The sequence below is a fragment of the Cyprinodon tularosa genome, unplaced genomic scaffold, assembly GCF_016077235.1.
Source record: "Cyprinodon tularosa strain WSP-4 unplaced genomic scaffold, ASM1607723v1 ctg101, whole genome shotgun sequence".
In the NCBI taxonomy this organism is placed as follows: domain Eukaryota; kingdom Metazoa; phylum Chordata; class Actinopteri; order Cyprinodontiformes; family Cyprinodontidae; genus Cyprinodon; species Cyprinodon tularosa.
Window position 1 is genome coordinate 753,205 of NW_024037794.1, and position 143,612 is coordinate 896,816.

Consider the following 143,612-nt stretch of genomic DNA (forward strand, 5'->3'; position numbering starts at 1 on the left):
TAAGCCGTCTTTTCACGACCAGCAGCTGGTTTCCCCGTCAAGGAAAGTTGGAAAAAATTCAGACTGAATGCGCGCAAAAGCCCTTTGCGCGCAGACAGCAACCCAAGGTGACCCATTTGGCACAGTTAAAATAACCAAGCCGAGGTAAAAGCGGGGGAACTGTCAAAAACATTTAAGCTGAAATATCTTGAAATTGCAAATCCCTTTATGTGGAGGGACGCTGCCGATGTGGGTTAGTGGTACAAAGGAGGTGGTTAAGTTGGAGAGGCTTTGGAAACGGACACGTGGCTTCTCAAAGAGGGCTCTTTTTTGGACCCGCGTGGCTTGCTCTGGCACTACACATTCAAACTGGTTTAAACTTATTTTGCACCAGAAAAAGAAGTTAAACTTAGCAAACAAATAGAGAAACTTTAAACCAATGTTTATTCAACTTAGAAAAGTTATTTTGTTTTTTAAAAAAAACCCACAACAACGTTTGTTTACAAGTTTCAGGAGCAAGCATCCAACTTTACATGGAATCCAAACAACTACACAAAACTATATTGTTTTTAAAGTGGGGACACATTTTATTCCAGGAATTTTTGAACAGATGATTATTTGATTAAGTGCAGCTTTATTTCGTTTTTGTTTGTTTATGTTTTTGCAGCTGGTTGTTGTTTTTACTTTTGCGTAAAGCTGTAAGCTGCCATCAAATCTGTCAGATGGAATGATTTTAGACTATAAACCGTAGATGAAGCAGGATTCGTGTGGCTTAAAAATGACTGTTTTAATTTGGCACTGACATCAATAATGCAGCCAGATAATTTGAACAGGCAGCCTCGAGTTTCATCTACATGTAACCAACTCGACCTTCATAAGTGGATTAAAAAAATTTGTATTATGGAATGTTTTTGTTGGACAAACGAAGCTGGATCCTGTCTTTCTAAGGGGCTGCTGATGCCGACAAAGTATTGAAATGGTGGCAGGGACAGGAAACAGTTCGCCGCTGCCTTGAACTGCGGCTGTTTTTCTGCTGCAACATTTGAACCCACTCAGCTGTACATAATCTGTTTAACAGCTAATCAGTACTTTAAGATGAAGGACCGGCACGCAGCTCAGCTTTCCATCGGTCCCCCCGGCTCTAATTGAATATTCAAGGCGCGCACCGTGCACCCTGCTTGCCTTTTTCAGTGTGTTGAGAAAACGCCCTTTTTAATTCTCGGCCCATACACAAGCGGTGTCAAAGGTCCAGAAATAATGAACTGCGCAGACATGGAAGAGACATTTGGAAGACTTGCCTCTATGTGATGTGAAGGAAGGTCCTGTGGGATATATGCAGATATCTGATTATCCAGTTGGTTTTATTTATTGAAGTAGAGTCATTGTTTAGTAGGCTATAGGATTATTCTGAGCATTGCATACACTTCCCCAGAAAATGTCAATCAAAATGCAATTTTACGCGTAATCTTGCAAATATTGCAAACTGGGTTGTTTGCTTACTATTTGATAAACAAGTTAAGAAAATCAGAAGCAAAATATAATTTTAGCGTTTAATTTTCTTAATTAAGTCTATGATATCCTAATTATTATTATTTATGTATTTATTTTTGCTTTGAGTAACTGAACATGGAAAAAATAATCTGTCCAAAGTCTAAACTCTCCTATGATTGCTAATATTTATTGTGGATTTAGGTTATAGTAAAGGCTTGCAAAGTTTGAGGATAAAATTAAATAAAAATAGAGGGCAATGCTTGTGTGGCTTCATCCAAGAGCGCACAACCCCCAGTACGCGCACGCACACACGTACCACAAACCAACACAGGCCTGTCACACAAGAGGCGGAGTCCCTGTCAGCACAAATACTCAGGACACCTGCTATTTCACTACCGTGGTGTTTGTGTTCCAGTTTTCAGACCCACGAAGTGCATGAGAACAAGATTCCCCGCTGTTAGCAGCAGATTTATCTTTTTTTTTTCTCCAGCAGTAGCGAGTAGGCCTACAATGTGGCGCAGGAGCGGCACCTGCTGGCAAATACTGGGTCCTTTTTGAGCAGTCTGGAAAACAGGCATAATGTTTTGAGTTGAAGATGCAGATTACGAGGGAGTTTGTTGAACAAAAGATCAGTTATCCTGACAAATAACATTTTTCATTTGGGGCCACTTTGAGCAACTTTTGCCTTTTGACATGATGCTCCTCATGTTTATCATCAAAACCTTTGTTTTTGAAAGATGTTTTCTCACATGTCAGTTGTACATAAGGCCACTTTCTCTGGCTTAAGATAACCCAACGCGTGAATGTTCCTAGGATGCTTCTTTTCTCTGTATCACATGTATGAGGGCAGAAGTCACCTTGTTGTTACATGCAGTCCCTTTTCCAGATGTTCTGAAAACCAATTAACTGTTTTCTGCAGACAAATCCTGGTTCTTCTTCCAGAAAGGCAGTCTGTACTCGTTGTTCTTGAAAAGAAATGGTTTTCCCATCTTGGCACTGAGCCAGTCTGCAGGAGCGTCTGCCTCACAGGAAGAGCGGAAATACTCTTACCTGGCTGTTGCCATTCCTGAACAAGTTTTGCATGGGCGGCAGTCTGATCTCTTGACCAGTTCTTCTTTATTCTTCCTTAGAAAGCACTGTTGATGCAGTGGTAAAATGGCTTAAAAATTGTAAAAGATCAAAAACATATTTGCTGCTTAAAGCAAAATTTCGGCGTTTCTGCCTCATCAAAATAACCAAATCATATCAGACTTCTATCCTTGTTAATACTCTCCTTTTAGCTAACCGAAAATGCCAGAAGGTAATTAAGAAGCAGCACAGAAACACAGAGTGAGGGATATTTTTCTGATTAATTTACTGTCTAAATTATTCTGATTCCTCTTAATGATGACTTTGAATCCATGCATGACTTTTGACCATGAGTATTAGAAGAGTAACATTTTGTTTTTACTGTTCGGTTGCTGGACAGCAAAGGATGGCTCCTGAGAACATACAGGTACACCATATGGAGCAACGTCTGGAATCACAGAATTAGGGTCCCATCAATCCTGAGGGCTCCTACTGTAATTAGTCCTTAATCGGTAGCACCAAAGACTTACAACTTTTCCAGTAGAGGTCTTTGACCATGAAAGACGGATAGGGTATATGAGTTTAAAGTTGTAAACAAATGTTTTACACAGAGAAAGAGCAAGAAGTTAGCAGCCTAGAAAATCAATAATGGTAGTTATTACCAAACAGCAATTACGGATTCTTACATCTTCAATGGATTCAGGTAAAATACTTATTTTTCAGAGGGTGAAAATAGGCCTATAGAGCTTTAAACTAGTATTTTCCAATAGCAACAGTATAATCACATTTTCCATAGTAACATTCACACACCTCAAATAATTTTTTCCTTAGATACTTGTTTAGCTGATCTACAATAAAGTATTAAACCAAAAACTGACGATGGAATAGAGTGGCATTCTTATTTAAATTTGGAATAACCTGAAATAAACTCATATGAATAAACAAGTAGCAGCAGAAAAAAAGTCAGACTTTTTAACTGCTCAGTGACGCAGTGGGTAGCACTGCTGTCTTGTGGCAAGAAGGTTTTGGGTTAAATCCCCAGCCTGGGGTCTTTCTGCATTGAGTTTGCATGTTCTCCCTGTGCCTGTGTAGGTTCCCTCTGGGTACCCCAGCTTCCTGAACAGTCCAAAACCGTGACTGATACGTTAATTTGCTTCTCTAAATTGTCCTTAGGTGTGAATGTGTGCATGAATGGTTGTTTGTCCTGTTGTCTGTGTTTCCCTGTGATAGAAAAGAAGTGGATGGATGTTTAACTCTGCTGCCACTATGAAAAAGTTTTATCAGATATTCAACCAACACTATTGATAATTTATTTCTATGATTTTTTTTGGTGGTGTGAAATGTGACACTGATTGTAATCCAAAGTTAGGTACTAATTACTTATGTACCCAATAAAAAATGAAGTATAATTTTGCTGTAGAAATGAGTAAGAGGGATCCCTTGATAATTATATATCACCAAAATAAAAAATAAACATACAATTTACAACATTTTCCTTAAATACAGAGAGAATGAAACGTCTACACATATTCATACTGAATATATTATTTCAAAATTTTTATGCAGCATTTCCCCAGCAGTGGACCTAAGAGGTTTCTTTTTCCACTAATACATCCTCGTTATAGTGCATGGTAGAAAGACAAACTTAGCTCCTAATCCAGCCTTTTTATCAATATTTGAGAAGTTATCTATTTTATTCAATGCTCTGAATGCAACTGGGCAAGTTGGGGAGAGAAGCTATTTTCCTGTTGCCATTTCCTGATATATAAAGATCAACATGTCCAACACTGGAGTGACGTGTTTCCTGTTTTTCCAATTTTGTAAAGTGTTAAGGACAAAAATACACAGACTGGAGGAGCTTTTATCAAGAGGTTGTCACAGAGTGCTAAAGAAAAAACAAACCATAAAATATACTGTCTAAATGCAGTTGTTTTCCATTTATATTCTATTTTACTCCATCCATTGTGCTTGAGATAAATAAAAAGTCAAGGTTTAGAGATGAGACAAAAGTTCCCAAACTGTCTGATATATGACATACATAAATGTTTTTGTATCTAGTACAAAATGGCATCTACATCTCTAGTAGTGGCGCTGCTGATTATAAATATAACAAAAAAGTCATAAAAGCTGAAAGAAATGAAATAATTAAGAATAAAATCAAATGGAAATCTAAATATACTTATTTAATAACAATGCTTTGATTTTTTTTTTCTGACAATCTGCAACGAAATCCGAAATAATATTTACATTACTGTGTTGGGCATCATCAGTCATTAGCCTTAGAAATTGTAAAACACAAAACATTTTCATATGAATTCATAAAGGGAATTCAGTCCTCCTCAGTCCCATCAAGCATACAGAGATTATAAAAGCTGAAACACAAAACATTGAATGCGAAGATCAGAGTTACACTCATCATCCGGCTCATCAAAAGTGTGGTATAAAAAAATAAAAAATAAAAAAAAACTCTCAAACTGGAAGCTTCCAAGGTATGTTAAATATCAAACATCTATGCTGTGCATTTAGAGGTGATCTGCTAAAACAGATCATGAAAAAGAGGCGGAAAAAAACAATCTGGAGACGCCAAAATCTGACTTTAGCTCAAGGCATCTTCAAGCTGCTTGAAAATAAATGATATTTAGTTAAGCATTAATTAAAAAAATGTTTTAATACCAGTTTACCCGGGCTACAATCTTAATATGTGTTTATATAAAAACGTTAATTCCTTCACAATGAATCGAGAGAAAAAAAAAGAAAAGTTCAGATTTAAATTCAGGGGTTTGGAGCAATTCACTGTTTGGTGCATTTCTAGGTAAGTAAAACTGACTTTTGCTTGTCTTCCTCAGAAAAAAGTTCTTTAGCTGTGAAATTTTCTCTCCTTTTTTCATGTGTGTTGGCACTTTGTTTGTTTTGTAGATTATAAAACAGCACATCTGTTGTTTTTTTTCTTCTCTGATCCCTTTTATGATCATTAAATACTACTGCTGAATTATATAGCAGCTACAGAATAAAAGTAATGCAGATTATTGTATCAGTGTCAGAAATGTGTCAGCCACAGGAGGAGTTTTATGTTATGCAGAGTAACTCATCTTTTCTTTTCATCTTTTTTTACCGTTGTAATTCATTTTGCTTAAAAAAAACTTTCTATGGGCCTGCAAACTCTGTGTAAAAGAAAAACTGCTAACCTGAATGAGAAATTAGTATCTTATTAGTTGATAGTGTCAGTATTTAGTAGGTGCAAAACATGAGGCTTGAAACTGCTTCAGTTGGCTCCATCTAGTGTTACTGCTGGGGTTTGCAAAACTCATCATGGTCCAAGCAAAGCAAAGCCCACCCCAAGTACTGTAAAGGTCAGCTATTGCTCTTTGATTTTGCAAATTATTGTTGGAAAGAAAGTTTCTGAGCTTAATCACTTTATGCAAATGAGCTAAAAAAAAAAAAGAAAAGTAAAAAAAGAGCAATGTTGTCAGTCAGTCAAATAAGTCGCTTTTTGATTCTGGATTAATTGACTTTATTATGTGCAAAACTTAGGACACGACCTGAGTTGTACTCTACAGTTTTTGATACTGAAGGACTGAAAACTGATCTCTTTTGCCACTAAGTTGTATCAGCCGTAATAATAACAGATTTCTTTGTTGTTAACTAGATGAGTTGCGTCTATACCCTATGCATGTTTAAGCCTAACAGAGTAGGCATAACTTTATGAACCACATGGGAACCTTGACTAGTCTGCAGCTACATCTCTCTATTCAACCTACTCTGATGAACCAGCATGAACATCTTCAGCAGTTTAATTTACAGCAGCCTGTAAGTTATCCTGGGACACCCTTTGCTCCCTACATGCATCTGTGCCATGGACCCTTTTGCCAGTTCGCCTCTGTGGCCTCCCTGGCCCCTTTCCTTTATTATGACAGATTCTGACCAAGATTCAGAACACCTCACTAGAGCTGCAGTTTTCCGGTTGCGCTAAGCCTGCCTTTCTAACCACAGCAAATCTTTTTTTTTTTGCCCATATTTCCTGCTGCTATCACACTAGAAAATATAATTATTTAATAAAAAATTATTACACCAAAAAAAATAACAAGGACTAACAGAGAATGAATAAAAATATTGATCCTATGGCTTCCGCTATGATTTTTTTCAATGACTTAGCCTCTTGTTGCAAGGAATCCATTACTAACGGAACAGTTGATCCCAAAGATTATCCTCGCAAACCTTTTCTCTTCTATCAAGAGAGTTTTTATGTGCCTTATCCATCTGCATGCAGTCACTCAATCTGTCTGTGACTCCTGCTGTCAAATATCATGGACCTTCTCTGAGGCTGGTAGAAGCAGCTGGTTGATGTTTCCAGTCTCTGTCCGCTTTTTGGAATGGTCATTTTATTCTGTCCCTCTTGCGTCCTGAAGCTCTCTGTCATCTCTTTAGTAAAGACATTTAACGTGGACGTGTCGTTCAGATTCTTGATGGATGATAGCAGCTTGCCATCATCCCCTGATGTCGGATAGTCCATGAATGGGAAAGGTGGGCTGAGAAGGATGAGGCTCTGAGGTCTCTGACGGTTTCTAAAGGACGGTCTTTGTAACAGCGCCCCTCGGTTGGGTCTGGGGCCATCTACAAACACTTCCAGACTAGGGGCATGTCGCCTGGTTATGACTGGCAGTTCTGTAGTTGGGGTCTTTGCAGCCTCAGCTGATTTTTGAACATTTAGATGTTTTTGGTGTTTTGGAGTTGGCTCTTTGTTCTCCAGCTCCTCCTTTAGGTCTGACATCACCAGAGGCATCATAGCAGTGCAAGTGTCTCCACATGTTTTTGAAAATCCGTTTTCTTGCTCCTTCACAGTAGTAGAATCGCTCTCTAGCCTTGTTGGAGGTATCTGGCTGTACTGAAGTTGTGGAGGGACGACAGGTACGGCTTTGACCTGGCATGTTTTTATCATATAGGGTGTGCGCACTGATGACACGCTGACTGGGGCAGAGTTTCGACGTAATGGTGCCTGTCGATCATTTAGAAACAGGTCCAACTCTGAGTGTCCTTTAGTCACAGTTCCAGATGAGGCCAGTAAGCTCTTCGAAATAGAAGAAAAATCAGACGAGTTCCGATTTTGCTGGTTTGAAATGTCTCTTATGCAGCGATGACCAAGGTCTAAGTTTAGGGAGTAGGGTCTGTGCCTGAAAGAGCCATGGTCTTCTCTTTTCTCAGACACTGTAGTTTCAAACGATATTTGCCTGCCAAACCTATGAGATGATGCTGTATTCTTTGGTTTTGTTGTGCTGCTCTTTGCAGTTTGAGGTTGGGTGGAGTTGCTGTTGTTCAAGCTTGTTCGTTTAGGCACTGATGGCAGATTGGTCCATTTCATTTCTGGGTTACTGCTGAAATTCTCAGGAAGTTTTCCCGAGGTTAAAGCCTCTGAACTCAGAGTTTCTCCCTTTGAAGTGAAGGGGGAAAGTTGGTTAAAAAGCTCCTCCACGTCGGGCGAGTGGAGAGGACTGGTAACCCATTGATTGGTGGAGCTAAGATCCTCCCAGGACTCCACCAAGTCCAGCTCCTCCAGGTTTCTCCCACATCCGTCTTCATCGTCAAGGTTGGCCAGCTCTGGTGTGTTTCGTCTCTCTTCTAAACACACCGAGAGTCTCTGACAGGCCTCCATCTCAGAAATGATAGATTTCTTTACTTCATCCTGTGATATTTTGGTGTCCTCTTCGTTCTCAGGTTTTCTGTTAGTACTGTCTGAGAAGCTGGTAACCTGTGGGGCATCCTCTAGTGTTAAAGGATTTCTTACACAATCTGATCTGGATTCCCTCCTAGGAACTTGGCATTCCTTGCTGTAAGCTGTATGTTTCTGTAAAGGCTGCAGCTTCTTGCTTGCATCCAATGCACCGGAAAGTTGGATGTCAAAGTTTTTGTGAACACAAAACAAGAGGTCCGATTCTGAAGGCTGCTTCCTTTTGGAGTCAGATCTGTTTGCACCCAAAGATGCATTCGATGGCTCCTTACACAGCAAAGATAAAGATGGAGAGCTGCGGCTTCGCTTTGATTTAACATCCATTGTTAACTTGGTGTTTGTTGAAGAAAAAACAGGTTTAAAAGTCTTGCGCAGCAGGTGGATTTCAGGCCCATCAATTGTCAGCTTTTGATGGAGGTCAAGTTTCCCAGGAGATGGTCCATCATCCTGAGAGATAAAAGCAGACATGAATTAACAACAACAAAAAAGATAGAAAATTCATCATTTGACTTTATTTAATGCAAGGACATGAATTTCAGCATAATTAATATAAAAAGAAATAACTTTACTCCAATGAAATAAAAAACACGTGATTAAACTGAACACTATTCATACAACTGTCAGATTTGAAGGAAACCTAAATGCAAACACCACTTCTGATTAAAAATCATATAGATTTGTGTCAAACTATTTTATTTTACTATACCACAAAGATCTGAACAAAAACAATTTCCATGTTTGTCTTGTGCATTACTTGTTTAATGTTTCACACTGTAAACACTATATGGGAAATGGTAGTAAGTACTAGCAAGGTTGATGGTCAAAGATGAAAACCAGAAACCAAGGATCATCAATGAGCGTCCTGGAAACTGTAGCAGCCAGTGGTACCATATTAAAGCATATAGTCCAAATTTATTACTGGATTTCATGGATGCAGACAAAAGAGGAGGCCACTTCTCTCAGCGTGGAGCACAAAAGCCCCCATAGTCTTTATTAAATCTCATCGTAGAATAAAGAATTGCTCATTTGTTTTATGGTTAAATTACACAAAAGTTTAATTGTTTTGCCTCAAGGATATTGCCTTTATTTGGCATGAAATCAGAAGCATTGAAATCAAAGAATCCCATCTCCTCAATAAAGCAAGGTGCTAGAAGCCCAATGACTTGGTGGCTTCGTGGACAATAGAACAGAGAGATTGATCGAACAAATGGCATCAAAAAATCCCCAAACTGCATCAAGACTCTCAACATCACAGGGCCCTCTTCAGAAACACTGAGTCTTTGGCAACACTTGATAATTAAATGGGTGCCATTTCATAGCAAAGCTGGTGCAGAAATAGTTAACAAACAAACAAAAAAAAAAAAAGGCCTAGACAAATTCTACCCATTTGATTCATTGAAACAGGGATAGAATCTTTAGAGAGAGAAGAGGATTCGGGTAATCGCAAGGAGGCCTTCCAACCAACATCAAAAACATTTGTCAGCAATTAAAAAAAGTAATTTGTTCCCTTGGAAGTTAATAAATATTTTTCTGATGATTACTGATGTGTATGAATCATTAAAAAAAAGCAATATCCATTTAATGTAGAAAAATAAAATGAAACAAAAAAATTTTTTTAAGAGAAAAGTTTTCATGTCCAGTAAGGAAATAACCAACTTGTTTAATGAGACATTCTTTAAATTATAATCTATCAGGGGTGGGAATGTTTGTGGTTAAATTCTCTATGATAATAGCAGTAAATGATATGACTGTAAAGCATTTACCAGTTGTGTATGTTTAATGAGATTGTGCAAGTCTTCCCCAGAAGATGGCAACGTATGCTTGTCTTCACTTTTTTGTGCATTGGGAGCTGCTTCCAGTTTAGAAGTGATCCTTTCTGCTTCAGTTTTTTGCAATCCTTCCTTAAATGACTCTGAAACAAAAATATGTTTCCCTCCATATCAAATAATGCACACACAGCTAAAGAAAGGCTATTTTAAAAAAAAGGCACAGAGAAGAAGATGTCCTCACCTTCTGGTGACATTTTGGAGGTCAGGGCATCTGTGGACTTCTTCTCTCTTCCTTCCTGCTTTTTCGCTTCCAGCAGAGGGAAAGTGTTGCTCTTTTTGAAGTGGCTGCTCTGCACTGAAGGCTCTCTGCTAGGTTTCAAAGTGGCTGCTTTCTCTTTGTTGAGTCCCCTGCACGGCGTGCTGTTAGAGCTGATCACGGCAGAAACTCGTAAGGGCACAGATACAGCAAAAGGCTCAGATATGTTGACGGCTCTGCGCTGGTGCCTCGGAGAAGACTCAAGTGGAAAGAAGCTGCCTGGAAACGACGGTCGGGAGGAGCCTGAATAAAGCATCCTTCTGTTTTTTGGAGAACTCGGCTTGTAGCTGTGCTCATCCCCTTTGAACACCTTGAGTTGTTCTGGCATTGTTTTCTGAGAAGATGAGGATGCGCCTGGCGAGTCTCTTTGGTTAAGGCCAGAGCTCCAGCTGGCCATGGCACCACCTTTCTTTGCTTTAATATCCCATTTTTGTTCTGGTTCAGTCAGTTCATTGAGCGAGTCAGATCCTAGTGTTCTGGATTTCACATCAGGAATAAAAATACTATTGCTTCCATCAGTTGAGGTATTGCTTCTTGCTCCATCATCATCTGTGCAATAAAAAAACAACATCATAAATATAGATGGAATCCCCACTGCAAAAAAAAAAAAAATACACTATATTGCCAAAAGTATTTGCTCACCCATCCAAATTATTGGAATCAGGTGTTCCAATCACTTCCATGGCCACAGGTGTATAAATTCAAGCACCTAGGCATGCAGACTGTTTTTACAAACATTTGTGAAAGAATGGGTCGCTCTCAGGAGCTCAGTGAATTCCAGCGTGGAACTGTGATAGGATGCCACCTGTGCAACAAATCCAGTCGTGAAATTTCCTCGCTCCTAAATATTCCACAGTCAACTGTCAGCTGTATTATAAGAAAATGGAAGTGTTTGGGAACGACAGCAACTCAGCCACGAAGTGGTAGGCCACGTAAACTGACGGAGCGGGGTCAGCGGATGCTGAAGCGCATAGTGCGAAGAGGTCGCCAACTTTCTGCAGAGTAAATCACTACAGACCTCCAAACTTCATGTGGCCTTCAGATTAGCTCAAGAACAGTGCGCAGAGAGCTTCATGGAATGGGTTTCCATGGTCGAGCAGCTGCATCCAAGCCATACATCACCAAGTGCAATGCAAAGCGTCGGATGCGGTGGTGTAAAGCACGCCGCCACTGGACTCTAGAGCAGTGGAGACGCGTTCTCTGGAGTGACGAATCGCGCTTCTCCATCTGGCAATCTGATGGACGGGTCTGGGTTTGGCGGTTGCCAGGAGAACGGTACTTGTCTGACTGCATTGTGCCAAGTGTAAAGTTTGGTGAAGGGGGGATTATGGTGTGGGGTTGTTTTTCAGGAGCTGGGCTTGGCCCCTTAGTTCCAAGGAAAGGAACTCTGAATGCTTCAGCATACCAAGACATTTTGGACAATTCCATGCTCCCAACTTTGTGGGAACAGTTTGGAGCTGGCCCCTTCCTCTTCCAACATGACTGTGCACCAGTGCACAAAGCAAGGTCCATAAAGACATGGATGACAGAGTCTGGTGTGGATGAACTTGACTGGCCTGCACAGAGTCCTGACCTCAACCCGATAGAACACCTTTGGGATGAATTAGAGCGGAGACTGAGAGCCAGGCCTTCTCGTCCAACATCAGTGTGCGACCTCACAAATGCGCTTCTGGAAGAATGGTCAAAAATTCCCATAAACACACTCCTAAACCTTGTGGACAGCCTTCCCAGAAGAGTTGAAGCTGTTCTAGCTGCAAAGGGTGGACCGACGTCATATTGAACCCTATGGATTAGGAACGGGATGTCACTTAAGCTCATATGTGAGTCAAGGCAGGTGAGCAAATACTTTTGGCAATATAGTGTAATTGCAAATTTATTTTTAAAGAGGCTGTGATAAAATCTTGATGTTTACATTTAGTGCTCATTCAAGCCTTTTTACTTTTTTAATTTGCACTTTTTTCGTGTTGCAACAACAAACCTCAATGTTTTTCTTTATGGAGACTATATCAGGGACCAACACAAAGTAACCCCATCGTAAAGATGAATGTAAACAAGATTCTATAACAAATAAGACCTAAAAAATTAGAAACCACATTTTATTGTTATTATTTTGGTTCACAGCTTTACAAAACTAACAGCTCTAAGTTGTTCTGATCAATAAGATTGACTTTCATCTTGTGTTATACATATTTATTCCAGTTAAAGTCTAGGATTTGCCTGTGCCAGTCAAACAGATTCCTCTTCTCTCAATGTCCCTGCAGCATCTGATGTGTTTTCTTCCAAGATTGTCCCATATTTAAGTCAATTATTTATTCCATTAATTTTGGTTTCCTGCCCTGAATGAAGAAAACACGCCCAGAGTATGATGCTGCCACCACCATTCACTTTGGGTGATTTTATGTTCTTCATGTATTTTCAAACATAGTGTTTTGCACATAGACTTTTGTTTAACAAGATTTATCCAGAGCCTTGTTAGGAGCCCTCCTATCAGCAGACTCTCACATCAGAGTTGTCAATCTTTCCAGTTTCTCTAGAGCAGGCATCCCCAAAGTCGGTCCTCGAGGGCCGCTGTCCTGCAGGTTTTAGAGGTTTCCTTGCTTTAGCACAGCTGATCATGATGATTGAAGTCAGGCAAAAGCCTGTTAATCAGCTTTCAAATAAAATCAGCTATGTTGGAGAGGGGAAATATATATATATATATATATATATATATATATATATATATATATATATATATATATATATATATATATATATATATATATATATATATATATATATATATATATATATATATATATATAAGCGCAAGACCACAAGATGAGAGGGATATTCAAAATCAATGTCATGACTTCCATTTTCTGATGTTATTTTTATTTACATTTTTTAAAGTATTATTTTTTATTACTTATTACTGGTAGCTGATTTCTATCTTTTTTTAGTGGGAGGGCATGTAAACTTTCAAGCACAACTGTTTATTAAAGTTTAAATTTGTAGCATGACAAACTCTTAAAAAAAAAGATTTAAGGAACGTTTTTGCAAAATACTGTTGTGATATAGAGATACACGACTTAAGTTCACCTGCTGATGAGGAGCACAAGGACTCCATGCTTCTGGAAGGACGCAGAGCTGCCTTGTCTGTAAAAAAAAAAAAAGGTCAGTAGTTTTATTAATAAATCCTTAAGACAACACTCAACATTTATATTTTAATGTTTCTGGCCATGAATTCTTATTAACCTCTTAGTTCTCTGGAACAACATAAGAAATGTAGTTTAGTCTCATCTTTATATATAAAGTAAAGTAAAGGTTTATGAGTTTTAATATATTTTTTTTTATTCTGGTTTCCAGCTCAAAGGGAAGTTCACTCATGCAGGAAGCTTTGCTGCCATCATTCTCATTCAAAACAATCAGACATTTTTCGGCCCGTTGTTCTCCCAAAGCGCCAATACTGGTACTTTGACTGCCTTTACTAATATGCCATTTTATTAACCGCTGGAATTTAAAGTTGGAAAAAGGGAGTGACATAAAACCAAACCGTGTTCTAATTCCATATTCAGAAACAAGTTTGTTCATCTATAAACGCTGGAACGAGGTTCTCCTATATGCAATAGCTAAAAGCAATGTATTTCAAAGATGCTTGTATTTTCAAACCCTACAGCAAAATGTTTACAAAATAAAGTATTAATAATGTGCATGTAGAAATTCAATGAAATACAGTTAATCGAGTTAGAAATAAAATATTCGGGCTATTTTATCATGGAAATTACTTAATTTGTATGCAAGGTGGACATTTAGGACTTTGAGGTCTGGTTTAACCAGAAACTTTTAACCTCACAGATGTCAAACTATAGAGAAAGTATTTGTTAACATTGTATCTCAGACTTGAAACGTTAATCTTTTAAAATATATTTTATTTGTTAATAATTACATATTATTGAACTCATCTCAGGAAAAATCAGGAAAAATGGATAAGAATATCTTGGAGAGAGAGCAGAGGTTCTCAAAGTGGGGGACATGAGACACCAGGTGGAGGGTCGCAAGATGGTTTGGTTCCCTTGAGGGCCAAAAGATATAATGAAATGTATACATGTGAATGTCGCATGAAAAACGGAGATTCTATAATGCACTTGTCGGATACATAATTTTAATATTAAATATAAATTTAAATTATACACCTCTTTTAGAGATTAAGGCATGTTGTGATATAATTTTAACCTGCATATCAACATCATGAAACTCCTTTTTTTATATAATGAGGAAGTCTTTGTCTTATAATACATGAGAACCTCTGTGCGAAATGGTTTATATCCTTTTGCAACATTTATCACAGTCTGATGCCTGGGAAACATTGTTTTCCATTTTGTCTAATTTGTTTTTTTGTCACTGCTATGTTATTTTCTGAGTATGCATTATCATTTAAAGTCTGTTAGGGAATTTAATATTAAAACAGTTTTTTTTTTTTCATGTTGGCAGTAGCTTTCGTTGGAATAGAGCAAAGCCTGACCTGACGTCCCTTGGGCTCTGATGAACACGCTGCCATTGCGACTGAGTTTTCCCTTTGAGTCTACAGATCTTCCAAGGTTAAAGATGGACTTCCATTTCCTTGATTTTCTCCTCCTAATGGGAAAAATGGGAAATTAAAAGTTAAATTTCTTTCTATTTTTTTTACAGTTTTCTCTCATCCTGTAAGATATCTATCTTTGACCTAAAATCCTGAACCGAGAACTCACTTGCTATCTGATATTTCTATCACAGTGTGATAAAGCGATGCAGTGCTGGTATCAGGTAGGCTGTTCTCTCGCTGACGTTCTTTGTGCACCGGATGGTTTGGACTTAGGGAGCGGGCCTGGGCTTCTTCCAAGCTCATCAGTTTCATGGGCCCACTCCCACCACTGATTGGGAGTGTAGCATATTTCTCCGCACACATCAACCCTGGTCCTACAAAGGCATATTCTGTTAGTATGTCATATAAAAGTAAAAGTCCCAAACTAGTTTAGTCTCAATACACCTGTGTATTAATACTTGTGGATTTTATACCTTCTTTGGGTTTTACTTCTTCAGAATCCCCGCTGAAGATTTGCTCTGTGTGGTTTAAAATAAACTCTATCACTGATTGCTGTATCCGCACCTCCTGGAAGGCCATGTCTCCATTACCAGATGAAGTCTCAATGTCCTTAGATCTAAGAACAAAGGTGTTCAAGTTTGAGAACATGCCGTTGGTTATAAATTCTTCTCAATGGAATTCAGAAGTACTTCAGTTTGAAATTTGGAGAAGTGAAGGAAAACAACTACAGTGCTGCAAAAAAGTATTTCCCAAATAATAGATTTCCTCTGCATGAACCTGTTAACACATTAAGATGTCTAACAGATAAAGGCAGCTTGAATAGATATCAAATGCAGCTTTAACCCTTTGAAGCCTGATCCAAGAATAAAACAAAACAGAAAATTACTTTTTTTTGGTTTGAATTCCTTATTTGGCCTTTTAACAAAATATGTAAAAAGAAAAAACAGAAATACATTTTTGATATTAATAATTTGTTACTATGCGATAAGTCAAGATTATTTTTTGTGTAGTCTTCTGCCCTCTGTTATCAGGTATATCTGATTGTGTACAATAGGATTTTGAGCAAAGTTTTTACCATTAAATTATGCAAAAGGTGTCAGACGCAAAACATTTCAGAAACCGCATGTATCAAATATGATACACATTTGGCATTACAGGGTTAAAATAGTGATTTTATTCTTTATGGTAAAGCATTATTAAACAACCCTAACTGTTCTTTGTGAAATTATTTTAATTAAGCTATTTTCACTTAAGATTTCTGGTAAAGAACCATTAATTATTGCATTAATTAAGTCAAGTCATCAAGGTTTGATGCAGCGAAGCAGACCAAACCCATCAAAGTCCCACCACCATTTTTGACTGTTGGTACATTGTTCATCAGAAGAAATTAGACCTTCCAAAAAGCACCCATCTTGTCCAAACAGTCCATAAACACTTTTGTCAAGTCCTGGGAATTATGAAGAAATTTGTGGCTAATGTCAAACAAAACTTTTTGGTTTTTACTGTTGATTAAGGGTTTTTAACTCTGTACTGATGTAATGTATTGGATGTGCAGAGTCCCTTTCTTAATGCTGAATCACCAACACTGACCCTAACTGGGGGGAATGAGGCCTACAGAGCTTTAGATGTTGTTTTGAACTTTTCTGTGTTCCATGTTTTATCCAGCTGCCTCAGAATAACCTTTGGTCCCCCGTAAATCTCAAGTCCAGATGTTGTTATCGCACCCAGCTGTGATTCTTTAAAAATAAAGTCGGTAGTGCAAGACAACAGATGTCAGTTGGCATTATGTAAAAGCTCTGTTTTAGGTCTCTCCATGCCTCTCTTTTGTAAGAATAATGCCAGAAACACCCAATATTACAATGATTCTGATACTGTAACATATACATCAAATCTGGTTTATATTTCCCTCTTTATTGCCTTTCTTCACATTGAGATGAAAAAAACATTACATTAATCTGGTCTCAAAGTCTTTTGTAAAAGGGACCTTAGGTTCTTATGTTTGATTTTCTTTGATTCTGTGCATGATATGTTGCTTTTATAGATTTCTGACCTACCAAATGTTTGCTAACAGGTCCTGTTTATATCATTTTTATTATTATTTTACAGGTCTGGCGGTAATCAGGTCCAGGTGTTGCTGTTATTGCTGGGTATTACTTTTGGCATAGGACCAGGTGGGTTTGGATACCTTTGTCTCTTGATAAATGAAATCATTTAAAAAGTGCATTTTAAGATTTTCTCTGGTCTTTTTTGTTTTATTTATACATTTCTTTACTGATAAGACACATTTAAGAGTGTTGGGAGCTGGAGTAGTACCATCTTTCTCCAGCAGAGTCCGCCGTGGATCCTCCTGAGCAGAGCCTCCTGCACAGCTGCTGCTCATTACCATCATCAGAGGATCCACTATATAAGCTGTCTTCAGACCTTGCCTCAATGTCGCAGTGTTGTTCCAGTTGGTCAGCGCTAAAGCCTTGCTCCTTGTGAATCTCCATGACTTTGAATCCAGATTGGATTCTAACTTCTCTCTCTGTGTTCCCAGGAAACCCGAGTCTTCTCCGTGAAAGCTCTAGGAGAGCTAACCTGCCGAGCCGACCCTCTGAGCCAAACCCTGAAGACTTTCTGAGAACCCCCAAGCAGCTCAGGACTAGAGCTGGAAAAACCAAACCAAGGTCTGTACGAGCTAGACGTGAGACGCTGAAGCCGCTACGGACTCTGCTGATAAACTCTTCTCCAGAACCAACAGAAACTCCCCCAAGGAGAATAACTCAAGAACCCTCAAGGTACTATCTGAGCTCACTTGAAAACCAAACCCTGCCAGCAGTACATAACAGCTCTGTCTCTCACGCAGACTCCAGTGAAACCAGTTTCCCCGGCCTGAACCCGAACCTGTCATAATCTCAGTGCTTGTCAAATAAACTCTGTTTAAACCTTTACTCCTGTTTCCGCCTCAGTGGTGTTCTGCATAATTGGGTCCCCCTTGAGAGCCCATCATGACAAAGAGTAAGAAAACCAACAAAAATAACCAAACATAAAAAAAACTTGGAAGGGTTAAATATTTTGTACAGCACTGTGTGACTGAAATCTTTTCAGTGCGTGAGCTGGGTTAAAACTCACCTTAACAGATTTGGAGCCCATACCAAAGCCAGATTACGTGTGTGCATATTTGTCTGGGCACTGAACGCAGCAAGGCGGGCCAAGTGCTTGGAAAGGTACTCCAGAGTCCTGAGGATGGTTGATAAAAAGCCTTTTATCAAAAGTTAAACAGCAATAAAGTCAGTTAAAGTAAACTAGACCGTTGTTTCTAGAGCTAAAAGCAAAGGACATCTGGTTTACCTGAAGTGAGCAGTGGGAAGTTCTTGGATAACTGTCTGAATGTGTAAAATTCTGTCTTGATCTCTGTGCAATGAGACAGCCTCCTACATGGAAAACAAAGATTTGCACAATGACGGCATTATTTAACTCCTTATTTAGGTCCTATTTGTTTTATCTTTGCAAAGATGAGAACAGGACAGTCGCAACACACAGCTCAATGTTGCCCTGTTCTGATCTAGACAAAGTTTCTCTCTATAATTTAAAGCCTGCAAGAAGCCATGAAGGTCTCAACATACAGTTAATCCAAATAAGTTACAAACAGTTGAAGAAATAGTAAAATGTTGAGTGAACACCTTCAATGAAATAGTAAAATGTTGAATAAACCTTGGGAAAGAGTCTGGCCTGTTATGGAAACTATTATGTTCTGTTCCAATATAGTGCCAATAAAAAACAGATATCATCTCAATAAAAATAATAAAAATTGTATTAATTATGAAATTAAATTCTTTGTTGTGTAACCTTTATAGTTTTTTATTTTTATTTTAACGAGTTGATGTAGATGTTAATAACTGGGAGAAGGATGGGTCTCCTGTAGCTGTTGGTCTTACTGTTGGACTGAGGACACTGCTGTTGTTGACTGCTGTCTGAAAAGATTTTTGAGGTGCTCTTCATTTTATCTAGAATATATGTATGCAGCTAAACCATTAAGACTGATTTTTTTGTAGGCTTGACTGAAGTAGGAAAGGCAAGTTTATTTATAGCATATAAAACATTTTAGCAGAAAGACAATTAAAATTGTTATAGATGACAAAAAATAAGAAAACAGAGAAAAATTAACATTGCAATAGCATAAAGTTAATTAAAACAAAAATAATTAAAGCGATTAAATAATTTATAAACATTTATAATAGCTTGATTAACAATACAAAGAAAAGGTTGTTCCACAAACTTAAGCTAGCTGTGTTTAGATAGCACCGTCAAAGGCCAGTCCAAACCATTACATCTTACATCTTTATTTGAAGCACCTTAGAGTCTCTGCACTTCTACACTTTTCTGGGAGTTTGTTCCAGATTAGTTAATCCTAAGAACTATTAGCTGCTTTTCTGTGTTTCGTTCTGGGTATGCAGTCTTGACTTGTTTCACAAGCCCTGACATGTTTGGAAGAGTGAAACACTGCCAATAAATCAGTTGTAATATTTTGATGCTAAGCCATTCGGTGATTTATAGACTAAGAGAATTATCTGATAGGGGCTGCCAGAGGAAGGACTTCAGAATTGGACTGATGTGTTCCACTTTCTTAGTTTTAGTGAGGATGCAGGTGGCAGCATTCCGGATCAGCTGCAGCTGTCTGATCCATTTTTAAGGCAAATGTAGAGAAAACATTACTGTAATCAATTATAGTAACGATTTACGCATTAACTAGTTTTTCAAGGCCCTTCTGAGACATTATTCCCTAACCCTAGGTGATAGAAGGACCACTTTGTCCCTGTCTAGTGGAGGTATAGTGAAGGATTTGCGTGAATTTATAAAATTGACCTGCCCTATGAGCCTTTAAAAAACAATGGACATGTACAACCCTTTACCCGTGCGAGAGCATGCATAAGCCCATTTCTCCTCGTTAACGCTCTGTTTAAAAGTTGCTGTTTGCATCGCTCATGCAAGCTTACTTTCCAAAAGAAGATTTGGAATTTTTACACTATGTCAGACTCATCACCGGTAAGTGAAAACGGCCTTAAGTAAACATATCACCAAAATGATTGACAATTAGGAGGATCACTTATTTTGATGCTCAACCCGGAAATAAAACATCCTCCACTATACCTTTAAGGAGCCTGGTAAGTTCAGGTCTGAGTCCATCACTACACCTAGATTTTTAGCCTTATTGCTGGTTTTTATCTGTATTAACTGAGCTGAACTAAGGTCTAATAATATCAGCACTGTGGTACTTCCAGAGTTTGCATTTACAGTATAGGGATGTGATTGAACACCTTCAAAAGCACAGCCTCTGTACTGAGTTGAACACCAAGACCTGACAGCAAAACAGTTGTTCAAATGGTTTGTCATTGCTTTTTCAATAATTTTGCTCATGAAGGGGAGGTTGGAGATAATACTTATTATGGAATAATACATTGAATATAAATTTCCTAAAAAAAAAAATCTCCAAGCATAATTTTATTGAGAAGACGGATGGCTGAAGATGTTCACAGAAAATTACCCGTTAATTTCTTCAGATGGTTAAGAAATTGTCAGGTCTCATCAAATGAATGAAACAAGTGTGACTTAGAGTGCCCTTTTTCGGATTAAATTTGGACAGAATTACAAGCTCAATAAGTTTAAGATATTTTGTTATCAGCCAGTTTTTTGTTAGTATATCTGGAGGGTACAAAATATTTTCAAGGTGCACGAGAATGCTGGAGTTAAAAGCACAGGCAGACAGAGACGTATGAAAGCCAAGGTATGCAAATAACCCCATCAAAGCACTCAGACTGCTCCACAGAAAGAAACTCGTACACGTTGGTATTTTTACCCCATTTTCCTTCTAAAAAGCCAAAAAACTTTCTTTACAGCCAACTATAGAAATGATAAAACCCTTTCTAAACAGGGATATCAGTTAAACCTTTGGTATATTTTTGAATTTGGCAGTATTTTAATATTTTGGTGTGCAGCCAAAGCAAATGAAATCAATAGAATTTGCTTCTGATTCAGACTCAGATCTAGTATGTTATCTCTAGAGGTAATACATTTCTAAAAAACCAACACAAATGAAATTAAAATAAATAGAAAAGCATGCTATGGAGTTTTATTGAACCTGCCTGAATTTATACTTTGCAAAACTAACATTTGTTGAACTTTTTTGTATCAGGTCCGATTTGTACATCTAGAGAAGGAAATGTATGCCAATGCTCTTTTGCAAAATTGCTTGGGTTCACCCCAATTGATTGAAAATAGTCAGTAAATAACTATTTCTAAGTATTACTTTGCACCTATTTTTACCTTTTCTGCTTTCACGATGAAAAGATTTGTGTAGTGCAGGACTAGAATTTTCTGTTTACAGTGTTTTTGATTTGAGTTGTGGGTCTCTGCACCTCCTGCAGAGTTAGCACCCACCTCTTGTATACTTTCCTAATTGCAGCACTCCTTGCCTTTCTTGTTGCCGCTTAATGAAATGTGAAAAAACACAAAGGGTATTCAATTCAAAGAAATCTAAGAAGATAGAAGAGGTTAATGCAGACTAAATATAGCCTACAAATTGTTTAATATGAATAATTTGAATTAAACTTTAATTTAGGCTAATTTAAACATAAAAAACTAGGGATCATGTATTTTCACATGTCTGTTTTTTTCCATCCTTTCAGGAAGAAATCTATACTAATCCCAAGCTATAGCCTCTCATTCAGACAAGATTTGTACATTCTACAGATGAAACTAAACATACTCACAGTGAATTTGCTGTAGAGCTCGTATGTCAGCAGGGGATTGGGCAGCTCCCTGAAGTAGAGCTTACATAAGGAACCCACACAGTGGATGTCCTGGAGGTATACTTCCTTGGTAAGGTCAGGGCACGCCTCGGAGCAGAATTCCTGCCTACACACAAACATCCACACACAGACACACACTCAGTAAGCTGAATGACTGGACTGTCTACCAGCCCAGCTCACTCCTGCTCATCTCTGAGGCTCCTCAGACTGAGGTGCAGCTGTTGGGTCAATACAGTTGAAAATGGGGCAAGAAATATATAAAAGAAAAGATACACTATTTTTTTTAGATGATGCATATTTTTTTTCTTATTAACAAAATGCAGCCAGAGCCTGTGGTTTCAGCTGTTTAACAAAAGATAGTACGTTTTCTATGACTAACAGGGATGAGAAGAAAAGAGGTCATGCATAAATGCTGTTGATCATCAAACAAAATATCATCCAGCCAAAAGGAAACAGACAAACCAAAAGTAAGAAAATTGCATTTTTTTTTTTTTTTTTTACAATTAAAAGCTCCACTGAGTCCACTATCATTTGGGATTATCCTCTATCGCTCGAAATGTTTGATTTCTTCAGATAAAGTATTTTGCCTGACGCATCAAAAAAGATCCACACTATACCACTACTGGTTATCCACTTTTTTACTTAAACACAGGGTAATTTTCTCACCAGATGTAAAAATCTTTAGGAAAAGGATGTTACTGTAAGAGGAGGAAATCCATCTTATTGGTTTTGATCAATTATGGCTTTGGCCTGGGAGCTCCATGTATTCCCAGTCTCTATCTTACTGATTTATGACCTTAAATGTGGTACCCAATATGAGTCTCCTTTGAGATCTTTTGGTCTAAGGGCATCCCCAAAACCTTAGAAATTATATAAATATATTTTTTTACCTTTTTTAATTTTAAAACACCTGTGATTTTGTTTCTCATCTTTCCTGGAATTTGTCTAGATAGAGAATTTTACCTTCTTCATGTTGTCAAACAGGTTCTTGATAAAGGATTTCTTATATGGTAAAAATTTTTTAAAAAAAAGCTGGTTAATTCCTGTTAAATCATTTTTTTAACTATGGGAGTGAATGTTTTTTTGTTTTATAAAGGACTGGGCTTGTTTTTTAATTTCTTTTTTACACACAAAAAATTATTACTATTTGAAAACTGCATTTTGTTGTTATATAAGTAAATTTTCTTTCAGATTAAATATAGAAATATATCAAAACAGCAGAAAAAATTAAAGTAGGTAAAAAACTGTTTATTATAGTCAGCTTAAAGAAAATAATCCTTGTGGTACCTGAGACGCTGGATGTTTGAGGTGACCCCTGAAAGCCTGTAGATCCCATCCACAATCCCATGCTTCTCAATAAACTCTGCACACTTCTGGAGGACCTGTGGAACTTCAGGAAGGAAATCACACGGTATTAAGGATCTGATTGCATCTAGTATTCCTCAATTATGAAAACTATTTACGCTACACATATGCCGTAAAAATAAACAGCTTTAAAAGTCACACATTAACTGTAACAATGCAGAGGGCTGAGTCCAAGGTATTGTGGTTTGTTTCACCACATGCCTGTTCTCTGCTCCTCAGGGTCGGTGGCTGTAGGTGGATTCAGGCAGGAAGTTAAAAATGGTTTGTTTGTTTCAGAGGAAAGTTGACACACCCAGTCCTTGTGGCTGGTATTACTTACGACATTTCCTCTAATAGAAATAAGCCTTTGTAATGTCACCACTGACCTACACACTGCTTTCCTAACAACAGCCCATCTTCTCGGTAAACAACTTTGCAGAAGCCTGTAACAGCTTTAGCTGTGCTTTTTTAAAGTGTCTAATAAATCACATGTCTGATTCAATCTGACCAAAACTTTACTTTTACTAATAGTGGTACTAATAAGCGACTTGAGCTCATTCTGTTAATTTGGACCACGTTTTTTTTTTTTTTTTGTGTAGAAAAGCAGCATTAAGCTTGAAGATAATGTAAATGTAAAACATTTACTTAATGTAAAACAAGAAAGTTCTTATACGATACTGAAAGTGCAAACAAGAAGCTGAAAGCTTGGATTTAAATCCTTGTTATTTGGTAATTAAGTGCAGCATTTAATCAGAAGTCCCGCGATAGTGCTTTTTAAAAGAGTTCTTACTTTTTAATACAAATGTTATGACCAAAAATAAAATGTAAAATTCATCTAAATTAGAAAATAGAAAGCATATTTTGTTTAATGCAACCTTTAGGTTCTTGGAAACATAATTCCATTGGTCCGTTTGTCATATTTGTAATTTCTGTTTCTTTTTCATTTTTTCTGGTATTACATTTGCTCATATCGAAAAAAGAATTTCCAGCGCCCTTCCTCCACAAAAATGAACGGCCAAATATTTCTAGCTACAGTAAATTTCTCACAGCTTACCGCAGCAGGCAACAGATATTTAAATTCTCATCTCCCTGGCCTAAGTAATTGGATTCCTAATTGCCTGTCTGTGGTCATATTCTGAAAGACGAGCAACCTCCGGGTTGTCATTTAGCTCGTCTCCGTTTATACACTGAGAGGACATTTCTCATACACAGGCAACAAATATAGCTGGAGTTTAGATGGATTTCTGAACATACAGCAGTACATGTGATCATTTGTGGAAAGCTTTTAAACCTGAAAACGATTCTGCCTTTGAAATCAGTAAAAAAAATGATTGTTAACAGAATTTGTGGCTGTTTCTTTACAAAAAACATATATCTTAATACACCATATCTTTCTGTCACACTAAGGGACATTTCAGGTAGCCTACCAGAAAATTCATATTGTGATGTCATTTTTTGGAAAGACGTTGTGTGAATATTCCTTGTTTTATTTTTAAAATACATATGGATTAAAAAAAAAACACACACACACAATTACCTGATAACTGTAATTAAATAGAGTTCAATAACCAAATTTTGATTACAGTCCTGTCAACCTTGTTAAAAAATATGTCATCGAATTCATTTTTCCTACATATGTAGAAATCATATCTTGTTTCCAAACTTTTGACCTGTTGTGTTCTTTGCAACATAGAAAGAAAGAAAGAAAGAAAGAAAGAAAGAAAGAAAGAAAGAAAGAAAGAAAGAAAGAAAGAAAGAAAGAAAGCAATTAAACAAGTAAGTACGTAAGTAAGTAAGTAAATAAGTTAGTAAGTTAGTAAGTAAGTTAGTAAGTTAGTAAGTAAGTAAGCAGGTAAAAAAGTAAGAAAGAAAGAAAGAAAGAAAATGTCCCTTTTTCTGTTAGCTGGCTCCTTTGCTCATTTCCACAGCCCACCAACAGCTTAAAAGGGCAATATGTCTACTGCTTCCATGACACAGGGCTATAACCCGCACCTCTTCCCTCACTTCCTGCTCTCAAAATCCCGCCTCACAATAAGCCCATCAAACAGGTCTGTCTTAAACATATCTCAACAGCCTCAGATTATGTGATCCTAAAATATTATGGCAATACAAAATGACATAAAGGCTGTGGAAACATGAAGTCAGAAACTGAAGAAAAAAAAAACAGAAAACGAGAATGCTTTTCTATTAATTTTAACACATTTCTGTGTTACTACCTATTTAATTTTCATTATATCCTCAGTCATGTAGAAGCAGGAGTGTTATTCAATCTTTTATGATAAAATTAAAATCCTAAAAAGAGTTGTACTCAACAGGAAATTTACACAAAAAACTCTAAGAGCCCCACCCAAGGTTCATTAAATGCAGCCAATGGGTGAATGAATGTTCATGATGAATAGAAAACACATGTATTCTGCTAAAGGTCTTTTAACTTCAAATGTTTTCTTACACACGAAAATATAAAAGTTCTGTCTTATTTTAAACAGCATATGCATACAATAGTTTTTAATATGTAAAGTGGTTTAAATAGACTAATAATACCCTCTATGTTAAATCCCCCCTCTGTGTCTGAGTAAAGCAGCCAGCAGAGGACATTTTGTCTCATTTAGTAGGTGCCAACTGTAAAAGATGACTGAATTTTAAATGAAGGGTTACCATCTTGTCCTGAACCCTGGAGATGTTCTGTCAGGTCACAGCCGAAGACATTCTCACTTCCTTTCTTTTTGGTCTTCTGCTTGTTTCCTTTATTCTTCATGTGGGCTCCAGTTAGTAGTCCAGACGATTAAAATAAAAAGTTCCCTGAAAGCACCAAGTTTGATCCATATGACCTTTAGAAAAGCAGCTGAGATGGCAAGTCAAAAGGCAGCCGCTCAAAAATCCCAGCACAAAGCTCCCAAATGCCTGCATCCGCTCGCACCCTGACAGACCACACGGTTGGTGGCTGAGAGCAGCCCTGACGTCACTTTTCAAACTTCAGCTCCTTTTTTACATTTCAAGATCCTCAGGAGATGAGCTGATAAAATATATGATGGTTTTGTTCCTCTGCTGGGGAAAAAAAAATTCTTAGCTGAATTAAGTGGACTGATTTTCAGAAACAGCATTAGAATGGGCCGGTTTCCTGTTGTTTTTGCACCCCCGGTCTCTCTCTCTCTCTCTCTCTCTCTCTGTTCTTTTTATCTCCTCCTCTTTTCCTTCATTCCACAGTCTCCTCTTCTCACTGGCTTGTTCTGTAGCTGAGGCACACATGCATTAGAGACAGAAACTCCCATCCCTATAGTTAGTTATGTTTTGCAAAGGTTTTTTTTTATTCTCTGGATTCAGGGATAGCCTGGTGGCAGTGATGTGGCAGGGGTTTTTCAAGCCTTCAGACTATGTAAGAGGGAGGGAGGAGAAGTTATGGGAGGAAGAGGAGAACAGCTGACATCTGTTTCACTCCCAGTTTAGGAATTACTGACTCTATGATACTGTTTTTTTCCCCCCACCAACTATTCTCCCAAAGTTGAAGCGAACGGGGAAACGTCTCCCTGCCTTTCCTGAATGCTACTAATGTATACACAGTTTCCTGTGCAAAGAGCCCGGGCTCAAAAACAAAAACAGACGGACTCTGGAGGAAGAGGAAAGTGGGAGGTGACTTAAGTTAGGGCCTGAAGGGCACAGATGGGAAATGGAGGGGGGGCACTTAGATGAACAACACGTGGTTCTCATTACTAACTGCCTTGTGTTTTATTGTTTTCTTTTTTAATTAGAATGCAGCTTTAATAGACAAAGCGGAATCTAACTGGTAAATGTGTTGAAGTTAAAAGCAGGGTTTCCTTCACAGCTGCCCTCCTTGTCTGCAGTGAATCTATTTCAGTTACGTCCTTGCATTGGAATGCCAAGCCTGATAAATATGGTGTAGTACTCCAGTATACTCCATACATACATTACCTTCTGACTCCTACAACAGGAGAAGATTAAAACCCAAAGTGAAATCCTTAAATTTGATAACTTTGCAGCCAAGAATAACTGAACTGTCTGTGACTACCCACCCTACCCAACTGGAACAGAACAAAATGTGGCGATAAAATATTCAACTGATGGAATGTCAAAAACGTGTTAAGAGTTTGTTAGAATGGATACATTTTTGATAAGAGGTTGAACATCTTCATTTAATCTAAAAATGTTGAATCTTCTTCTTTGAAGAACAGCAGTTTCCCATTCTGTTTGTCAATCTTCCTCATCATCTAAGCTCCTTGTTTTAGCCACCAATTCATGGATTCTTTAGCTGTAGGCCATCCTAGTAATGTACAACTTTTTCTGAAATCAAAATTTATCAACTGATTTGGTACATAAATGGTTAATGATGATCCCAGTCATTCGGGATATGGTGATTCCAAGTGACTAAATAAAAGGCACTTGAACTGCTGCCTCTTTTTTTTTTATTATTCATGTTTCTTTCACAATCTAATCTATTTAGAATGATTCTGGTCTAATTTTCTGATAGAAACATTCTTCTTTGCTGAATGAAATAGTTTCCAATCTAAATCCTAAATGTAGAAATAATCGGTGGCCTATCTAAAATATCTGACTCAAAAGGATATTCACGCTTGAAAGTGTATGATGTCCAGTGCAGCAAAGAGTTCATATGTAGGTATTGAATAAAAACATCACACGTGCAAAACAACAAGTTTCTCAAACCAAGACTCAGTGGTTGATCAAGAATGGGAAACTCTTTAGGATTTTAATTGTTTTTAGAAAGGTGTCTTTTTTTTTTTTTTTTGAAAGGATGATGAAAAAGCCGTCTATGTTACACATAAAAAAAAGGTTGAGATTATGATGATTTTAGGTTTAATAGTTTCAAAATCTTAAAGACTTAGAAGGCTATAAATCCCAACTCATGATGATAATAGAAGAAGGCTTGGTATGGGCGGTTCTAGACAGGGGCCAGCAGGGGCCAGAGCCCCTTTAGAACTGGTCCTGAGCCCTGTTACGGCCTTTGTCCTGAAGACATAGTATTCAATAAATTTCATATGATTATATGCGCTGACACAGCATCCATATTTGGTTGGTCCCTTGGATCTCGTACTCATCATCTTTCGGCTTCAGGACCAGGTCTCGGGGGGGCAGCAGTCTAAGCAGAGATTCCCACACTTCCCCCTGCACAGAGATCTCCTCCATCTTTTCTGGGGAACGCCCAAGGTGCACCCAGGCAATCTGAGAGACAAAGTCCATCCAGTCTTGTGTACCAAATAGAAGAAAACGTGTCTCTCAGATACATATATGCTAAAAGCAAGCTTGTTTTTGTTAAGTGGAATTACTCCCAATGGATGGAGTAACCACAAAATGTACTCAAGTAGGAGTCGTAATACTCTATCATATTTTTGCTCAAGGAAAAAGTAAAAAGTACAATGCTGTAAAACTACTTCTAAAAGTATTTTTTCTTTTAAAAAGGTTACTCAAATAAATGTAACTGAGTAAATGTAATGGCTTATCTAAATTGTCATTAGGTCTGAGTGTGTGTGTGAATAGTTGTTTGTCCTGTTTGTCTCTGTGTTGAGCTGCGATGGACTGGCGACCTGTCCAGGGTGTACCCCGCCTCTCGCCCGTAGACTGCTGGAGATAGGCACCAGCACCCCTCGCTACCCCACTTGGCACCACATTTTCTGACACTTAAGCGTGTCAGAAAATGGATAGATGGATGGAGTAAATGTAGCAGGTTACTACCCACCTCTAACCAGGGGGAATACGAAACAGATGTCCAAGACTTCTCAGCTGACTGCCATTGATAGATCTATATTTTTTGTTTACCTACAAAAATAACTCAAAAATGAAGATGTTTTAATTTTAGATTCAGTTGTATTTAGAGGATCACATTTTTAGGGGTCTACTTATTTCAGTTATGTGGCAGATAACAGATCATTAGAAAGCTTGCCATGCCGATTATGATTTCTACTGATTTAGTTAAGAACTGTTGTTAAAAAAAAATTCTAAAATCTTTAATCTTCCAATTTTATTTTATTGAAACAAAACAATACTAGTAAAACAAACACATTTCTTTAAACTTCAATACATAGCACTATATACATGAAAAGTTAAGAGCAGTATCTGATCTTAAGATCTCTGCAAAGGTAGATAAGATCAGTGGTTAAGATCGGGTTCACGTTTAAGTATCAGCCAATCACCAATTGTACCCCTACGTTTTATCTGCTAACTATATCTGGGGTCTCCAGAGTTGCAAGTGACTCTTTAGTTCTGCGTCTCTACTAATATATTACATGATGAACTATTGCCCTGTTTTGCCCCAATGAGAAAACAGTAATCCCACCCTGGGCCGCCTTGTTAAATTAGGTCTAGAACCACCACTGAGGCTTTGGGATGAGATGTGAAACATCTGAAACAAGAGAACCCATTATCTTTCTTTTTTTAGCACTTGGGAAATTTGATAAAGATGAAGCAACATGCACACATCCTTAAAAAAAGGATTTCAGAGACATATTGTGTTCAAATGTCATATCTGGTTTACTTTTACTTGTTGGTAGCTCCTTTTTTAAAATATAATATTTTATCTTAATAATGAGTTCTGGTAAGTAGTAGTAAACTACCACTGTTATTACTGTATTGCTGTTTAATAATAACTAAATTCATCTGTTTTACTGCTCAATATCCAAGTCAGAAATACAAGAAGGCAGTGCCTGAGAGAAAACTTAGTTTCATGGAACTAAGGCTGAAACTGCAGAGAGATTGATTAGTTACTAGAGGAGCTAAAAATAATACAATAAAGTTATCTAACCCTTGTTTACTTTGACTCTAATTTTCCCAAATAAACACAATGCTGAACCCACTGCAAGCAGGATAGACATTCTTGTAAAGTGTAGTAATGGAAAGGGCTGGTTTGTGAAAAAAAAAAAAAAAAACGATAGTGCAGAGCCTTGCAGAGGTTTTGGTGCTAAAAGTGTTTTGTGAATGTCACATGGTCGAGCAGTGACCAGGCCTACCCTCTGCAAAACAAAGGTTTCTTTCTGCACCATAGGAAGAGGACATGACATCATCCTGCTCATACAAAGACTCAATATCCCACTCTTTCTTTTGGCTATGAATTAAAAAAAGAAGATACAGCATTGCAGCTGAATAATAGACTTTACTGGGTGCCTTTGTTTTTAATTTAAGTGCATGTTTGACATGTTCTATATGTGATGCTTTTAAGTTTTTGTTTGTAGATCATCTGGTGTTCAAAATCAGCTATACAGAGACCCAGAGTGGATGCTGTGGGGATCGAACCGGGTATTTGCAACCTTCTCAGAGCACAAGCACACTGCTCTAACCACTAGGCCAACATCCCCCCCGCCATTTGTTGGGAAATGATGCAATTCGCGGAGAAAGGAAGATTACCCGTTAATGCCAAAAACTGAGACAGTGATAGATTACCATTACAAAACAAAAATCTTTCTGTAGAGGAATATAGCAGTAATTTTACATTTATATTTGTCAGATTAAAGGTACTTTTAAATAACGGAAAAGGACTTATACTATAAGCAGGAAAATGGTAATACAGAGAAAAAAAGGCTTGAAAACAGCTGTCTATGGGTAAATAAGTTAGTGTATGGTATTTCTGGAATGAAATAACTTTTGATATTATTATAGTTTACTACTACGCGACTGTAAATGCTGGACTGTGTTCAACAGTGTCGTAAGAATTATTGAAATCACAACTTTTTAAATCATTTTTTGTGGATTAGTGTTATATGTTTTCTCTCCGGGTTTTGCTTACTGATGATTAGTTTTTGTCCTGGGAAATAATGTTTTTTCATAACCAAATAGTTGGGACCGGGAAAATAGAGTTGTTTATAACTTTAAAGTTTAACAGCATTTCCTTGGGAGAAAATTATGATGGCTGCTCTACTCTTTCACCTCACATGTAACTCCTTATAAGGCTTGAGAAGAACAAATGTTTGTATATATCTTAATAGTTTAATCTTTTTGACGATTGATTCCTGCCTAACAGTTGGTCTGCATCTTCTTGATTTTGTCTGAAGTTGAAGTTCATTTTTTACCTTTTTGGTGTTTATGATGGTTAGTAAAACCCATTTTCTTTGCATTAAGTCACACAGCCTCCTGACTCTAGAACTTTGTTTTCCCTTTATAATTCTAGTGCTCAGAATTTATTTTTAAAGGCACTTGATGTCTTTAAAAAAATTAAGACACTTGATGTCTTTCTTTGGCCAACTCTATATTCAGTGTATTTCAGATGCCTCCTAGAAGCCTTCTTTTGGAAGTGCTCCAGGCATGTTCCACCAGCAGGAAGCCCATGGGGACAACCTAGGAGACAGTAAAGAGAGAGTATCTCTCTCAGATGGAGCGTCTGTCTGGGAAGAGGGTGAAGTGGAAGGCAACGAATGGAAGTAAGAAAACAGGTTGAGCAAAAAAATGCTCATTAAAACTGCTCTAACTTTTCTTTAGTAAGATTCTGTTTATAATGGTATTCATCTCTATACCTATTCAGTAGAAACCCATGTCCTGTATTTATGGAACCATTATTTATCCTGCACTTGCTGCTATTGCACTTCTGGTTAGACCTAAACTGCATTTCGTTGCCTTGTACCTGTACCTGTGTAATGACAATAAAGTTGCTTATAATCATCTAATCTAATTAAAGCTCTGACTTTGAAATAATAGCACATTTCGTCCATCAAGGGAAAAAAAACGTACAAAAAAAGAAAATAAAAATCCCACATATGATTGATCTTAATCGGTTTTCCATCCATCTTCCTCCACTTATCCGGGGTTGTGTCACGAGGATAGCAGCTTCAGTAGGGAGGCCCAGACGTCCCTCTGCCCAGCCCCTTGGGCCAGCACCTCTGGGGGAATCCCAAGGCGCTCCCAGGCCAGCTGAGAAACATAGTCCCTCCATAGTGTCCTGGGTCTCCCCTTGGGCCTCCTCCTGGTAGGATTCGTCCGGAACACCTCTCCAGGGAGGCGTCCAGGGGGCATCCTAACCAGATGCCTGAGCCACCTCAACAGGCTGTTCTCTAAGTGGAGAAGCAGCAATGGATCCTCACTGGATGACTGAGCTCCTCAGCCTATCTCTAAGGGAGAGCCCAGAAACACTACAGAGAAAACTAATTTCAGCCGCTTGTATCCTGGATCTCATTCTTTCGGTCATGACCCAAAGCTCATGACCATAGATGAGGGTAGGACCGTAGATCAACCGGAAAATGGTGATCGGCTTTATTTATTTAAATTCAAGCTCTATTTTCCAGAGAGTGTAATTTGATATTTAATTCCCTTTGGGTGTTTTGTCAGAGTTTGATCCAGATATTTAAATAAAGGTACCAAGACTAACATTTTATATTTTCTTTTAGATTGGACAAAAAAGAAGAGGTTTGAATCATTGAGGGGCAGAAGGACAACTGAATAAACTCCCTATTATGGACAAACCGTCTCATTCATTAAGCTCTGCAGACACAGGGGAGCTGGTTATGTTGAACCTGTACATTATAAACCATCTACTACACATCATCATTTAGCCATTTGGAGTTTATTTATTTAATGGGTTATTTATTTAATGGAACACCGGATAAACTTTTTTTTCTTTTTTTTTTAACAGTAGCATTTTTTGCGGTTTTACTTTTGCTTTCTTTTTTGTAATGCAAAAACACATTAATTTCATTGATTTTTCCTCTATGTGGTCTGAAAAAATATGAAAACGGTGACAGACATGATGAAATTAAACATTTAGGTATATCTAACAAAGGCCAATTTCAATGGTCAAATAAAATATTTTATGACTAACCTCCACAAGTAATTTTACCCAGGGTTGGTAAAAATTTGCATGGCAGTAATATCCGCAGGTGCCAAAACACACCTACAAAATCTAGTTTAGACCCGTACTGTCAACTTCATGGATAGTTGCTAATTTTCTCTTCAAAATGACATTTATTTTTTTATTGGGACAAAGTACAGCACGACCACTTTTTAAATCTGAGGGGAAAAATGGAAAAATAATCTTATTGTAGCTGTCGAGGTTAATTCAAAGCCAGTGATGTTTTAAGGATACTGCGTGACAGGGGTAGGCTGTTTTTGTGCTTGAGGATTTAAACTGAGAGCTTGGATTCATGCACTACAACTCCTGCAACGTTTAGGTGTGCCTTTGATTCAACACACCTGTATCAAGTAGTTAGATAATTCTGGTACATCTGACTGCACACTGAAGAGGTAACTCATCTATTTGATTCAGGTGTATAGGACCAAGGATGGATCTAAAAGTTGCAGGATACCCTGGAACTGGAATGGCCACCCCTACTGTAGCTGATGGTGCACAACAGAGAAACTAGCAACTGTTAAGAGGAAACATGATTAATAACTTCATCTTGTTTTAAATATTGCAGCAGAGAAATCTCTTGAATAGAACTGAGCAAAAATGCTGTGCCTCACAGAATAGAGAATTCAAAAGAGAGTAGCTTTGCAGCTCAGCCAAGGTGGTTATGTTTTTAGGGGAGCTTGTGCGTATGCCTGTCTGTGTACAGGATATCTTTAAAAATTATAGACAGATTCTTTTTTTCGGAGGTGTCCCTCGTGCCAAGGAGCAAATTTAGGTGATGATCCAGATCATAATTTGGATGCAGGAATTTTTTTTAGAGATTCTCTAAATACCTGTCAGATAGGGGTATTTGGCAGAAAAAGCAGATCCTCGGTAAACCAGAGGGTAGCAGAAGTGACTTCAGCCTCAGCATCAAACTCAAAAAGCCTGGAGGTATTTTACTGAAGATAAAAACATAAGAAAAGGGAACGTTGTTTGTTTGTTAGCTGGATCAAGGGAAAACTTATCAACAGATTTTATCCACAAAAAAAAATAAAAAATTGTACCAGAGGTGTGCCTCATGTCAAGGAACAATTTGTTTAAATATGTTAATGATCCAGATCATGTGCAAGTTTTAGCTATAGGTGTAAGTCACAATATGGGGCATAATGTTCTGATTGCCTGAGGTCTGTGCTCCTAATGCTTTTCTAGTTTACATCATACAAAAATGTTAAGATGTCTAACCTTCTATTTTTATTGTTTCGTTAATATATTTAATTTTATTTAGGTGTATAAACTTACACATATAGCGAAGGGTGTCTTTTTTTATTCCATTTAGTTTTTTTCTTTATGCTGGCATGAGGCCATTAGTTAAATGTGAGAAAATGAAATGTAAATTATTTCTCAATGCGCAATGAAATTCTTTTGAAGAGATTCCCGGCTGACTAAATTTTTGTACATAGATTAAGGTTAGTCTTCATTAGTGACAAATATTATGCATTTTATCTGTTATTGTTTTAACTTTTGTTTTCTTAACTCATGTTATCTTTAGATAATATGAAGATCTAAGGATTTAGATATATGAAAATGCTCAGTGCTAAAATTGATCTCTCCTGTTACAGCAAACAAGACCCTATTTTAAATATTTTTCTAGAAGACAGGGAGTCCTCCCTGGAACTCAGTAACACTGCCCCCTAGTGGTGGGGCTGCATATTTTTACACAAGTTTCAACAACAGCTCTAATGAGCTAGTAAATCACTTTAATTCATCAGGTTATTTTTGTAATGAGCGAAACTTTAACTTATAAAAAGCTAATGACTCATTAGGATCATCATGTGAATGAAGGTTAAAATTCAATCCTTGTCAGTGCTGGAGTCACTTTGGACGACATGTAGGCCCCTTCATTTGGTCCCCATTGCCACAAATACCCCTCCTTCTGCATCTAGCCTAACCCTAATGGTTAGAGGTCGGTTTTTATTTTATTGGGATGAACCGCATCATCCTGCCTATTAAAAAGGTCAACAAGAAGAGGCTCATCAGAGTAGATTTAAAAGTGCAGAGGGAGGTGTTCGATCATTCTGCAAAGATGCTTATCCCCAGAACATACCTAAAACACAAATTAGCCAAAATACATTTGGATGCTCCTCAATACTTTGAGGGAAATATTTTGTGGAGTGACCAGATAAAATAAATTCTTGTGTGCTTCTCATTTGGACTGGAGTCAAACTAAAACTTTACTGAAGTATATCGAATGCGGCTGGATGTTCTGGAATTCCTTTGCTGCTGCAGGACCTTGATGACCTGCTAATTTATGAATCAAGCTTCGTTCAATACACCCCGAAGCAGAATGCCCTGCTTTAAGCCAGAGTTTACTCGGGTTGTGCAGCAGGACGATCACTGAGTGCACACAGCAAGTCTGAGTGGCTGAAAAACAGTTTTAAGGGTGGCCTTCAGCACAAATTTTAATCCATTTGGGATGGTGCAGTGGGACTATGACATGAAATCTATGCAGCATAGCTGGATTTAAAATAATTCTGCAAATAAGTTTGGACAATAGTTCCTCAAGCATAAAATACATATGTTGAGGGGGAGTAATTTTACACATGGGGCATGATTAATATGTGTTAAATGTTCAGGTCATGCATGCTTTTCTTGGTCTGAAACATTTAATAAAGGGGAAATTTGAGAGAGAAAATACTTGATAATGGCACAAACTAAAGCTGGAACTCCATTTATTATCACCAAAAAACAAAACAAAAAAAGCAGAGGAGTTAATTAGAGAAAGTACAATTTTTATTATCAGCTTGTAAAAACCTAAAGATTAAAAAAAGATCAACGAAACCATAGTCTTGTTTTGTTTTGTTTTTGGACATCCACCCAAATCAACATACTTTAAAAAGTTTCTAGTCACAATCTTAAATAGTCTGTATAGCAAAGTTTTGCAATTCAGAATTATGCCTGTTTTCTGTACCAATCTCCACATTAATCCTCTACAAAAAAAAAAAAAAACATTCAGTAAGGAGAAGTAGGAAAAAGTTTCTCTATTTCACAAAAGTATTTTCGGTCTGGGATTATTTAAGCATTTCCGATTCGGATTCCTCTTTGAGGTGTTGAGAATGAAACAGTGTCCAGCTTGAAATAGCTCCTGTGTGTCGCTGAATGTTTGCATTGATGACTGAAAGACATCTTCCGCCTCCATTTATCTATTTACTACATAGTGTTGAATTCATGTTAATTCAAAAACATTTCAATTAGTGGAAAAAATTGCAGGGGGGGAATATAAAAAAAAAAAAAAGTCTAATCACCCAAAAATTTAGCGAACCCCATGCAGTACTTCTGTGGACCCCCTAGGGGTCACGGGCCCCCTGTTGAAGACCTCTGATTTAGAGTTTAAAATATATTTTAAACTTCCAGTTCTAGAGCATACTGCTGATTATTAGGAGTGCAAAACTATTTCTCACAAACAAACAATGCTTTCACGAAAAAAACCTTTGGTCATTCTGACACCTTAGACACAATCATACAAGGACCTAGTGACTGCCACAGCCCGAGCACTCTTTAAAAAAGAAAATCATTCAATTAATGTCAGTCAGTCAACTATACAAGCAAAGATTATATTTTCCCTTCAGTTAGTTATTGATTTTCTCTAAAATTAAAAAAGTGGTATATATCCCATCACCAATTAGTTCCCACAAACTAAAGAGAGCATGGGGCTCTAAAAAAGTTTTCAAAAATGATATACATTTCTTCACGCTGAAACTCATTTCTAAGAAAAACTTTCATTTGATTGTAAGCATAACTTAAGTTATCTGAGCAGATTTTTTTTCAACTATCCTAAAAATAAAGGTATAGCTTTGGACTACTCTGCATATGGAAGACTATGAAGATATAACGGAATTTGCAGAAAACATCTGAAAACTTCAAAGTTAAAATGGTCAGCGTCATTAAAAAAAACACACCCTAAAATGGAACAAATCCACCACTAAAACCATTATACCATATCTAACAGCATGACTGGATTTAGACTAGTAATATCATATTACTTAATTTAGTAGAAACTTTTTATTTTAGGACACAGACGTTCCATCAACTTTTTCAAATCTAAATCCCCATAACCTGTCAGTAAATAATTAAATCACTGGGATGGGCTCTCAACAACTTTATAGGTTTGCTCAGATAAGACCTGTACTTCAGCATAATTCTGAGCAGTATGGCAAACATTATCCAGTCATAAATGTATAATATAAAATGACACAGCTGGAGATGTGTAGCAAATTTTTAAAAAGTACTTTTGTCTTTCAAATATAGTTATGCTATAATCTAACTATAATGAACTCACATCTGGATCAAACACTGGGTTATAAGAGAGGTTCCTGTGGAACATAATTCTGCTGTGTCAGAGCAGGAACCAAACAAATACAAACATGCATATCATTATCCTGTAGGGGCTGGATTTAGACTGGACACGTCTGCTGCAAAAGAGGGAACTACGGTCAAAGGCCAACACTGAGCTTTTTATGTAATATGCAAAATATTAGATGTTTCAGAAAACCAACCCCCTGTATTGCAGTAAGGAAAAAGAATGTGACCAGAATGGAGGAGCTAGATGAGGTTAAAGGTGGGAAATTGTGGAATAACTGTCCCAGCAGAACCCAATAAACCTACAACCAGAACCACAAAGAATAAAATATAATTAGTCGTTAAATCGGACTACACCTAAATCAAACTGAGAAACTGTTACAAGACCTAAATATTGATGTTTACAGCCACTTTCCATCCAGTATGACTGAATTTCAGCTATTTATCTGGAGGAATTAAACCAAATTTACACATGTAAATGCATGGTCCAGAAACTCTCGAAGCTATAACCTCAGGAAAAAAACAAAACAATCAAATATATAACTAAGAGAATATGGATAACATATTTAGGCAATCCTACTGCTTAAGAATCCTGTTGATTGTTTGCTTATATCCAGACTAGACAAAGCTTCTCAGATGACAAAACAAGTACCTAGTCAGTATAAAGTGGTGGTGGGGGAAAAATAAGGCATATCTGTGTGACAATTAATGTCTGATGGGTAACAACGGTTCAAAAACATTTAAAAGCTACTGTAAAAAAAGGTGGATCCAACTCCTGCAACCTCTAGGAATTGAGAAGAGTGATATGCAAAACTGTTTTGAATATCTAGAATGTCATCTTAGCGCACTTAAACAGGCATTTAGTCTCTTAGTTATCTTAAAACTTTTCTCCTCACAGTGGTCTTGACTTTATAGAATAGTACTACAGCTTATTGTGAGATCTCAGCTGTTTGGCTGACCAATGTCCACAGTAACGTTCACATAGAGAGGAGGCCTCTCAACTGATAAAGTCTTATAAGAGCAGCTGTTGAGTCCATCACTCCTCCACATCTTCAAGGTTTGTCCTAACAGCCGCATCCTAGAAAGAAAGTAAGAAATATGGAACATGAATAACAAGGTCACCTTATGTCAACTGATTGAACAGGCTGGAAGTAAAAGAAAACAAAAATCCTCAAACCCAGCATTTATTTGCTTTAATTGTTTCAACTGAACTTTCTCACCACAATGTGAATCCCAGCCGTGTTTGGAAGCGACCAAGACCACCTCATAAAAAGGTATTGGTCCGGCTGCTAGATGCTGATCAGGGTTCACTTAAGGTTATTCACACTAGAGCTGAAACAATTAATCGGCTTAATCGTGATTAAACGATTATTTAAATAATAGTCAAGTAATTTAGGAATCGATTAATCGTTCACGTGAGTACAGAGCCTAATACATGCCCTAAGCTGAAAGAGCAACCCACTTAGGGCAGTAATTGCACCAGAATTGTAAAAAAAAAATTATATATAGTTTAAATTCAAGATAAAAAAAACACTTTGTCTGTCAATATGCTCTATGCAGAACTTGTCAAGTGGTGTGTATATATATATATATATATATATATATATATATATATATATATATATATATATATATATATATATATATATATATATATATATATATATATATATATATATAGTCTCAACTTCAAAAGACAACCTTAACACATCGGACGTGGCAGCAGAATTGTGTCAATAAGCTTCCTCAGGTTTCCATTGTACACAACTGCCTTCCACTTAGTTCCTAATTTAGGTTACTTTTAAAGGTGGAACAATAAAACAGAACAGAAAACAATAACACAAACTGAGACAGGACCTAAACTATCAGCTTGACATTTATCCTGAGATGAAATTTATTTTATTTCAATATTTATCTCTAATTTGAGACTAGCTATAAAAAGTCCTGTCCCTTATTATATTTATGAGCAAACAAAACTCAATGAAGCAAATAACCACAGAAACACACTGACCTGTCTTTGTTAATCTGATTTCCAGTGTCTCGTTTGTGAAACACCATGGTGTAGCGCGCTACATCAGCCGGGGGGCGCACAATCGTCATTTTTTGCTGTTCAACCCTGTAAATCAGACCAGGAGGAATGGAAGATGAAGTCTTATTTGTCTGTTTCATATGTAACAGCAAACGTATTATATTTCTCACCTGACCCTAAGGTCATCATCTTCTCCACCCCATCCCCAGTAGTTGTTTGAGAATCCATTTACTTTAAAAAACTGGTCTTTGGTCATGGCAGTGACTCCACCAAAGTAGCCTTTGTAGCGCAGCCTGTGGAGAAAAACAAAGAGTAGAAACAGAATTAAATTAAATTATTCACCAAAAAAGAATGTAAGCAGTCACACAAAATTTATTAACTTTCTTTTTCCATTTTGAGAATATTCACAAGCTCCTGAGCCTTACCTCCGGTATGTAATATTTGACAAATGCACCTTAACAGTGCTTTTCAGATATGACTGACAGAGGTACAAAAGACAAAGGGATTCCCAAACTCAGCTGAAGTTAGTTTCAGGTTAGATATTCCAAACTTGACAAAGACCATTTGATTATCAGCGCTGCTTTCTGGCCTCTCTGGCACACTTCGTATTGTCCAATTTTAAAATATTTGACATTTTACATGATTTCTTTAGATAAATATTCATGACCTAATTCAGCAGCTTGGAGGTCATTTGACTGACAAAACTAATGTCAAATCAATATATGAGAATCGAAAGTGCCACACTTGCTTCTATCCAGTTTAAATGCATTTTCAATTCTTAATGATCTTTTATAATGAACCGTCATGATTTTGTTGAATTTCCACAATAAATATATAATCATAAATAAATAAAAAAGCTATAAAATTGGACAAAAAGGACTTCACCTTGTGTTTACAATCTAATATAATGATATGATACTAACTTTCAGTCACTGGATCATAATACATGAAAGATAATAATATTAGTTATTAACTTTCCTAAATATCAGAAAAAACAACAACAAAAAAACAACAACAAAAAAAACCTGAATGTTGAAAAACTAAATCACATCAGACTCTGCATCAAACTAACCATATCAATGCTTTTTTTTTTCACCGTGTTTTTTTCTTCTCCGAATCGAAATGGAATTGTCATGAGAGCTGTACAAAACTAAATTTCTTTTTGTATACAGTCTGTGTATACAAAATGACAATAAAGTTTGTCTAAGTCTAGTTTCTCCAGAGTGTTTGTCTCAGAAATTGACAGTCCTCAGTGAATCCCCTTGTGGAGAAGGAGTGTATAGGCTGGGAGCTGCTGACATCAGTTTTTCTGGATGATATTGCAATAAAAATAATGAAAATTTAAAAAATCCTCAGGGGGTGAAAGTCTATCAAATGTGTATGCATTCGTCCTGTTGATCTTGTGAACAGCTCTTTTTAGTCTGTCCACATCAATCAAAGAAAAAGATATCTTACACTACACTTACACTATGTTTATTCACATGACACTATAATTCATTCTTAATCTACCAAAGCTCACTGGATACATATACACTTTAATGTGGAGCAAGAAAAAACTAGCAAGGACCAGACTTAAACAACGGCATGAAATGAGCATGTCACAAAGACTGGCATGTGGGTCAACCAATAGATCATCCCCCAAGAACTCGGATCGTCCACCATAACTTTAAGACTGTAATTCATATACATACTTGTATCCTGTAGCATTACGGCCAACTACCAGGTGTTTGGGCTGCTGGTCACAGATGTATAAATTGTGATCATTCTCAGGGACCAGATCAACATCATGGAAGATGAAGCATCCCCAGCTAAAGTCCTTAATTGCCTCCAAATATCCAACATTAAGTAACTTTGCTCGGTTGAAGGTCGCATCACCAGCCTTCAATAAAGCACAAAGGAAAAAGGGAAAGAATTAAAACACTAGATTTTCTATTTAGTTTAAAGAAGATTTAACATCAAATTTCTGTCCAATCTTTATCTTTTATTACAGTCATATATGGATATACAAAAAAAAAAGTGGGAATCTTTTCTTTAAATAACCATGATTCAAACCTACAGTGGGTACTTTCATATACACATGTGGACATAATTGTTACCACCCCTCATTTAATAAAAGAAAAACCCACAATTTTTAGAGGAAAAAAAAGAATCTGACAAAAATAATACATTTAAAAAAGTCTATAAAAATGAACAATTCAAGCATTGCTTTTGAACTATGAATATTTAGAAACAAATTTACAAATTAAGAAACAGACCAGGACAAAAATGATGGTCCCTAGAAAAGACTTAAAGTAATATGACTAAGGGATCACAGGTGTTCTATAGAGCTACAGTCATAAAGCCTCTTTCCCACTGAAATTAGCAGGTTAATGTGTGTTTTTCAAACATGGGTTGACCTGCTTTTTCTTACCTTCCCATTGGGAAGTCCTAACCCCTCGCTGGCTTTATGTTTGGTGACAACATCACAATGGGTTAGCGTTGATGATGTCACCAGTGCGACAGAAATCAGGTGAGTAAACAATGGAGAGCGACATGTAAGGAAGCCAGGGTGTAGTCAGTGTACTTTGTTTTGCTCTTTTATCTGTCCGAATCTCTCTCATCAGTGCTGCGCTGGATTTAAATTTTAGATAGATCCATATTTCAGGTATGGCTAAAGTGGGCGCCATCATCCTCCAACTACTTAGTCTTCTTCTTTATTTTTTTAACAAGGAACTAAGGTCCAGTTACAGATTATATGACTTGTGTGATGCGAAAGAAGTGTTGTGCAATTTGATGGTTAATAGAAATGCACCTAATGTGTTGTTTTATAATATGGTGTATAACACACTTGGCAAAGACCAGAAGAAGTGAAGGAATTTTTATATCTAAAGTAGGGATGCACAATATTGGGATTTTGGCCGATATCCGATATGCCGATATTTTAAAACTCATGTAGCCGATAACCGATATCGATACTGATGTTAAAGCTGGACAAAAATAAGTAGTCATTGAAAATAGCAGTTTTGTTATCCATTTCTGACACTTTGAAAAATAATATACTCAAATATATTTTCATATGCTGATATCAAAGTGATTTTTAAAAATGCGGTATCGATCTATTTTACTTTCAAAATCTCGTGAAATGTCATCGTTCTGTTACAAACTCTCGTGATATTTTGCAAATTCTTGTGAGATTTTGTTAGTAAAATAGATCAATAGATCAAAAAAAAGCAAAATTTTGTGAATTTTCGGGGGATTTCGTAGCATAACGATGACATATAGCAATATTTCATTAGTAAAAGAGATTGATATGGTGTTTATAAATGGCAATATATCAGCAAATGAAGATATTGTGATATTTTAATGTATCAATATTTTTTCCCTCGTCTTTAGAAGTTTTTAAGTCTGTAAAAAATAAGTTTTTGAGGAAGAAGAAGAAGTAGTATTTCTTTTATTTTTTTTAGACTTTAGAAACTCAGAAGCTGATCAAATATCGGGTTAAATATCGGTGGGGTGGCCGATGTCCGATATTCAGTTTTAAGGCCGATACAGGCCGATACCGATAGGGGGCTGATTATATCGTGCATCCCTAATCTAAAGGATTTTTTATATCTAAACATGTTAATGGTAAAGACTATACAATCTCCACGCAGCTTGATGTTTCTGTGACAACAGCTGCACATATTATTCAGAATGTTTAGACCTATGGGACTGTAGCAAACGCCCTGCAGGACGAAAATTGATGACAAAACAAAGAGGTGGATAATATGAATGGAAACAATAGAGCCCAGACATATGCTGGTGAAGATTCGCAGTCATCCAGGTTATAGTCATTCCATAAAAGTAAAAAAAAAAAAAAAAAAAAAAAAAAAAAAACTAATGGACTTTGTTTACAAGCTTGATGACGTTTCGCTTCCCATCCACGAAGCATTTTTAATTCAAAATGTCAGAAATGGCGTTGAGTTTGAGGCTTTATAGACTGGACCAAAAACAAAGCCTTGTTTTGGCTTTGTCTAACCCAAAACAAGGCTTTGTTTTTGGTCCACTCTATACACTTGGAAACAACAATGTTTTAATTTTTTGGAGAGCCCAGACAAACTTCTTAAGAGATTAAAGGTGAACTTCAAGCTCAAGGAAGATCACTGTCAGATCGCACCATTCAATGCTGATTGAGCCAAAGGGGACTTAATGGGAAATAACCAAGGAGGACAAAATTGTTGGAAGCAAGTTCTAGAAAAGCCCCTGGAAGAATGTCCTGTGGACAGATGAGACAAAAATCGAACTTTATGCCAAGCCACAGTAGCTCTATGTTCACAGATAGAAAAAAAGAAGCTATTATTCTGTTAAAGCACGGTAAAAAAAAGCTATTTCTGACTTTTTTTATTTGTTTCTTTTCACAGAACTTTATTCATTATTACTTTCCAGATTACTCCAATTCAGGTAATTTCTGTGACCACTGTGGATTTTTCTTTCATTAAAGAATAGGTAGCAACAATTTTGTCCACATATGTAAATCAAACATAGCAGAAATAAATATAAATTTAAGATGATCTAGATTCTTTTTGGGCTAGATTTAAAATTTAGCATCCAGATTTATAAACTGAAAAGAAAATATTTCCCTTCCATTTCTTTTTAAGACTTATTTCCATAAAACCACAAATTTATATATTTTTTTCAGGTTTTTTTGTTTCCTGTCTCTCAACAGAGATCAAATTCATCCATGAGTTTAAGGAACAATACTCACTTTTAAACTGTTTGCTTATGGCGTGTCGACTGTACATATGGGCTTAAAGATAATTTGCCTTTGGGCAGGTGATGTTGACCTAGTTTTCTTCAACGTTTCCAAACTAAATATAAGCACTGAGTAAGAAGCATGCTTAGAAAGTGATCTGGTGGATTCCTACACATTTCTCCATTTTGAAAAAGTCATACTTTGGCAGTCTCAAAGATAGAAATGAGGAAAGGCAGTCAAGACACAAGGAGGGAGGAAAAAAACTTGAGGATGGGAGAATGAACATAGAAGAAAGAGGAATGCAAAGGAGTGAGATTGAAAGGATGAGGACAAGAAAGTACAGGAACATAGAAGAAAAGTAGAAAAAGTATGGTAGAAGGGAGGAGGAATTAACATTTTGGTAGTCTGAGGAAAGTTTTCCCGCAACCATTTCTATTCAAAATGGTTTTTATTCTCAATAGTGACTAGCGCCTAGAAAATAGTGAACTCTAATTTATATATTATAAGATTTTATAAGACAATTCCAGTGTGGGGAAATTTAAAAAAGTAGGTCAAATGAGGATTCAAGGGAAATCATAATGTTATGAATAAAAATTATGCCTATAAATTTGGTTAAATCTGTGGTCATGAAATGGTACTCCATCGTCATGAAAGGGGTCATAGAATGCAAAACCAGGTTTACATTGTCAGAGTTGAATAACGAAAGTTACTACCGTAACTACGGTTCTATGAATCCCGGATGACCGCCAGAGGCGGTGCTTCAAGCACTGAATGATCATTCTTGCGCATGCGCAGGTCGAGTATTAATGACAACAAAGTCAGCTGTGACCTGCCGGGGACCCACGTGACTCTATATAGTCACGTGGCACCCGGCAATCAATCCCTCAATCTTCTCGCGAAAGCAGAGATTCCGAGGGACCAAGCACTCTGGCGGTCATCCGGGATTCATAGAACCGTAGTTACGGTAGTAACTTTCGTTCTATTTCATCCCTACTGACCGCCAGAGGCGGTGCTTCAAGCACTGGATGACTCATATCAACAAGGTCACGAGGAATCAGCAACATTCAAGGAACAACGACTACACCACCCACCTAATGTGATGTAGAGGCATGCTGCTCGAGGATTCCCTGAAGCGGATGGGGCGCAGCCACATTCACCCTGTAGAACCGAGTAAAGGTACTAGGTGACTTCCAGGAGGCCGCACGACATATAACATCCAATGGCACCCCAGTCATAGCAGCAAACGATGTCGACATGCCCCTTGTAGAGTGGCATTTCACTCCCGCCGGCAGTGGCCGGTCCTGCAAGGCATAAGCCTTGGAGATCAAATCCACAACCCAGTGTGCAAGTCGCTGCTTAGAAAGTGCCTGACCTTTCCGTGAGCCAGCGTAGCAAACAAAAAGGCTATTTGTCTTTCGGAAGGATGCCGTGGCATTGATGTATGTCTCAAGGGCACGGACAGGACACAGTGGTTCAGAGGGACTTCCGGAGTCAAACCGGGCAAGATGGAGAGGCTGGGTGCTGCCTGCTGGCAGTGATACCTTAGGAATAAATGCTACATCAGCCCACAGTGTAACGCCTGAGCCATCAGGATTCCACCGGCAGCAGGGTTCGGCTATCGAGAGAGCCTGTAACTCCCCTACACGTTTTGCGGAAACCATAGCTAAAAGGAACGCAGTCTTCAGTGAGAGCCATTTGAGGTCCGCCGACGCGAGGGGCTCAAATGGGAGGGACCGAAGAGCCTCAAGCACAAGAGAAAGGTCCCACGCCGGTGCCACAGGGCGGTTGGGTGGGTGCAAACGCCGAGCACCTCTTAAAAACAGTACAACATCCTTGTCTCGGCCCACAGAACAACCATTCAGCCCAACATGCCAACAGGAAATGGCAGCCACATACACCTTTAAGGTAGATGGGGACCGTCCTTGATCCAGCAATGCCTGCAGGAAGGTCAGTATGTCAGAAACTGAGCACTGCACCGGGTCCTGCCCTCTATCACGGCACCAGGTCGCAAAGACCGTCCACTTGTTAGCATAGACAGCTCGCGTGGACGGCGCCCATGCATTAGCCATTGTATGCCCTATGGACCCAGTGTATCTTGAGAAGGTGGACCCCGGCCTTGCAGGGGCCAAATCCAGAGATGGAGCCGGTCCGGTTCGGGGTGCAAGATCTGACCCCCCATCTGGGAAAGAAGGTCTCTCCTGGAGGGGAGACGCATTGGCGAGCCGGAGCTGAGCTCGCACAGTAGAGGAAACCAAGTCCTCGCTGGCCAGTAGGGGGCCACCAGCAGGACCCTGTGCCCCTCCTGACGTACCCTGAGGAGAGTCTGAAAAGGTAGGCTGAATGGCGGAAAGGCATAAAGGAGGGTCCTGGGCCAGTCGTGTGCCAGAGCATCGTGGCCCAGAGGGCTGCTGTTGTCCAACGAGAACCAAAGGGGACAGTGAAATGCGTCCCTTGAGGCAAAGAGGTCCACGTCCGCCCTGCCAAAGACCTTCCAGATGCACTCCACCACCTCTTGGTGAAGCTTCCACTCCCCTGGAAGCGGCTTCTGACGGGATAGAAAATCTGCTGGCACGTTCTCCGGCCCTGGGATGTAGGCTGCTCTGAGGCTGGCTATGCGTGGAGCTGCCCAGGTCAGAAGCCGTTGAGTCAAGCACAACAGTTTCCTTGACCTCGTGCCCCCCTGGTGGTTGATGTGAAAGACCACTGTGGTGTTGTCTGACCTCACCAGCACGTGCTTCCCCCGCAAGCCTGGAAGAAAGCTCTGAAGAGCCAGAAGCACAGCCTGTAACTCCAGGACATTGATGTGTTCCCTGCCCTGCCGCTGGGACCATGTCCCCTGTGCCATTTGACCCCGCCAGGTTGCACCCCAGCCCGTGGAGGATGCATCTGTAAACACAACTTCCCGACGACACGGGAGGGAACCGAGCGGGACCCCTGTGGTCATAAACAACCTCACCCTCCATTGGGACAGAGACTGAAGACACTGAGGCCCCACCCGAAGTCTTCGGAGACGATGAGTGTTCCGTGTGGGATCCAGATTCAAGCTGTTCAACCACATCTGGAGGGGCCGCAATGACAGCAGCCCCAAGGGCACTACGGCGGACGCAGCTGTAAGCATGCCCAAGAGTCGAAGATACCGCACAAGAGGCAGCGCCATGCCGCGCCTGAATTCCGGGAGCACGCTCAATATACTGTCCACCCGCTGGGGTGACGGGCAAGCAGTCATTGAGATGGAATCCATGGCAATGCCCAGGAAGACAGTCTCCTGTGAGGGGGTCAGACTGCTTTTCTCCATGTTCACCTGCAAGCCCAAGCATCCCACATGATGGAGCACTAACCGAGTATCTCGAACCGCCTGGTCCCACGTCGCGGCACAAATGAGCCAGTCGTCCAGATATGGGAGGATCCTCAATCCCTGTGCCTGCAGAGGAGAGAGGGCCGCTGCAACACATCGGGTGAACACCCTGGGGGACAGTGAAAGTCCGAACGGGAGGACCCTGAACTGGAAATGCCTCCCTTGAAAAGCAAAACGAAGAAACCGCCAATGGGGCGGAGCGATCGGAACGTGAAAATAAGCATCCCTGAGATCTATGGAAGTGAACCAATCGCCCGGGGAAATCGCCTGCAACACTTCCTTGGTGGTCAGCATATGAAAGGGCATGGCCTTCAAGTACACATTCAGGCCTCTGAGGTCCAAGACTGGACGCAGGCCCCCGGTCTTCTTCGGAACCAGAAAATACGTGGAATAAAAGCCCCCTTGATCCAGCAGGAGGTCCACAGGCACTATAGCACCCTTGGCCAGCAAGGTGCAGATTTCTTGGTTCAGTGCCTGTGCCTTCACCGGGTCGTGGATCACAGTCATCCTGACCCGGCCAGGGATAGGTGGCCGGCGGCGGAATTGAAGACGGTACCCCCGGGACAGGGTGGACAACACCCACAAGTCCGGGGTGTGGGCAGCCCAGAAGCTGAGCTGTCCCGGGGAAAAATAACCGACCGCCGGCCCTAAGGCATCATCTGCGGGTCCCCCGGCCCTTCGAAGGCCCGGGAGGACGCCGGCCAGACTGCGCGGCTCGAAAGGGATGAAAGGACCTCGTCCCAGCCTGGTCTCGAGCTCTGTTCCTCCGATCTAGAGCAGGTCCCCGGACCGATCTCTGACCTGGTAACAGACCCTGGGGCTCAGTGGGAGAAGGAGAAGGCACTAAGGACCTCCGTGAAGGACCCGCAGCTGCCCAGGTGCTTACTGGCTGGCGATCACGTCTGTGAAGCCCTGCCAGCTGTTGCCTCGTTCTAGAGGCCTGAGCCGTACGGTCCAAGGCGTCCAGTGCCGCTGAACCAAAAAGCTCCCCCGGGACCACAGGCAGGGCCCGGAGGGTCCTCCTACAAGGCTCAGTTAGTGGTGACTGCGCCAACCAGACCTGGCGGCGAGCATGAACCAGTGTGGAGAGTGTGCGTCCAAGTTCCCTCGTCATAAGAGCAAAGGCCTGCAGAGATGCATCAACCAGGCCTTGCGTGGCATGATCCAGCGGAACAGATTCCAAGGAGGAAGACAGGGCCGGCATAAGATGGGAGAGAGAGTTCCCAATCCGGCCCATGCGGGCCCCAGAGTCATAGGCCTTACAGAGAAGGTCGTCGGTAATACGGCACTGAGGACGCGGACAACGGGCATTGGGCCGCAAGGCCTCATCAGGCGGGATTATAAGAGAGGCAATGCCCGGTTCCACCGCTGGCATCTGCCCCAAGCCAACCTTGGGTGCCTCCTGCATAGCTGCCAGGACCCTGCCATCCGTCGTCAGACGTGAAAACGCCTTGGTGTCTGACCAGCAAGCATGCAGTTCCCGCACATACTCCGCCGAGGGAGGAACCACAAAGGCAGTCTCTGACCTACTGCGCCTAAAGAAGGCGCTGGAAGCCGCAGGCTGGGCCTGAGGAACACTAATCTGTAAACGGGCAAGAGCCGTTCGAATAGCGGATGTCACAGACTCCCCCGTATCCTCCTGGGAGGCAATGGAGTCCGACCCAGAGGCCCCGGAGCCCAGCTCCGGAAGGTCCTCACAGAAATGGGTGCCAGAGGCCGCCACAGAAACAGCATCGTCGTCATTGACTGACGTTTCATCCTGCTCGGTAGGGAGAGCCGTGCCGCGATCACCAGCAGTCTGAAAGGACTGGAGGAGGGCTTTCATTTGGGCCAGCTCAGTAGTGAGATGATCCACTCTGGTGGACAACCTCCCTGCATCGGTCCGTCTAGCACGCTTCGTCGGTACCGAAGGTGCAGCCACAGTAGATCGTTTGCACACCGCTTTCTCCATCGGCAAACGAGCACGCGGCGAAGCGCTCGCCCAGTCGGTAGGCTGCTCCAGTGCAGCCAACCGATCCAGTCTGACCGACCGGGGCATGACGCGACAGTTGGGGCAAGCGTCATCTGACAGCGCCTCCCGGAGATGTTCCACACCGAGGCAGGAGGGACACAAGTCATGCCCGTCAGATAAACAAACTATAGAAGAACCCAACGCGAGCAGAAACGCTACTGGTGGGCTTAGGCAAACAAACTGAAAACAACTCAGCGCGAGCAGAAACGCTACCGTGAGTCAAAAGAGCCACAAAATTAACGTGGCAAATCAAAGCGAACAGTAAACTACTGCTGAGAAAAGAACGAAAACTTACCAGTCACCGCAGATCTGGTAAGGTGAAAGCAGCTTGTGCAGCCCCTGGAGGGCGAGACTTACCCGCAGCTCCGACCAAACCCGGTCACGGGGCTACCAGCAACAAGCAGCCAGGAAACTAGTGGTATACACAGAAGCAACCAGCTTCACACGACCACACTCCGGTACTCAACACACCTGCGCGCGAGAAGAACAAAAGGGATTGATTGCCGGGTGCCACGTGACTATATAGAGTCACGTGGGTCCCCGGCAGGTCACAGCTGACTTTGTTGTCATTAATACTCGACCTTCGCATGCGCAAGAATGATCATTCAGTGCTTGAAGCACCGCCTCTGGCGGTCAGTAGGGATGAAATAGAACAATTGTTCAGTGGGTGAAATGGACGTACAGAGAATTTCAAACTCCATCGACACCTCCTTTCTCTCCAAAGCCAAACTCCCACCATAAAACAGGCGAATCCAAACGAAGCCCCAAGTTGACGTAAACTCGGGGATGTTGCCTTCTTTGGTTCTGGCCCGTACTTTTGTTACACCCCACTTTAACAGACAGAGCAGCCCACTGGTTCACTAGCCCAAGAACATGAATAGATGTCGCTAAGATGCAAGATACCAGTTTAGCTGTTTAGTCTACAGTTGGGTTTACTTCTACAAGAATTACAAAGCAGGCAGTTTCTCTATTGAAAATGACCCAGGGCCATGGGCGTAAATGCAGCATTCCAGGCTGCATGGAGAAAGGGTAAATTTTTCAGTCTTCCCAAGGATCCTAAGACTCGACAGGCATGGATTATTTTTGTCTATCAGAAGATCTCTGCAAAGTTTGATGCTCAGCTGTTCATTTGCTCTAAGCATTTTACAGAAGACAGTTTTCCAAATCTTGGACAGTTCAAAGAAGGATTTGCTAAATATAGCAATGCTAACATATCTATGGTGACCAAATATGGGTTCCAGAAAAGGAGGACTCTTTGTTATTTTTTTGAGGGGGTGGGGGGTTGTGCAAAAAGTAGGACATGTCCGGGAAAAAGAGGAAGTCTGGTCTTCCTACCATATCACAATTTTGAAGTTTCAGTGAGTGAGTGCTTGTTGCTATGCTGCATCTTTGGTCAACAACTTCGCTCATAAACCAACCAATCAGCGCACAGATTATCTAAATATTCATGAGCATACCATAAAAGGAATAAGACGTGTCGTTTCATTCTAGGGTTTTCAACCAGGCTTGCATTAGGGCTCATAGAACAGCAAATATGCCATCAGCCCAACCAATGTTACACACCCACACAGACCTTAAGGACCAGCACCATATACCCTATATAATCAATCTATGACCCCCCCCCCCCCCCACACACACACACACAGACATAGATATTATTCCATTGTTTTAATTAGTCCCCCGCATAGGGGCACTTATTTGGCCTCACATTTCACTTTTTCCTCTAACAGAACCTTAGTAATGCAAAATTCTTGAAGTAATTTAAATGTACCCTTTTCAGCTCATGCTGAGACCTTGAAGCAATTAGGAGGACTTTTAAGTGACAATCAAGGCCATCAGTGCAACAACAGACAAACCAACCCTCCCTGCAAACATGAACCAACTTCATATTAGAACTGAACCACATGCAGAATTGTACCTGATGGATGACATAGATGGAGTAGTGTAGCTGCTGCCGTTGCAGGAATGGGTGCAGGTGATGTAGGAGATAGAGGAGGTGCTTCTCCCGCTGGCGATGTGGAATGAGGATGGCTACGCTGTGCTTTGCCTTACAATATGAGGGCTCATACTCTCCCTCAGTCACTTCTTTGTTTTCATTCTCTACATCCTTAAGAGTCAGTGAAGGTTCAAAGGACAGCTTCGAAGCTCCCACTGAAGACGAAAGGTTTGGAAAATTAGGTACCGTAGATAAAGTCTGGAAAGATATCTTCTCAATTTATGTAGATCAGACAAACTTACAACTATCAGGGAAACTTAGAAATCAAACTGGCAGTTTAACAGGTATGGAAACCCTTTTTAGCAGCCATGTTTATACCACTTTGGTGTTAAAAAGCACTGACCAAAATAAATTGCAAAAACCCACATAGTGAGGCAAAGATGTAATAGCATTTATCAAAATCACTAAGGAAGGTACTCACCTAACAGTGGAGATTCGTCTGGACACTCCTCTTTTTCTGCTGAAATATTTAAACGACTGGTTTCTGCAGTCTGAGAGATTAATTTTTCCCTCAGTTTGTTTTCACTAACAATAGTTTGTGATGGAGCAAGGATAACATTAAAGGTTTTGTCAGTCTCCCCAGAAAAGGTGGTTATCCAAGCCAGCACCGACAACAAAAGACCAATCAGAACAACATATTTGCCACGTCGTGAGACCTTTTTGACGGCTGTGCACAAACCCATGGCTCCGCCGACCTGATCGCAGTAGCAGAGAAAGTAGATTCCTTTATGCCTGGTTTAGGAGAATCCCATGCAGGAAAACACAGGGAGGGACACCGATGGTGAGAGCATCAGTGTTGAGTCGTCCCATGCTGGTGAACTTAATGAAGTATTTATATATAAAGATTCAGTAAAAAAAAAAAAAAGAAGGAAAATTCTCAGATCTGAAGTCAAACACAGGGACGCATCGACAACTGTAAAAAGATTAAAAGAAGAAGCAGGTTACTACATCAGAATTACATTAAAAAAAATACCCCATCAAAGGGGTATTTTTTCCCAAAAGAAATACAATTTAAAATGACAAAATTATTGATATGTTAAAAATGCATTTCTATTAAAAAAAAAATTTAACTCAGATCATCAACAACTTAAAGTAGAAGACAGATAAAATCAAAATAAAACAAGAAGTAAATTTTATCCAATAAAGAAAAAATATTCCCAATGCAACCTGGCAGGAACTGCCATCAAACATTTGGATAGCTGGCAATAAGTGTGGTTTGGCATCACATCTCCATTTGATTTAAGTGGAGACTTTGATTAGGCCATTTCAAATCTGTTTTTATTTTTGACATGTCTAAAAATGGCTTTTAGACAGTTTTTAGTTAATGTCTAGACTGTATTTGAAATTCAGAAGTTAATTCTATCTAATATGGTTAAAGATTTAATCTCAGTTTTATTTATGAATTAATAGCTTTAGCAACCATAATTTATCTTTTATAACTAATCATGTTATTACATTTAGTTGTATGTACTGCCTTGCCATTTAAAGAAAAAATAAATTTCTCTGAAGAACTTTACATTTGTAAAATAAGATACAAAGTGCTACAGTTCGACTCTCGGCATGGACATCCAGGTGGACCCTTAGGTAAGGTCCTTAGTGCTTAGTGGCCTATCTCAGGCATGAGTGAAACCACAAATACAAGAGCCATACCGGCTCGGATGTCGCCCGGGTTAACAAGGTCCGCGTCAGTTGCTAGGGAACCAGGGCAACTTGATGACAACTGGGCTACTGGAACAAGACATACATGGATTAGAGCAGAAAACTTGGACCTGATGAAATGCTACTATAAAAACAACCCCAGTGAGAGAAGTTACATGCAGAGATTATGGGATATATGGATGCTTCAAAATCCAAAAAGGTCAGCAGGGAGATTTCATCATCATCCCAACACTCAGAGATTGGGCCCCAAGCTCCAATAACAACAACAAGCCCACTAAGCGTAAGGGCGGCTGACCTACGACTGCAGATCATAACCAAGCTGGACCAAGACTGCCAAGGCTGAGTGACAGAGTACCCTCTGAAAGTCTTTTAGAAGATTTAATGTAGCACTACATACTATCCCTACTAAAGACATAGCTGAGACCAATGAGCTGATCTACGCCACAACTACAGTGATCCTAGAGATGCTTGGCTATAAGATAAACACCACAGGCCACAAAGAGCATTACCTCCCATGGAGGAGAAGGCTGGAGGCCAAGATCAAGGCAACATGAAGAGAGGTTAGTCAGCTCTCAGACTTGCAGAAAGGTGTAGGGAAGAGGTTACCTAAGTACAACAAGCTGTCAATTCCTGAGGCTCTAGAAAGTGCCAAACAAAGACTCACCGCCCTGGCCACCCGCCTAAAGAGATACAAGAGAGAAGCAGAAGCCAGGAGAATAAACCAGATGTTCTCCACCAACCCATACAAAGTCTACTCACAGTGGCAGGGTAATAATACAAGATCAGATCCACCCAGGGCTGAGACAGTACTGGAGGAACATACAGGTGCTGGTCATAAAATTAGAATATCATGAAAAAGTAGATTGATTTCAGTAATTCCATTTAAAAAGTGAAACTTGTATATTATATTCATACATTACATACAAACTCATATATTTCAGATGTTTATTTTGTTTAATTTTGATGATTACAAATGACAACAAATGAAAATCTCAAATTCATCATATCAGAAACTTAGAATATTACTGAAGACCAATAAAAACAAAGGATTTATAGAAATGTTGGCCAACTGAAAAGTATGAACATGAAAAGTATGAGCATGTACAGCACTCAGTATTTAGTTGGGCCTCCTTTGGCCTGTATTACTGCAGCAATGCGGCGTGGCATGGAGTCGATCAGTCTGTGGCACTGCTCAGGTGTTATGATAGCCCAGGTTGCTCTAATAGTGGCTTTTAGCTCTTCTGAATTGTTGGGTCTGGTGTATTGCATCTTCTTCTTCACAATACCCCATAGATTTTCTATGGGGTTAAGGTCAGGAGAGTTTGCTGGCCAATTAAGAACAGGGATACCATGGTCCTTCAACCAGGTACTGGTAGCTTTGGCACTGTGTGCAGGTGCCAAGTCCTGTTGGAAAATGAAATCTGCATCTCCAAAAAGTTGGTCAGCTGCAGGAAGCATTAAGTGCTCTAAAACTTCCTGGTATGTGGCTGCGTTGACCCTGGACCTCAGAAAACACAATGGACCAACACCAGCAGATGACATGGCACCCCAAACCATCACTGACTGTGGAAACTTTACACTGGACTTCAAGCAACGTGGATGAAGTGCCTCTCTTCTTTTCCTCCAGACTCTGGGACCTTGATTTCCAAAGGAAATGCAAAATTTACTTTCATCAGAGAACATGACTTTGGACCACTCACCAGCAGTCCAGTCCTGTTTCTCTTTAGCCCAGGCAAGACGCTTCTGACGCTGTCTGTGGTTCAAGAGTGGCTTGACACAAGGAATGCGACAGCAGAAACCCATGTCTTTCATACGTCTGTGTGTGGTGGTTCTTGAAGCACTCACTCCAGCTGCAGTCCACTCTTTGTGAATCTCCCCCACATTTTTGAAGGGGTTTTGTTTCACAATCCTCTCCAGGGTGCGGTTATCTCTCTTGCTTGTACACTTTTTTCGACCACATCTTTTCCTTCCCTTCGCCTCTCTATTAATGTGCTTGGACACTGAGCTCTGTGAACAGCCAGCCTCTTTAGCGATGACCTTTTGTGTCTTGCCCTCCTTGTGCAAGGTGTCGATGGTCGTCTTTTGGACAACTGTCAAGTCAGCAGTCTTCCCCATGATTGTGTAGCCTATAGAACTAGACTGAAAGACCATTTAAAGGCTTTTGCAGGTGGTTTGAGTTAATTAGCTGATTAGAGTGTGGCACCAGGGGCCATCAATTTTGAACCTTTTCACAATATTCTAATTTTCTGATATGATGAATTTGAGATTTTCATTTGTTGTCATTTGTAATCATCAAAATTAAACAAAATAAACATCTGAAATATATGAGTTTGTATGTAATGTATGAATATAATATACAAGTTTCACTTTTTAAATGGAATTACTGAAATCAATCTACTTTTTCATGATATTCTAATTTTATGACCAGCACCTGTATGGGAGAAGAAGGCATCCCACAACACCAATGCTCAGTGGCTAGAAGATCTAAGAACAGATCACAGCAATCTCCCAGAACCTAGAATGGCCTTTTTTTAGTCCCAGTTTTAGTCCATGTTTTGCTCTCAAGTTAAAAAATTATTGCTCAGTCTAGGTTAATAATCTCCCGTTGGCTTTTAGGAGTAATTAAACCAACACAAATATTCTAATTCTTAAAGCTTTCAGGTTTGCTTCATAAACCCATAAGAGGTCCACAGAAAGAAAAAGAACCATTACATTTTAAATTTTCAAAAGATCAGCCACCCAAGAAAAGACCAACCACATACAGAGAGGATGTGCAGAATAACTCAGTTATCCAGGATTAATAGAGGAGAAACCGCAGGGATGTTCTTACTTATTTGATACTGATTACTTATCTTATTCATTTATCTTCATTTTGGTCCATTGAATATGTTTAAAAACTTAATTTCCATCACATCTTCCAAACTGAAACATCCAGAGAAGTGCTGTATCCTGTCATGGTGAGTTTTTATAAAATCTACAGCCTCCTAGAAGATCTAAATTGTTTAGCTGTTTTGTCAATTCTAAGAAAAACTAATAACATAATGAATGAAGCTTTTTAATCCTTATCCTATTACCAAATATTCATACACAGTGTGGTTTGCATGAATTTCTATTGCACTGGTTCCTGTATTTGTGCCAGTAATCCAGTAATAACTTATTACAGGCGCTGGTCATAAAATTAGAATATCATGAAAAAGTAGATTGATTTAAGTAATTCCATTTAAAAAGTGAAACTTGTATATTATATTCATACATTACATACAAACTCATATATTTCAGATGTTTATTTTGTTTAATTTTGATGATTACAAATGACAACAAATGAAAATCTCAAATTCATCATATCAGAAAATTAGAATATTGTGAAAAGGTTCAAAATTGATGGCCCCTGGTGCCACACTCTAATCAGCTAATTAACTCAAACCACCTGCAAAAGCCTTTAAATGGTCTTTCAGTCTAGTTCTATAGGCTACACAATCATGGGGAAGACTGCTGACTTGACAGTTGTCCAAAAGACGACCATCGACACCTTGCACAAGGAGGGCAAGACACAAAAGGTCATCGCTAAAGAGGCTGGCTGTTCACAGAGCTCAGTGTCCAAGCACATTAATAGAGAGGCGAAGGGAAGGAAAAGATGTGGTCGAAAAAAGTGTACAAGCAAGAGAGATAACCGCACCCTGGAGAGGATTGTGAAACAAAACCCCTTCAAAAATGTGGGGGAGATTCACAAAGAGTGGACTGCAGCTGGAGTGAGTGCTTCAAGAACCACCACACACAGACGTATGAAAGACATGGGTTTCTGCTGTCGCATTCCTTGTGTCAAGCCACTCTTGAACCACAGACAGCGTCAGAAGCGTCTTGCCTGGGCTAAAGAGAAACAGGACTGGACTGCTGGTGAGTGGTCCAAAGTCATGTTCTCTGATGAAAGTAAATTTTGCATTTCCTTTGGAAATCAAGGTCCCAGAGTCTGGAGGAAAAGAAGAGAGGCACTTCATCCACGTTGCTTGAAGTCCAGTGTAAAGTTTCCACAGTCAGTGATGGTTTGGGGTGCCATGTCATCTGCTGGTGTTGGTCCATTGTGTTTTCTGAGGTCCAGGGTCAACGCAGCCACATACCAGGAAGTTTTAGAGCACTTCATGCTTCCTGCAGCTGACCAACTTTTTGGAGATGCAGATTTCATTTTCCAACAGGACTTGGCACCTGCACACAGTGCCAAAGCTACCAGTACCTGGTTGAAGGACCATGGTATCCCTGTTCTTAATTGGCCAGCAAACTCTCCTGACCTTAACCCCATAGAAAATCTATGGGGTATTGTGAAGAAAAAGATGCAATACACCAGACCCAACAATTCAGAAGAGCTAAAAGCCACTATTAGAGCAACCTGGGCTATCATAACACCTGAGCAGTGCCACAGACTGATCGACTCCATGCCACGCCGCATTGCTGCAGTAATACAGGCCAAAGGAGGCCCAACTAAATACTGAGTGCTGTACATGCTCATACTTTTCATCTTCATACTTTTCAGTTGGCCAACATTTCTATAAATCCTTTGTTTTTATTGGTCTTCAGTAATATTCTAATTTTCTGATATGATGAATTTGAGATTTTCATTTGTTGTCATTTGTAATCATCAAAATTAAACAAAATAAACATCTGAAATATATGAGTTTGTATGTAATGTATGAATATAATATACAAGTTTCACTTTTTAAATGGAATTACTGAAATCAATCTACTTTTTCATGATATTCTAATTTTATGACCAGCACCTGTAGTTCCCCATTGTTTAATTTACTTGAACTGCAAAAAATAATTAATCAACAAAGTTGTGAAATTCTTAGTTTAAAGTATATTTAAGATGCAAGTATTTTAGTAGGGCCCATTCTACTTTAGTTCAATTCTCTAAAAATCACCAGAATGTAGAAAATAATGTATATTGTGAGAAAAATGTTCCACATAACTACCGATCACTCATTGTTACTCAGTAACATTTATTGAGCTATAAAATTCCACATTTTCCGGCTTAGTTTCAGTTAAATCCTCTGAAAACCTCCAACCTATAGCTGCATCCATCCTCATCTAACCCTGACAGGGTTTCCTGTCCAAACAATTTTTAAAATCTCACCCCAAGGTTTGGTGAAAAGCTGGCAGCCCTGCAATAATTGTATCAGAATTGTTAAAATAAATAAATAAATAAATAAAAAATATCCAGAAATCCTCAATTGGAAACATTTCAGTTTCACCCGGTTTAATTTAGTAAAAAATATTATTTAAGGAAACTTTGGCTATCCGATTATTTATCGAAAAATAATTGACAGATTAATCAATTGCAAAATAATATTTAGTTGCAGCCCAAGATCCATGGATTATTATTCCTTATATTTACTCTTACTAGAAAAAAAGACATTTATCACTGTATTTTTCTCTTCATAACTATCAGCAAAAAAAAAAAAAAAATCAACATTTCAATGTACAATATGATTACAAAGATATTTAAAAATCGGACTTTCTTCTTTATCTGATGGCACTCATCCGTATCAAACAGAAACATCAAGAAAAGAAACAGGTAGCTGATTATATTTACCTATGTAGTTACTATAGCAACTAGCCAACATAGTTTCAAAAGTTATTAAATCAATCCTGCTAGACAGGATTTTAGAGGTTATCAATTCTAAAGATAGACTTATAAATATAATAAGCAAAACTCTTTAGTATTTATGTGTTTCCTGGATGCATCAAAAGCATTTGATAGGGTAAAGCACAGAAAACTATTCACAAAACTGACACAAAAAGGAGTACCAGAGTATATTGTTCGTTTTTTGAAGTACTGGTATACTCAGCAAACACTGCAGATTAAATGGGGGGAATGTGTCTCGGCTCCATTCAAAATTAGTCTCTTTAACTTGTATCTGGATGAACTGTCACACAAGTTGAGAGCTTGTCACACTGGTTGCGTGGCTGGTGACTTGGTACTTAATCACCTGATGCATGCAGATATTTATTTATAGATTATTTAGCCCTAGTACTGCTGGGTTACAGCAACTACTTAATGTGCACTTTCATCTGGTTTGGTCTGCCGGCTTCCGTAGCGTCGTGAACGCGCAGGCGCGCACTTTCAGGAAATCCTATACACTACTGTTTATGCTCTAAAAACATTCTAAATGACTTCGTTTCGAGTAAATTATGGACGCTACCCACTCAGGACACTTGGAATACATTGGACGAGCAGTATGGAGGAATATTGACACGTTTTTTGTGGACTTTTATGGACCTGTCTCGGGCGCCATAGACCTCCATTATTTGAATGTCAGCAGACCGCAAGAAACCTCCCAGATCTCCAGATGCATTTGAGATATCAAAAAAGTACTCCAGAGTGTTGTTCAGCATGGGGGTGAGTAGAAAATGAAGGCTAATCATGTTTTGGGTGTACTATTCCTTTAACATCTGCTCTGAATATGGTCTGGAACACGACATAAAGTACAATCCATCCAAATGTGTGATCATGATCTGTAGGAGTAAGGAAGATAAATCTACTGAATTTCCATATTGTCTGCTATCAAATACTGTGCTGAGTGTTACAAACAAAACCAAGTATCTTGGGCACATCATCACAGAAAATCTGTCAGACGATGATGATATCTGTAGACAATGTAGATTGTTGTATGCTCAAGCTAAAACCCTTGCTCGTAAATTCGGTGCAGGTACTGATAAAGTCCAAGTGGAACTGTTTAATGCATATTTTACCTCTCTGTACAATGCTCACCTGTGGACTACATATAGAAAAATCAACCTTCAAAGGCTGCAGGTGGCCTATAATGATGCTATGCGGGTACTTTTGAAACGCCCAAAATGGTCCAGTGCAAGTGAGATGTTTGTCACAGCAAGAGTCAATATTCTACAAGCACTTTTTACGAAACTTAATGTATAACTTTATTTGCAGGTTAAATGCATCTGGAAACGATATTATTTTGTCACTTACTGATACAACACGTAATGCAATCCGACATCAGTCCAAGCTGTGGAGAAACTGGTATTGTTGTCTATAATGGTGCTTGTATTGTGCTTTTTATCATTAACTATTTTTATCTTATTTTATGTATGTATTTATTGGACAATGAGTCCGGAATAAAGTTTATCTATCGATCCATCACCCGTATTTGTGCAATCGTTAAGAACTCATAAAAGTAAAGTCCTATTTTGCCTCATTCAGCTTTATTTCCTCTCAGGTAGGCTATCCTTTTCTTTTTTTTTTATTAACAGACACATGCTAACTTCGGTTAGCTTGTCGTGAATTAAGCTACAACACATTTGCCTTCAGAGTTGCTTATGTGTGCGGCGGATGTAACATCCTAAACATCAGCATCAAAGTATTTATAATTTAACATTCAAGCGAGATAATACACAGCTACCGAAACCAAACACCGGGTCCCCCAAACGAAAAAAAATAGCCTTTCTATGAATAGAGCTAGATAAACGACTGTGAAAAGCTAAAATAACGTACCTTACCTTTCAAGCAACTTCTATCGCCAGCTATCATGAACAAACAAACCCACATCACTTAAAACAACTACTTCCGCTCGGCGATCTTTCAAAATAAAATTAACGCCTTTTTCTTACTTAGAAAATTATCAGGTTTTAGTAATTATCCAAGAGTTACGTTGTATTTTTCTTTGTCAGATTCATGTTACAACCTTATGCAGGTGCACATAGAAATTGTATTTCGTAAATTGCAAAGTGTAATTTCTAAACAGAAAAATAATTATTTTTATGAAGTTACTCTCTGGATGATCGTGTTTTACGTTTCTTTGTGCACTTCCGGTTCATGTTTCAACCAAAAAAATTGAATACTTGGCAAAATCGTCAGCTTCCGCATGCAAGGACAGTATGAGCAATCTTATATATTTTTAAATTATGCCTGTTAAGCAGCTAAGGAACCAGAAGGGTAATGCCAAAGGTAAATCTAGAGGGTAAAATAAAAAGAGAAGCAAGATGAAAAAATAAAAGGAAGTCATAAAGGAACAACCCTTTTGACTGTGTGATTAGGTATTTATAAGATGAATTGTTTTTTTTATATCCATTTAGAAATAGGCTTTGAGAATACATAATAAATTGCAGTATTTAATTGTGGATTAATAAATACAATTTACTGTTCCTCTTTAAGAATTCAATTTAAAATGGGCCATTAAAAGACATTCTATAAATTGGATTTCTAATTGTACGATTTAAATGTTAATTTTGAAGTGGGTGTTTAGCTTTTTCAGTGGCTTGTAGTCCTCCGTGAAGCACTTGTATTTGCATTCCCTCCAGTTGCTATTCATTGCTGCTTTTTTATTTTTTTTAAAGCTTATATTTTTTGTTTAAATTTAGACCGTTTTTAACAAAAAAAAAAAAATGCCTTTTTTAATTCAAGATTCAGCGCCAAAAAATATCAGCAGCATATATTAATGGTAGGACTAATGTAAAAATAAGTGGCATGGGCCTTAAAAAAACATGTATCGGTCTATCTCTATCAAGAACAAAGCTTGATCTTTTCTTTTTGTTGATTTATCCTGTTTTATCTATACTGCAAAGAAAATATATAAACACTATCTCAGATGGTCTTCCACTGTTTAACATTCAGTCTTTAACAATACCACTTATACCTCTATGGCCAAAATATTTTTTCTTATATCGGAAGAAACTATGCCAGAGCATAGCCTTGAACCACAATAGTGCCAACATTACTCCGATAGTATTTTTTCATGATTGCTCTCATGTAAAAACAAAACAAAAAAAAAGAATAGTGCAATCCTTGCCTGGATAAGCAGACAAGACTTAAAAGTTTTAGAAGACAAAAAGTTGTTTGTTTTCTTGTCTTGTATTTATATAAAAAAAAAGAAACTAACAACAACACAGACACAAATCCTGAAAAAGGCTTTTACACAGAGATGTCCCAATAACATCTGGATGCTCAGTCTTGGACATACCTGAAGGGTTAAATTATACCATTGGCATTTTTTATGTATGTTGATTAGATTATTACATTTAAAATGCTAACATTCTGAAATCTGTTTCTATTATATTACCCACTAATCTCTCAGAAAAAAAGTCATTTGGTGTTTTATTCATTCTACCTTCTGAGTCTCATATGGCCTTAATATTGCTTCAGGAAAATGTTAAAGACTTTAAAATTTGATGATGGGAAATCTGTTTCTTCTTTCCTTCTGTTCCAAAGGTATGGCTGTTTGCTTACTGGAAAAATGACATTAACATGTGAAGCTGACCCTCAATGTTTGCTCTTAACAGCAACTTGTGATTACCAAGAAGAAGACCGAGAACACTCCTCGAAAGATCCACACCAAAACAAGGCACGCTGTATTCATGCCTCCTACATTTTTCCACATTTTGTCACCCTACTACCACAAACTTTATTGTACTTTATTGGAGGTTTTTATTGTAGACCAACATGAAGAAGAGCAAAACTGTAGAGTGGAAGAACAATGGAACATTTGTCCTTGTGTGTTTCAGTTCATTGTTGGGTTGAAAGGTGAGAAGCTTCCAAAGAAACTTTGAACAATTCACTAATTTTACTATCAAGAATGGTTAGTTCTCCTGTCTGTGTTAAAGAAAGGTCACCATAGGCAGTGATGCTGTTTGAATGGTATTCCCAGAGTACTGTTAGTTTACCTCCTCACAATGCAATTTATTGTATGCCATAAAGTTTGCATTTTGGCCTCATATAATTGAATTGTCGTCTTCCCCCCAAGTGTTTCCTCTGGGTTGTGCAAAACTAAGCTTTCTTAATAGTATTTTTTTCTTAATCTTTCTCTATCTGCCTCTCTTCCATAACCCTCAGATCTTGTATTTTATTAATGTATTTCAGCTGAAAATGTTGTGCCATATTAGACAAGGTGAATATAAACAGTAGATATTTCAATGGAAGTATAGTTTTCCATTGTTCTGACATGTAAAAATTGCCAACTGTAAGTATTGACAACAGTTATATGTCGTTGAAAATTAAGATTTGGAAATGTGTGTCTCTTCCATTCGATTTTGATATGGATGTGGCTTCACCCATCCATCCCTCCATCTTCTCCTGCTTGTTCCATCAGGTTCACGGTCGAGCCTGTGCCTATCCTGGCGCTGGAGACAGTACATCCTGAACAGGTTACAGTCTGTTGCAGGGCAACACAGAGACGCACAGAGAAATACATCCATGCACACACACACACATCCAACATTTATAGATTTTAAATTTTTAATTCTATTTCAGTGAAATATTACTCCTGGGTACAATTTTTGGCTACCTTACTCTCCTGTAGGCCAAACTCTGTCCATCTAAAAGACTAATGTAGGACATTCAGAGCATGGAATATTCTTTTATAAACTAAACCTGCCTAAGCTTTTTTCACTACCTTGTTCCTGATCTGCATTTTTTGTTCCTTGATTTGTTTATTAGTGTTCTCTTATAAACCGCTGAGTAGTTCACATATCAAATGTTTTTATACAGAGATTAAGTTATACACAGGGTGTACTCTATTTACTTATTACTATATGACTTCATCAGAGTAATTTAAAATACCGTATTTTCACGACCATAAGGCGCACCGGACTAAAAGGCGCAGTCTCAGTTATGTGTCCCATTTCTGTATTTAACACACACATAAGGCGCACCGGACTATAGGGCGCGTTTTTTATATACAGGTACATGTCCTCTACTACCTTTAAATACCTCTACTGCGTATTTAAAAATACAGCGGGGGCAAAACTGAGTATGACTGTGCTTTATTCATGTATTTATTACAAAGTATTAATCAAACCTGGCAGCTGGCCGTGAGACAGACACATCGCAGATGACACAGCGCTGTGATCACTCCTAAATTAACTTAAAATCCTGAAACCTGCCGACGGAATATGTTCGCTTTTATTACCGGTATCCTGGTGCCTGCAGCTAAAATTATTTAGATGAAAAACACCTGCCAGCAGCCGCGGTGAACGAAAGGATTTCTCCTGTCGGCGCACCGCTGGTATGTGGGGGTCTGAGCGCCTCCGACAGAAATAGATAATCTGGATGAACTGACTGCAATTATTAAGTTTTCAGGTGGCCTTTCTCACTTAAAAACATATTAAAACTACTTTATTCCCACTGATCACAGCAAATATAGCTGCAAGATTTAGATTATTTAGATGAAAAAACACCTGCCAGCCGCCGCGCTGAAGAGGAGGAGACGCGCCCACAGGCTGCTGTTGAATTAAGTTTTCAGGTAGAAAAATAGAGCGGAAGCAAACCTGAGTATGATTGTGCTTTATTCATGTATTTATTACAAAGTATTAATCAAACCCATCAAAGTCATCATCCTCTGTTATCCTCAGCATTCCTCTGAATAAAACAGCTGCGCTAAATCAGACATGCCAGTTTCCCCTTCTTCGCTGTCAGAGTCACTTTCCGTGCAGCGCAGCTCCTCAGAAATAATGCCGGCTTTTGCGAAAGCTTGAACAACAGAGCCAGCAGACACGTTAGTCCATCTACAATCCATCCGCAAACGGTGGCGTAACTTGCACGGCGCTGCCTTCCATTTATCATGAAACTGTGGTCTCAGTCTGTCATCCATCGCTCCCACGTCGCTCGCAGCCTTACTTTGAACGGGCGCGTCACACCGATGTCGAGCGGGGGAAGCTCCTTTGTCAGACCCCCTGGGATAACGGTGAGCACAGCGTTCATTTGATTCATCTTTTTTTCACATCGGCTGTGAAATGGGCACGCAGCGATGGTGATGCGTGGAAAAAAGCACCTGGTCTCCTCACATACACCTGCCTTTCATCATCTCCTCATTCATCCAGCCTTTTCATTTGCGTTAATATCATCAGAGCGCTGTGTCTCGCTGTCAGCTCCCAGATCAGCTTCTCTGATTGGTTGATGCGGCGCGTCCAGCAGCAAAACTTCAATTTTTCCATCTGAGCAGCAGCAGCACGTTGGCGGTGCGTCAGATGCTTAAACGCTCCCGACGTGCTGCACCAAAATGCGCTGCAGGACCTTTTGCTGCACCTATATGCGCGTCAACAATTGACTTTGCATGTAAACTCGCTGCTTCTGCTGCACCTGCTGGGTCCGGTTCACACCGATGTCGAGCAGTTGAACAGCGAGCACAGCGTTAATTTGTTTCCCCATGTTTTTCACATCAGCTGTGAGATGGGCACGCATGGAGTTACATATTAACAGCGATGGTGAGGGGTGGAAAAAAAACACCTGGTCTCCTTACATTCAGCCACTCTTTCATCATCTCCTCAATGAGGTGGTCTCAAAAGTCGCAGTTACAACACACATAGGGCGCACCGCACCATAGGGCGCACCGCACATTTTGAGGGAAAAAAAAGACGTTTAAGTGCGCCTTATAGTCGTGAAAATACGGTAATAGAAATTCCAAACCAGAATTTTATTTTCCCCAAACAGAGGCAGAACCCTGACACAAAGAAGTTTTCCCTTCAAGTCTTGGAGTCTTCTTACAGATATCTCAACACAACAAGTTAAATAAACAGGAAGCTTAAAGATGGGATTTAATGGATTTATTTATACAAAATATTCAACAATTTCTTAAAAGACATAGTATAGCAGACTTAAGCTGGAGACTAACAGTCATAAAGGTTGAATTTAACGGAAACTTTAGGTTTATCTGCATTAAGTACATTTTATTTTATTTGTCAAAAAGTAAAGAAATTTAGATAAAAGTTTTTTTGTATTTTTATAAAATCCCAAAGCTAATTTTTTTGTTTGACGATCTGTAAATTGTGCATTACCCTGATAATGATTTGTAAGTGGTTCTACAAGAATCTTAGAGGTGGTATCTTTAATCAGTCATCACTGAGATCTTTTTGTTCAGTGTCTAACTCACTTTTACAGCTCCGGGTTTTACACCAGTCAATATTTAGACTTTATGGATTAGTTAAGAACTGACTTCTGCCATATTTATGCATTATTCTGATCATATCAGCAGACGTAGGGACTGACTCTTGGGCCTACTGTAGTGTACACTTAAGAAACAAACAGTCATCTTGGAACCTATAACTTACAGAAAGAATCAGTGTTAGCATTTGTGTTGATAACTGATTGTCTGATTGTGGAAATTGTCATGGGGTCAGGTAATGCATGCCCATCTCCTTTACATAAGAGAACTCCTTCTTGACTCTTCAAAACTCAAGGACAGAGTAACTGTTCCACTGCCAAAGCTCACCCTCGGTCTATGTTTCCCTGAAGTTGTGTCACAGTCATTTCCGTTGGTCTTCAGACTGATGGATGAGGATGGAGTTGAGGCAGATGATCCACCAATGCTGCCCGACTTCTTCCTTGAAGCCGTGCTTTGTTTTAGCGTGGCTTTGGCAGCCACCTTAAAGGCATGTGCCGCAGTGCTGCATCGTACCTCCTCTATAGTGTTCCTGGATGGTTTGAAGAGAATGATGTACACCTTGTTAAAGAAAATGCAAGCCAGCAGCCCAAAGCTGGATGCTAGAATAGCAATAACCTCCACGGCAGACACAAATTTGCCGTAGGTACTAAAGTAGGCAGGGATAAAAGAGATCCAAACGATGAAGAATATGAGCATGCTAAAGGTAATGAACTTGGCTTCTGTAAAGTTTTCTGGAAGTTTCCTGGATTTAAATGCAAAAAAGAAACAAATGGCTGCCAAGAGACATGTGTAGCCAATGAGAAACCCTAGAGCCATCACTGAACCTTCATTGCATGTGATGAAAATAATTTCATCAATGTCATGGTTCCTGTAGCTCGAAGGGGGGGCATTGTAAAGCCAGACAACGCAAATCATCACTTGGACAAATGTGCACAAAAACACCAAAAGAAACTGTAGATTCAGTCCCCACCATTTACGATGGAGACTTGTGGGGATTTTTGCCTCAAATACCAAAAGCACTCGGTTAGTTTTCACAAGAATGCAGGAGATGCAGAGAACAAAGCTAATCCCGAAGGCTGGTTGCCGTAAGCGACATGTCCAATCCTGTGGTTCACCGATGAAAACTAAAGAGCTGGAGAAGCAGCAGATAAGTGAAAACAGGAGAACGTAGGATAGTTCACGGTTGGTGGCCTTTACTATTGGGGTATTGCGAAATCTGATAAAGACTCCCATCACAAAGGCTGTCAGGATGATGCCAACCACAGCACATATAGCTAAAGCTATCCCAAAAGGTTCTGTCCAAGAGAGATACTCTATTTCTTTCAGGAAACAGAAAGTATGGTTCCCATTGGACCAGGAATTGTTTGGGCATTTGGTGCAGACACTGGCATCTGTGTAAACAAAATAACACAAACTTAGTTAAAACCTATAATAGTTAAAAAGATTACTATCATGGGCGTTGTTTTAATGTAGGCCTACCTCTGTGATTACTGAACTCTCCGTCTGAACACTCAGTGCATTCAAAGCAGCATGTAGGCATGCTGTCAATGATTCCCTTTCTTGTGCCAGGCTCACAGTCCTCACTGCAGTTTGAGAATGGCACCTGTAAAAAATCAACAAGTATGAAAAGGAAAGATAATTAATAGCAGCAGTGTGGCTGAAGTCAAATCTTTGGACACACTTCCTCATCCACAATGACTAGGCCTTTGTTAATATTTGTGAGCGAGGAAGTAATAAAAGCAAATGATCTCAAATGTTATTAAATAAACCTGTTGGTTCTTATATCCAATAACAGTTTAATATGAACAGTATGAAATATTTTAAAATAGATTTCTTTCTTTCTTCCTAAAGTTTTTCTGATAATGTTTATTTTGCTCTCCTAATCTCATTGTACACAATCTACTCAGTTTGAAAGTGATGTTATCAAAGAGTGAAATAAATAAACAGGGATCTCCTTCTTCATATCCTTTTGGAGAACCAAACTGAAATTATGAAAAATACTTTATAAAACAGAAATGCTTACGTTGCTTATTCCATATCTGTCTGACTTTGTTTGGTGCCTGTTTTTTAAATCTAGAATTTTTAGTTAAAGACGGAGAGCAAAGGGAAATGAATGCTGAAAATCTCAGGAAAACCGCGCACAATTAGTAAAGGTCAGGATCTCCTAAAACTAGCCCCACCAATGCAGCAAGCTTTAGTGTTACAGTTTTTTCATTAGATATTCCAAAAAACTTTAAAAAAAACAATCCACTGGACTTCGTTTCCAAGTTTGAGGACGTTTCGCTTCTCATCCTGGAAACCTTTTTAATTCAAAATGTCAGAAATAGCACAGAGTTCAAGGCTTTATAGAAGTCTATGACTCCTTTCAGAGTCATAGACCAGCATCGGGTTTTGCAGACTAACAAAGAACACAAGCAACTGCCCATCCCTCAGGGGCGGACCTATTTGTCCTTTTCAATTTGCAGGTTTTCTAAGCCAAAAGAAGGATGTCTCTTTTGTCCACTCTATAAGCCTCAAACTCAAAGCTATTTCTGGAATTTTTAATAGAAAAAGATTCCTGGATGGGAAGCGAAACGTCTTCAAACTTCAAAACAAAGTCTTTGGAATGACTATGGAATGACTATGACCTGGATGACTGAGAATCTTCACCAGCATATTTTCATTAGATACCATTTTTTTCCAGAAACTATACAGATTTTGGAAAATATCCAGAGCCATGGTGTTTTATGATGTGTGAGTCAAATTGACAGCTGCCAAATGTGAGGATAAAAGAGAATGCATGATAAATCAATAAAAAACAAATCTGCCGAATCACCCTCAACACATTTGATATTGTTTGTTTTTGTATGTTGCCCCCCACATTTGCTGAGTGGACGCATTCATGTTTACTGCATAGAATAGAGAGCTCACACTGTTTACTGTCAAAATAAACTCAGGTTGACAGAGGTGCATTCAATACATTTGAATCAAATATGTTTATTTCAGTTATGTTGTAGTAGAATAGAAGTGATCCTTGTTTTTGGTTGAAGCAGTTTTTGTGGCTGATCTTCTGGCTAAGTAAAACCACTGCTCCCTAAATTTTAAGCAGCTTAATTTGTTAACTCCAAGAACTCTATTCTCTCAAGGTCAGACAAATTTGGTGCAGATTGTCTATTCTCATGTACCTTTTCAAATGTTCTTCTCTGTATTCTGAAGAATATATTTTCTCCTAAACTGATTATTTATTTTAAACAAAACAGATTTAGATAACTTTGATCTAATTTCTGACAATTCTAATAGTCATCTGGCATATAAAACCATCACGCCTTGAAAAAATGCACAAATAAAGTGTTTATCTATTCGTGAAAAAAGGAAACCATGTAGTAAAGCTTAGTTCAGTTACATGTATAATGAATCTCACTGATCATGATCTATATCTTATAACCAAGGGTCAGAATAGACATCTCAATAAATCAAAGTATTTGTTCTTTGATTAAGGTCTTTCTTCACCACAGCAGATCAGAACAGCATCCACATTTAGCTCATAACTTAAAGAAGTCGACAGAACCACATCATTTGTACAAAGCAAAGCTGCAAAATGGCAACACCTTGAAATCCTGTCCATGAATGTTCATGTCCGTGCGGGAGTGGGGGCCTAGTGGTTAGGGCATAGAGCTTGGAATCCTGAGGCTCCGAGTTCAAGCCCCACTCCCACAGACTGCAACTCTGGGTCCCTGAGCAAGACCCTTAACCCTAGACTGCCTTCCGGGTGCTGCACAATGGCATCCCACTGCTCCCCAAGGGGATGGGCGAAATGCAGAGTTTGTTTCATTGCTCTGTACTTATAACAGTGTAATGACAATAAAAAGCTGGGGAAAAAATGAATACCACAAAAAGGCTTGGAAACAAGAACCAACCCTGGCAAAGTCCACAGTAAGATGTTAGAGTACAGTACAGTATCTGAATCTGAAATGGACTCACCTCTAAGCTGTATCCATTCCAAAGAATCCTTGTTTTGTCAATTGACAGTTTGGCTCCTTTCTTCGCATGGATATTGTAGTATCCAACTTCCTCGAACATTACTGAGCCATCTTCAGCAGATCTCTGCCAGTTTATAATGGTATAGTTTGCTACCAGGTCTGCATTTTCATCAAAGTGGATTTTTTCACCCATGCTGTTTGTGTAGTTCAGATGTCTGAGCTGCTTCAATACCTATAACAAAGACCGACAGGGATGAATCACTCAAGCTTCTCCAGAGAGTTTTTGTTAAACTGTTTTCATTCAGAAAGAAATTTTACCTGCCATGCTTCAATTTTCTTTATGTCTGCACATGAATTGTTGGCAAAAAGTCCATGTCCAGGTGTGCAAGTAAATATGTCCTGTAAGGCATGCGCAATGGAATAAACTGCTACATATGCATTATAGGAAATGCGAAGGTGTGTGTAGTCCAAATATGGGGTCTCAACACTTGTGATATCTTCCTCACCAGTGCACAAAGGCCTGAAACTAGTGCTGCCATTCTCACTTTCCTGAACTCTTGGACTGTCTTCCAGGTAACAGTTAAAGGTTTCCTCCCAAAATTCTCGGACAAATTCATTATGACTGTCTTTCTTAGGCTGGACCCGCTGTAAGAACTCTCTAAAGCCAGGTATATGTCCAGCTCTTAAAGCAAAACCAATTGTTCCTCCTACAACATCTAGATATTCGGGTTTAGCAATAAGAGAGGAGCTTGCCCATGCTTCACTGGCTAGCCAGGTGCGATCTGTGATGTTTCTCCTGACCATCTCTTTGATTAAAGGCTCAATGTCTGGGCCGCCAGCAAAAACAACAATTACTTTAGCTGTGGAGTTTTCAATCCTGTCCGCCAGAGCTCGGATCTCGTGATATTCAAAGTACTGTGAAATAAGTTCATTCAGGTGAATGCAAATGTCCCTCTCTTCTATTTCCTTTTCAAACTTTTCAATTCCTGGCCGCCCGTAGTCATCATCCGAAGCAACAGCAATCACCCAGTTCCACTGGAAGTGCTCTATGATGTCTGCCATGGCTGTGGCCTGGTATTCATCTGTTGGAATGGTTCTCATGAAAGATTTATACTGGTTCTTGTTGCTCAGGAGTCGACTGGAAGAGGCATAGCTGATCTGAAACCAGAAGGATTTTAACTGTTAGTTAGGTTTATATTTTCTAGGCCATGTCTGATTCATTAATTCTGCTTTGATTTTCTTTCATTTAACCTCAAGGATATTTTTGTCCAATAAATACAGATAAAAATCTACCAATCAGATACTGACCTGTGGGATATAAAAGAGTCCTAGGAGGTTTGCAACTGCTGTGGAGACCGCAGATCCAGCAGCCCCAACAACTGCAATGGTTGATGGGATATGATCAGTGCAGTTGCAAAACTCATCTAAATTTAGGGAATCAATCTTGTTTTGAGCCACAAAACTGAGGGTTGCCTCCAAGGCTTTGGACACAGTGTTGCATGTATCAAAGATCCTGTAGCCCAGGGTGATGTTTGGCAATAAATCACTGCTGTTGTTAATCTCTTCAATGGCAAATATCATTGCCTGCATCCAACGGAAACCTCTGAAATTGAACCTGTAAAATTAAACAAGATGAGTACAAAAAAGTTCAGTGTTCAGAATAGTTTGAGTAAACTTATATGCAGCACATTCACATGACCCTTTGCCATTTTTTTTTTGTTTTGTTTTCAGTCACAGTTTTGCAGTTTTAATCATATTGTGCCTGACTATTTGTCAGTGAAAAATTATTTAAATTAAAGGCAAAACATTCAATTTTTACCAGGTTTCAGTTTGTAACCAGCTGCAGGGTGTAAAAAAATTCCATAACCCTGGGGGTTTCAGTTATTAAGCAATACTTTACATTTCACTACATATTTCTGCTATGCTTCTGACTGGAAGTAATTCTTGTCAGAGAATTTGTGTAAGAGATTTTATGTAAGAAACTAAAAATTTGATTAAGGTGATGGCCAGGATTCCTTTCAACCTCAAAGACTTTCTCATCAATTGAAGATATGGTCAAAATAAAGGTGGAAAGATACCAGTCGAAAAAGCTGCTCAGCATTTAAAAGTATTTCTATAAAGCCAATCAAGAATTTTCCCTGATTATTAAGAAAGATTTACAATCTTGAATAAAAACTATTAAATGCTAGAAGAAAAAAATAAATGAGAAACTCTTAGAAGAAAACTAGAAAGAGTTTTAGAAGATATAAAAGGCTCATAGAGTACAGGTAGTGCCAGTCCAGTCTGAACTGGGATGTGCCAATGTGTGATTATCTTTGTGTGTGTGTGAGAACTAAGCTATTTTTGTATGCAGCTGAACAATCTTACTGGTTGAAGTGTAACAAAATGCAAGAATGTTCCCTTGGTTGCTTGTCTTTCCTTAATTTGTGCAGCAGAAATGAAGTCCAGATCTGGATGGAATCCCACAATTCCCTGTACTGTGAGGCCCACTTGGACTAAGTCCTTTTTTTCCCCCTGCTGTGGAGCACACATATCACACTATCCTCTCTCTTCCTAGATGTCTATAATCCACTAAGAACTCCTCCTTACAAGATAATGTAAGGTTTTTCCCAGAACATCCTTAGTTCAGATTGCAGACCTCTTCTGTGAAGCGGATCTCATCAGTGGTGTTGTTTGGAAACTTCACAGGCATGTTAACAATGTGTATCTTAGAGCAGTTAATTGTACAGAGAGTGCAGGGTTAAGGACGCAACCCTGTTGGTTGCCATAGTTTTGGATCAGCAGAGCAGATGTAAATGTTCCAGTTCTCACCACCTGGGGCCTGTCATGAGGAAGTCAGTGGTCTGCAATATGAGCAGAGGGTCGATTTTGGAGCCTCTCTGATTCATTGGGAGTTGAAAAATCTAGGGTTTTGTCACAGTTCCAGAAATTTGGCCCTTCTCTACTAATTAGGCTTCAAGTCTCTAAATTTTAGATCAAAACACGAAAAAAACACAATCATAAAGAGGCTAGAGTTACTGCTGGCACCAGCACCACCATCTTAAAGTGAAAACTAAAGTATTTCTACAGTGTTTTAACATATTTTATGATTTTAATCTTACAGTATACATTTCAAGGGTAGGGTACTGAACTTCAGCTCTTTTATGGTACAAGCCGAAATGCTTCGCACATTTTTTTTTTTGGACTGAAAATAATTTTTATGTAAGAAAAGTGCTTAGAATTGTAAAATCTGAATTAAAAATAAAAGTCAAGATTTTTACTTTATTATGTAATGTAATTTTCTTTTTGTTAGAATTTACATTATGAAGCCGTTATCAAAAAAAAGTATCGTTCAGAAACCAATATCGAACTAAACATTTATGTTATTAAAGTGAAGGTATCGTTATTGGTACTTTTATCGAAAATTTTTATTGATACCCAGCCCTATACATTTCTATCAAAACAAAACAAAAACATTATCAGTGAATGTAAAAAAAAAGAACAAATCTAAACCTACCAGGGATTTGAATAGTTTTAGGCTTAATTATAAAACTGACATCAAACCATGATGTGCTGTATATTTGAATAAATTGGGTTTATTAAATATGTAAGAGCAACATCTAGACATCAAGAAAAATTAAAAAGTACTGCAAAGACAAACGTGAGTTTAGCTAACAAAATTTAGACTAACAAATAAAAAATAGCAACACAGAAAGACAGAGCACATGCAAAGGAAAAAAATGCTAGAATAAAAAAGGCTGCAGTCCTATAAAAATAGAGATTAGCAAATTACTAACACACTGTAAATACAAAAACTGCTGTGTACACATAAATAATGCTAAAAGAAAAAGACACAAACACATTGAATTAGTTTGCACCTTTTATTATACTTGCAGCATTTGCCCTTTGCATGTGCTTTTGGCTGTTAGCATAATTTACATGTTTATAAAGCAGGCTTTGTCTTTTGCTGTGTGTCTTTGTATTTGTAGAACACCTGCACTTTGCTGCTCACTATGTTCTGACTTATTGGCTTTGCAGGCGTGTCCGTTTTCCACTGCATTATTTTAACCACTCAATAAATCAGTTGTCAAACAATGGCAACGGGGGTGCAGGAGGACAGAGAAGTTGGTCTTTTTTTGAAGATGAGATCTGGCATGCAACCTTTTCAAATAATTCTCTGCGTGTAAAACAAGTTAGAATATCATTAAATTGCATGAAATAAAAAATACAGGGAGTGTATAACACATGTTTTTATTTATTTTACTATATTTATTTATTTATTTGACAGGGATAGTGTACATTAAAAAGCAGGCAATTTTTCATCTGTTGTCCCTGGTCGGATCTGAAAATGTTCTACCTAAACAATTACACTAAATATATATATATATATATATTGCCATGTATACACACACACACACACACAGCACAGACACAAATGGCAGTATGGTTTCTTAATGGAAGACTTTCAACTAATGCTGACATGACTGATGTGTTATGAGTCAGTTTTTTTAGATGGTTTTTGAAAAGATTGTATTTTGTAAGTTCTCTGATGTTCTGAGGGACAGAGTATCACTGCTGTGACTGCAAAGGCTCTTTGACTGAAAGCACTATTGCGCAGAGGAACAACACATTCTTCTCTGGCTGACCCTTGTGTTACGGTCAGTGTGTTCCTGATCTTTACAAACTAACTAAGTGGAGGAGATGACAGACCATGGATTATTTTGTAAAAACAGACAGAGGTTTGAATACTATTGAACACCATTAAGACTATTCTTTAAAATGCTGTTCTCTGTGAAGTTGTAATTCATGCATTTACAATACATTAATTAATGTAATAGTAATATTTATGTAATGTAATGTTAATGTAATAATAATGTTAACGTAATGCAAAGGTTAATTTTTGTATTTGTTAACTTTTTTAGATTTATATGTAAGATATATGCTTATGTATAAAGCACAGTTTTTTAAGACTAAGTTTTTTGAGTCTTATATTTTATTACTCGGTCTGTGTTTTAGTTATAAACGGCTGAAATCTTACCTAACACATTGTGTAGATTGTGGTCGAGCTGCCAGGTCTTGGTCTTTGGATGCGACACCAAAGTGTATGGGGAAAAGTCCTCCAAGTAAAATGTCTCCAGTCATTTGCGCTCTCTGGTGGGGTCCATATGTTGAAATCACATAACTGGACCCCATCACTATCAGGTAATAAAGAAAAAGCCTCATCTTCAGTGGGGTAGGGTTGTTCTCATTGACTTGCCAGGATCAAGCTATTATTTTGCTCTTCTTTCTTCAGTCCCCTCAGCGCACTGATTTAGGTTTTTCATGTTTGCAACTTTGAAAAACTTTACCTGCAAGAGAGGCAAGAAAAAAGTGAAAATTGACTTTTCCTTTACAGTTAAATGGTATGTAATTATGTTACAAGTAAATACTTGATAATTTATAGAATTCATTTTGAATTGACATATATTTTTACTCCATAATATTTCCAAGATGCTTGGATCAGTTCTCTTTATACAACAGAGAACACTACCAGAAGCCATTTTGACTCTCTGCCGCATAACATGGCCAACAATTGTATCTCATGAGTTGATTAGGCATTCCCTCAACAATGACACAAGTTTCTGTTTGTCCTTAACTAAAATGTTTTAAAACTAAACGTTTCCGTTTTCAGCCATCATCTAAGGACTGAGTCACACCATAACAACCTCCTTCCTGCAAAAACCTCTGATCTAAAAGCTGTGGCCAGTGGACTGCAGTCATCATGGAGAAAATTCATGGCCGCTCCTCCAAAAGAAGTTAATACTGCTGGAAAAATGCTGGAGCAGAGCTCTGATAATGAAGTCACTCCCACTTTCTTTTCTTTCTTTTTTTTTTAAGTATAGAAAGGTAGATGTGCTTTTTATGAGCTGTGTAAACAAATGTTGATTCGAAGTTAGTTGTTTGTATTTTTAATAATATCCTATTTTTAATGTTAAGCTATAGATAAAACACAAAACATGTTTATTCTTTCTCAATGAGCAAAAATAACTAATTCACCATATACTCTGGATCTATCTGTGTTATAATCCTTACTATCAATCACTGAATATATATAAAACTGAGAAAATATGAAGAGCAAACATTTTCTTTGCCTACTTTTTAAATAATCCCTAGACACAAAAACATAAGCATCAATTTTAAGGAGAAAACTTACCATCTGAACTCCTTTACCATTGATAAACCTTGAGTCAGTCAGTCCGTCTTCAGCTTTTCCCAGACCTCAACCACTTTATCTGAAATATCCAGGATGCTGAGTGAATTCAAAAGGCGATGCTGCTGCCGTCCAAACCTCCTTCTGTTGGATAAATCATTAACAGAGAGAAGGATTGTCCATTTCCTTCAGCTAATGAAGTCTGCTCATGGTTAAATCCCCCTCAAACTGGTCACCATGTGAAGTGTTCATTTACTTTTAATGTAGACGCTGCTGTCATATATAAATATATTTAGGAACATTACAAAAAAGGGAAAATTATACATATAGGTTAAAATATAGATGCAGAAAAATATATAGGTTTGAAATAAAGTTACATTTTTTACACAGGAACAATAACACATCAAAGTACAAAAACCTTAATACATGTATTAACAGATACAAAATCTAATGTAAATGTAACATATGTTTTTAATAAAATCTCAGGTGGCACAATTGTTCGCAACCTTAATACTGAAACTACATAGAAACCCCTTTTGACAGTGTTTTACAAGGTTAAGGAAAACAGGGAGGGCTTTTTAAAATATTTCACGTTACACCCCGGCGAGCCCCGAACCCATTGGCTCGCTGCAGCCCAGTGGGACCTCGGCACTGTGGGCTATGGGGTCATGCCCTGCAGGGACTGGGCCCCTTTTGGGTTTGGCCCCTCGGTGACTGGGCTCTGGGTGCTCTCATCTGCCCTCCTCTGGTGGGTGTGGCCATACCTATGTATGGATGTGATATGGGGTGCCTTTAGATATCTGTGACCAGAATCGCCTCTTCATCAATCCTGGGCTCTGTAGGGCGAGTCTGGGGTCACCCACACCTGCTTAATTTTTTCTTCAGAAGAAGATTTTTTTAAATCCTTTACACAAGAGCAGGCCCATGTATACATACTGCATTATTTTTTTTTAATTAAAAACGTATTTACCCTCAATTTGAGTAGGAAAACATGCCAGTGATATTAACATGTTTACCCTTAAAATAAGATAATTAGATATTATGCACCGGAATAAGAGACTGCAGTTGTTTGTTTCATATTCTTATTCCATTGGCAAAGTGTGCCACCTACCTGCTCAATTCAAGAAAAATGTACTTATATTAAAACAAAAGGCTTAGATTTAATTTTTTTGCAGTGATTTCCACAGGAGTTTGGTTCTAGGAGTTCACAGATACACGCTAATACTAAAGATAGAGATAGAGATATGTACCAGTCAGAATAATATTGTGTAATCACCACAGGTTTTGCTTTCCACCACATGAATTTCTAAGGGCTACCTGCTATTCTTGAAGCTTTTTGGATGTTCATTTAGGTTGACTGTTGTCTACTTTTTGCTGTTGTTATATTCTCTATTTACTGTTCCTCTCATCTCATACAGGTGTGGAAGCAGACTTTTCAGAGTTACTTATTATCTTCTGTGTTATCTATTTTTGCTGCTTTGTTTTATTTTCACTCTTTTTATGCATTCTTTCTAGTCTCTATTTCTCTCTCCTGCTAGTTTTTATCTATTCTTTCTTCCTCATATCCCTTTTCATCTCTATGTCCATTGTATAGGATTTTACTGCCTAAATAATTTTCAATAAAGTTTCATATACAAGCGGAACCTTATAGCAACAGCCATAATGGTCTACTTGTGAAAACAAATCTGTTGGGATATCATCTAGTTCTGGGACATCGATTCCCAGACCTATATTGGCAAAAAAGGACACAATAAATAAAAAAAATATAAAAAAAGTTTCAGTATGACAAGGTAAGTTTATTTGTGTAGCACATTATACTCATGATAATCCAACCCACTTTACAGGGGGGGGGAAATCACAAACTAGTAAAGGGACTTTATCACTTAAATAAATATATATAAAAGTAATGACAATTAAGAAAGTAAAATAAAAAGATTTGTTGGTAAACATACTTTTTTTAGTCCTAAGAGACTAACAGTATCTGCACATCTCAGGCTCTCAAGCTAAACAAGATCCAAGGCACATAGAAACTAAATGCAGTATACCTCTTGTTTAGTTCATGTCCTGGGAATGCTGACAAAACACGCCTCAGATCAGCTCAGGGAACTACGTGGCATGAATACCTGACCAGCAACTCAGAAACCTGTTTAGGCCTAAGATCTTTCAGTTCCGTATTGACAGAGATTTTAGATATTTTAATACAAACAGGGAGCTGCAGCAGTTAAACAACTGATATAAGAAGATTTCTTCTGGTGTTTTTTCGGACTCTGGCAGCAGTATTTTGGGTAGGCTGAAGCTGGGCGACTGATTATCAACTAAGACCTGTATACACCATCATAATAATGCAAGTACTAGAAATTGAGGTCTAGAAATTGGTCCCATGATGATGAAATTCAGACTAGTATATTCAGACTCATGGACGAAATTGTTAAAATGCCCTTGTTTTCTACTATTTCTTGTGGGTTTTAATAGTCCGTACAACTAAAGGTATATTCGTTTTTAAAATATATATAAAATGATATAGCTTTTAAGAGTTTAATAAAATGCAGACACTTGGCCATTTTCTTTAGTATTCTCAATAATAATCAAAATAACCAAACCATAATAGTTCTTGCATCAATAGCTATGGCATTCTACTGTAAAAAAGAGTGATTTATCAGGATTCTATGTTTTCTTTTCCGTCTAATTTAGTTACATGATCCACACAGGAATTAGTATTTTGCACAACCTTGTTTTTTTGAAACCAAGGGTGTCTGAGGCCTAGTGGTTAGGGCATAGAGCTTGGTATCCTGAGGTTCTGAGTTCCAGCCCCACTCCCACAGACTGCCACTCTTGGTCTCTGAGTAAGACCCTTATTCCCCAGACTGCTACCTGGACGCCGCACAATGGCCGCTGCTTGGCAAGGGGATGGGTTAAATGCAGAAGTAAATTATTCCAAAGTAAGATCAATAAAGTTCAATGATTATTATAATACAGGAAAATTATATTAGTAACTAAATTTACTGGAAACTGTGATCGGTTAAAAATATTAACGACATTGTCTAGTTGTCAATAAGAGTGAGATTGTTTTTTATAGAAGAAAAAAAAAACCAAATACCTAAAGACATGACATTTTTTATACACAAAGAAAATCTACATAAATGTTTTCTTTAATACAAGACTGAAGTATTTTATTTTTGGGCATTAAAAAAGAAAGTTATAAAAGAGCTCTAATAAAAAAAAAAAATAAAAAAAAAAACATAAAAAGAGACAAATCAGACAAAGCAGAAATTATTGTTACCAACAAAATATTTTTGGTGATTGCTTCTGCTTGTGTTTCAGTTCACTTCAACTTTAAAATCAGTTTCCTATTGTAACTAAGCATGTTCCATGATTAAAGGAACCCATGGATGCACTGGATTGTACCACAATGTTCCTCAAACAATGTGCCCACTCCCTCTGTTCTGCTCTGATGAACCAGTCTACAATTTGTTGCTGAGCAGACGTACCCAGTGAAGAAAATGTCATTTTACAACATGTTGACTCATCTGTGTTCCAAACCAGCTCAGTGTCCAACAAGCACAGAGAACTACAGTTTAAACAGCAAATTTCTCTGTATAGCTAAAAAAAAACGTATAATTTTATAAATTTACAATTATTAAAATGTAATACAGGCAATTAATAACAAATGCATTTGTAAATAACAAATTTCTCATAAACCTTACCTGAAAAATAACTGGAAATATTAAGTCAAAACAACACCACAACCAAAATAAAATCAATAAAAACACACCCAGGGAATGAGTTAAACGGAGAAAATTTTACATTTTACTATTCACAAACTGTTTTCTTCCTTATAAAGTGTTTCTTATTGCTTGTTATCTAGAATGAATGCTTCAGATCCTGTCCTTTTTTTCCAAGAAATGGCACATAAGTCTGAAATGTAGCATAGTGTGTTAAAAATGGGCAGTTGAGACTTCACAGCAGATGAATTTATCCTCACACATGGTGAGGACTTGACCGGATCAAAACTCAGTCACACTCGGCAAGATACAGCTGAAAAGGTAAGAATCTCCCTCTCTCTAGATCTAAATGTTGGTGTATTTATATTTTACGCAACTACATTTATTATATATATCTATATATTTAGATATTTATATAAAATACTATGAATACTATGTAGAATCTACCCAAAAGGAAATCCTATACCCAAAGAGCCAACTAGTATGAGGAGGTCCTAATATACATATTTTAATACTACAAGATTTTAAAATGCTCCAAAGTAGAAAGAGAAGGTTGAAAAAAAGTAAAATTTGAGCTAAATGGGAGGTATATTTAAATATGTATGGGGGCAAGAGTGGCTCTTAACAACAAAATGATGTTGAGTCTGTTTAACTAATTAAGTCATTGAACATGTATAATTTGAAAGCCGTTCCAAGAAGGTGGACCCTATCCTTCTTCCCTTGCCACCCGAAAATGTCCCACAACTTTAAATGACATGTGAGATCAGCATGGTGAGAATAGAGGCGTAATTTCTTTTAACAATCCAAATGTAACCGGCCTCTGCGTTGTGTAATAATCTCTCGTTCAACCACTCCAAGTCAGCCAATAAATGGCATGTTTATTCTGAAAAGAGTGAAACAAAACTGTTCAGCAGCAAATAAAAACATCCAGCCGACATCAAGCCACCTTCCTCCATTGCAGTAACGAACATTGTGAGGAAGGAGGAAGTGATGTCACAGGTTATACCCGCCAAAGTAAAATTAAACTTTCCCCTATTATACAGATTATCGTTCCTTAAAGTAATAATTTCAAAGTAAAACCAAAATTGAATACATTAATAAAAATATAAGATGAAGGAATTTTGGTGGAATGAATTTTTTTTCTTCCATGTTACATTCACCCTCCCTGAATGACACCAAAATCCTGATTGCTCAACAAAATAACTCATCCCATAACACGAAAACCAACACCTGGACAAAAGTAGGATGGTATTATTCCAAAGAATACAATCTTTATAATCAACTGTAGAAGCTACCTGTTAACACAGGCCCAAAGAAATTTAAGGGTGATCAAACCTCAAACTTTCATGGATCAGTATGGTGCCGAATACACCAAACCACCCATCTACTTATGTCCTGTTCGTTCATATAACCATAATAATAGACATCTCACAAAACGAACAACCAGGAGAGAAAATAAGCAAAGAGAAGGAAAAAAAATAACACCCTTACTAAAACAAGGAGAGTAGAGACTGTGATGTTCTGCGAACTGAGCCAGTAAACTGCCTGATACCAAATGGCTTCTGAGCCATGGACTCTATCAAGCGGTCAACCTTTTTAACAACCCTACCAACTCGTGTTCTAACCACACCTGAGCTATCAGCTCTTTTAATGGCCTCACTAGTTGAATCCTGACCCCCCTCAGCTGTGTCCATGGTTTCTTTAGGTCCATCCATTAAGCTGCCTGCTGTTTGGGTTACATTTAGGCCATCACACTCCTTGAGGTCAAAAGTCTCAACCTCAGATTCATGTATATCCAAAGATTCATGACCCAAGACCAATGACTCTACACTGTCCTCTTCTGTCTGTTTATTGCACAGCTCACTTTCATGTTCCTCTGGATCAAAAAGACTGGTAACCCTCGTTTCACTGGGTATCCTGGCTTTGGTTGTATCTCCTGGATCCTCTTCATCCATTGAGCCTAAAGCTTCTGCCATAGAACACTCGTCCTCAGTCTCATCAAAACTGCACATTGTCTCGTTCATAGAAGCATCTGCCGGCTCAACAGGCAAGAAGCTGACATCCAAAATGAGGTTCCGATGCACTACTTTTTCTTCCCCTTTCTCATCTTCAAGCTTGTAGATGTGTGTCTTGGGGTCCTTGTCTATGACTCTGTAGACTTTTGATTCCCACTTGTCGGCCAACTTCCTCTTTCCTCTCTCTCCTTTATTAGCAAGGAGGACTCTATCTCCTTTGTTCAGTTGAAATCCCTTGACCTTTTTGTTGTATTCCCTGGCCTGCTTATCCTCTTCCTTCATAGCATGTTTTGAAGCAATACATGCCGCCTCTTTTAAATGGGACATTAGTGTCTTGGCATAACTGCTGTAATCAACCACTACTGGATCATGCAGAACCTGTTGAAAGATTACATCAACAGGTAATCTCGGGACACGGCCAAACATGAGAAAGAAAGGAGCATAACCAGTGGTCTCATGTATCGTTGCATTGTATGCAAGTGTCAATGCCTGTATCTGCTGGGGCCATTTGGCTTTTTCTCTGAGAGGTAGTGAACGGAGCATATTCCCCAAAGTCCTATTAAACCTCTCGGTCCCACCATTTCCCATTGGGTGATACGCAGTAGTATGCGACTTGGCTACACCAGACAGCTTGCATAACTCTGTGATAAGTTCACTCTCAAAGTTTGCCCCCTGATCAGTGTGAATCCTTTCTGGGAACCCATACACACAGAAGACATGGTCCCACAGCTTTCTTGCAACTTGTTTTGCTGTTTGGTTTGCACATGGGAAGGCATGAGCCAACTTTGTAAAGTGGTCTGTCACTACAAGAACATCTACAGATTGCTGTCGGTTGTTTTCTGCACTCCAAAAATCCAAACACACCAATTCCATTGGAGCAGATGTTCTGATGCTTTCAAGTGGTGCTCTGGCGGAAGGCTCTGGTGTCTTAGCCAGTATACATCTCTGACAACACTTTACATAATTTCTGATCTGATTTTCCATCTTTGGCCAAAAGAAGCGCTGTCTCGCCAGATAGATTGTCCTTGCCTGACCTTGATGGCCAGCTAAGTCATGCACCCCACACAAAGCTTTCACTTCCAGACTTTTTGGTAGAACAAACTGATATCTTCTTTGTTTACTTAAAGGATCTTTGATTACTCTGTACAGGACCCCATCAAGAAGCTTGAGTCTGTCCCATTGTTTCATAAGAACAAGTGCTCCTGGATCGAATCCCTCTCTTTCTCTTCTGGATGGCCTCCTTTTCTTGCTCAAAAACGGCAGTATTTTAGAAATACTGAGGTCTTGTTCTTGGCTCCTTTGGAGTTCTTCTATAGAAATGGCAGGTAATGGATCAGATCCATTACATGAATCAGCAACCTGCTGAACAGTCTGGACAAATGAAACTGCCCTAGACTCTGTAGACACATTCCACTGGTCATGTGCATCAATGATTGCTTTTATAGCTGAATGACCTCTGGAATTAACTGAGTGAAGCTTAACAGCATTGACCTGTGATGCTCCTCCTACACAATGACACTGAACTTTAAGACGGAAGACATCTTGAATCCCTTGTTCACCAACTCCTTTAGACTCAACAAGTAAATCGTCATAACATTCAGTAATGAGCCTATGACCAACTATTTTGGCAAATGGATCTCTGCTGAGAGCATCTGCCACAACATTTTTGGTGCCCGCAATATGCTTTAGGTTGAATGTGTATGGGGCAAGTTTAGCAACCCATCGCTGCTCGCAAGCATCCAGCTTTGGCTTCGTCATAATATGTGTTAAGGGATTGTTATCCGTCCATACTGTGAAAGTGTTGCCCTTTAGCCAATGGCTAAATTTCTCGCAAACACTCCACTTTAAAGCCAGAAATTCAAGTCGGTGGGCTGGATATCGTCTCTGAGATCCACTGAGTGTCTTACTTGCGAAAGCTATGGGTCTGGCTTTGCTTTCACCCTCTGGTATCTGTGACAACACAGCACCCAAACCATCTAGAGAAGCATCGATGGACAAGATTAAAGGACGTGAAAAGTCGGGGTGAGCAAGAACCACACAATTCATCAGACTCTCTTTCAGCTTCTCAAAAGCTGTGTCACATTCCTGTGTCCAGTCATCTGGTTTGAGCTTCCTATAGGTTCCTGCACTTGCTCTTGCCTTTCCACTTCTTTTCTGTCCAGCAGTAAGAGAAAAGAGTGGTTTAGCCAAAGAAGAGCAATTGGGGAGGAAGTGTTGGTAATAGAATACCATCCCCAGAAAAGATTTAATCCGTCGAACAGAAGGTGTACATCCATCGTCCTCCATCAAATCGGACGTTGACATTTTGGATATCACCTCAACTTTTGAAGGATCCACAGCTACACCATTTCCATCAATCACATGACCCAGAAACTTCACAGAAGCTCGCATGAGATGACACTTTTTGGGACTCAACTTCAAGTTATGCTCTCGCAGCCGCTGAAAGACAACCTCCAATCTCTGCAAAGCCTCCTCCTCACTCGGTGCAAAAACAAGCAGGTCATCTAAGTAGCATAACAAACTGCTGAAGTTCAAGTCACCAAATATGCTTAACATCATTCGCATGAAGGAAGCTGGACTATTGCAGAGCCCCTGTGGCATCCGGTTGTACTCATGCAAGCCCAGTGGTGTGGTAAACGCTGTATACTTTTTGTCCTCTTCGGCCATAGGGATATTGTAAAAACCGGATGTAAGATCCATTGTGCTAAAATAGATATTCCCTCCCACAGCAGCAAGGCAATCAGACTGGTGAGGAAGAGGATGAGCATCCTTGAGGGTTCTGGCATTCAACCACCGGAAGTCAGTGCAGATCCTGAGGTTTCCATCCTTTTTCCAAACCATCACCAATGGTGAAGCATACTCACTGACAGACTTTCGAATTATCCCTTTTTCCTCCATATCTGTCAGCACCTGCCGTAACTTTTGGTAATGAGCAGGGGGAACTCTCCGATAGGGCAAGCGAAATGGGCGATCATCCGTGAGCCGAATGCGATGGACGAAACCCTTAGCTTCACCACAGTCTAACGAATGTTTGGAAAAAACATCGTTGTAGCGCTCAAGTAAACTGACTAGTCTCTCTTTCCCAGCGTTATCTGTGGTACAATTTCTTACGTCAACATCTGCCAGACCAACTTTTTGTAATCTTTGTTCAAGTTCTGAAAGGCTATCAGGCATCACAGATTTTTCTGAGATGGACTTTTCAATCTGTGTGGAACCCTGCAGAATCTCAAAATCTTCTACAGCCATACAAGGAGACACATCAGCGAGTTTACAGTTTTTCCTGAGAGTGATCGGCTTGTCAGACAGGTTTGTGACCTTCATAGGAACCCATCTGTCACCCCATAATGGTGTTATAACACGACCAACCATAACATTCCGTGGCATGGACTTTGACGTAGTAGGCTCAACAACAACTGTGCTTCCAGGGGACATAGGAGAGTTACTGGGTAGTTTTCCCCAAACAAGATGCTCCCTCTGTGCTGCAAGTGTGACAGATTGTCGCAGTGTGACAGTGCCGATTTTTTCTGGCTGTTCTTCCCCTCTCCAACGTGATGTACTAGCCATCAGGTCCAAGAACTGTTCACATTCAGGAGATGCTGTCGAACTGTCCCTGGAAATAAGACGCCAATAATCATCACTATCTTTTAACTGATGCATGAGGAACTTGATCACATTTGTGCCTATTATTAAATCATCTCTCTGACCTGGCACCACAAGTACTGGAACGAAGCAGTTCTGTCCATATATTTTAAACTCAACTTCATAGATACATTTAGGTTTAGTTATTTTCCCACCACACCCGACTAACACCACTTCTTGCGTCAAGGTTTTAGCTTCTGACAAAACATTCTCTCTAAGCATTCTTTCCTCTGCTTCTTCACTGAAGGTACATGCCATAGAACCTGAGTCTATCATCCCCCGCATCTGAAACTTTGAGTTCACAGTAACAGGTGCATAGAACAACTCATCATAAGGTTCTACCGTTTGTGTATTTTGCATAATCACCTTAGCATCAACTGATACTGCTTCACATGCATTGAAATAACACTGTACGAGTTCGCTCTCACCATTGAGGGTTTGTAAATCACTACCCACACGTCCCCTCCCCAAATGCGGGTTCTTCAGTTTAAATGCTGTTGCCCTCCAAGAGGACATGGGGTCTCAGTATTTTGTCTGACATCCTTGTTTGGGCAGTCCCTCTTGATGTGACCAGGTTTGAAACAGGATAAGCACAAGCGGTCTTGTCTGCAATGAGCCAAAGTTGAGTGTTCTGTGGACTGGCAAACCTTACAGAACTTTCTCTGCAACTGACCATGAGAGGGTTTTCTGAGCACAGTCTGGTTATTCTGAACAAGGGTACGGTCAAGCAGACTAATAAGAGTCCTTATACAGTTGTCATCTAAATGAGGACTGAGGTTGTCGTTCCCCTCAACCTGAGCAAGAGAAGAACCTGGAGAACTGAATGAAATTAGCTCCTCAGGAGCTTGAACATGTGATGACAAACCCTTAACCAAGCTGGGACGATTTGGTTTTGCTTTCATCTCGATCTGATAGCGATCGACATGTTCCTGTATTTCTTTAGCTGTCCACTTGTCAGGTGCTTTAAATCGTAAGACTGCAGCAAGAGAGGGATCTTGACAATACTTGACAAACATCATCGTTACCTCTCGGCTAGGGTCATCAATATGTCGCCCTTGTCTGCTCAGAGCCTCCTCAGCTGCATCAATTGCCTTGTTGAGGCGGAGCCAGTACTCAACAGGGTTTTCTCCTATCTGAGGGACAGTGCCATAAAAGTCTGCAAGGGGCATACTTGAACTTGTCGTTTCACCAAAATGTTGCTTTAGTATGTCAATGATGACTTTTGGGTTGTCCTGAGCCTTTAGGGCTGGATTGCTACGGAGTGTAACCTTCACAATGTCCCTAGCTTTTCCCGTTAACTTATATAGGATCTCCTGCTGTTCTTCATGTGGTACACCTCTCTTTCTCAGGTATGTGTCCATAAGTTCCTCCCACTCATACACTGATAGCTTATCTGATGCATCTCCCCGAAAACTGGGGGGTTCTCTTACATCAGCTTGCATAACTAATCTTATGCCTGCCAGGTTATGAGTAAGGCTGTTGAAAGTCTGATCTGCACCTGAACTCTGAGCTTGTGCATCTCTATCCTCATTGGCCTTACTGTCTTCCTTTAACTGAGTAGATATAACCTGTCCAACTTGCTGTGCTATGTGTGTGATGAGATGGTTTAAAGCTGGATCACTTAGGTTTGGTATTGCTGATGGCTGATCAGTGATTTTAGGCGAAGTGGTTGGATGACTAGGTAACCGAGTAGAGCTGAAGGCTGGTGAACCAACACCGTTTTCATTTCGAGCAGGGGTATCACAAAGCTCCCTCAAAAACCTTCCTCTGCCTAGGCCTAGAGTATTTTCACTTGTTGTAGGAACGTCTCCTTCTCCAAACTTATAAGCCATTTTAAATAAAAAGAAAACTTAACCCTATATTATAACAAAAACAAGTTCTTAAGTTCAATCAAACTTAGTTGAATTACACAGTACGTGGGAGAAAAAAAAAATGAAAACCCCTTTTTTTTTCTTTTTTAAGTCCTTTCAACTGTGTAACAGCGTGGCTTCGAAAACAGCTACTTTAACAGAACCTCTTGTAACGATCAGCAGCCCATCGGTGACCAAGCTGTTGTTGATCCAAGATGAATCCGGGTCACGGCACCAATGTAACCGGCCTCTGCGTTGTGTAATAATCTCTCGTTCAACCACTCCAAGTCAGCCAATAAATGGCATGTTTATTCTGAAAAGAGTGAAACAAAACTGTTCAGCAGCAAATAAAAACATCCAGCCGACATCAAGCCACCTTCCTCCATTGCAGTAACGAACATTGTGAGGAAGGAGGAAGTGATGTCACAGGTTATACCCGCCAAAGTAAAATTAAACTTTCCCCTATTATACAGATTATCGTTCCTTAAAGTAATAATTTCAAAGTAAAACCAAAATTGAATACATTAATAAAAATATAAGATGAAGGAATTTTGGTGGAATGAATTTTTTTTCTTCCATGTTACACAAACACAACCTTTTTTTATTGTTTTTCGCGTATAACGGATTTTCAAATTTAAAATGTGCTTAGAAATACTGTAATAAGTGTAAAATAATTAATTCCAAGTTTAAGTGATTTGTTTTAGTTTTTTATTTATATCATTATGAGCATCCCTAAAAAAGTCAAATAGCCCTTTAGTTTAGCACTTTCATTTCAATTCAGTTTTTATATAGTGCCAAATCACAAAACATGCACTTTACAGAGAAAATTCAATCAAATAATACAGTCGGAATAGTTTGAAGTTTTTTATCTTAGGAAAACTACCATATTGCATCCAGTCATTGAATTAGCAGGATTTTCTTCTCCTGAATAACCATGTGGCAACAGTAGACATTTGCTTACATTGTGCCATTGACTATGAGCATGCATGCAGCAAAAGTGGAGAGAAAAAAAATCGGTTTCACAGAAACTTATTAATTTTATCCAGCAAAGCCCTACTCAGTTTGAGTGGTCTTCTGCTGAGGCCAACAGGTGGCTCAAGGAGACAGAAGCAGATAAACAGAAGGAAAATATAAGCACCGATCTATGAATACTTTCTATGTTAGAGAAGGTAATGGTTAATGAAGTAAATAAGTGACTTAGTCCAGTAAACAGTTGAGTAAATGAGCTCTGAGTCAGTTTTGATGGCATAAAAGTGAAAACATGCAGTCAGTTAAAGTAAAAGCTGAGCAGGAAAGAAACAGGACTAAACACTTAAAAACAGGCCCAACCCAAATTTAAGTAGAATAAAACAGAATAATGAAAAGTGATCCTTATGTCATTCAACATCATATGCCTATAGCAGAATAACTACAGAGATAGCTGAGGGTAATCCAGCCACTCTAAGCTTTTTTCTTGTCTTGTCTTCTTATTCTAGAATATTAGTTTTAGATGATGTCTTTTCTTGAAAGATCCTCTCCATTAACACAAAATGTCTGAATCAACAGATGTCGGGTGCAAAGATGCTGCTGTTCCTGCAGAGCCTTTCCCGTAGGAAACCTTTGGAGCCTGAGGGCGAAGTGTCCAACTTTCGGCGCTGCCTCACCACCCTTGACCTGGTGGCTCTTGGGGTCGGCAGCACCCTGGGGGCTGGTGTTTATGTGCTCTCGGGAGAAGTGGCCAGGACCGTTGCTGGTCCCAGTATAGTCATCTCTTTCCTGATAGCAGCTGTGGCCTCCATCTTTGCAGGATTGTGTTATGCTGAATTTGGAGCACGAGTTCCTAAAACGGGATCTGCTTATCTCTACAGCTATGTGACTGTAGGGGAGATATGGGCTTTCATTGCTGGCTGGAACCTACTCCTTTCTTATATCATTGGTATGTGACTGACGTAAGAGATAATATAATAATGAAAATTTTTCCGTCTTTATCTGTTTCTTTTTCTCTAAATCAGTTTTAAATGTAAAAGGTAACGAGAGATTAAACCATTTTTTTCAACCTTTCAAAACATTCACAACCATTATTTTTTCCCCACACTGAGAGTTCTTACTGTTAGCAAATTTTAGGAAATGCCTGTGTTGAAGTAGTGTTCAAAGTTTCTTGTTTTTTTTCTAACAAACAACCTTATGATGCATTTACAGCAAGTTCTTTTTTAAGTGCACCTAGCAACTTGGCATATATATAAATTCAAGTTTAGCCAGATTAAATTGAGTTAAGTTGACTGATTAAGTTCAAACATACTTCCTGCCTGCTTCTCTTATTAATACGGTCTTTGCCGAGCCTCTTGGTTCAGGCTTTATGGTTATGTACTGATAGGTTTCCTGGTTATGGCATTTTTTTCCCATCATGATCTGTTTACTGTAGTTCTTAGACTCTTTTAATTCTACTGTGCATTTTTTTATATTACCGTATATAAAGTTTGCACAGTGAGAATGTTGCTTAATTTTGTCATTCCACAGTATTTGTAATGAAACCATCACAGTGCTGCTTTCTTAGGGTTGAATGGCATATATATCAACCCCCCAGCATTTGGGTATAAAAGCAACTAATTTAGATATACACCTTTGTAATGAGTCACCCTGTCCTCCTCCTCCGCCTCGGCAGAACTGGCTTCAGGCGGTGCAGAATCACAGCTAAAAGACAGCAGCTCAAACCGGTAAAGTTCTTGCCCAATAGGCTCAACAGAGTCTCCTTCAACCTTCAATGAAGGAAATGAAACATCCTCCATGTTAAAAGATCTATCCATGGCATCACTATCAGCATCCCTCTGCTCACTCTCCACGCTTCAATACATCGTGGTAAACCTTCCGTCACTTTCCCATGTCCTGACCACACCCAATCTTAACCCGACCACTCAACCTCACACTTAGCCCTGCTCCACAGGGTCTTTTAGGCACTGACAATGTTAAAGGCAACTTTCAAAATGAGTCTGTGTGTAAGATTATGTTTTTCATGGGGTGAGTCTCACTTTAAGGGTTATGCATTTTTATTCCAAGTACTGTGTATTGTTTGCTTCATAAAGGCATCTTCTAATTGTAGTTTTGAAACATTTTACATTTTCTTTGCTAAAGGAACATCAAGTGTAGCCAGGGCATGGAGTGGGACCTTTGATGATCTCATTGGAAATGTTATTTCCACCTCTCTTGGCAAAGGGGCCGCAATAGATTTACCAGGATTCGCTCACTACCCAGATTTCTTTGCGGCTGGCCTGATAATGCTCTTGGCAGGTGAATGTCGAAATCTACACTTTCATACGTCAACATAATCAGTAAGATGTATCCAGTCTGTCTGTGTTTACATTTATTATTTTCCTTTTATAGGGATTCTTGCATTTGGAGTTAAAGAATCCGCTCTGGTGAATAAAGTGTTCACGGCTATTAACATCCTGGTGTTGCTCTTTGTTATCCTTTCTGGTTTTCTCAAGGGTGACATCAACAACTGGTACATTGCTGATGATACTCTTCAAATGGCATATGAGTATGGAAGTCTTTGGTTCAAATTTGCATTAGAGCTTTTTATGTGTTTATTAAGCTGCTTGAATCATGACAAGTCCTTTACCTTTTCAGAAACTACACATTCCTAAATAAAACAAGCCAGTGTGGGACTGGGGGATTTTTCCCATTTGGCTTTGAAGGAACATTAGCTGGAGCAGCAACTTGTTTTTATGCTTTTGTAGGATTTGACTGCATTGCAACAACAGGTAAGGAAAGAAGGTTTCAACCATTTGCATTTTCAGCTTCATAACATAGACAAGGGCTTTGTCTGAAATCTTTTAATTGGTAAGGATTCTTTAGCTTTAAGGGATCTGCTGCAGTATTTACTGTGATAAGTGCAACCTGACTAATTCAGCAAGGAAAGAGGTTGGAATAAGAGCCTGAATACTTCCATTTGTAGTTCCTTTACCATAAAAGAGACCCCACAAGAGCCCTCACTGGCACTAAGGAGATAGGAATCCCCAAATAATTTTCATGGCATAACATATAAACACTAGGGGTGTCCGAATACAACTTTTTAATTTCAGATACAATACCAATATTGCAGCTTTGAGAATTGATCCAACATAATACAAGCAGTGGTCTAGTGTAAAAAAAAAAAAAAAAAAAAAAAGAAGGAGGATGGTGGATTTTTTTTTTAAGCATACATAGCCTAATTAATATAGTCTATTAACCTAAAGCACTATGCATGGTATGATTGTTACATGTCAGGTATGCCGGTCATTGACCTTGACCAAAGCACCTTACAGTAGAACTGCAGTCAGTCCCTGGATTGGCATGGCCATCACTGCCCCTACATAGTTAGGGACTAATTTCCCACTGGGATCAGCTTCAGAGTCATTTTAGGACATTTCTTTGATTTTAATTTGGAAAACCTTTTAGCAATGAATCTATTAGGATTTGGAACAAAACCTCATGAAACATTGCAAATGAATTTCTGAATCCTTTCAAGTCAAGTATTTTTATATTCAAATTCAATTGATTAATTTCAAACAGCTGAAACAATTTTCAAAATCTGAAAAAAAAACTGCTAACAATTTCAAATACATTAGAATTAGTCTGAAAATGAAATAAGTCTAAATAAAATCTGCCAATTCTACTCACCTTTCAAATATTCATTTAGAGTATTCATTTTATAGTATAGACTGTTTATCAGAAAATCAGTATTGCTTCTATTGGCTAATTTAAAGTAAGCCAGGCTACATGCTGGCAATGAATGAGTTAAAACTATTCTAACAGGTCCGTCGAGCTAAGCTATTTACCATTGATCAGACGACAGGCATTCTGCAAGTCATACAGGGGACCTTGGAGTCAGATGTCAACATTCAATTCATTTATGACCATTGGCCAGACATTTAAATAACATTTGGCAGTTGTTTCAAGATAATAATCATAACATGTGTCTTAAATTGCTTAATTTACGGTAAATGCATTTTTCAAACCTTCAATTTTCTCCTCCAGGTTTCCTCCACTGCTCTCGGCCAGAGCTCCACTTGTCTCACCAACATCTTCTAGATTCTGGCTGTTACCTAGCAAAACCACAATGGTCTAAAGATTAATTTTATGTTTGATTCGCAACCAAAATGCAGATTTTGAATGTTCAGCAATGCCCGTACATGACTAATTCTCGTGTGTCATGACACATGACTTTAAAGACAGAAATATATTTGTGCTTCAAACTAGTTTACCTAGAGACCAGATTTAGGACTTCAACATATTTGGTGACACAATGGTAAGCTTATGAAGGGTAATGTCTTCTAACTCTTGACTTACTTACCTTGACTTACCTGAAGTGTTAGTTTTTGCCTTCTTAAAAATGAAGTCCCTCAAATCGCGTGGTCTTTGCCGCTTGGCCGTGATGCTGTTCAGAACACCGTCATCTGCTCCGCTGGTTGCGCCGCTGAGGTAGAAAAGGGAATCGCGTGTGCCCTCTGGGCCACAGTAATCTGGTCAGGCTACTCATAAACGCACAGCCTGCCAAATGTTGAAAGGGCAATATTGTTGCCATTACTGTTAATATATAGTAGACATTCAGTGATAAAATGTCACAGGGGATGTTATGGGGGGATGATTTTTAAGATACTCAACTCAAGTACTGCATATTAGCAAAAAATCAAACCACCTTTTATTTCTTATTCTATACTGTGGAATGTTAGAAAAGGCTTGGTCGAATAATATTACTAAAACAGGGTTAGGAAAACAACTGACTCATAAAATTAATCAATGAGTTACAGAAACTTTTAACAGAAGCAGTGTGTTTCTATCTGCATGAAACATGGGGGATTTTAGATTTGTGTAATTTGGGTTTTATTGAATTTCTTTTTCCGAAATCTATAGTCAAGGATTCCATTATCATATTTTCTGTCATTATCTGTTGCTTAGTGACCTATGAGTTAAAGGTTGCTGAAATTAGCGAAGCACTATGGAGCTCCTTTCCTATCCATTATAGAGTTTTTACACTTGACAGCATGAAAAGTGAAGGAATGGGAGCTGGCAACACAAACCAGAGGCAATTATGAGACCGTTTAAGACAAATTCGAAGGAATGAAGTTTAAAATAGTGACCTAAGAAGTGCAGTCATTTAGGGCTGTGCACTACATTTTTTTTTTAATAATACTTTGATTATATACACCTGCTACCAATATGAGCTCGAGCAGAGCTCTGTATAGCGTGACTGCATGCTAGTGATATAGTTTAGCTAGTTCAGTCAGGTGTGTTGGGTTAAAGGCCCTCAAGAATTTTAGTGGAAGACCAATAGTTTCAATAAATAAGAGGGAACACTTAAAATCTAGAAAAAAATCATTTAACTTATTTTGCAAAAACAAATGGTAAATTGTAAAAAGCTAAATGGCCTGTACTTTTATATTACTTTGTTGTGTTTTCAACATATTCAATAATCCATCATAGGCATTTGCAGAGAAACATCTTAGTAAATAAGTTTCATATCTATATGCAAATTATACAAAGTAACAAGAAGACTGCTTTTTGAGACTTTCTGAAGTAAATATATGTACTGTTGTTGTGTCCTCAGGAGAGGAGGTCCAGAACCCTCAAAAGTCAATCCCATTGGGCATAGTGGCATCCCTTCTCATCTGTTTCCTGGCTTACTTTGGTGTATCTGCAGCCTTGACTCTGATGATGCCGTATTATTTGCTCAGTGTTAATAGCCCGCTGCCTGTGGCTTTCACATATATCGGTTGGGGCCCTGCAAAGTATGCAGTGGCCGTTGGATCCCTCTGTGCACTTTCAACAAGGTAAAAATCCCAAGGTTCAAGTAATAAACCAAATTATACATTTCAGTTCAGAATCATGGAATCAGGAATGCTGCTTAACAGCTATTAAATAATTTAAATGATGTTTATGTAGGTGTTTTTTGTAATCCAGCCTGTTGGGATCAATGTTTCCGATGCCCCGCGTTCTCTTTGCCATGGCAAGAGATGGACTTCTCTTCAAACCTCTTTGTAAATTGAGCTCCAGACAAAGTCCGGTCATTGCTACACTTGCATCTGGAATTGTAGCAGGTAAATATCCCAATATTTTAAGGCCTTTTTTTCTCTTTTAGATTTTGTAAAAACTAATTGTTCTTTTTTTTTTCTTTTTTTTTTTTTTACCTTATTGATATAAAAACTGAAATAAAAATAGTGATAGTACTTTTTAAACTTAATTGGCCTAAAAATAACATTATATGAAACAGTGATTTATTTAGATGTGATTTACTTATAAATAATCATGTAATCTGTTGTAAATTATGTCTTTGCAGCTGTCATGGCATTATTGTTTGACTTAAAGGCGCTGGTTGACATGATGTCGACTGGAACACTCTTTGCCTACACACTTGTTGCCATATGTGTTCTTATATTAAGGTAAAAATCATTGTGCATTTGAAATATTTCTCTTTTACTGTTAGATTTAAAGTTCAACATTACGTTCTTTTAACCTAATGTTGAAAAGAAACATTAGGTTAAATGAGACATTAAAACCTCTCTGATTTACCTCGAGTCAGAGGAAACATCCCGGTAAGATACGGTAAGAGGATCACTTAAAAGCCGGCTTGTCACATACTGTAATAAAGACCCCCAAAAAAACAAAAAAAACCCCAAAAAGTCTACAGTAAGTGAATGTTAAAATACACCAAAATATACAGAGCTTGTCCTTATACTGTTTACTGTGTTCCTTTTCAATCTAAAAAGAGTTTTTGCAATTGGTGCAATCATTAGGGTAAAATCAGCAGCATACAGCATTGTTGTATGTTGTTGCCATCAGCTGGGAGTACTGACTAATGCAACCCTCTGTCTTATAAGCAGCTCCTGCAGGTTTAGCTCGAGCTTTAGTTTACTCGAATGTTCGTATGGTATTCCAAGCTCTACTCATCTATTTCCTCTTTGCACCATTTTTTTTTTGCTTTCTTACACTTGATCTTGGACTTGTCTTATTTGTTAGCACGCCCTTGCTAAAATTGCTTGCCTCTATTACAAATTAGCAGAGACAAGGTTTTATTAAAACAAAAAGGAACTTCGGGAAAATAATTTTGACAACAGGTTTGTGGGTGAATTAAAAAAAAAGCTGTTTTGATTTAGCATTAGAGGGACAGTTTCATTATCCTACCTCCAGGGCAGACTCCGGACAGCCGCCGCCTCTGCAGATCTGCGACTGTCTGCAAAGCTGCTCCACTGCACCCCTATCCTCCTTCAACCTGTATCAGCTCCAGAAAGCCTCCATCTCTCCCTGCTCTGGTGTCTGCCAAATGGTCTTCTGCCTATACTGCTGTGCTACCCCAATCTACCACTGTGGTTCCTTAGCTCCAGAGAGGGGCGTGGCTGCCCACTTCATCCCGATTCTAGTGCTCTCTCTAGTGGTGTCTCACCTTCCCTCTGTTGATTTGTCCCCAACACAGGAGAGCAGGACCCCAAACTTAGTCATAGAAGTAAGATATTGGAAAACTTCCATACAGCAGACATGTAGTTTAGCTTAGGGTCTTCATCCGCCAGATGACTGTTGAAACTGCATAGTTTGCGGCCGTGCAACAGAACTCAGGGGTGCTGCCTGTTTTTTGTGCAGTCTGACCAAAACAAACATGGACCAAGCGGAGGAGAAAGATGCTTGTCCGCTAAGAGAAATACTCATAAAAAAATACAGTGATTGAAATGGATTGCATTCATTATGCCGCTAGTGGCCGTTAATGTGAAAATTGTCCAATTTCTGAGTGTTGCAGATTGACCAGTGCTAGTCTATATAGGAAAGCCTTTGTATCAAAGTCAAGGTGAGCCTCTATCATAGATATTCATAAAATCAAGACAAGACCCCTTTAAATCTGAATCTCATAGGGGTTGATTTCATTAGCCGAAACAAAGCCGTTTGTTTGTGAGAGCTGAAAATCTAATTGGAACATCCCCACCTTATTTGGATTTTTATGAATACAGGTACCAACCTGAGCTCAGTGAAGATTCAAGTTTAGGCAAGGCTGAGCCATTCACAATAGGAGGTGTGCTGTGTCCTCCCTCCCAAGCAACCCCACGGACATCAAAGAATATTACCATTTTAACTGTTGCCATTGGTAATAATATTTTTTGCGACTACTGCACATATTTTACATAGGTTCTGTTCAATATTAATGATTGACTTATCTTCCATTGCTGCTTTTTCCCAGTTTTAGTAACTGTAGTCCTAAGCATCTTGATATCTGAGGGAATAGACTCCTTGCAGAGACTTCAGTGGTGGACTTTAATTTGTGCCTCTGTGTTTGTGCTGATACTCTTCATTATTATACTGCTCATGTGGAGACAGCCACGGAGTATGGCCAAAGCTGCTTTCATGGTATGCCAATCTTTTTAATGATGGATGTTTACAATATATGTTTTGTGTTTTCAATAACTGAAAGATCGCATCAACTGTTTACTTTATAAAATTTGTATCATTGCAGATTCTAGCAGTTCCTATAAAGCTTGTTTTTCTGTGTGTCTGTAGGTTCCTTTTGTGCCTTGGCTCCCTGCTTTTAGCACTTTTGTGAATGTCTATCTCATGGTTCAGCTTGAGTCAGACACCTGGATTCGTTATGCAGTTTGGATGGCAGTAGGTATGATAAGTTTGTATCTCAATACAGAAGAAATAATTTAATGTTAAGATCCTCTCAACGCATAATCATAGATGATGTAACTTTTTCTAACAGGTTTAATAATCTACTTTTGTTATGGAGCTCAGCACAGCGTGCAGAAAAAAAGGATGGAGAACTCACAGAACAGCGTCAGTTTTGAAACAATCACCACAACAATGGAGTAAAAGTTTTCTACTTAAAGGAAATTCAATGTAACTCCTTGATGTAGCTCCAAGTAACTGTGTTCATTTAGGAAACATGCTGATGATATGTGTGAATGTTATAAGGGTGTATGTAATTGTTTTTTTAGAAACCCTCTTTTAAATAAATTATGTGATTTAAGTTCCAGAAAAAGTTTTATTTTTATTTTTATTTTTTTATATAAACACAACCTATCATTGAATTGTTTTGGTTCATTCATATTTTGCCCAATTCATCATCATCCCAATCCTAAGAGGTTACCCTTAAAAATCATTCAGCATATGCAATCTTTAGCGAAAATGTTACTATGGTTTTTCGGAGGTGAGTGTCTTTAAATAAACCTCTTAGAAAATGTGGACTTGATTCCTATCTAATCTTATTTTCCTCTTCTCTGTAAATCGTTGCATTGCAAGAAAATCATTTCACACAAGATATTAATAAATAAATTCTGATTCTAAATAAAATATTCTCCGATAGTAATCCAGTTAATGCAATCCTATATTATAAATTAAAAAAGATGTGAGTCTTTTAAATAATGAAAGAATGGAAACTAAATGAAATAGGGGTGAAGTTACCGTAAGTGTATATATTAGACATAGTTATTACAGTTACTTAGAGATTTACCAGAATGACTAAAAGATAATTTATCTGTTTTAACAGCAAACATTGTGGCAGTCATTATTATTTTGCAGAGGGTGGAAGAGGTCAGACTGAATAAGATGGATGTGTGCACACATTTAAAGGCAGTCATGTAAAGTAATCAGTCTACAGGAAACTATAGGAAGGACCGTATACCAGAAATTCATCATAGTTTGTTTAGAACTGCACAAGGGTGGTATGGCTACAAAGTTTTTGATAGGTGCATAACCAGCTCATGACTGGCTTAAAAGGCTTGAGGGAAGGGAATAACATTACATATTTTTGGGGGGAAATGTATTGCTAAAACAATAATGAAAAGGAAACAGTTATAAGTCTAGCAGAAAATGTGGAATGAAGATAAGAAATGGAAAGGGACTTAAATAAAAATAGTAATGAAGAACTTAAGAGGCCAAAATAGAACAGAAGACGTGATAATTATGAGATTACAGGTAGGTCATTATTTACAGGTGCTGGTCATAAAATTAGAATATCATGAAAAAGTAGATTGATTTCAGTAATTCCATTTAAAAAGTGAAACTTGTATATTATATTCATACATTACATACAAACTCATATATTTCAGATGTTTATTTTGTTTAATTTTGATGATTACAAATGACAACAAATGAAAATCTCAAATTCATCATATCAGAAAATTAGAATATTGTGAAAAGGTTCAAAATTGATGGCCCCTGGTGCCACACTCTAATCAGCTAATTAACTCAAACCACCTGCAAAAGCCTTTAAATGGTCTTTCAGTCTAGTTCTATAGGCTACACAATCATGGGGAAGACTGCTGACTTGACAGTTGTCCAAAAGACGACCATCGACACCTTGCACAAGGAGGGCAAGACACAAAAGGTCATCGCTAAAGAGGCTGGCTGTTCACAGAGCTCAGTGTCCAAGCACATTAATAGAGAGGCGAAGGGAAGGAAAAGATGTGGTCGAAAAAAGTGTACAAGCAAGAGAGATAACCGCACCCTGGAGAGGATTGTGAAACAAAACCCATTCAAAAATGTGGGGGAGATTCACAAAGAGTGGACTGCAGCTGGAGTGAGTGCTTCAAGAACCACCACACACAGACGTATGAAAGACATGGGTTTCTGCTGTCGCATTCCTTGTGTCAAGCCACTCTTGAACCACAGACAGCGTCAGAAGCGTCTTGCCTGGGCTAAAGAGAAACAGGACTGGACTGCTGGTGAGTGGTCCAAAGTCATGTTCTCTGATGAAAGTAAATTTTGCATTTCCTTTGGAAATCAAGGTCCCAGAGTCTGGAGGAAAAGAAGAGAGGCACTTCATCCACGTTGCTTGAAGTCCAGTGTAAAGTTTCCACAGTCAGTGATGGTTTGGGGTGCCATGTCATCTGCTGGTGTTGGTCCATTGTGTTTTCTGAGGTCCAGGGTCAACGCAGCCACATACCAGGAAGTTTTAGAGCACTTCATGCTTCCTGCAGCTGACCAACTTTTTGGAGATGCAGATTTCATTTTCCAACAGGACTTGGCACCTGCACACAGTGCCAAAGCTACCAGTACCTGGTTGAAGGACCATGGTATCCCTGTTCTTAATTGGCCAGCAAACTCTCCTGACCTTAACCCCATAGAAAATCTATGGGGTATTGTGAAGAAGAAGATGCAATACACCAGACCCAACAATTCAGAAGAGCTAAAAGCCACTATTAGAGCAACCTGGGCTATCATAACACCTGAGCAGTGCCACAGACTGATCGACTCCATGCCACGCCGCATTGCTGCAGTAATACAGGCCAAAGGAGGCCCAACTAAATACTGAGTGCTGAACATGCTCATACTTTTCATGTTCATACTTTTCAGTTGGCCAACATTTCTATAAATCCTTTGTTTTTATTGGTCTTCAGTAATATTCTAATTTTCTGATATGATGAATTTGAGATTTTCATTTGTTGTCATTTGTAATCATCAAAATTAAACAAAATAAACATCTGAAATATATGAGTTTGTATGTAATGTATGAATATAATATACAAGTTTCACTTTTTAAATGGAATTACTGAAATCAATCTACTTTTTCATGATATTCTAATTTTATGACCAGCACCTGTATTTACACAATACTCAGCTGAAAACAACGCAGCCGTTACATATTCTTGTACGGTAGGGGGCGGTATGTACTACGAAGGTATTTCTATACATTAATAAAGAAAGAGAAGAAGAAGAAGAAAGCCGTCAGCCAATCAGAGAGTCGCTAAGCTGCGGAAACGCACAGTTCAAAAACTAAACGGTTTCAGTTAGAACCAGTCCGCTGGCGAGGACAGGGAGCCTGGGCTTTATAGAGAAACGGACTGTTCCTAAATCGAACCGTTTTATTGTTTTTATATAAACTAATTGAAGAAATTGAAAGGAAATTCTGGAAATTAATCGGAGACCTTTGCTTTAAAGGTGGGTCATTTGTTTAATACGAATTCATATGTCACCTCGGAGAAATAGCTTTTAGATATATGTGCCACTTTGATGTAAATAGTTTCCAGTAACTAAAGTAACATATATATATGTATATTTGCAAGTGTATTTAAATGTCCAGCGTAATGAACCTGTTGTTTCAACAATTTGCGGAACATAAAATACACGGTTAAACACATCTTGAGGCTCGCGGGTTAATGTTTATCCTAGCATAGCACAATAAAGAAAATGTATTATTAACACTTTGCAGGAGGTCTCCCTTACCCGACCTTTATAACTATCATTGTGTTCATGTCACTAATGGTAATAACCTTAAAACATTTACAAAAGCGAGGAGGGAAAAAGTTCTGCTATGCAGTACACTCTCCTGCCGCTAGATGCCGCTACAGCTTCGGCACCGCATTTGAATAAAAAAAAAAGCGATCTTCTATTTAATCTAAACACATCTTAAAGCAAACGAAAGAGATGTGAAGTGTCGGCTAATCTGTTTTGTATAATTTAGAATACGTCTAGGATTGTGAGTTAAAAGATTATTAAGTAGACGGGTTTTATTTGTTTTTTGGAGAAAAAAAAAACTAGTTTAGCCTGTTTTCCATTTTCTGCTCTCACTTTACATCAGGAGCTTAGAATGTTTTTCCAACAAGATGCAGCCTGATTAGATCATGTTCTCTTAGGTCAATAAATCTGCCTTAATACAATGAATTAAAAAAAAGGGTTTGGCATTAGTCATCATGCAAATGTAGAGGAGCATGTATTTTCACATCCCAGCTCTCATCCCAAACAAATTCATGACTATTTGCAGCTACAGGAAAGCATGGCTCAGTGCTTGTCTTCCCCATATGGAGGTTACTCAGATGGTGAGGAGGAAATGGCTGTGTTTGAGTCCACAGCAGCAGAGCATGGAGGCATGGCAAGGCCACGTCTAACTGAGATCTCTGTCATTTCTCCTGGGCTTGAAACCAGGCCAACCATCACACAGACGGTGAGACTCCACAAAAGCATGTTTTTGTTTTTTCCTTCTTGTCACACTCTTATTGATATAAAAAGGGACACTGTGTAAGATTTACATACATCTACTGGGGCACTAGTGGTCTGGTAAATAAGAAAAGACAGAATGGTACCTTTTATTAAATTACTTTACCTGTCCTGCAGAAAGGCTGCAACCTTTGTCGCCCTTCTGCCTCATAAAGGATCTCCATTGGATGAAAGCTGCACCAATGTAGATTCTTGTTTTCTTTAAGTTATTACGTTTTTCTTTCTTTTTGGTTTGGATGGCCCTCCATTGCAATAGAAAGTGCAAGGTAGAATCCTCTACAGTTATTTTTGCTTGTTTTAAAATCCTCTGCCATTGACAACATGATACAGGTAAAAATGCATAAGGATAAAACATTTTGTCCCCTTTCAGCTACTCTAATTAAAAATGGCGACTTAACATGGTATCTCTCATCGGGTATTAATAAACTTCTAATTCTAAGCTATGACATCGCTTTCATTTTTATGTGATGCTATTATTCTTTGGCAGAATATTTGTCACACACTGTCCCTAATTTGTGTCAGTAAAATGTTAAAGAAAAACTTCATTTTACATGTTTGTATCTTTATTTCATCTAAACTAATTTTTTATGGAAATAAGGTAACTAAAATAAAGTATTAGTTTTGGAAAGCCTATTATCTTTTATTCTCTATAGAAAGTTGCTGTGAAACCTGGCAGCCCTGATGAGAGGTCCTCTGAAAAGGTGAAAGTTTTTCTGCGCATTCGCCCACTCACTGACTCAGAAAAAGGAGAGGAGCAGGTAGGACAATCTAATGTTTGTAGCTATTGTCTGATTTTTTTTTTTTTTTTTTTCTTGTCTCTAACAAAAAAAACATTTATTTTTTCCTCCACTTTTTTCTAGGGATGTGTGGCTATCCAGGACGAAGAGACATTGCTGCTCAAAGCACCAACTGACTCTCAGAACATGAGGGCAGCAGAGAGAGGCATTACCCCGAACGTTCACAAGTTCAGTTTCTCAAAGGTAGGAGAATCACGGTGTTGCCTGTTTTTCTTAAAGGGGTCATAGAATGATTATATAGAGTATTTGGTGCTGGTCCTTAAGGTCTCTGAATAGGATGTGTAACATTGGTTGGGCTGAAATTGGCATATTTGCTGTTCTATGATCCCTAATGTAAGCCTGGTTAAAAGCCCTAGAATAAAAATACAGGTTTTCTTCCTTTTATGGTATGCTCGTGAATATTTAGATGATCTGTGCTCTGATTGGTTGGTTTACAATAGGGCTGAACGATTAATTGCATTTGCAACAATATCGCGATAGGATAAAATGACATTTTCTAACCGCAAAGGAAGAGCTTTGACTGGTCGTGTGATGGGGGTGACGCTTTAGCAAAGTAATACGGAGGGAAACTATATCATCCACAACTAACCTGCTGAACAATGGCCTCAGGCTGGACAAAAACTGAAACAACTGAAGGTCTGGTACCAAAGAGGAACAGTAAGTCACTTCTGTGGCATTATTTTGGCTTTAAAAAAGAAGACGCTGCGCAACGTCACGTGTTGTGCCGGACATGCCTTGCTATTGTTGCTACCTCACAAGATAACACGACGAACCTTTATAAACACTTGTAAAATCGCCACAAGGCTCTGTATGATAGTTGCATGGCTAGAATGGCAACTAGCAGTGCCTGAACGTCAATTAAGCAAAGTACCACCCGACAGGGATCACTGACCGAACTGTTTGAAAGTGTTACTCCTTACGAACAAAATGTGAAACGGCACACTGAAATAACTCTGGCAATAACGGAGTTTATAGCGAAAGACATGATGCCCGTCAGTATAGTGACCAAACAAATCTGTTTCATAATACTTAGATTGATTTAAAGTTTAAATCAATCTAATTATTATGAAACAGATTTGTTTGTATATGTTTAAGAAGACGTGAGAAATTAAACCGAAATAATCGCATTAAATCGCAATGTTAAGATAAAAAAATCGCAATTAGATTTTTTTTCCAAAGTCGCTCAGCCCTAGTTTACAACGATCGAAGCTGCTGAACAAAGACTCATCAAAACAACAAGCACTGACTCAGTGAAACATCGACATTGTTGATATGGTAGTGTGACCAGACGTCCTCTTTTTTTTTTTTTTTTTCCCCGACATGTCTTCTTTTCATACCTGAAAAGAAACGTCAGGGGGAATTTCAAAATCATCCGGAATTTTGGTTGACTACAGTGCAACACGTAGTTGAAACACACCGGGCATTCGAACCAAGCCTTCCTGCTTTGAACTGTCCAAGATTTTGAAAGCTGTCTTCAGTAAAATGCTTCAAGCAAATGAACAGCTGAGCATCAAACTTTGCAGGGATCTTCTGATAGACAAAAATAATCCATGCCTGTCGAGTCTTCGGATCCTTGGGAGGACTGTGGAAAAATATCCCCTTTCTCCGAGCAGCCTGAAACACTGCATTTACGCCAGTGGTCCTGGCTCAGAGAAACTGCCTGCTTTCTAATTCTTGTAGAAGTAAATACAACTGTAGGCTAAATAGCTAAACTAGTGTCTTACATCTTCATGACCATTATTCATGTTCTTGGTCCAGTGAACCAGTGGGCTGGGCTGTATATCAATTTCAGGGTGTGACAAAAGTACAGGCCAGAACCAAATAAGGCAACATCCCCGAGATGACGTCAACTCTGGGCTTCGTTTGGATTTGCCCGTTTAATTGTGGAAGTTTAGAATTATGAGATTTCCAGAGAAATGAGGTGTCGATGGGGTTCTAAGTTCTCTGTACGTCCATTTCACCCACTGAACTATTGTTATTCATCTATAACAATGTAAACTGGGTTTGCATTCTATGACCTCTTTAATAACTAAGATGTGGATAGAGACTGGACTCTTTTGATTAACATACTGTTATTTAAAAACTGGCTGATCTTAATACTAAATCTATCCATTTCCCTTCATAGATATTTGGTCCAGAAACAACTCAGCAACAGTTCTATGAGGGAACAATGAAGAGGATGGTGAATGACGTTCTTAGGGGAGAAAACAGGCTCCTCTACACTTATGGCGTCACTAACTCTGGAAAGACTTACACAGTTCAAGGTGCATGAGCTCTTTAATGTAAATGTGCTGATTGACTAATCAGTCAAATTACTTAAATTCAGAGCTTCAAACTGAAACGCTTTCTCTTCAGGAAACAGTCGAGAGGCTGGCCTGTTGCCGCGAGCTTTGGTGTCTCTGTTCAGGAAGCTGCAGGGTCGTCTCTATGGTGCTATGGATCTGAAGCCGGTCATGTATCAGGATGTGAGGCAGCTGGACACCGGTGAGATCAAGGCAGAGGAAATCCGGCGGAACTCCCTACTCAAAGAGGTAAGATATGTTTGTAACAATTGATCATAAAATGATCTTGAACCTTCCAACAATGAATACAGTTCCAGTGAAAATATGTTTACAGCTTGCCAAAATGTATTTTATTTCAGTATTTTGTTCCTGGGATTGATATTATTGATCTAGATACTTTTGCCTCTTTTTGCTTGACTTTGTAAAAAAAAAAATTGTTGCCTTTATCCTGTTGAACAAATGTACTTAAAAGTTGTATATTATTCTGCCCTTATTATGTCCCCTATAGGAAGCTTTATGATAAAAAGATGTCTATAGCACTACATGGGATTTCATTTGTCATGAAATATAGCTTCTTTTCTTCCGTCGGAGCAAAGCTGACTTTCTTATCAGTGTCGCTTGTTTCGTGTTGCTGCCACTTTACATCTGTAGGCTTAGCAAAGTCTGAGAACTGTCTGGGCAACTAAAAGTACATAAACACCTTAAAACAAAGATTCTACTAAAAGAGCCATTTATTCATCTTAACTTGTAGCTGGAATCAACGCCGTCTGTCCAACCACCACCCGTTGATCAGAGAAAGTGGGTTTTTACGAGCGCCAACATAGGTGCCTCCTGGATTTGAAGTTCTTGCATTGCTGTCATCCAGATGCTCTTTTTCACTGGACAGGGAGGGGCTGCTGCTCTGACAGTAAAACTCGGGCAGATTACTCAGATATGTAATTGAATTAAAAAGAGAGGTTGATGTTCTACTTGCTGGGCATTGCTGCCTGAGGCATCTCCACCAGTGCCTTGAACAAGTGGGCCTTGTACACTCCTGGGCTTTAGCGGGTCATCAACTGGGGACCACCAGTCATGGATCTTCCGCTCCTTTAACCCCCAGTACTCTTGGTGGAGGAGCGATGGCAGGGATCTCTCCCTACCAACCCCTTATTGATGCCCTAGGTGTTAGGCCCCCATCCCCTATCTCTCCTCCTTAGCCATAGCCAGAAACTGACCTTCTTTGCAAAATCCCTGATTGCTTTGCGATTTCTAGCTTTTGTGCATCAGAGGTGATGTAGCAGGATGCTGAGGTACTTATAAAGCTGTTCCACTTCAGTGGCAATGATGAGGGGATTTTTAAAGGTTTTTAATGAAAAAACGGTTAGGCAGGTATTAAAATTAATGACCTGTTGTGATTTGTTACAGGACGAATTTCAAACCACTCGTCGAGATGGTAACACCACCATCTGGGACAGCGGCATTGGAGGACTGTCTTCCATCAGTCACACTGCCACTCAGCTGGAAGGTCAGACAAAAGCTCAGAAATCTGTCTCTGAAGTTTTTTTTTTATGAAGTATTTAGGTAGTTTATTGTTTAAAGATAAACACATGGAGTTCGTATGAAATAAAACCATAAACTATGTTGTTTGCTTCCCTGCAAAATCAGCTATTAAAAAAAACATAACTGGTGGATACTCCCTCTCTATCTACAGAAACGGACAGCGTGTGCCTGGATCCCGACAGCCTTTCTCTCAGTGGAGGCGGCGATTTGGAAGAAGGGGTGCAGTTTTCCATCTGGGTCTCCTTCTATGAGATCTACAATGAGTTTCTGTATGACCTTCTGGATGCTTCACCCTCCCAGCAACCCCGAAAAAGGGTAACTCTGCGACTCAGTGATGACAAGCAGGGAAACCCCTACGTCAAAGGTCATTCTGACTCTTTTGGAAGAATAACTTTAGTGGATGTTTTTAGTTAATGTATTACAATGTGTTAGATTTAAGCCTTCTAACAGTTTTTGTTCTGTGTTTTAGCTCCACTGTTTTGGTTTAAGGGATCTTTCTCCTTTTTGTGTCATAGATCTGACTTGGATCCAGATTCGCAGTGCTGAGGAGGCGTGGAGGATCCTGAAGGCTGGGCGTCGTAACCAGAGCTTCGCCAGCACTCATCTAAACCAAAACTCCAGCAGGAGGTTGGAGCATGCCGCCCCTTTCTTTCTTAAAACTTTCTTTAGACTGAGCTCCACTGTTTTATTTGAATTGTACTTGATGGTTTTTTTTTTTCTTGTCAATCTCTATTTCTTATTTAGCCACAGCATCTTCTCCATCCGTGTTCTTCATGTTCACCCTGAAGCCAGTTTAGACCAGGCCATGCACATCAGCGAGTACGTTTTCATCCATTTTGTTTTTTAATATAGCTTGTAGTAGTGAATCTAAAAGTTGTATTGTTTGTAGATTGGCAGTATGTGATCTGGCCGGGTCTGAGCGCTGTAAAGAGCAGCGAGTCGGTGAGAGGATGAAGGAGGCCAGCAACATCAACACCTCCCTCATGACGCTGGGGCGTTGCATCGCCGCTTTGAGACACAACCAGAACAACAAGTGCGTGAGGAAGGCTAAATATGAGGGATAAAATGATCAATTGGGTTTTTGACTAAGATGATTATCTAAAATTCCTTGACAGGTCAAGACCACCTCAGGTGGTGCCCTTCAGGGACAGCAAACTGACCCGTGTCCTACAGGGCTTCTTCTGTGGCAGAGGGACCTCCTGCATGGTGGTCAACATCAATCCATGCGCCTCAATCTACGACGAGACCCTTCAGGCCCTCAAATTCTCTGCTATAGCTACACAGGTGATAACACTCTTTGGTGTGGAAGTTCTTAGTTATGGTGCAAAGTTGGCTGGTTTCAAAAGTAGAGTGTGTTTTCATCAACCTAATGCTTAAACATCTGACATTTTAAATGCCAGCTGCATTTTCTGTAACATGTTAAGAGAAATCTTCATCAACTTAACCTGGTTTAATTTCAGCTTGTCCATGGACCGTCCACAAAGACCAGAGTGGCCTACATCCTGTCCCTGCTCCGAGAGCCTGCGGCAAACTGCAATGAGAGCACCCTCATAGAAGAGGAGGAGGAAGATGAAAGTGATGTCGAAGATGGAGATATCACCCAATTGGATGTAGATGTAATGTCGGCCATTGTTTTTTATTCTTAAATAAGATGATATTTATCTGTTTAGCAAAGCCAAGAGCTGAGCTCAGTCCCATTAACTGAAGTTTAATTACGGTTTTTTGTTGAATTTTAAGGTGATTTAAATGTGTGATGTGAAAACTGCCTCTAATATCTAAAGCCCAAAGAGTTTCCATTAATATACCTGGTAACTTTGTGTTGTTTAGTCTCTACTGCGAGCCATCGAGGTCCTGAGGAAAGGAGTTTGGCGTGAGCGGGAGGAAAAAAAAGCCCTGGAAGCTAAAGTGAGACTGGAGGTCCACTCAGAAATGATGGAAGTCATCACAAAAATGAAAGAGGACTTTGCGTATGTATGCTTTGTCTTTATCTTTTTAGTTTGAATCTAAACAATCACACCACAGGGGTCAAAATGAAAGATTGGATAAAGTGGTCACACCAACCTTGATAGCAAAGTTGTGACCCAACTTTCAATTTTCTGCATTTTTTAATGCATCGACATCCTTCAATTGACATTTACCTCATTGAATTTTACTTCTTCTGTTTAAAGCTTTAATGTTTTGGGTTTTTTTTTTTTTTTTTTACATTTATTTTCTATAAAATTAAAATTATATATTTTTCTTGTTCTAATATCTTCTTAGATAAGTTTGAAACTTGTTTCGAGGCCTTTACATTCTATATATTTTTTTCTTTAGTAGTTCTTACAGACAAAATAGGCTTCACAAACTATTATTGTAAAATAATTTAAGTTGGATTTCTTAAGCCCAAGATCTTTGAATCGGTCCATAATGGTTGATAACAATCCATTTCTGTTAAATGTTTTGTACTGTTAAAAACTGATTTTGAGTTGAGGTTAACTCTAACGGTTAATTCTGTGTTACATTAAGATGAAGAAAATCTGCTTGATATTAAAGAGGTACATGAAGGTATCAAATGCTGTGCTGGAATGTGGTGATAAGTGCAACATCTTCTATCCAACAGGGAGACCTTAGAGGTTGAGAAAGGTCTGATTGAGCAGAATTATGAGAACAAACTAAGTATTCTGGAGAAACATCTAAAGAAATACTACAACCAGCAGCTGAAGGTAAGATTTAGTTGGCTTTCAGTGATTTTAATGGTTTTACAGAAAATAAATGCTTTATTGAATTTAAAGCTTGTGGATTAGGTCTATAGACTGTTAGGAAACGTTTTGATCCATTAAATTGATCGCCTCGTAGGAACGTGATCAGGAGATTGAAGAACTGAGTGCTGCTCTTGAAGAAAAGAGAAAGAAGGAAGATGTCCGGCCCATAACGGCCCCAGGCGTAGACTCTGAGGAGCCGCGGCGTTCTCTCCGCCTTTCGGTTCAGGCAGAAGTGGGCAGACTGCGCAGTGAGCTGGACCAGTGTCGCGCTGAGCTTCTTACCAAGACCCAGGGTATAGTCTGACCTCAGTGATGTTTAAGTCGTGTTGGTGTTAGTATACTATTAAGACATTCTGTTTGCCTGTGCAGAGATGGAAATGCTGAGGATGAAGCTGGAGGTACCGGGTTCAGCCGGCGTCCTCACCACCTCAGCTGATCGCAAGCTGCAGGAGGGTCAGCGGGTCAGTAACTCGGGCACCGCTACAAAGACGTTTTTTTTTTGTTTTTTTTTATGATTGTCTTCCCTCTAAAAGGCGCTAAGAATACGCTTCCCCCTCCCAACAGAACCTGCGGCAGCTGCGCCAGGATCTCCAGAAGCTGGGAGTGGACCTGCAGTCTAGTGAAAGAGCTTGTTGCCGCAATACAGGAGCAGAGAGGCTGCGCCAGACACTTACAGCTGCAGATGAGACACTAGCCAAACAGGTAAGTAGGCACACTGTAAAAGATCTTCGAAAATTAACCCAATCTATATTAGTGTAACTACAGATACATATTGGTGAATAAGGCTTTCAATTCAGTTTACTTATATAGCACAATTCAAAAAAAGTGTCATCTCAAGGCTTTTTAGAGACAATTCTACCATATCATACATGGAAAAAGCTTATTTCATTTCAAAGCTTATTTCAATCATTATATCCAGAAGTCATATTTTCATATTAGGAGATACAGAGAGATGCATTTATTTCTTTGTTTGGAGGATAATGGCTTACAGCTAATAATACAAAATACTTCCCTTAAAGTAGAATTTTGTGTAAGACCTATAATTATTTTCAATACAGTTTTTGTAGTCAATCCTAATTTGGGGCCCTCTGTTATTTTCTATTAGCTGATCTAGAATCAAACATATTTAACACTTGAAATCTGTAATGTAATCTTTTTCTTTTTTTTTTTATTGAATTGTGAAATTTCATTTTATGTTCTGATTATGATGTAAACAGTTTGTTTCCTTTCTCATTTTGAAATATTCTTTTTTTCCCCCTTTTGCTTTCTAACACTGGTTGCAAACCAGCTTTTAAACTGAAATTAGGATTCTAACATCCTCACCAGGTGATAACTGGGCTGGAGCATGTTGCACTTTTATCATCTAATCATTGCCAGCTTCATCCTCCTCCTCCTCCTCTCCCTCTGTGGTCCTGTCTAACCCTCTCTCCACTGACTTCTTCTCAGAACCAGATCCTGATGGAGCTTCAGAATGACCTTACGCTGGTCAAAGCAGACTTACGACAGAAAGCAGAGATGCTAGCAGGGCGCTCCCAGCCGCCGCAGAGTTTTGCTGTGCCTTCTACTTCAGGCTCCTGCAAAAAGAGGGGCTGCGCGGCCACGACGAGCGAAGCCGAAAACCATCCGCCACAGAAACGTCACTTTTTCCAGTCCATGTTCCCGACGCGTACCCCGACCCGTAAATGCAACACTCGTATGGCTGATGAAGAAAGCTTGACTCCGTATTCAAGAATTTTGCGTTCTCGCCAGCCGTCCCCACCTCCCAGCCCCTTCCGCACCCCACACAACATCAGAGGAAAATACTGAGCTTTCAAAAGCCTGCAATTAAGCTTTCTGGTGTTACGTAAGGACTAATTGCTGGGTATCTTTATACTTTTGTTTTTCCTTTTATCCACTTTGAAGTGCAGTGGTTTTACACTTGATGCCAGTAAAATAATCAATTCTTAAAATTTTCTCTCATGACTCAAGGACTGTAAGGTCAGAAGTGTGCACGTTTGTATTTGCATGACGGCACCAGTGTATCCATTTAAGCTGCATCTAATTGCAAGGGAAAAACTCACAGCTACAATTGAACCATTTACTTCCTGCTTTTTTTCTATGTGTTGTCTAAATATATTTAGAATAATTTTATAAAACTATTCTGTCTTGTCTTTATCGTTGTGTCTACATGCCAAAAGTTTCAAGCTTTGTTTCTTCATTTTGAGGAATTTTCTTGTTCAAAATAAAAATGAATATTCTTTGGCATTTTAAAGATGCGTTCTGGTGTTTTTATTCTATCAAATTAACAGATTTTTTTTCTCTGCAAATACATAAAGTGACAATCAAGTCAAAAAGAGAAAATATTTTTGATGCCTTCTTTACATTGTCCATTTTAATTACTGTGAAAATCATGGCGTAAAGGAGATAAGGTTCAGAGGAGACACCCTCCTGACTGGTGTGTTGTTGTTGGAGAGGGTACCAAACGGATCAGCTGAAGGCGTCTCGATTTGATCTCTGACCTGCGAGATCTGCCTCAGCAGAGCCTTCCCTTCTTCCCGAGCCTACAGAGCAATCAAACAAAAACTCAGTGTAATTATGGACTTCAAGACAGACGATCATTGACTGCTAGAACACTCACATTGAAGTCGCAGCAGCGCTGAGCACAAAGGGCCGCCTCGTCATAGAGCTTGTTTTTGAAATAATACTGACCCAGATACCGCAGAGCTGTGCTCACCTCCGCATGCTCCGGTTGTTCCTGATAGGAAAAAATACACACGGCTCATTCAAAAATAAAACATCAAAAGATAAGAATTAGAATTAGTTCTAATGCTTAACAGTACAAGACAGCTTGCAAGAAGTCAAACCTGATGGCGGCTCAAAGTAAAGATGTTCCCTTTTCGAAGCTTACCAGTAATATTCCGTTTGGAGAAAATACTTACACCACATGAGAAAATGTCTTGAATGTAAAGCATGTAACACTGAGCAGCATCGTCTGACTCGTTCAGCTGCTCATGGAGCCTGTGGAGGGACCACATATTACAGGGAAAATCACCTTCAATTCACCTAAACTGGGATTGGTACATCATCTTCTCACCTTTTGTGTGTAGTAACAAACCCACCTTTAAGCATATTACCATCACCTAATATCTTACTCTACTAAATTGTAATGTGACCAAAATGGAGTGCCTCTGTGATCTGAAAATTGTGTTTTGTTAAATTGCAAATCTAATTAATTGCCCTACCCTAGTATAAATACAGTAACCTGTTATTAAAAGTAAGTAGAAAATAATTAGCCTTTATATTGAAGCCTTGCATCAACCAAGTCTGTGAGGGAGCATAGAAATGGATGCAACAATATAAAAATGGAAAAGGGAATAATGTTTTATAGTTATCCATCTTTTTATTTTATTAGGTTTGCCTTTAAACAAAAAGTTGAGAAAAGCTTACTTTGCCAGTTTGAGTAGAGCCATTTTTTCTACATCGCCGACAGAATAAGCCCTCCAGTAGCACTGCACAGAAGAAGAAGGCATTTCTCTCAAACACACAAAAAAATTATTTTAAAAGAGTTGCTGATAACAAAAAAATGTCTACCTTCTTAGCTTCAACTTGCTGTGATAGTTTTTCGTAGCTTTCACCCAGTGCAACCAACATGCGTGAGTCGCTGGGTCTAAACAACAACAAAAACAAATCAGTGAGGCAGAGTTTAGAGTGTCTGAAAATGTCAACCCTTTAAGGATTTTTATCCAAACCTGAGCTGGTGAGCCTTCCGGTAATAATACAAACAGTAAAAGGGCATCTTGAGGATCTCATATGTCTGACCTAATCCATACCAGGCACGATAATCCCGCTTGTTCACTTCAATTGCATGCCTGGGGGAGGAGATAAAAAAAATTAGGCCCCTAGCAGTAAACTTTAAGTAAAACTATTTATTTTATTTTTTTATAAAGAGTAGTGAGGAGGACTTTTAAGAAGCCTAAGTCTCAAGCAGGAAAGATGGCAGAAACAGAGCTGATCCCCCACCTCAACAGGGGGGTAAAACTTCAACAATTACTCAATTATTACTGTGGAGAAAATATCAACCTTATCCCTGTAAGAGTGGCACAATATTTAACTATCTTACTGTAATTAATCCTCTTTTTTCCGTCCATCGAATTAGATGTTGGCTTCTTGTAGCGTCATAATTAATTTTTATTTTTTTAGATTAATTTCAGGATCATCTTGGCATTATAGGCAGTTTTTGAAATTGTAAAAATAACTGAAGTGCGTGTAAAGGATGAAACTGATCTAACATGAAACTTTAGGTTTTGTTAATCCAGAGTTAATATATCTAATCTTCTTAAATCTTTCTTTAAAGGACCTTTGTTGATGGTGCATCAGCCTCAGTATAGCTAAAAATCACGAGCTGATCCAGAAGCTGGCTGGGAAAAACTGCATCCAAGCCCTGATCTCTACTTCACAATTAAACAATGAAAAATTCATACATACATTAACTTAAAGGAGAAGTCCGGTCACATTCAGAATTCAAACTTCTGAAGGTACTTCAAATATGAAATTATTACATACTGTTCAATAAATGATAAGTGTTTTAATTAGGCTTGTCCCAATCCGATACGTGGATCGGATCGGGACGCCGATATTGGCAAAAAAATGCGTATCGGCAAAGCATGTAAAATGCCGATCCAGACTGCCGATCCAGTTTTTTTTTTTTTTTTATCCGGTCTGTATTTTCCAGTTTCGCCGATTGAAACGATCCATTCCACTATTTTGCACCAGTTGTGCCTGTTTTGCATTTTTATTAAAACTTACAGTAATACTTGCACCTTTAACTGTTTACGGTTTTACTGCTCACTGTGCAATTTCAGATTGCTATTCATAATTTTGTCCAGTTTGTGTTTATCTCTTAATAAACAGGTAAGTTTGTTGTTACCAAGCATTGTGTTTTATTCAATCTCACCTAATTTAGCTGGCTAGATGTTATCAAGAGTACTAAAACCCTTTTCAACATGAGTCTTACAACTAAGGCTAAATACTTTAACTTAAACTTAAATACAAGCTCGGATAGGCTGGTATCGGCCAGTATCGGTATCGAATCGGAAGTCCAAAAACAATATCGGTATCGGATCGGAAGTGCAAAAACCTGGATCGGGACATCTCTAGTTTTAATTAAGAGTTATTTTCATTTGAATGTGCTTTACACATTCAAATGAAATGTTTGCCCATGTTTGTCAAAGAGCACTACTGCCACCTACCGGTTTGTGACATCATGGTGCAGTATCGGCTGTTAAGCAAGTCCCGGTGCTGTATCTTGTGTTTGTCACTACGCGCTATTATCCAAGTCATCTTGAAAACATTCTTCTTTGAAATGTTGGCTACATATTACGTGTTTTTTTTCTCTGGCCAGAAGTTTGATGGTAAATCCTCCCTCTTCATGTTGGCAATCCAACGATGAACCCGTCAGCGGAGGATCATGAATTGGAAAGGTGAAATAACTAATTTTATTTCATTTTTACCCGAAGTATTACAACATCCAACTGCCCTTCACGTGGGCATTGTCAGTTTAACTATAGCTCTCGCAAATTTCAATGGGTAAGTCCTCTTGAAATCTTCAATAAATGTTGTTGTTTGCAGATGTGTCTATTAGTTCCCATTGATTTTGCTTGTAAAGCGGGGAGAATGGCGCTAAGCTTACCTCACAGTGACGTCACTGCCAGATGTCAGGAGTGAGGTGTTACTATATTTGGGCAAAAATGGCAGGTCCCTTACCCAGTGATCGCAACAAAAATTGTTTTTTTTTTTTACTGATTAATGCTAAATTCATTAAATCACCACAAATGTATTAGTTTTAGGTATAGATATTGATGCATTGATTATTCCTTGCTGACCGGACTTTTCCTTTAAAACAGGTGCAGGGCAGCCAGTTCCTCAGGGTCAGGATCCTACAAATTTTAGATGAATCCTAGATCCAACATATCAAATCAAATGGAGGAATTATCTCTTTATTACGCTGTCAATTTCACCAGAGTCCTCTTCTTCATCTATTTCCTTGATTCAGGCATGGAGGACCAGGGAAATATCTAAAAAAATACAGAATACCAGGGCAAAAGGACTGGAATTACCCACCCCTGACTTAAAATGTCAATCTTTGCCATCTAAAGATAATAATTTGTAGTTTTTAACCACCACCAAAAACCACATATTTATTTTCAGACACTGAAATGCTGCAAGAACTCCCCAAAAGTTTGACCGACTTGGGCAGCTGTCGCTAGAGATTCCCAGTGCGAAAGCCTGCTGGTATGCTCTAAACCTGTGTTTTTCAAACCTGGTCCTCAAGGCACACTGCCCTGCATGTTTTAAATGTTTCCCAGCTTTCACACACCTGTTGTCAATTGATAGCAGATTATCCGGCTTTGCTGAACTGCAATCATCTGAATCAGGTTTGCTGAACCTCAGAAACATCCAAAACATGCAGAGCAGGGTGCCTTAAGGACCAGGTATGAAAAACACAGCTCTAAACAATTCCAGAATATTTAAAGGTGGGATCATAATCTTGGTGATCAGATGGCATGGATTAAATTTGGAGATGTACTTCCTCGCTTAATACATTCCTACTATAACTACTATATCTTCCCACTCATTACAACAAATAAAGCCACTAGCTCGAAAGATCTGGCTAGCTCAAATGGTAGTCATCCGCCCTGCAAACAGGAAGCCTGGGGTCGTATCCCAGCGGGGGGATGAGCTGCCAGTGTGGGTCCTTAGGAAAGACCCTTTACGCTAATGCCTGCTTTGGGGAGTGGCGAAATAGTGGTTAGGGGGTATTGTGCTTGGAATCCTGAGGTTCTGTGTTCACGGACTGGCACTCTGGCTCCCTAAGCAAAGACCATTAACCCTTAAGGGGATGAGTTAAATACAGAGTTAATTTTGTTGCTCTGTACTTGAGACAATGTAATGACAAAAAAAAACAAAAAAAAACAAGATTCTGTAGAAGCCTGTTCGCCTGTGAGTGGCTGCAGAGAACACTGTACGACCAAAATTGTTGTATCCCAGGTTTGTTTTTTATCAGTGGTGAAATTATTGCTGTGTGAACCAGCCTTAAGTGTCATCATGATCTAAACTCTGTACTCATTTAATATTTCTTCAATGGTAATTCATAGCGCATATGTTTTTTATGACAGGGTGTGACGGTCAAACAAACAGGATCTAAGTTTGAGTTCTCTCCTTATTTAGTCCCACTGAGCAGCTAGCTTAATCACTCACTCACCCTGAACTCCTTCAGGTTAAGTTAGGAGCTCTGAGAATGTTTTGGAAGACAGACCCAGCTCTGCATATTTAAAGCTCTACACCTGTAAGAGAGGTCCAACAGCAACTAAAGTTGTCCAACCTGTAGGCCTGGATGGCAGCTGAAGTATTCTTCATTTCCATGTACTCATGGCCCATGAGGGTCCAGGCTCCAAGACAACGGGGGTTCAGTTTGAGGGCCCGCTGGAAGTACAGAGCCGCTTTCTCATGCTGAGAGCGTAAGCTGTAATAGTTACCTATAAATCAAACACATTAATAAACAGAAACCCTCCATGAGCATTTATCATTAGAGTTTCTGGTTTCAGGATAATGTTTAGACTTATTTTCAACTGCAGGAACAGCTAATAAAAAAAAACAACATTTTCAGTCAGTTTTTTTTTCCATTTATCTTTTGCCAAATTAAATATCACAAACCAACAATAAGTCCATCAGACAGCTGCATCTGGTCCAAACATAAAGCACTGTCACTACCCGATCCGTTCCGGAAGCATCATCCGTACCATCAGCTCATTTGCCCAACCAGATACACATCCAGGTCGCCCTCGATTTTACTTTGTAAAAAACCTAAATTACATTTTTCCATCCTGAAAAATAGTAAGCATACTAAACTATAATGTATTAAAGGTTAATAATGTCTTTCCTGAGAAGATAAATGCATTAAAATCGTCCTTGACGGAAATGGGATCCTATGCTACTTCCAGAAGCTAACTTTTTCAGCTTTCGATTTAAGAATAAGACTTAAATAGACTTTATTATCATTTTGTACACACAGAGTGTACACAAAAAGAAATTTTGTTTCATACAGTTTTCAATACATTTCCATAAAGTGCAGCAGTGATAAAATGTAAGCAACAGTGATAAATCAAGTCTTTTTAATAACTAAAAAAAAAAAAAAAAAAAAAAACTAAGTTAATCGTGATTTAATCCTATTTTGCTGGACTACTCTGAGCATGTCCGATAATGATGTCAGATAAGCTTCATATCTGAGAACATTTAAAAAGCATTGAATTGTCAAAGCAAAGTCATAACAAATATTTTAAAGATTTGTATCAGCATTCTTTAGTGATTGAATGATAGAAATAAGTACTTTTAGAACCAAACATTCTTTATGGCGACCTGGATGAATATCTGGATGCACATGTGCAAATGAGCCGAGGGTACGGATGGGGTAGTGACAAAGCACATCAGCCCTGTTCTGCAGTCCTTCCACTGGCTCCCTATAGCTAAGAGAATAGACTTTAAAATTGTTCTGTTAGTATATAAATCACTGAATGGATGAGCACTTTGATAAATAACAAATTTGTCAGTGTATCAACCTCCCAGACCACTCAGGTCTTCTAATTCCTGCCAGAACTAGAACCAAACACGGAGAAGCAGCATTTAGTCAGTCTCCAAGACTGGAGAAGTGCTGAAAGCTTGAGTTCTTTGCCACGATTTTCTAAATTTCCTACACCTAGAAACATGAAAGGTGTGACATTAATTTAAATTTAGCTCACTGTGTCGATGTGGTTTGTGGAAGGTCTCTACCATATTTCCTCGTAAACTCAGTCGGAACCAGATGCAGAGTGTCCATCAGGGGTAATTTTAAGCCTTGTTGCCACAGAAAAGTATTAGGTCTTCGATTCAACTGCCTGGATGCTAATATGCTTTAATCTAAACTAGTTAATTGTGGGGATTTTTCTTGTACTAAATAAAACTAGTCAGTTGCACATTTTCTGCAGCATCAAACATGTTCTTCCATAGTTTGATCTGTAGCCAATCATCCATATTTTAATTAATTCAAAACAGCTTTTCTGTCCCTGATGCAGGAATCCATTCCCACTGCATAATGCTGCTACTACCATGTTTCACTGCTGTAACAGTATATCCGGGAAGATGAAGGGTTCTGCTACACAAACTGACAGCATCAGGGCTAAAATAATCAATATGGTCTCATCAAACCAGAGCATCTTCTTCCACATGTTTGGGAGCTGTAGGTTTCTTCTTGCCTCGCTGTCTCTAACCTCTGGGCCTCTGTGCTCAGCCTTCGATTATCTCCACACTGTTCAGCCTGCTTAGTTTAACAGTTCAATGACTTGTTTAAAAAAATTTGAGGTTCTATTATACACAGAATGTCTCAGTTAACTAATCTAGAAACTCCCAGAGTACAGAAGAAACAAAAATACAGTGTAACAATTTCAGATTTTCAGCATTAAGCATTAGAATTTAAGCATTTTGTTTTCACTATGGCTGCAGCAAACGATTATTTTGCAAATCGATTAATCTGTCGATAATTTTTTTTGATTAATGGATTAATAATCTAATAGCAAAAGGTTACTTTAATAAGATTTTAAATTAAACTAAACCAGGTGAAACTAAAACTTTTCCACTTGATGAATTCTGGATAGAGCGTATTGATGGACAAAAAAGATTTTTTAATCTTAAATGCAAAATTTTCATATTTTTTTTTACAATTTTGGTATAATTACTGCTCTAAGTGGGTTACTCTGTCAGCTAAAGACGTGTTTTAGAATCTCTATACTCCAGTTAACAATCAATAATCAATTAATCACTATTAACCCGATTGTTTCAGCCCTAGTTTCCACTTGACAATTTTACACAACCTTTTCTTGGCCTGTTGTATAAAATCTCAAATTATACTGACTTGTTTCAATGTAACAAACTCAAGATTATAAAGCAAGTTAAAAGATTATTCTGAAACCAAACTCAACATTAGACGGTGATTATGGTGGCTGTAATATGAACTGGATTAACTTATTGCTTACCGATAACGCAGCACGTCTCCACTCTGTACTTATCAATCTCCACCAGATTATGGGCCAGATAACTTAACTCAGGTTTCATACTCTGTAAGGACACAAAGTACCGATTTGATACAAAAACCAAGAAATAAAAGAATCCTGAATATTTTAGAAATCCACTTTGGTCGTACTGATTCATTCTCTAGTCTGAGGCGACACATTAGAAACTGGAAACTTACTTTGACATATAGCAAATTAGAGAAGGTGTCCATGTTGTCGATGCGATATGGATCTTGCTCCCTCAGCTCATTGAACAGCGTCAAAGCTTGATCGATGTCTTTGATAAGCAGAGTGAATACTGTTAGTCTTCCTACACACAAAGGATTTTTCTTGACATTTAAAGCCATCTTGAAAGGAAACCTCTGATGTTGTGGTAGGCTACGGCGATCTGCGAGATGATGTAGGTGCTCTTGGAGAAGCCGGCCTCGATGAGGTTTTGGTATTTCTGTAATGCCTCTTTGATCATTTGAAGCTCGGTGTACATATGAGCCATGAAGAAGTCTTTAATCCAGCAGTCAGGGAGAGAAAGGGACTTCAGCTGTAAAAAGAAAAAAAGAAAATAAATATAAAGAAGATGAAACAACAAACTATTTAGCTGGAGATGAACAATTTCTTTCTTGTTACCATTTCGATATTGGTGATGAGGTTGCTCAGCTCGACCCATGCGCCCCAGTGAAGAGGAAGAGCTTGAATGGCCTCCACAAACACTTCCACTGCCTCCTTCAGAAGGTCAAGCTTTCGTAAAACCACCCCATACCTGTTTCCATTCAAAAACATAAAAAACATTTGGTTTTACTCCATGTTTTTCTTTATTGAATCCCTGATGAGTGAGCACATCGTAGCAGAGGAAGCATTTACAAATATAGGGTGAAGCCGTCCAGCTCTCTTGCAGTGTGCTTCTTACTGAGCTCGACTCGCAGTTCACGCAGAGCTTCGTTGCGCACTTGTCCCTTTTCCAGAGGACCTAAACACCGCCGCACACAAAAAAAACCCACCCAAATGGTGTTTACAGGAAACCAGACAAACAGCTCCTCAGCTCTCATAAGCGTAAATTAGAAAGTCTTTACCCAAACTGTCCACAGTCTCATCATCTTTCTTTTTCTCGCCGGACTAAAAGCAGAAGAACGTTTAATAAAATGCCTCCAAAACAGGGTAATCCAACTTACACATGAATCCAGCCGATTCAAGCGAGTATTTAGAGAACCTTACCAGATAGCGAGAATACATGTAGAGGAAATAAGCCTTCTGACTGCAGCAGCCTTTTAGAAAGTAAGCAGCGCGGTCATACTCTTTCAGGTCAAAGTACGATTTGGCCAGTGTGAGTGCATCCAGGTCTTGAGCATCTTCCTGTATAAAACATAGATAAGGATATAAGAATATTAAACAATCACATAACTGCACAATTTCATCCCAGTTTGATTCTAGAAAGCTTTGTTATGATTAAATTTGATTTTATATTTACCGTTACTTAAAAAAAATCAGTAAGCAGGGTGAGTATATACTCTATGAGGCTTTTTCTTGCATGTTGAACACTTTTTAATCACATATTAGAGCTGTAACCGTACAAAACTCACGGTTTATCTTAACTTTAGCTGACCAGATAATCTATAATTTGTTGCATAGAAAGACTGCAAACAGGAACCTGTACAGTAAGATAGTCCTCAGAAAGTCTAGGGCTGCAACTAATGATTATTTTGTAAATCGATTAATCTGTCAATTATTCTTTTGATAAATCTTCTAATAATCAGATAGCAAAAGGTTCCTTAACATTTTTTTAGGAAATTAAACCAGGTGAAACTAAAACTTTTTCACTTTTGGAGTTTTGGATAGAGCATATAGAATTTTTTTTTCTATATTAAATGCAAATTGCTTACATATTTTTAAAAGCATGATATAATTACTGCTCTAAGTGGGCTGGTCTAAGATGGTTGAAACTGTATAAAACCTAGATATTTTCCAATACCAGTCCATTTTGTATTCTCCATTTTAAAAAGTTAATCACTGCATAGTGTTCTTCATTTGGTGCTTCTTCACAGGTGACTGCTGCGACCAAATAGAAGACATCTGGACGTTTTTTGTGGAACATGTCTTCAAGACTAAAAAAATTGTTGATGTGACAGTTGCTAACCTCTTAATGGAAAGAAAATAAATCAATCAAATCGTATCCCTATTGCTCCAATCATTCCTCTAAACTATTACATCCAGATCCTGGTTGTAACTGACCTCGGTGAATGGTGGTGCTGCGGGTAAATCATCCTTAGGGAGAGGATCCAAAGCAAACGCCAGTTCAGACGCCCTGGGTGTAAACAGTGTTGGAGTTAGTGTTACCAGTTTGTTTACTCATCGAAAAATAAGATAAGAAATTAAGATCTACACTGTATGACAAAAATTGCGAGCACAACTATAGACTTAATGCTAACCAATGTGATCTCTTCAAAAAAAATGGGACTCTACTATGATGTGCTGCAATGTAATGTTTATCAGCAGAGCTAATTTAGCTAACAAGAGATACCTGGCGTTCATTTGGGGTCTTTTTCTGAACTAAGCTAAGAAAAAAATCATATTAAGCGGCATAATCATATGTTACAGTCTTACCACTTGGCGCTATGCAAGAGTCCTCTCTCTTTACACAACGAAATGACAGATATTAGCTGTTTCTTGATTTGTGCCAGGTCTCCGAACTCACTACACAGAGCCGCCATTTTCATATTTCACTAAGCGAGCAGGTGATTGGTAGAATAAATAAGCTACGACATCAAACTTCCTGTTCCTTCTTTCAGAATAAAAGCTCTTCCTCTTCCTTCTTTCAAAATAAAAGCCCTTCCTCTTCCTTCAGAATAGACTTAAAACTTTTTTTAGACTTTAGACAGATTTTATTTGTCATGTGGTTTACACAAGTGTAAAACAATAAGAAATTTCGTTTGGAAACAGCTCACTGGACAATTTCATCTTTTTAAACTTGCAGCTTTGAAAAATAGTAAAAATGACTGTAAATTTACAGTTCTAACTTTTTTTTAAAAATATATATAATGATAAAATCTAATAAATATAATAATAAAATACAATACAATAATCCATTCTACAAAACATTCAGCAGTCTTATGGCAGTGGGGAAGAAACTGTTGTGGAATCTGCTGGACCTGCATCAAATGCTTCCAAGTCTCTTCCCAGAGGGCAGCAGGTAGTCCATGGTGGGGGTGTGAGGGGTCATTTATGATGTGACGGGCTCGGGACACACAGCGCTGGGATGAAATGTCTTTTATGGAGGGAAGAGGAGCCCCTGATGATCTTCTCTGCAGTTCTCACCACTCTCCTCACTTTCTTCCAGTCTGAGGCGCTGCAGCCTCCACAGCACACAGTGAGGTCAGAACGCTCTTTATGATGCCTCTGTAGAAGGTGGTGAGGATGGGTGGGGGCAGATGGGCTCTCCTCATCCTACACAAGAAGTACATGCACTTCTGTGCCCTTTTGATCAGTGAGGTGGTGTTTACATTTCAGGTGAGGGTGTCTGTGATGTGCACCCCCTGGATTTTGGTGCTGCTGACCACCTCTACAGCTGAGCTGTTGATGAGCAGTGGAGCGTGGTTAGGCCGGTTCTTCCTGAAGTCCAAGATGATCTCCTTCGTCTTCTCCACGTTCAGGATCAGGCTGTTATCTTTGCACCAGTCCACCAGCTCCTCTACCTTCTCTCTGTAGTCCAGGTCGTTGTCATCTCTGATGAGGCCCACCATCGTGGTGTCTCCTGCAAACTTCCCGATGTGATTGGTGGTGAACCTGAGGACGCAGTCATGTGTCATCAGGGTGAACAGCAGGGGGCTCAGGATGCAGCCCTGAGGGAAGCCTGTGCTCAGGATGATGACATCAGAGGTGTTAACCCCTGACTGACTGAGGTCTGTCTGTGAGTAAGTCTAACAGCCAACTGCAGAGGGATGTATTGAAGCCCAGCTTGTCCAATTAAGGACTGACAGTAACAAAAACAATAAGACAAAAGACTGCTTACAGTTACACACAAAACAAAATAATATGAAAAATAATAATGATATTAATAATAATACTGTGTCATTAATACAAAAAAGACATATAAAGGTAAATATGAGAAATGGTTAAGGTAGAAAGAAAGGAACAGAAAAACAGACTGTTTGCAGAAAGACGGTGCAATAAGTGTGATTGTAGCTATCTATATGAATGCTTACAGAGTAAAGAATTCAATTTTCTACCAGAGATACAGTGACAATGATGACAAATCTCCCCGAGAGAGAAAGGCCAAACCTTAGCCGTGTAAGGAATTTCAAGCCAATCCTTGTCTTTTCAAACAATACAGTGACAAAGTGCTGAGCCTATTAAATCTGGGACCTGCCTGTGCCCTTGAAGCAGCAGCTGCGGGTGTTCACACATGGACAGCTGCAAATCCCCTTTGATCAATGAGGATTATTCCTCAAATAATATTGAGGATTTTTTTTTTTTGCTTTTATTTATTTAAAGAAATGTCCAAACCCTCTTTATTGCTGGTTCTCAGGGTTCAAACTAAGTTAAATTGTGTCTGTAACTTAAGTGTATTGCAAACTGATTTTTAGCAGACAGTGTTTAATCAGAAGCCTTTGACCAAACTGCTTTTTCTCTCCAAGATGCCACTGAATGTTACCTCACCCTAATGGCCATCAGAAATCCATCCATCCATCTTCTCCTGCTTAGTCCTTGGCAGGGTCGCGGTGGGGCCAATGCCTATCTCTGGGAGTCTACAGACGAGAGGACGGGTACACCCTGGACAGGTCGCCAGTCTGCCGCAGGGCAACACAGAGACACACAGAGACAAACAACTTTGCACACACACACTCACACCTAAGGACAATTTTAGAGAAGCCAATTAACCTAAAGTCATGTTTTTTTGGACTGCGGGAGGAAGCTGGAGAACCCGTGCATGCACAGAAAGAACATGCAAACTCCATGCAGAAAGGAATCAAACCTGCAACCTTCCTGCTGCAAGGCAGCAGTGCTACCATCAGAAATATAACCCTCAAATACCTGAATGATGAAATCCAATGAAAGCCAATATTTATGTTTTAATTTGTCTCTGTAATTCTTGGGCATGACAAAAAAAATAAAAAATCTAACAAATTGTCTGCATCTCCTTCATAATCCCCAGCTCCTATAACTCAGTCATTCTCATACAGGCAAACACTATCACTGTTGTCACCATCCTTATCAGCAATAGAGCCAATAGGAGTTTCCTGGACAATGTTTTAGTTATTCAAATTCTTTTAAGGTCTAAATGTGTTTAAAAATATATCTAATTTATACCAAAGCAAATTGGACCCAATCTGCACCAAAGATTTGTATTTTAAAAACAAAATGTAGGTTTACCTTAAATAAACTATACTACAACACCAAAAGTCAAGATAAAAAATAATCAACTACATGACTTGATGCTTATCTGATAGTCACTTATAGCGCTTTTACTAAATGTATTGCCATTTTTATATTGTCAATGTCCATATGTAGATTTTCTCTTATTTTCTAGGATGAGTTTTACCATCTGTCCAGGGACTGCAGGTGAAAAAATATATAGCTATTGGAAATGGAGAAAGATATGCATTTGCTTTCTAGTCAAACTTGATAGAATTAATAAAAAAAAAAACATTCTGAGGACATAAAAGTATGAAAAAACATCCATAAAAAGAGTGAGTACCTAATGTCGCCACAAGATGGCGCCATAAAGCTTCACCAATAAATCCAAATAGCCACATCTTCAAAAATGTTATTTTATTTAAAACTAACTTTTAAAAGCTCTCATAAAAATGTTCTGCTATTAATCTCATTCAGAAATGACAGATCTTCTATGGTGATCAATCATCTACAGACAAGCAGAACCTTTTTTTCTCTTTTAAAAAAGTACACAAGGTTTTCCTAAAAAGAAAAACAAAAGACAGAAAAAAATTTTCTAGCTTGTTTTAAATTCAATTTGTAAATGGAGTTATATGCTAAGATTTATAATGGGGGCTAAATTGTCTTTGGTCCCTTGGGACTCCTTAAGAGGACGAGCAGCAGACACACTTCAAAACATGTAGGCAGTAAAGGGAGAACAAGTCTACCACAAGAAATGCTGCATGACACTGGGGTTCTGTTTGGGTGGTCTGATAAATGTCCTGTAGTTCAAAAAGTAACTAGACATGTCTGATGATACAGTAATTGAATATTCACTCAGAAGAGCAGAATATAAATTCCCTTCATCTTGATGTGACGCAGTGTCATTGTCTGCCATTACCCTCCAATCCCCACCCAAGCATCTCTAACCCACTGGTAGACTTCATCTATCTATTTTTTAAGAGCAAAACTCACTTAGAAACTGAGAAAGTAATAAAGTAATGTGGCTGTTTAAAATGCCTTGCATAAGGCCCAATAATCAGGTTGAAAACGTGTTTACAAAGGAGATAGAGGGTATCCCCATTTTATCTAGTTCTTTCTTGCATTCAAGTGTGTGGATTAATGCACCTTCTAGCGCAAACACAGTCAATGTCAGACATGTTTTAGGGATCACAATTTGTTTAAAATTTGATTCACTTGAAATTAAGTGTTCTAATTGAATGATTCAAAGATAAACATGATGTTTTCAAGAGCAAACCGAAGGCGTTTTTTTGTTGTTGAATGAGCTACAGCTTAGACTGACAGGTGTATGTCTGTGTGTAGCAGCAAAGAAGAGAAGCAGTTACTGGACAATGTGGGCAGTTTTTGCTTTATTTGTGAGAACCCATGTTAGTTATGAAGGGTTTGGTTTCTACAATGCAAGGCAAGTTTAATTGTATCGCACAATTCTGTACAAGGGTAATTCAAAGTGCTTTACATGATTTAGATAATGAAATAGAAGAAAAAGAAAACTAGAATAAAAGAAAATAAAGATAAAAAAACGGAATGGAAAGTTCATGCCCGTATTCTTAAACTATACTGGTCAATCCACATTTTTTAGTTGGCTAGGAAACAGTGGTGGACAAAATACTCAACAGTAGTACTTGAGTAAAAGTATTGATACTCATGTTCAAATCTAACTCAACTATAAGTAAAAGTTACTTGGTTAAACTACTCAAGTTAAAGAATTGAAGTACCCACTTTTGAAAATACTTAAGTATTCAAAAGTAAATGCATTCAAAAGTACTTAATTATTCAAAAATACAAATATTTTTTCTAATATCAGTACTTTTCTGAATTATTTTCAGAGTAATTTTAAAGACACCACCTGATGTATTGATGCGTAGAACCACTCTACTACAAATTCTACACCACCTGTACAAAACTTCAGCATAAAAATGCCACAAAATTTAACGACAGCTATTTTAATGACCATTTCTTACCTAAAAACAAACCAAATAGAAAACAGCACTCTCTTGACTCTCCTAACACTTTCACTATGGAATAGAGGTTTAAGGTTGAATCTATCACCGCAAAGAAAAGGCAACTCTGATTTGAGAACTCATCCTATTGAACAACTTGGCCACAATGCAACAAATAAGGCCTTAATCAAATAAAAAAATCATGAAATCATGAAAATCTCTAAAATGGTGGTTTCCATATTCAATTCTAAGGGCTGCTATCTGCCATGTTCAAATTGCATTTGAACAAAGAAAAACAGCAACAGTGGATTACAAAGCTAAACTGAGGCAAAAGTAAAAATTAACTAGCAGCTTCCTAGTAATGGAGTGGCAGTCTATAGGTGTAAGGCGGGGTACACCCTGGACAAGTCGGCAGTCTGTAGCAGGGCAACACCAAGACAGAGACACCCAACCATACACAACACTCACACCAAGGAACAATTTAGAGATGCCAATTAACCTAACATTCATGTTTTTGAACTGGGAGGAAGCTGGAGCACCTAGAGAGAACCCATGTATGGACAGGGAGAACATGCAAAAGACCTTGGCCCAGGTCTAACCAAGAACCTTCTTGTTGCAAGGCAACAGTGCTACAAACTGCACAACCGTGTAGCCTCTGCCATTTGTACTGTTTAAACAGTTTATAGGGCAAAAAAAAACTAACAAATACCAAATGTTCTCAGTGCTGATTTTATAGTAACAGAGCTGTGTATATTACCACAGCTTACAAATATAGTTTCATATAATACAACACAAAATGTCTTATTTATGTTTGCTTTCTGGCAATAACAGAACAAAGATACATAAATGATGGCAGTGATTTGAGGGATTCAGACAAGAGAACAGCAGAGAATATGATGGGCAATGCTAAACTAATTTGGAAATGATGTCTTGATGTACGCATATTTTTATATTTATTTTATATCTTCAAAAACAAATATGAAAAAAAGGTAATATTAAATAGATCATGTTGAGCTGTGAACTTGGTTAAAGGAGTAATAAAGTATTTTACATGTACAGTCTTTCTGCAAATGTCCTTGAATTAAAGTTTACAAATTTTTAGGAGACACATTTTTAAATAAGGCTTATTTAACCCTATTTTTATACCACTTTTTTATAGGGTATGCATGGGGATGTGGCATTATCAAGATTAGCAGTTTTCCATGTTTTGCTTGACATTTTTCCCAGTCTTTTACAAAATGGATAAAAAATTACACATAGACAGCAACACATAATGACTACCTATAGGTAGTAGGAATGGGTGTTTAGACAGCAAGTCAGACTAATAGCAAAGTTTGACAAATTACATAAATATAGAAGGGGAATCACCATCATTCTCTGTGGAGAGCACAACTTGGTTTTTCTGGTTTAACCTAAGAGCCCACATGAAACAAACCAAGCCACTTTCACCCTGAATTGTATAATAGGTTTGCACTAAATCTCAACAGTGCGGCTCTTGTTTTAATGGAAAAGTCATATTTCTGGATAATGACATCTTTAGAAATATTTCTGTATAAATATTTCTCTGCTGTAGTCCCTCCATGGCTTAGCTGTTTGAGTCTATGACCCTATTTTGAGGGCCCCAGGGGTGAAAGGTTGGTTTAGGCACAAAGAGCATAACATGTATAAAGTGTACCATGTCTGTGAGCAGGTTGTATATACTTTGCTCCCTGAATGAAAGATCAGGTAAAACACTCTTGAAGATCTCATAGGGAAAAGGGGCCTGGGAAGTAAGTCTGCTGTACACATCAGAATAGTTACATAAGTCAAACACATTTATAAGGTAACTAGACCTTTGTAACAATAACAAAAATGTTAAATACCACCGGCACTGATTAATAGATTCAATTTGGTTATTCTTGAGAATGATTCTGTTTTTTTAAAGCATAAGATACAGTATCATAAGTCCAGAACTGAGATGATTCCATCTGTTGGAGCGCAGTATAATATGCTCTCTACATATGAAACAAGCAAAGTGGAAATGTTTTCAGAGCGAAGACACAGATCTTTGTAGCAGAGAAACCAGACGAAACCAGGGCAAACAAAAGCTTTGGACCAGGTCGCGGGGATACTAGTCTCAGCAGAGAGACTTCCCTTTCCCTTGACACCTACTCCAGCTCCTCTAGAGTAGGCCCGTGGCCTTTCTATGGCAGGGGAGATGAATAGCCCCTCTGGTGTGTCCTGGGCTGTGCCCTGGTCTTCTTCCAAAGCCTAACAACTCAAAAGGGATCTGTAACAGTTGCCTAAGACACCTCAAGTGATTCCTCTCCAAGTGGAGAAAGAGCGTGTCTTGTCCAGGTCCCTTCATGTTTGCCAAGAGTTTCACACCATCTCTAATGGAGTGCCTAGCCGCCATCCAGATACATGCTTGTATTTGGGATACTGTTCTTTCAGTCACAAACTCAATTTTAATACCATAGGTATTAATGTATCTATGTTGGAACATAGAGCAACAACTAAATCAAGGGCTTCGCCTTTCAGTTCAGCGCTCTCTTTATCTCAACAGACTGGCCCAGTGTCTACATGAATAGACTTGATACCCTCATTTGTGAACAAGGCCATGAGACACTTACTCTCTAAAGGTCAATTTCAAGGAGGATCCTAATGCAGAATTTGCCCACAATAAAGATAGCATAAAGATAACATAGACCTCAGGCATGGGCATAAGGTTTTAAGGTATACCCCGTCATAAAAAAGACAAGTGTTCAAAACCAATTAAGTTTATCATCATATTATTCCTGGGGTATTAGATGTTTAGTATCTAAATCTTGCCAGAGAGAATGTTGTCAGATCTATAAGGTGTATATTCAACATTATGACCCCATATCCTCACACTCTACTCTAGATGCTAGCTCTACAGATTGAATGATAGCTGAAGGAGGGGAGCACCCTTAACTTTTGCCATCTGCAATGAGAGGATGCCTTAATGTAACAGGCAGACAGGAGACGTCGGCCACATCTTCAATATCAGGAAAAGAGGTTTTGGGACTGAAGCTGAGGTGTCAGCAGTGTTGGGAAAGTTCTCTTTCTACGTGAACTAGTTCAAAGTTCAGTTCACACATTTTAAAATGAACTAGTTCAGTTCATAGTTCACAATTCCAAAAAATGAACTAGTTCATAGTTCTTTTTTTTTTTTTTCATATATTGCTCAATTATACCATAGCCTACTGTAGAACCACAGACAGCAATTATTTTATCAGTTGTAACTCTGAAACTGTGCGTCAGATTTCACCTTCATATCCAGTTTTGAATCCTTATCCAACCAGGGTTTACATTAGCATTGAGGGGACAGCATTTCCCCATTGTTGCTTTAATGCTTTGTTGCTGTCCATTCCCTTCACACTAGTAGCAGCTGCAGCTTTCACCCCTACAGTATATTCTCAAAAACATCAGGAAAAATAAGCTGCTTGAATGGTCTTTTTTATGAGTAATTATTAAAAGAAAAATAGGAAATAAGTCTTTAAGGTGCAAATGTTTTTTTTTATTTTAATAATTTTTTCCATTTGAAATTCCATTTCAATACATACTAAAAAGGAATACTGGAATCCTGGAAAATTATACCAGGCAGGTTTAACAAACAAGTTACATGGATAGTAAAACCCTCAAACACAGGGGTCTTCTATGTTTTCCAGACCAAGGACCCCCAAACTGATGGCGAGATGGAGCGAGACCCCCTATTTATATATATTGTATGAAATTGTGTCCTATAGTCACTCTATTACAGATGGAGTAATGTAAAGAAATAAATTTCTCCCTGAGATTATTAAAGTTTTTCTGATTCTGATTCCTGGTTGTTGTGAAGGAAACGGTGTCCAGCTTGAAAGAGCTCCTGTGTGTCGCTGAATGTGAGCATTGATGACTGAAAGACATCTTCTGCCTCCATCTATCTGTTTACTACAGTGTGTTGATTTCATGTTAATGAGTATTTAAAGACATGTCAATTAGTGGGGGAAAAAAATGCAGGGGGGGAATATAAAAATATCAACTAACCATGCAGACCCTCATGCAGTACCTCCGTAGACCCCCTAGGGGTCGCGGATCCCCTGTTGAAGACCTCCGCTCAAGAAGATTTTACTAACACAAACTGAGGGACCAGGCTGAGGTAGGAATTTAAGGTTACTGAAGTACGGATTTTTTTACTGAAAGCCGGCGGGCAAACTTGTTGCCATCATCCTCACCGACCACCTGGTCATAAACCTGTTTTAAGTCGCCTCCATGCTGCTGTGGCTTCCACGCTGCATTTTGTTTTGATGACGCACGCGGCTGTAGGCTACGACACTGGTAGCTGGTGTTGCCAGATTGGGTGTTTTTCCCGCTACATATTAAGGCTTGTTTACGGTGTGATTTAGCCGGGGTTTCGCCTGGAGGGCTTTATAGAAATCTGGCAACCTATTGAACGGAGTTGAACTGAGAGAGCGTGCCGTTCACAGACGCCAGAATGAACGAGTTCACAATGACGTTCATCAGGCAATAATGCAGTACGTTCAGTTCACGTTCGCCCAAAATATGAACGAGTTCATGAACTTTCGTTCAATGAACGCGTTCAGGCACAACACTGGGTGTCAGTGGGACCCTTCAAGAATTAAGACCTCTCTAACCCAAAGGTCGAGGGATGTTAATAACTTATTTACCTTGGGTAAACTCCAACAAGTGACTGCATAGCTGTGGAATGACAAAAGACCCACCCCATCCCACTGCCTCTACTTGTGGGCCACCAACAGTAGAGCAGAGTCTCTTGAGATGCGGACTTCCAGATTTCACAGAGGCGAGCGCGATAATTCTTAGCTGTTATCTCTTGACCTCCCACACAGGGTCAGGCTCCTTCCCTGACAGCAGGGTGATATTCCAGGTTCCTAGATCAAGGGTAAGTGTCCTGGTTTCAGGTTAGGGGCTTCATGATTCCCCTGTAGGTGGTGAGCCTCATGAGAAAAGCCGCCATGTGCTCAGGAGATAACCCGCAACCCCAGTCTTGGCTCTGCTGTACTAGACATCTTGTCTTGTGTCATCATCATCATCATCATCATCATCATCATCATCATCATCATCATCATCATCATCATCATCATCATCATCTTCATGAAGAATTCTGAATTGCTCTATGTCTGATTAATCCCCCAGAGCATTTTTGCCATGGTAGACCCTAGCAGGGGCATTTAGCCCTGAACAACAATGTCCTTTTGGATCTAGCACTCAAACCCATCCAATACCTTAACTGTCAGATCTCTCATTTCTCCAATAAATCCTACAGAATCTTTTATAAGAAAGAGCACAAATATCTGGACAATCTAGATGGCTTGTGTTTTTTAGAAGAATCTCTCTCTTCTTACAAACATTCAGTGTGAGAATATATCAGTGCATACAGATGCACAATTTTAATGGACGATTAAAAAAACAGTTCAAAAGTTCTATGTGTTTTAGTGCTTCGCCTACAATATCAATCCCTTCCCACACACCATGCCTGCAGGTAAGGGAGATCAGTTAAGTTGAATTGCTGTGTACCTGGAAAGGACAACACACAAATGAACTTGACTGGACTTAATTACACTGAGAGTGCATAATTCTTTATCTACAACTGCAGGCCTTCTGGTTTTCCACAAACGATATGCTGGTTTTGTTTTTTATAATAGGTAGGATCTGCCCTTTTAAGGAGCCATACGTTAACTCTCCATCTGTGTAGAGATAAAAGACAAATGCGGTCATCTTTCTCTTCAAAGAGCAAGATCAAAGCCTCATATAAGCTAGATGTGAAAGGCTTTTTTTTTTTCATCTTCTGATTCATAATATACATTCTCACCTTTAGATAAAAAAACATATTTTTCTTTTTTATATTTCCTTCACTCACTGCAGTTTCATATAATAAGGGCACGGAAGATGGAAACATTTTATCAGGCAAATATTTGGGTCAAATAAAAAGAAGCAACATTTTTCTGTAGTACATATGTTCTGTTTGTGTAAATAAGCATGAAAAGAGCCTTTTACAGGCATGCCTTGTCCCTGTAGTAAGGATCTTTAGGGCCCTTTACAAGAGCCTGTGATTGGCCACTGATTATGTTGTTTAGTCTGCTTAAGATCAGCCAACAGCCACGTGTCATTAGGGCAGCCAGTACCTGAGCACTAGGTAGCGCATCACATTGCCTACAAGGGGACTTGGCCTTGCACAGCTTTTCAATGGGCTTCTGTGCAATCATGCACAAGTGAAATGTACATCTCAGTGATAAAAAAAAATGCTATTCAGCAGTGGCGGCCGGCCCATAGGGGGCGCTGGGGCACCGCCCTCCCTGATAAGAAGAGAAACGTAAAATATATTTTTAGAAATTAACTCATAAATGTCAGTTTTACTCTCTATACTGTGTACCTATAAGCAAAACAAATTATATAAACTACATTTCCCTATCTACTGTCATTAATTTGTGGATTTCCACAGACAGACTCCTACCGTCTCTGTTCTGGGGGCGCTGATCAGACTGACCCACATTTGCAGAGAATCTGTCAATCATGTACTATTGCTAGGTGAATTTAATGGCCAATCAGCGTCTCGGAACTTTATGGTATTGGGGCGCTGAAAATACTGCGCTTTAACAGGCTTCTGAACCCAAGCGCAGGTGCAGACAGTTAGAGGGAAGATGGCGAATGTAACGACCGAGATGCAGCTTCCACCAAATTCGGTGAGATCCTTATTTATCTACCCGTTTGCCAGAAGAATATCCCTGTTGTAGGATATGAACATTTCATGTCATGGTTATTGTGACTGTGACGAATCCACCTCGTCGCTTAAAACAACCTCTCTAACTTTGCGCACCACACACACATTCCTGTTATACTGTGTTTGTGAGGACCAATACACTCGCGCTGAGACCAGTAGCTCCATGAACTTAAAACACACAAGCTGTTCCTGGTTACCTGCTGGCATATTGAGGGTGCACACTTAATATTTCAGTGGGGTTAGCCGTGTGTGTGTGTGTGTGTGTGTGTGTGTGTGTGTGTGTGTGTGTGTGTGTGTGTGTGTGTGTGTGTGGGTGTGTGTGTGTGTGTGTGTGTGTGTGGGGGTGTGGGTGTGTACGTGTTTATGCTATGGGGACTTGTCATCTTCAGTCTGGCTGCGTCTTTGCTGGATTCAAACCCCGTTTGGTGTAATTGAATAAGTCAATGAATCTGTGTAAAAGAATTAAGTTGTAAAAATTATTTGTTTTGTTTTACATCAATTGTTTGTGGAGGTAATATATGGACAAAACTGATTAATGAGAAGAAATCAGAAATAAGAGAGCCTGATGTGAGGGGCTTAAACTATTTAATGAGGGCTGTGGGAAGAAAAGCGGCAATTTTTGTTTTCTGTTTCTTTGTTACATTGCTGGTAACTGGAGGGAGGCTGAGGCCCAGAGTATCTTGTATGTTTAGTTTCTTTTGCACCCTGTTTTGAGTTTTTGAGCTCAATAAATCACCAACACCGGTAACCCGACTGAGACTGGATTCTTGGAGGCCAAAGAACCCCGTCACAGTGACCCAAATCATCACTGTTACTGTTATTATATAGTAAATTAAATCATTACTGTTAAATTGTATGTATTGTCCAATTGTTTATTTGAATTCTTATTCCGGATTAGTTGGAGACATACACTAGGCTATATCAGCCCCACCAAAAATATTTTTCACCAGCCGCCACTGCTATTCAGGTAATGACACTGAGGCAATTTCAAGGTTTTAAGTCCTCTTTCCACCTCAGAGTGCACAGATAGGTTGTCAACTGCAGAGTAATCTGACATTTGTTCTCCTTTTTTCCCTGTTCCCGACCGTGACGAAAGCGTTTTGATTGAGGTTGTATGCGGAGATAGGAAAAGAAAAGCAAGTGAGAGAAAAAAGGAGAAGCATCATAAACTCTACACTGTCCATTACTGAGACTAAATGCTGCAAAAACTCTAGCCTCCACGTCAAAGAGCTGTGTGGTTTGCTCCAGAAGCATGTCAGGCCGTGGATAATGCTTAAGACAGATGTGTCATGTCTGTGCACAGAAGTGGAGAAAGGGGGGGATATGTGTTGCTTATGGGATTAATTTTCCTTTTGGGACAGGTGCTGTTGGGAGTGGGAAAAGACACAATAAGTCTAAGGTTACATGGAGGCTGCACTCAACTTTTATCCCCAACCATAAAGCTCCATGGGACACTTAGAACATGAACAGTTTCAAATTTTTGTGAAAAAAGTCTTTGCAGTCTTCTTCTAGATTTGCATTTTTTGTTACAGTTGAATATTTCAACAAATGTTAAAATCAGAAAGAGATGATCTGAGTAAACATAAAAGCAGTTATCAAATCATGATTTTGTTTTATGAGAGAAAAACAAAAAGACTTGCACTTATTGTAGACATTAGAAGGGAGCTGCTGCTTTTCAGGATGCTACAACAGTTCATTATGATATTCTAAGTGTTGGTTTGGATTCATCTTCCTTTTAAATAAAAGTATGCCTCATAAACTGCCTTTTCTCTATTTTACCTCTTACTTAAAAATGCCCTTTATTATCTAAAATATTCAAATGTGGCACAAAAACTGAACCAAGTATTCTGTAAGGAGGCAAGAACTTTTTTTACCACTCTAATTCATAAGGAAAATCTCTGTCACCAGTGTGCTTTTACACCACTCTTATTACATCCTGTAATGGAACACCGTTATAGCTCTTGGTTTCGGCAGTTTTTGGCTGGCTAGACTAATGCAGCCAGCTGGTCAAAACAAATTATACAGAGTCAGTCTGAATCACACTTGATCAAAACCAGACGCTCAATCATAATTTAACTGACACACAAAGAGGAACCACCTGTCAGATTTCACTGAGCCCAGGTCTTATAAATTTAAGTTGTAATGATTTAACATCAAAGTGCCTGTGGTCTGCTGCAGGAGTTATGTTGCACCGAATAATCTGAACAAGGAAAAAAACACAGTCGTGTGTAATTATCAGCAGATGTAATTCAGGGTCAGAAATGGCAGTAAAGAGTACGGACGGGGAAGATTGGTTGCTGCACCCGGGGCTACATAAATGCATTATTTAGTGCTCAACGATTCATGATTTTATCAATGAATTCTGATATAAATTCTACTTCCACCACAAAACCTTAAAGACATATTACTGATTTATAACAGGACAGCATGTTCTCAGTTCTCTCAAACTATTATGCTTTGCTTTGTTCATAATTAGCAAAAGGACAAAGTTCAGTTTTGCTTGAACTCACTTAGTATGCCTGCCATTTTATAAGTGCTTTTAGCCCAATACATCAAAAGTATTTTTTTTATATTTGTTATGTTATGTAAAACAATTGAGTGGTATTTTGTATTTACTTTCCTGCTAAAAAAAAGCATCAATATATAGTTGTCACCCCTGAGTCAATGATTTACAGATCTGACTTTTCTTGTAATTACAGACTGTCAGGTGTTTCTCTAACAGATTTACAAATATAGACATTTTATCTTAGAATTTTGTCATTTTATTCGTCTTTGCAAATTAGCTCATGCTATAAATTGGATAAAGAGCTTATATGAAAATCAGTTTTGTCTAGATTGGATTTAGGCTCAAACTTTAACTAGACTACTCTGTCTAAGAATTTGCGATTGTCTTACTAAAAGGTAAACCTCTGCTCCAGTTTAAATTCTTTTGCTGCTTCCAACAGGTCTTCTTCCAGGAGTGCCGTCCATGTATTATTTATATATATAATTAAGCTACATCTGTCTTAGCTACTCCAATCAGTGTCCCTGTCCCTGTTATAGAAAAGCATCACCATAGCATGATGATGCAACACAGCAGCTGTGTGATGGTCTTTTCAAGTTCTGTTTTTATATCTTTCCTAAATGTAAATGCATGAACCATATAGCCTGTGTCTTGTGACTGCAAACTAGTTTAATTGGCTCCAGTTTATTTTAATGGAGTTTACTGATCAAAAACTGACATTTATGAATTAAGTAGAATAAAATGTGAAAAGGTTTGAGGGATATAAGTGAATCTTTTACCAGGCATTTTATGCAAGTCGTCCCATACTTTTTTGGGAAAAAGTAGTGAAGTTTATACAAAATCTGTACAAAGATCCCGCTGCATGAATCTTAAATGAGTTATTGCTCCTTACAACTCTTTGTAGTTATTCTATTTATCTATTATCTGCAGCGGGCATTGCTTATGTTGCTCTTTATAATTCAGCTGCATGCTGATGTCCAACTCTTTGGCTATGCATCTTCCATTCTTCATTGCTCAGATAACCAACATTTAATTTAAAGTTTAGGATTCCATTTTTGTAAGACCAGAAATGCTTTTGGCCTTCTGCCCTTGTCAAACAAAGAAAAAAAGTGCTTGTTTTTTTTTTTTTGGCTCACCAAGAACAAAAGCTGACAAACTATACATTAGGTGCAGTTGAATAAGCACCCTCTCTGGTTTTAGAATGAACTATGAAGTTATTCAAACTGGAAACACCTGTGCATGAGATCAAACTCACCCCCACACTGCACTCTATTTTTCATGCTGACAGGTGAACCCCAGGAACCATTAATTCTAAAGGTGAGATCATTTGCTCCTTTTGTTAAGCACCAGTGCTCCCGTACCTCCACACTGCATTTTGCAGTTTGTTTGCTCTCCTCACTGGAAGCTCAAAATGAACCCCCATTGTTCCATTGTGAAGAGTTCGCATTCATTGTTGCAACCATGTTTACTTGTACCTGAAGATCCTGCCTTCTCCTGTGAAGTGGCTACCCTTGTGTCGTCAGTGGAGTGTTCCCACGCCTAGCACTGCTGCCATGTTTGGTAACAATAACCCAAACCAGTTTGGCTTACGAGCTCCCTACTGACAAGCAGCAGGTGACCTGTTCTCAGTGGACAAAACAAGGGTAGCGTTTCATGTCAAACACCAATGTGACCCTGCTGGGACAAGCTGACGCTCCCAGCAGAGTCATGCAACTCCTTCTCTAGTGTTTCACTTCTGCTGATGGGCTCATTTTCACCACACAATGTTTTGGAAAGTTAAATGCTCTGACAGTCACTGAACAGGGAAAATAAAGACACTGTACAAAACTCCCATTTGGCCAGATATTATTCATCCTATTCAGACAAGCCTTGGCATTTTTTTTTGCACAGATTCCCAGTTTGATCTCTTAAAAGTCAAAAAGCATTATAAATTTACTTAAAAACTAAAAGAACCTCCATCTCCCTTGATTCTCTCGGTCTCTGTTTAACACTTTGTTTCATGCTATTAACGAAACAAAGTAGACTTGAAGCAAATTAATTAAAAAACTTGGTGGAATAATTAAAAAACTGATGAGAAAGAGGACAAAGGAATAATTAAGATAGTTAGAAAGCTTTTGATCCGCAGCAGCACATCAAGTTACATTTTAATTTTGACTGACATCTCTTGCGTATTTAGCAGGCTTAAACTGTGTGAAGCTTTGGCTCAAAGTTATAGTTTTATCAACAAAGATACCAACACATCACCATCAGAGGTGGCACCACTTCTATTTTAATGTCCTGTTTTTTGACAATTTCTTTTACGTGCAGATGTAATTATTTAACATTGTTTACAATTGTCTGAGAGAGGCATCAAATGTAATTCAATAATGATTCTACAGCATGCATTATTCAATGGACTTCATGTTTTATTTTTTTTTTTTTACCAATTCAGTTAAATAGAATTAGGTTTTAAACATAGTATAAACTCATTATCTGGTTGTATTTAACACAAAAATCTGGTTCTTATGTTTGACCCATATCAAGTTTGTCAGAGTTCTACCCTCTGTTTAAGTTTAGTTTTAGTTTCTTTGTATTTGTAGTTGTTTTCTAGCTGTGTTTTGTTCTCGAGATACTCTCTGTTCCGCCCTTGTGTTTGTTTCCTTTCCTTTCGGGGGCAGCTACTCCCTCCTAACCAGGTCTTTTTCTTCTTTAGTCTCAGTCGTCACCTGCTTGACCAACAGCTTCACAGGTTGGAAAACTTAAACAAGTTCCCATTATTACACCCCCGTCAGTCAGAGTTTCACATCTCGGGGAGTCTCATTTATGGGATTTCTTTTATGGGAAAAGGAAAAAAAACATTTCCCATTCCTGCCACCTCCATCAGTTCCCTGCCAGCCAGCCTTTACCGAGTCAGAGCCCATTAGCGGGCCAGTTCCCAAATCAGAGCCCCTTAGCAGGCCAGTTCCAGAGTTAGAGCCCCTTAGCAGGCCAGTTCCAGAGTCAGAGCCCCTTAGCAGGCCAGTTCCAGAGTCAGAGCCCCTTAGCGGGCCAGTTCCAGAGTCAGAGCCCCTTAGCAGGCCAGTTCCAGAGTCAGAGCCCATTAGCGGGCCAGTTCCAGAGTCAGAGCCCCTTAGCGTGCCAGTTCCAGAGTCAGAGCCCCTTAGCGGGCCAGTTCCAGAGTCAGAGCCCCTTAGCGGGCCAGTTCCAGAGTCAGAGCCCCTTAGCAGGCCAGTTCCAGAGTCAGAGCCCCTTAGCGGGCCAGTTCCAGAGTCAGAGCCCCTTAGCGGGCCAGTTCCAGAGTCAGAGCCCCTTAGCAGGCCAGTTGCAGAGTCAGAGCTCCTTAGCGGGCCAGTTGCAGAGTCAGAGCCCCTTAGCGGGCCAGTTGCAGAGTCAGAGCCCCTTAGCGGGCCAGTTGCAGAGTCAGAGCCCCTTAGCGGGCCAGTTGCAGACTCAGAGCCCCTTAGCGGGCCAGTTGCAGAGTCAGAGCCCCTTAGTGGGCCAGTTCCAGAGTCAGAGCCCCTTAGCGGGCCAGTTGCAGAGTCAGAGCCCCTTAGCGGGCCAGTTGCAGACTCAGAGCCCCTTAGCGGGCCAGTTGCAGAGTCAGAGCCCCTTAGCAGGCCAGTTCCAGAGTCAGAGCCCTTTAGTGGACCAGAGCCCTGTAGAGGGCCAGTTTCAGAGCCAGAACCAAATAGTGTGCCATTACCCAAACCTGAGCATATTAGCAGTCCAGAGCTAATGAGCGGGCCAGTCCATGAGACAGAAACCATTAGTGAACCAGTCCTGCCTTCTCCTCAGTTAGCTTGGTTAGTGTCCTCGCCACTCTGACAGATTCACTTAGCGCTCCTCTGCATTTAGATCCCTCTAGCATTTCAACGCAGCTAGATCCTTTTATTGAGCACGCCCTGTGTCATCCAGAACTCTATGAAGGAGCAAAGGTTAAAACAGAACTGTGACAGCTCACCAAGGCCCCTCAGCTAGTTCTGGTTCTGGGTGGATAGAGTAGGCTGGAACTAGAAGATCTGAGTGGTCTGGAAGATTGATACACTGACAACAGATCGGTTCTGTATTAAGGTGCTGATTCATTTAGTTATTTATAGACTACCAGAAGTAAAGTCTATTCTTTAAAATAAAATAAGACAGAATATATTTATGGTAAGGCAGTGGATGAATAATGGGGATAAGTATTTTTATATAGTGGATAAAACAAGATTTGGTTTTGGGTACAGCTAATGTCACCTTAGGAGAGAGTTGTTTTCCTTTTTCTCACAGTGTCACAGAGCAAGTTTATATTTTTGTTTCTGGATATTTTGAACACCTCTGTGGTAAGGCAAGGTGATTTTATTTATATATCACAATTCGGTGGCAAGACAATTCTAAGAGCTCCACATAAAAAAGCAACACAAGTCCATGCAAGGGCATAGGGGCAACACAAATAATAAGAGAGTGAGAATGACACATTAAAAAAAATATGATTATATAAAACAAAGATAAAATCATTGATACATTTTAAAAAGATGAAATGATGAAGAAAATGACATTTGGAATGGAAGCTAATAATGTTTTGACAGCACAGTTAAAGGCCACTTTAAGCACATGTGTTTTTTATCCAGATTTAAAAGAACTGAGAGTTTAAAGGTTTTACAAGTGTCTGGGAGTTTATTCCAGATTTGTGGAGCATAAGAACTGCTTTTCCTCGTTTGGTTCTGGTTCAAGGTAAGGAAAGTCGAATAGAGCCAGAAGACCTGAGAGGTCTCAAAGTATCCTAAAGTCCATTCTCTGGGCAACAGGGAGCCGGTGTAATAATATTAGGACTGGGGTGATGTGCTCCACTTAATTTTGGATCAACTGGATTGACTGCTGATCCTGAATCTGGTAACATTTTCAAAAAGACAGCAGACATTTATAATCACCAAAAGATTTCAGTAAAAAAAAAAGATAAAAAAGACCATAAATTAAGCTTTCCCTTCTATCAAAACTACAGAATATATGACTAAAACTATGTCCTTCATATAAGGGACATTTCTAGGATTTATTGCTTTTCAGTACACATAACAAAACCATAGGGTGTTTAGATTGCTCAGTAATTTTTATTTCTGAATCCAGAAAAAAATAGCATTTCTTATTGGCATGGTTTACAAATTTTTGTACAGTTGATCAGTTTTCTTTCCTTTTAACCTCTGTTCCTCATTCTTTTGCCTTTTAATTTGCCTGGATTGCTGACAAAAGAGCAGCCAGCCAAAACTGACTGATTGAATGAATAGTAATAATTCTATTATTGACGATGAGTAGAGTTATCTGAAAATCAGGGTGTTAGAATGAGAGGCACACTGGAGAGCGTGCACATCTCTGCATCATTATTCGCTGCTGCCGTCTGGCCTGTCTTCATCTAATTGCTTCAGACAGAGACTTGCAAATTGTCTTAAAGAGCTCTCTTGCTTTTTAATTTGTCTCAAACAAAGAGTGAGAGGTTGTGGCTGCTTTTATTCAGTGTTTACTGTTGGAGATCAAAATGAACAGGTATAAAAAGCCTAGAAGTTAATTAATGCTTGATATTTTCAAGAAGAGCTTCATGCTGATTTGAATACATATTACAAGACCTGTAAATTTGCATGTAGTACATACACGATAATGTGGCTTTATAGTATAAATTATTTGATGCTTTTCCCCCTTTTTATCATGTCATGTTTAGCAAACATGAATCAATGTCTCAAAACTAGCTTTGCTTTCACAAGCAGACCAGTATGACTGTTGCCATAAGGTTCTGCTTGATGCTTGTATATTAAACTTTATTTGGAGGGTAAAATTGTATAGCCTATCTTTTTTCCCGTTTTCGTTTTAGGACAGTTATATCAAAACCAGTATGTTATCATGTTGTGTGTAAAGCTGGGCAAGCACTGTATGATTTTTTTCAATCGACGCACGCAGCTACAGCTCACACTGTATGACAAAACTGCAGGGTTTAAAAGTTCACAGCTCACAATGTATGTTCTCAAACTGTGCGACCCGACGCTCTGATGCGATCAACCTGCTCACACTGTACGTCTAAAAACCATGTCAAACTCAGCTCCACAGTGAGATGGCTCTACTCGACCTTGTCTATCCGGAAGCCAAACCAGTCGAAGAGGAATATGAAGCTCACTAGAGAGAAACACGCTGCCTTGGCAATTTGTGCAATTGTGTGTGCTGAAGGTGTCATGATCTGGCCTGATTGCTCTACCTTGATTGGTTATTTCTTTCACCTGCTGTTTTCCCTCCCTGCTGCATTTATCATTTATTCCTCTCACCTGTTTGCTTTGGTATATATTCTGTTCATCCTTAGCATTTGGGGCCAGATCATTATATTTGTCTTCTGTTTGCCTGTCTGTTCTGTTCTTGTCACGGTTCTTGTCCTGGATCCTGGCGGCCAGTGGAAAGAGGGTTTTTGTGTCTGCCTCGTCTCCTGCTCGTCCACTGTTCCTCCCGTGCTGAGTCCTCTGGGTTTTTGGCTCTTTACGCGGGAAGGTTTAGTTTTTATTCCACTAAGCCTGGATCTAAGGTGGAGACCAGTTTAAAGGTCCTGCATTAAGTTCTGGTTCCACGTCCTGTCTCTGCTACCCTCTTCCACTGATCCTGCTCGTCTGCACCTGATCCTGTCTGCTCCTGTGCGTGACCGCCTGGTCATGCTTCTGGACCCTGTCAGACTCTGAACCTGCCTGGGAGCTCTACAATGCCTGGAAGCCTGGATCCTGCCACCTGTCTGTTACTGTCTGATCTGGATCCTGTTCTGTCTGTTCCTGCCTGATCTGTATTCCTGATCAGGATTGGCTCCCTGCTAATCCTATGGAGCTGCAGCACCAGGGACACTCTGGGTGCACCGCGTCAGCTGTCAGCCCATCGGCTGGATCGCACCCTCTTCATGGGTGATGGACTGAACTGCTAAACCAGGTAAATGACTCACTGAGCTCATCGTCTTCTGTCAGATGATCGTGGTCATTTACCTGTGTTTCTCCTACAGGGTGTCTGTGATTGGGCGGTGCCCCGCTCCTTGTTATTACAATAAACGTTTTGGACTTTCCTACTGACTGTCTCTCCTTAAATACTGGGTCCATCTGTCCCCTTTCACTACAGAAAGCCCTAAAAAGAAAAGGCAACGACTTATTTGGACAAAGACATGGATGAGCAAACACATGTTTGAAGGAGCTCTAGCAATTGTATTAGTCATCAAATATCCATTTAGACATCTGCAAGATGTTGATGGCCACAAAAAGCATTGCAAGTTTTAGTCCAAATACATTTTAAAAATATTTTTTGTTTTGCTATATGGTAACTGGACCAAAACTAAAATGATTTAGAAACAAAAGCCTCCCCCTCAGCCAGTGCTAGCACAAATTCTTGCAGATAAACCCAGTGCATCCCTTAGCAAAAAGTAGTATACTTGAAGTAAATTCTATTTAAAATACTTAAGAAAAAGTTTATAAAGTATACCGACCAATGTACTTTTAGTGTACTTAAAGTATTACTAAAGTAATACTTCTTCAAACTAAATTGGGACATTTTTAAGTTTACTAAAGTATACTTAAAGTATACTTTAATAAACAATAAAGTAAACAATAGTCAAGTACACTTGACTATACTATTGTTAAGTATATGAAATATAGTTTAGAATAAGTAAACTCTAAGTGCACTGCCTGATTTTAAGTATGAAATTAGTGAAATTTTAGTATACTTGAATAAACTACTTTTTGCTAAGGGTAAGCATGAATTTATTAATTCTTTGCTTCAGGCAGTTTTTTTAGTTGTTGGACTGATTTTATTTAGGGCCATCAAGCTTCTTTGCTCCTTTATGGTAAGATTAGCTTAAAATCATTGACAGCTGAAACCATCCATTTGTTGCCTTTACAATCGTCTCAGAGCATGGTTGGCTACAGGTGTCTATCCCCAGAGACTGGAGGATGCATCAGTCCACCACAGAAACCTTGACTGGGAATGTTGTATAACATTATTACTCATCAGGTTGGATGGAGGTTTGAGAGGAGGATCGAAATGCAGAGACCGAAGGTGGTTTCTTGCAGATTTATTTATACCAAAAAAAGGCAAAAGAAACAAAAATCTAAAAACATAAATAACACAAAAACACAGCAAACCAGAAAACTTACTTGAAGGGAAAGAAATGACAACAACAAACCAGCAACAGTGACTGGGCAGGAGGTTCATATATTGGAGAGAGTTACAAAGACTAGACTAATCAGCAGATTGGGAGCAGGTGTGAAAACAGGAGTCTAGAAGGGAGCTAGCGAAAAGGAGACAGACACAAGAGGGCAACAGAGGGCAAACAAGAAATACCTAAGAACTCAAATATAATCAAAAATAACTGAAATAACACAAAATGGAAATAAAACTGTTGAGTACAATGCTTGCCACTGTTGTATTTTTGTTTTGCACTACTTTGTAAAGCGGAAGGCCACATTTCTAAGAGCATTAACGTGGAGCCTTCTTTTTCTCTCTGTTCAACAAGAGTGGGGCAGTGTGCCTACTGGTTAACTTGA

The 143,612-nt window shown here is 39.0% G+C and overlaps 6 protein-coding genes across 8 annotated transcripts; 2 read left to right on the top strand and 4 right to left on the bottom strand.

The window, feature by feature from the left end:
- Positions 1-6,534: 6,534 nt before the first annotated feature.
- Positions 6,535-26,336, bottom strand: arhgap31 (Rho GTPase activating protein 31). Its single transcript, XM_038277533.1, has 12 exons — positions 25,697-26,336; positions 22,985-23,087; positions 21,659-21,803; positions 18,240-18,322; positions 18,021-18,128; positions 15,383-15,525; positions 15,076-15,283; positions 14,850-14,962; positions 13,427-13,483; positions 10,271-10,894; positions 10,024-10,172; positions 6,535-8,707 (listed from the first exon to the last, which is right to left on the bottom strand). Exons 1-12 carry the CDS (start codon positions 25,794-25,796, stop codon positions 6,806-6,808), a joined length of 3,735 nt encoding a protein of 1,244 aa, XP_038133461.1. The 5' UTR covers positions 25,797-26,336; the 3' UTR covers positions 6,535-6,805.
- Positions 26,337-35,587: 9,251 nt separating this feature from the next.
- On the bottom strand, positions 35,588-60,489 carry b4galt4 (UDP-Gal:betaGlcNAc beta 1,4- galactosyltransferase, polypeptide 4). Of its 2 annotated transcripts, none has more exons than XM_038277544.1 (7): positions 60,443-60,489; positions 51,699-52,190; positions 51,200-51,432; positions 40,896-41,083; positions 39,375-39,497; positions 39,187-39,291; positions 35,588-38,253 (listed from the first exon to the last, which is right to left on the bottom strand). In XM_038277544.1, exons 2-7 carry the CDS (start codon positions 51,958-51,960, stop codon positions 38,118-38,120), a joined length of 1,047 nt encoding a protein of 348 aa, XP_038133472.1. In that variant the 5' UTR covers positions 51,961-52,190; positions 60,443-60,489; the 3' UTR covers positions 35,588-38,117. The 2 variants fall into 2 exon arrangements, with proteins under 2 accessions (XP_038133472.1, XP_038133481.1); XM_038277553.1 differs by having other exon boundaries at positions 60,438-60,456.
- A 4,996-nt stretch (positions 60,490-65,485) lies between these two features.
- casr (calcium-sensing receptor) lies at positions 65,486-76,040 on the bottom strand. Its single transcript, XM_038276958.1, has 7 exons — positions 75,949-76,040; positions 74,794-75,103; positions 71,085-71,391; positions 70,095-70,934; positions 69,778-70,008; positions 67,297-67,420; positions 65,486-67,208 (listed from the first exon to the last, which is right to left on the bottom strand). Exons 2-7 carry the CDS (start codon positions 74,976-74,978, stop codon positions 66,073-66,075), a joined length of 2,823 nt encoding a protein of 940 aa, XP_038132886.1. The 5' UTR covers positions 74,979-75,103; positions 75,949-76,040; the 3' UTR covers positions 65,486-66,072.
- Positions 76,041-79,899: 3,859 nt separating this feature from the next.
- On the top strand, positions 79,900-97,371 carry zgc:175280 (cationic amino acid transporter 2 family protein). The gene is made up of 12 exons (XM_038277565.1): positions 79,900-79,988; positions 88,717-89,086; positions 90,280-90,435; positions 90,529-90,685; positions 90,775-90,908; positions 93,734-93,956; positions 94,087-94,223; positions 94,463-94,565; positions 96,123-96,256; positions 96,350-96,516; positions 96,667-96,775; positions 96,869-97,371. The coding sequence occupies exons 2-12, from the start codon at positions 88,717-88,719 to the stop codon at positions 96,976-96,978; spliced, it is 1,800 nt and encodes a 599-aa protein (XP_038133493.1). The 5' UTR covers positions 79,900-79,988; the 3' UTR covers positions 96,979-97,371.
- Positions 97,372-99,878: 2,507 nt separating this feature from the next.
- On the top strand, positions 99,879-110,713 carry kif20a (kinesin family member 20A). Of its 2 annotated transcripts, XM_038277574.1 has the most exons (19): positions 99,879-100,047; positions 100,871-101,050; positions 101,757-101,861; positions 101,964-102,083; positions 104,026-104,164; positions 104,256-104,431; positions 105,587-105,686; positions 105,873-106,085; positions 106,237-106,348; positions 106,466-106,540; positions 106,611-106,754; positions 106,837-107,005; positions 107,182-107,337; positions 107,549-107,688; positions 108,321-108,423; positions 108,557-108,755; positions 108,832-108,923; positions 109,027-109,164; positions 109,909-110,268. In XM_038277574.1, exons 2-19 carry the CDS (start codon positions 100,883-100,885, stop codon positions 110,266-110,268), a joined length of 2,709 nt encoding a protein of 902 aa, XP_038133502.1. In that variant the 5' UTR covers positions 99,879-100,047; positions 100,871-100,882. The 2 variants fall into 2 exon arrangements, with proteins under 2 accessions (XP_038133502.1, XP_038133509.1); XM_038277581.1 differs by lacking the exon at positions 99,879-100,047 and having other exon boundaries at positions 100,883-101,050; positions 109,909-110,713.
- On the bottom strand, positions 110,707-121,297 carry cdc23 (CDC23 (cell division cycle 23, yeast, homolog)). Its single transcript, XM_038277596.1, has 16 exons — positions 121,137-121,297; positions 120,765-120,837; positions 119,751-119,888; positions 119,609-119,651; positions 119,400-119,505; positions 119,166-119,298; positions 118,902-119,079; positions 118,721-118,818; positions 118,506-118,587; positions 115,823-115,976; positions 112,191-112,310; positions 112,033-112,108; positions 111,889-111,950; positions 111,381-111,459; positions 111,080-111,196; positions 110,707-111,002 (listed from the first exon to the last, which is right to left on the bottom strand). Exons 1-16 carry the CDS (start codon positions 121,247-121,249, stop codon positions 110,850-110,852), a joined length of 1,725 nt encoding a protein of 574 aa, XP_038133524.1. The 5' UTR covers positions 121,250-121,297; the 3' UTR covers positions 110,707-110,849.
- Between the last annotated feature and the right edge of the window lie 22,315 nt (positions 121,298-143,612).

What these genes read in the sequence shown, in the direction of transcription:
- cdc23 (XM_038277596.1), bottom strand. Translation starts at nt 121,249, where the DNA reads ATGAAAATGGCGGCTCTGTGTAGTGAGTTCGGAGACCTGGCACAAATC. An exon ending in TCATCACCAATATCGAAATG is followed by an intron (nt 119,080 to 119,165) that starts GTAACAAGAAAG and finishes TTCTTTTTACAG; the next exon opens with CTGAAGTCCCTTTCTCTCCC. An exon ending in GCTGCCATCCAGGCCTACAG is followed by an intron (nt 112,311 to 115,822) that starts GTTGGACAACTT and finishes CTCCTCCCCCAG; the next exon opens with GCATGCAATTGAAGTGAACA.
- zgc:175280 (XM_038277565.1), top strand. Translation starts at nt 88,717, where the DNA reads ATGTCGGGTGCAAAGATGCTGCTGTTCCTGCAGAGCCTTTCCCGTAGG. An exon ending in ACTCCTTTCTTATATCATTG is followed by an intron (nt 89,087 to 90,279) that starts GTATGTGACTGA and finishes TCTTTGCTAAAG; the next exon opens with GAACATCAAGTGTAGCCAGG. An exon ending in TGCATCTGGAATTGTAGCAG is followed by an intron (nt 94,224 to 94,462) that starts GTAAATATCCCA and finishes ATGTCTTTGCAG; the next exon opens with CTGTCATGGCATTATTGTTT.
- casr (XM_038276958.1), bottom strand. Translation starts at nt 74,978, where the DNA reads ATGAGGCTTTTTCTTTATTACCTGATAGTGATGGGGTCCAGTTATGTG. An exon ending in CAATCTACACAATGTGTTAG is followed by an intron (nt 71,392 to 74,793) that starts GTAAGATTTCAG and finishes TTAATTTTACAG; the next exon opens with GTTCAATTTCAGAGGTTTCC. An exon ending in GGAATGGATACAGCTTAGAG is followed by an intron (nt 67,421 to 69,777) that starts GTGAGTCCATTT and finishes GATTTTTTACAG; the next exon opens with GTGCCATTCTCAAACTGCAG.
- b4galt4 (XM_038277544.1), bottom strand. Translation starts at nt 51,960, where the DNA reads ATGGGTTTGTGCACAGCCGTCAAAAAGGTCTCACGACGTGGCAAATAT. An exon ending in GATGATGACCTTAGGGTCAG is followed by an intron (nt 39,292 to 39,374) that starts GTGAGAAATATA and finishes TCTGATTTACAG; the next exon opens with GGTTGAACAGCAAAAAATGA. An exon ending in AATCAGATTAACAAAGACAG is followed by an intron (nt 38,254 to 39,186) that starts GTCAGTGTGTTT and finishes CTTTCTTTCTAG; the next exon opens with GATGCGGCTGTTAGGACAAA.
- kif20a (XM_038277574.1), top strand. Translation starts at nt 100,883, where the DNA reads ATGGCTCAGTGCTTGTCTTCCCCATATGGAGGTTACTCAGATGGTGAG. An exon ending in ACAAGTTCAGTTTCTCAAAG is followed by an intron (nt 102,084 to 104,025) that starts GTAGGAGAATCA and finishes TTCCCTTCATAG; the next exon opens with ATATTTGGTCCAGAAACAAC. An exon ending in ATGAGACACTAGCCAAACAG is followed by an intron (nt 109,165 to 109,908) that starts GTAAGTAGGCAC and finishes ACTTCTTCTCAG; the next exon opens with AACCAGATCCTGATGGAGCT.
- arhgap31 (XM_038277533.1), bottom strand. Translation starts at nt 25,796, where the DNA reads ATGAAGAATAAAGGAAACAAGCAGAAGACCAAAAAGAAAGGAAGTGAG. An exon ending in AGAAGTAAAACCCAAAGAAG is followed by an intron (nt 15,284 to 15,382) that starts GTATAAAATCCA and finishes ATGCCTTTGTAG; the next exon opens with GACCAGGGTTGATGTGTGCG. An exon ending in ATAGAAATATCAGATAGCAA is followed by an intron (nt 14,963 to 15,075) that starts GTGAGTTCTCGG and finishes TTTTCCCATTAG; the next exon opens with GAGGAGAAAATCAAGGAAAT.